At 46.2% G+C, this 144,179-nt stretch overlaps 4 protein-coding genes, 6 non-coding genes and 1 pseudogene across 14 annotated transcripts; 5 read left to right on the top strand and 6 right to left on the bottom strand.

The window, feature by feature from the left end:
• The first annotated feature begins 59,686 nt into the window (after positions 1-59,686).
• LOC127587212 (histone H4-like) lies at positions 59,687-60,651 on the top strand. Its single transcript, XM_052045418.1, has one exon. The coding sequence runs from the start codon at positions 60,296-60,298 to the stop codon at positions 60,605-60,607; it is 312 nt and encodes a 103-aa protein (XP_051901378.1). The 5' UTR covers positions 59,687-60,295; the 3' UTR covers positions 60,608-60,651.
• A 354-nt stretch (positions 60,652-61,005) lies between these two features.
• Positions 61,006-62,461, top strand: LOC127587203 (histone H3). Its single transcript, XM_052045403.1, has one exon. It carries the CDS (start codon positions 61,382-61,384, stop codon positions 61,790-61,792), a length of 411 nt encoding a protein of 136 aa, XP_051901363.1. The 5' UTR covers positions 61,006-61,381; the 3' UTR covers positions 61,793-62,461.
• Positions 62,462-62,714: 253 nt separating this feature from the next.
• Positions 62,715-63,171, top strand: LOC127587207 (late histone H2A.L3-like). Its single transcript, XM_052045408.1, has one exon. The coding sequence runs from the start codon at positions 62,727-62,729 to the stop codon at positions 63,105-63,107; it is 381 nt and encodes a 126-aa protein (XP_051901368.1). The 5' UTR covers positions 62,715-62,726; the 3' UTR covers positions 63,108-63,171.
• A 111-nt stretch (positions 63,172-63,282) lies between these two features.
• Positions 63,283-83,264, bottom strand: LOC127587209 (histone H4). 5 transcript variants are annotated; one of them, XM_052045409.1, is made up of 3 exons: positions 83,068-83,262; positions 73,938-74,070; positions 63,283-64,528 (listed from the first exon to the last, which is right to left on the bottom strand). In XM_052045409.1, exon 3 carries the CDS (start codon positions 64,449-64,451, stop codon positions 64,140-64,142), a length of 312 nt encoding a protein of 103 aa, XP_051901369.1. In that variant the 5' UTR covers positions 64,452-64,528; positions 73,938-74,070; positions 83,068-83,262; the 3' UTR covers positions 63,283-64,139. The 5 variants fall into 5 exon arrangements, 2 of the variants coding, with proteins under 2 accessions (XP_051901369.1, XP_051901370.1); XM_052045410.1 differs by having other exon boundaries at positions 63,302-64,528; positions 73,938-74,063; XR_007958754.1 differs by lacking the exon at positions 63,283-64,528 and adding an exon at positions 64,535-65,848 and having other exon boundaries at positions 83,068-83,264.
• Positions 83,265-91,002: 7,738 nt separating this feature from the next.
• On the bottom strand, positions 91,003-91,074 carry trnad-guc (transfer RNA aspartic acid (anticodon GUC)). The gene has a single exon. It is a non-coding gene; the product is annotated as a tRNA-Asp (tRNA).
• A 518-nt stretch (positions 91,075-91,592) lies between these two features.
• Positions 91,593-91,664, top strand: trnag-ucc (transfer RNA glycine (anticodon UCC)). Its single transcript has one exon. It is a non-coding gene; the product is annotated as a tRNA-Gly (tRNA).
• A 1,534-nt stretch (positions 91,665-93,198) lies between these two features.
• On the top strand, positions 93,199-93,358 carry LOC127587287 (U1 spliceosomal RNA). The gene has a single exon (XR_007958768.1). It is a non-coding gene; the product is annotated as a U1 spliceosomal RNA (small nuclear RNA).
• Positions 93,359-93,959: 601 nt separating this feature from the next.
• trnaa-ugc (transfer RNA alanine (anticodon UGC)) lies at positions 93,960-94,031 on the bottom strand. Its single transcript has one exon. It is a non-coding gene; the product is annotated as a tRNA-Ala (tRNA).
• A 755-nt stretch (positions 94,032-94,786) lies between these two features.
• Positions 94,787-94,860, bottom strand: trnan-guu (transfer RNA asparagine (anticodon GUU)). The gene has a single exon. It is a non-coding gene; the product is annotated as a tRNA-Asn (tRNA).
• A 1,150-nt stretch (positions 94,861-96,010) lies between these two features.
• LOC127587286 (uncharacterized) lies at positions 96,011-96,135 on the bottom strand (annotated as a pseudogene).
• A 2,904-nt stretch (positions 96,136-99,039) lies between these two features.
• On the bottom strand, positions 99,040-99,256 carry LOC127587289 (small nucleolar RNA U3). Its single transcript, XR_007958770.1, has one exon. It is a non-coding gene; the product is annotated as a small nucleolar RNA U3 (small nucleolar RNA).
• Positions 99,257-144,179: the final 44,923 nt, after the last annotated feature.

Here is a 144,179-nt window from a genome sequence, read left to right as displayed (position 1 = left end):
ATGTGAGGGCGGCTCTGGTTCCAACAGAACTTGCGCTCAGCAGATAGAAAAGTTACTTTGTTAAAATATATCGAATCCTTGGGAGTATTTAAAAGGCAGAAGTGGAGCGACCGTTCCCACATGTGGGAGATCGATAACTCGTCGAGAGCATTTAAAATATGCGGTCACTCAATGAGGGTGATATCCTCAGTCGTTCCTGAGTCTGTGGAAGGCAATTTCTATAAGGGCGATGGGAGTCGATATTTGAGTATATTTCAGGCAGAGGTAGACAGATACTTGCTGAGGAACGAGGTGACAGGTTGCTGCGGGTACGTGGGAATGTGGAGTTGGGATCTAATGAACTCACAGTGTTACGAGCCATGTTGTTACTTGGTGAATGTCCCTTTAAGGCACCTGGACAATAGAGTGGTAGTAATGTGTGTGTGTGTGTGTGTGTGTGTGTTACAAGACGGCAAGACTATAACTGGAGCGTACTGGCAATTTGGACACACGGTCGAAGAGAGAGAGAGAAGAGAGAGAGGAGAGAGAGAGAGAGAGACTGACCGCTGATCTCTGTATCTATCAATGTAGAACAACAACTGTGTCTGTCACTGAATTCCACGTATGGATTTTTGGAGCAATCGAGTGGAATCCACTTTGTCGTTAACCTGTACTGGAAAGCAGGTATTTCTGTGGGCGGCCACGTATCGAATGTCCTCGGTGTGGCAGATGCTTCGGAATAAAGCAGTGGAACTCTTCGGAGATTGAGGTGTTATATGGGTTCCCTCGTGGAACATATGGATTTCGTAAATTATCTCTACATTATTTTCTACGTTTTCTCTCCAGTCAACTGTCGTTTTGCAAAAGCCTTTTGTTTCGGGTTAGTTCTACATTATGACTTCCTGAACTTAACTTTGAGAACTATTCCTAGACTTTGGGTTTGGGAACTTGCCACACACACACTTTGAGTTTATTTTTGGGGTCAATGTTTAATATCTAACGTTTTTACTTTTCTTATTATTACAAGTAGTTATTCCTAAAATAGTTTCAAACACTTAAACGTGGATCGTTGTGTTTCTATTGTTGCTGGTACGTAACAACAGCGAATCTGACTGAATGGAGGGTTGAGCTTGCGCGGCTGATCGGAGTCTCCTGCTCTGAATTCGGATGATGGTGTGTCTGAATGTTCCTGTGAGTTAATGACCAGGACGCAAGCAAGCCGCTGTGGCCCAACTTGTGTTTATATAGTTCCAGAAGAGGTCCCTGCTCTGGCATTCTGTGCCTTCAGCCAGCAAAAGCAAATCTCCCATCCTGGAATGACACGGGACCTTTGTACTTGTAAACCAATGTTCCTCCGTCCAGCAACATACCCTCGCCTACCACCATTCTCGCCCCTCTCTGTCTGTCTCTGTCTCTCTCTCCTTCTCTCTTTCCCCCCTCACTCTCCATCTCGTGCTTCCTTTCTGTCAACTCGACAACCCCCAACCTTGCTCGTTGCACCTGGAGACAAACCTTGCCTGTGTATGTGTTTTTGGGTTCACTTCAGATATTGGCGGTCCTGGTGAATGGGGGAACAAACAGACCAGATGTTGGGTACTGGCCCTGTCATTTTACGAATGTGCCCGGTGAACTGAAGAATTATCCGGTCAGGGCTCGTCGCTGGATAGCCAGTAGTGGGTCAGCCGAAAAAGAGGGCAGATGCTGAAAACTGAAATAACCGCATGAAATGCAGGGAAAGCTCAGCAAACCGCACAACTCTTCTGAAGAGAGAAAAACACGGAAGATTGAGCTCCGCCCTGCGAACAGGACGTCCTCCCTCCCGCCCACTGACTCCCGGGTGCAGGGGAAGAAAACCAACTCACGTCAATGCTCACAAACATACGTTCTACAAGTGAAGGGAGATTTCAGCGAGCTGAAGGGAGGCTCCCTCCTGTCCATGTCTATCGTGTGTATCCAGCATTGGGACAACATTCAGCCTGTAAACAATGCGGTTGCTGATTATTTGACATGAGAGCAACACTTAAGCAACACTCAGCAGGCCGCGAGGCGCCTGGCGAGAGAGAAGAGGGAACTGCACAGTCAATGTCCCTTGGCATCAGACAGGACATCAGCTCAGCCCCGCCAGCTGGGCTCAGCCTCCAGCACCTGATGACTCCGGGTGCTGGGGGAAGAGACCCTGCCGTCGTCACCTGTTCTGGACTGTATGTGACCCCAGCCCACACCACTGTGGTTCCCTGTTGACTGAGGTATCCCAGAAAGCCCGTCGGATGGATCAGAAACGAGGATGAGAGTGAAAGCGGCCGGGCCGCCCAGTCCAGGCCACACTGCAGGGTCCCCCCATCGTCATCACTACCTGGGAGCCGGGTCAGATTCCTGAAGCCCCGTCACTGAGATCCCAGTGGGACCTCCCTCGCCATATGGAAAGCAGCGCCTCAGGGAGGCGGCCCGGATCCACCTTCTGCAGGGCAGCTGGCCAACGGCAATAATCTCTGCCCCTGATGATGCCCACATTCAGAGATTTGAGTACAAAATGGGAGGTCTGAAGGTGTGGTGGCAGGATGAGTAAACCCTGCCCCTGTCTGAGTGAGACTCCATCTATCAAACTGCTGTCCGAAGCAGAGTGGCGTAGCGGAAGCGTGCTGGATCCAGAACCGAATTTTTGTTCAGGCATTCAGCCTCTTCTTGTGCTTAGAGACCTTCCGGGACTAGGGTTTAATTTTGGGGTCAACTCGATGTCATTGAAATGACCATGTTTTGATTTATCAATAGCGGATGTGACTTAATAAAAACACGACTTATCGTTCATCCGCTATTGCAGATATAATTACAGAGGGTTGCGTAAATGAATTCTGTTGGAGGATGGGGACCTCAACTGGACGGAGCAGGAACTGTAACGGAACAAGAAAAGCTCCGTCAGAAAGCAATTCAGCAACATTTCAATCAGGCCGTTCGCATTTCATTGTTTCACCTGAAACTTCAGATGCTCACTGGAGACGAACCGGATCCTCAATCCCTTTCCTTGTGCTGCAATAGCACTGAGCCCAGTTGCTTTTTTAAACATTTAATCGGATTCTTAATCTTGTCAATCACAATGTGCGGTCTTTTGAGCTCGGTACATCAGAAACTGCAAAAGATTAGACACGCCGTCTCTGCGCAGCAGGTCTGTTACTTACGATTGAAACGATATGTAAAACTTTGAAACAATGAGGTTGTATTTCAACGTAGAAGAGATTACATCTCTATTTCTTGAAAGTAGAACTTGGAACATAGAACAGTGCAGCTCCGCACAGGACGTTCGGCCCAGAATTTAATGCCGACATAGCTAATCCCTCATAACTACAGAATGCCCATATTCCTCTATCTTCCTCTTATTCATGTGCCCATCCAAACTCATCTTACATACCTCCAATGAATTGTCTCCACCACACTATCAGGCAACGCATTCCAGGTATCCACCACACTTTGAGTATAAAACGTACCCCTCATGTGTGTTCTGAACCTACCTGCTCTCTCCTTGAATGCATGTGCTCTTGTATTGGATCGTTCAATAATAGGAAAAAAGATATTGCTTGTTCACCCTGTCTCTGTCCCACATAATTTTATACACCTCCAACAGATCACCCCTCAGCCTCTGCCGCTCCAGAGAGAAAAAAAGCCCATGTTTGTCCGGCTATTCCTGACAGCACATGCTTTCTAATCTAGGCAGCATCCCAGTACACCTCCTCTGCACCCTCTCTAAAGCCTCGACATCCTTCCGATAGTGAGATGACCAGAATTGCACGCAATACTCTAAATGCGGCCGAACCAGAGTTCTATACAGATGCATCATGGTTTCTGTACTCAATACCTCGATTAATGAAAGGAAGCATTCCATAAGCCTTCTTAACCACCCTATCTACCTGTGTAGTCACTTTCAGTGAGCCATGAACTTGCACCCCAATGTATTTCTGCTCCAACACTTTTGAGGATCATGAACTTAAGGGTTCACCACCCCTTGGTATTAGTCCTAACAAGGTGCATCACCTCACATTTATCCGGGTTAAGCTCCATCTGCCATTTCTCTGCCCACATCTGTAACCTGTCTAAATCACGCTGTATCCGTCGCCAGTCTTCTACACCTTTCACAACTCCACCGAACTTGGTATCGTCTGCAAACTTACTAACCCATCCATCAACATACTCATCCAGGTCATTTACGTACATCACAAACAGCAGTGGTCCTAGTACAGATCCCTGCGGAACACCACTACTCACAAATCTCCAGCCCGAGTAAGTCCCATCAACCACAACGTGTCTTCTATGAGCAAGCCAGTTCTGGACCCACACAGTCAAGTATCCACTAACTCCATGCATCTGAACTTTCTTGATTAACTTATTTTGTGGGAACTTGCTAAATGTCTTTCTGAAGTCCATATAGATGACATCCACAGCTTTACCTTAATCAATCTCTCTCGTTGCCTTGTCAAAAAACTCAGCCAGGTTAGTAACACACAACTTGCCCCGCACAAAAGCCATTCTGGCTTTCCCTAATCGGGCCATTGGATTCCAGATGCTCCAAGAATTTTCTCCAGAAATTTCCCTGCAACTGACGTGAGACTCACCGGTTTATAGTGCCCCGGATTTTCCATTTTCCATTATCTATTTAAGATAGACGAACAGCATTAGCCACTCGCCAGTCCTCGGGACCTCACCCGCGGTCAAAGAGAACACAAAGACATTGGTCAAGGCCCCAGCAATTTCTTCTCTCTCCTCCCTCTGTAACCTGGGGTATATCCCATCAAGCCCCGGGGACTTATCCACCTTAATACTGTTTAGGAGACCTAACACTACCTCCTCCTTGACCTCTAAATGCCCTAACATGTTTACGCACTCATTTCCAATTTCTGCGTCCTGCACGTCCCTTTCCTGGATAAATACTGAAGGGAAATACTCATTCAGAACCTCACCAACATCCTCTGCATCCAAACATAGATTCTCTTCTTTATCCTTAAGTGGCCCTACTCGTTCCCTCGTTATCCTCTTATTCCTTACAAAGACATAGATTGTCTTTGGATTCTCCTTAATCCTACTTGCTAAAAGCTTTACCATGGTCTCGTCTGGCTTTCCTAATTCCTTTCTTGAGTTAATTTCTAGCTTATTTATAGTCCTCACGTGTTTTGTCTGATCCTAGCTTCCGAAGATCTACATACTTGTCCTTTTCCTTCTTGATTTTGTCAATATTTTTATTAATTTGAAATAAGAAGTACAAAATGCATTAAACAAAGGAAAAAAATGTTACAAAATAGCTTGTATTGAATCACACAAGAAATCACAATTTTTCATATTGATAAACAAAAAAAATCAATTGATATTGATAAGTTGGAATCATTTTATTATATAAAAAATCTAATCCCACTACCAAAACCAAAGCTGTTTAGTAACATCCTAAAGATATAGTAGTGTTGGCTAATATCTGTACATTTAGCACTAAATGAGTGGTTTTGAAAGTAGCTCAAAAAAGATCCCCATAATATTTGAAAGTTCAGAATAGATCCAGAAATAGAGCAACAGATCTTGTCTAAATTTAGATATAACATAACATCCAGTAACTATTGAGCATGAGCATGGGGAATAGTTTCCTTCCATGTAAGCAACACAGCCCTCCTGGCTATAGGAAAAATGAAGGCCAATATGTGTAAGTCTGAAGTCTCCAGAATTATATCTTTTTCTGTAACAATCCTGAATAATGTAGTTAAAGGATTTGGCTTAAAATTTATTTTAAAAAGTACGGAAAAAGTTTGAAATGCTTCTATCCAGGTTTTTTTTTTTCCAAACTCGGACACGACCAAAACATATGGATTAAGGAAGCCTCTCCATTATTGCATTTGTCACAATAAGGAGATATATCTGAATAGAAACGCGATAGCTTATCTTTGGACAAGTGAACTCAATGGACCACTCTAAATTGAAGGAGGGAGTGACGTGTACATAATGATGACGTATTACCCAGTTTAAAAATTTGATTCCAAGTTTCCTCAGAAATTGAAATCTGCAGATCACGTTCCAAAGCGTTTTTTAATTTTGTTGAAAGGAACCTTATTCATTACTGAATATCGAACATGAATCCTAGATAGTGAAGCATCCTAGAAAGGCTTCAAATTAAAAAAATACATCTAATAAGTTGAGATCGGAGAAAATCTCTAATTTGCAAATATCGAAAAAAGTGAGTTTTTGGCAAATTATATTTAGTTGCCAATTGTTCAAACGTTAAGAAATTTCCTCCAACAAAAGGATACTGAAAACGAGTAATACCCAATCTATCCCATTCTTTAAAAACTATATCAGTCATAGGTTTTAAGAAAAAAAAGCAAAAATGGGATAAGCAAAGAAAAATGCAATAAACCATAGTATTTTCTAAATTATAACCAAATCCTCAAAGCATGTTTAACTACCAAATTATCAGTTAATATATTTATTGATAAAGGAAGTGAAGAGACGCAAAGAAATAATATTAAAAAAAAACAGAATTAACTTCCAAAGAGACCCATACTGGACAGTAACCAAAAAGTAAGATTTCGTATATTGACGGCCCAGTATATAACCTAAAGTTAGGTAATGCAAACTCTTCATTATGTTTAGCTTTCTGAAAATGGACTTCATTTAACCTAGGATGTTTATTTTCCCATATGTAAGAAGAGATAATTGAGTCAAGAGAATCAAAAAAAGGCTTAGGAATAAAAACAGGTAAAGCCTGAAATAAATACATAAATTTAGGTAAAATATTCATTTTAATAGGATTAATCTGACCAATCAGCGATATAGACAGGGGTGACCAATTTTGTAAGATCCTTTTCACATAATTCAATAAAGCAAGAAAGGTAAATTTAGATAGATGTTTATAATTCTTAGCAATAGTTACACCCAAATAGGTAAAATGGTTTCTTACAGTTTTAAAAGGAAGATTAATATAGAATGGTATCAGATTGTTCAAAGGGAAAAGTTCGCTCTTGTGTAAATTTAATTTATATCATGAAAATTGGCTAAAACGGGTAAGTAAAGAAAACATAGAAGGTAACTAAGTCTCAACACTAGAAATGAAGAGCAGTAAATCATGAGCATAAGAGCGAAACTTTATGGATGCTACCTCTCCTAGCGATACCGGCAATCTCTGTAGATTCTCGAAAAGCAATAGCTAAAGGGTCTTGGACTAGGTCAAATAGCAGAGGGCTCAAAGGGCGTCCCTGTCTGGTTCCGCGTTGAAGTTTAAAAGAAGGTTTGAAAGATCCTCGCTTCCGAAGATCGACATACTTGTCCTTTTCCTTTTTGACTAAGTTCGTCACTTCTCTGGACATCCAAGTTTCCCTTGTAGACCCGAGGTGTAATTATTGTCCAGAACCTTTTCCAGGTGATTCGATGAACGGAGCAGCACAGTTTCCTGTTGTCATTTTATTCCAGATTCACATAACAAACAGGCGCACACCCCAATATGTCCATACGTCAGTTTATTCACCAACCGCACTCACTTTTTACCCTGGGGAATCTCTCCCTTCAATCCCCGTCCATTCGTAATGGATCCGTCCCCTTCTTCTGCCAAGACCGATGCCATGTCTTCATACGCAATCTCAGCGACACTCTCCGTTCAACAGTGTCGTAGCCATTTTTACCTTTGTCCGACCCTGGTTTTCTGCACATCTTTATAGATCTCTTAAATGTGCGTGTATGTGTGTGCTGGAAGTTTGAATTCCTCCTTCTCTCATCGGTCACATTCCTTATTCCCTCCGTGTTCAGCCCACCTATCGATTTGTTCATTTGCTGAAAGTTTTCCTCTGCTCCATGTCCCCCAGTTCTCAACCCAATCGTCAAAGGGAACTGCTGCTCCATTCCTACACTTCCTGAGCCCGCAGGAATTTTAAGCAATTTAATCAGTTTTCGTCGCAGTCACCCATATTACCAGACATTCACAGAGGCAGAATGAAGCTAACATCGCGGAATTAGACAGCACTTTGTGATCCACCCCAACATACGCGGACATGTAGGACGACACTCCAGTGACCTGTAGCACCACAGACTGCCAGACGGAAAAACCATCTCAAAGACCATCATAAAATGGGTAACTCGGTATAGATTCCATCCTAATTCAGTGTGAGGAAGTAAAGGATTAAAAACTGTGACTAACTGTAGCTGATGGAAAAATACCTCGCAAGCAAGACCAAGCAATCTGCTGACTCATGGATAGGTGTGAATTACCGTATCCGAAACCTTGACTGCAGACCAGTTATGCCGGGCAATAAGTGTACTGGGTGTAATAAAGAAGGAGTGGGAAGTTTGTCCTAAACAATGAGGGTGATACCTGTCTTTGAATCTCTTGGTTATTACTCAATTATGTTGGACAATAGGTGCGATGTCTGTCTTTGGTTCTCTGAGGCCTGACCAAAACTCGTGGAGCCGAATTCATTAAGTGTGTGTGACAATATCTGTATAAATCACTGTCTGCAGCTTTGGACTGTGGAGACCTCCGATAAAGACTCTGCATGAGAGTTTGAGGAGAATTCTCCCGCAGTACACTGCTAATAAACGCGCTTTAACAGAATTAATCTGTGGCACTGGGTTGCTTTGTCGCAGACAGCAGTGGGAACTTAAAATCGGGACAACAATTTGGCGAGCCAGCCAGGAGTCCAAGACGAGGTTTCGGAAGGGGTGTGAGCGATCGTCGGGGATAAGGACAACCTGAGACGGAAGGGCCCACAAGATTCACCTCGATCCCTCTCAGGGAGTCGGACACCTGATCGATCCCTTCGCTTGTCGAATATCCTCTGACGGACTCGTCGCGAACCTGTCCGAGTGCCACGGGTAAGACGGGTTTGGGTTTCGAGTCCCCGGTTAGCTTTAGGTTTGGGTTTCGAGTCCCCGGTTAGTTTCAGGTTTGGATTTAGAGTCCCCAGTTAGTTTCAGGGTCGGGGTTCGAGTCCCCAGTTAGCTTCAGGTTTGGGTTTAGAGTCCCCGGTTAGTTTCAGGTTCGGCGTTCGAGTCCCCAGTTAGGTTCGTGTTCGGGGTTCGAGGCCCCAGTTAGTTTCAGGTTTGGGGTTCGAGTCCCCAGGTTCGTGTTTAGGATTCGAGTCCCCAGTTTCAGATCTGGGGTTCGAGACCACAGGCTTGTGTTTTAAGTTCGTGAATTTTAAGGTTTTGAGCCTTAAGTTTTGAGATCGGTTCTCCAGTACTACCACCCTCCCTTAGTTCGGTTCTTAAGAAGGGAAATCCCCCACGAGAAGGTAAGGAACCTGAAGTGGATGAAGGAAGGAGACCGATCTTATAGATAATCGCAGCGATTTGGACCGGACGGTCGGAAAGAAAATGCGACAAACTCTCGATGTCTGGGTTGAATACCCCACAATCAAAGTTATGTAAAGACGATCTGAAAATGAGCATAACTTCCGTAAATTATCAGCATGCCTGAATAAAAAAAGTTGTGAAAGGAATTATTGCCATTAGGGGGGGTGCTTGGGATGTGAATGTGCCTAAAGGCAGAAAGGACGATTTGCAAGCACAATACAGAACAAATGGAGAATATTAATGACTGCTTGAAGAAAAACGACCGAAGACCTAACAAATACATCTAAACAGAATAGTTGGGAACATAATGCGCGCAGAAGGGGGATTAGTGTGTGTGATGAAAAGAGAAATCCGAAGAATTGGGAAATCCTGAAGTCTCAGTGCGGAGACCACGATGCTGAGAGGAACAGAAGGGAGAGGGAAGCGGTAGATCAGGAGAATAAGGAACAACGCGGGAATAAAAATAAAAGAAATAACGATAAAGTGGAGGTACCTCCCGACATGTCTGGCGTGTCCTGTTGTTTCAAGGTAATGATACGGACGAAAGTGAGGAGAATTTGGATGATCCGACCCACAGCCCCTGCCTACCCCCGAATTTCAATGCCGTCGCCATATAATGCGACTAGTCCGAGAACCGTTCCGCTCTCACCACCAACGACTCCTGGCCAACTCCCGTCCCAAGGACAATTCCATGACCTTATTCCGTCCTGAACTAGAAATCGGCTTGAACGGAGAGAAAGCCCTCATGCCAATTGTTCTAAGGCCACGGACAAGAGACGGGACTTTTTGGTAGGGGACAGGCCTTTAGTAGATCCTCAGACGGACTCCGATTATGACTCCGATTCTACCACTGATAATGACGACCCTAAAGATCCCGGCCCACCACCTATGTTGAAAGAGGGAAAGGGTAACCAATGCACCCCAACAGCCCAAGAGCCACAGCGTACGGAATACCTTATACGCCACTACCGCCCCGTTGTAATTACCCAAGACCCCTGAGACCCCAACAAACGGCATCGGCGAGCGCCAGGTTGACAGGATGCTACCTTTGCGGGGCAACTGAACACTGGCAGCGGGACTGCCCCCAGTACCGCCAACGACAGACTAGACCTCCGGTAAAGGACATCCTTTTTCAACTAGTAACCTGCTTTCCGGCTGACGAGCTGTGGGAAGTAGCTATTCATCCGGACCTATCGTCATTTTATTAGTTGAGGGAAAACTGATCCCCTCTATACGGGGGCCAATATTTCGACCCCCGCAGCTCCATGTATCGCCCAGCACGATTTTAAACTGTCCACGGCCACTGTTCCATTGAGCGGGTAAGGAGGGTACAGCACTTTTAGTTCAAGTGCCTAATGAATTGAGGAATCAGTCAGGCTTGATGTCCCCTCACATTACCCTGTCAGATAATGAGGGTCATAAACCGAAGGAGCTGGGATTCCTAGCCCACCGACTTGAGATACAGGCAGACACAGGCCTTCACGGAGTTCTGCAGAATCTGGCAGAAGGGACCTTGACTTATTACCTCACCCCTTTTTCGGTGACAGGCTGTTTGCACCACCATCAACCGCGCCGACTCCCTTCGGATGAGCTAACCCCCGATTTATGGGCTGAGGTAGGGTTCACCCCAGTGGCCCCAGTCCAAATCCGTGTACGACCGGGAGCACAGATGCCTTCTGTTCCACAGTACCCCCTTCAGAAAGAGGCATTTGACGGAATAACCCATTTAATAGATTCGTTCTGCAAAGCGGACATCCTGGTTTCTTGCCAAGCACCCTGCAACAGTCGGTGGTTGTTGTTTCCTCCCATACCCTAACGACACTCCTGACCTCCCATCAGACTCAACACCTTACCCAGGCCCGCTTAAACCAATATAAGGTAGCTCTCCTGAATAGCCCACTGTTCGCTTGCGTAAAGAACCTCCTCCAAGCCATCCTCCTCCCTAACAAATAGGCCATCATTAAATGCACAGCTCACCTTTTAGACTCCTCCCTAGTAACACAGGGAAATAACAGAGCAGACGCGGAGGCTAAATTGGCAGCACAGCAGGGGTCTAAAATCGTTTCAACTGCGGAGAAACAGGCAGTTGCCAGCAAGGCCAAGATAACACCGCAGGGCACCCCAGACATGGTCACTGTGCAGCACTTACAGGGGAACGCACCTGATGCAGAAAAACAAACGTGGAAGGCGCACTGTTGTACGGACTCTGTTCCACATGGCCTCTGGACGACTCCAGTCTGCCAAGTATATATACCTGATTCCTTGTTACCAATGCTTATTTACTACCTACATTCTGACACCCACTTTGGCAAGGAGGGAACGAGTAACATTTTACTACGTACCTGGTGGCAGCCCAGATTGGAGGAAGCAGCACAAGGCAAAATACGATCGTGTTTAATATGCCAACAAACCAATGCTAGGAACGGGGTGCGGTGCACGTCAGGCAAACCTCCTTGCCAGGAGGTCTTTTTGAATGTATACAACTTGACTTTATTGAATTAACGCGTGTACGTTACTGTAAGTACTGTCTCGTTATTGTTGATGTATTTAGTAGATGGATTGAAACTTTTCCAACCACCAACAATAAGGCCTCAACGGTGGTAAAGTTATTGCTTGCAGAGGTTATACCAAGGTTTGGGATACGCCGACAGATAAGTTCAGACTTCATAGGGAAAATAAATAAGGAATTGTGCAAGGCACTGCATATCGAACAGCAGTTCCACTGCACCTACCACCCTCAGGAAGCGGGTGGAGTAGAACGAGCTAACAGCACCCTGAAGAATAAACTAACTAAATTAGTATCAGAGACTGGTCTAAATTGGCTGAAGGTTCTCCTCTTAGCATTATACCACATGAGAATTAATTACCCTCAACTCAGCCACCGGGGTGTCGGCTGCCGAAATTGTCTATGGACGTCCGGGAAGAACCCCACGGGTCGCTGATACCCAGCCCCACCCAGGTTGACCTCAATATCATGGGGAATGAACTACAAGGGTATTTCAGATAACTCACGTCCTCTCTAAAGTTACTTCATTCATTGGTGGAGAGTGCCTTTAAACCACTGGAATGACAGAATACAGAAGTACCTGACATGGAAATCGGAGATTCGGTACTGATACGAGATTGGAAGCGCCATAAACTGGGACCTCGGTGGAAAGGCCCCTTCCAGATACTACTTCAAAATCCAACAACCGTGGAAGTACAGGGCCAGGAACGCTGGGTTACTTCTGAGTGACTGTAAACGATGGCTGCCGGAAGAAAAATGATGTTTCTTAGATTTGGACTCCTGAACATTACCGGTCCTCTTGCGTGGGCATTAGAGGATAATTTGTTCCACAAAGCACATATGTAGCTACATGGGAATGGCAGCGTTTGCTACCCCATGGCAAAATCAGTGGAAGGTCTTTTTGTAGCCACACCAAGCTGGAGCTCCAGCGCTCTCTTAAAGTATGACCATTTAAAAACAAAGACGGGAACTTACGGGAGGGTGATGCCGGGTAAATGCTTGCAAATAACAGTACCAGGTCCTAGTAGCACAACTAACCAGCAGTCCTTGTCCTGCTGCTTCACCGGTAAAGGATGGGGATGTGGGATAGCGATCGTACAGCAACGATATCATGTGCCACCACCACTTGTACAGAAAGAAAATGTGTATTGGGGGGGGGGATGGTTTAGGTGTGAGTGTGCCGGCACTAGGTGTGTTACGTTACTTGAAGGGAAGAGATGGGTTTGTGTGGAAGGAAACGGAACCCATGTAAAATTGTCTGATGTCTCTTTAGAATGTATAACCAAGGACAATTACCTGAGAAAGTAGGGCAAATGTTGTTGGAATCTCTTGGTATTCTCAGATGCCTAGTCCACAGCAAATGGATAATGTAACTTATTACCGGGCTGAGGAAGGGTATGTGTTCCTTTATAACGGTACCTGCACTACCGCCAGCCCCACTCTGCCAACCTGGTTTGCAACGGGAACGATCAGGCTGGTCACGGTCCCCTACCCCCAGAAGGTTCATGTCCGACGAAGACATGGTGCGGTCAGTTAGTGAGGAGTTCTGTGAGGACTGGAGGGATCCTATTACGTTCGTATCTCCCCTATCGTCGTTAGGCTATGGGTTTCTGATTACTGTCGCTCTGGGGGGTTCGGCAGGAACTATAGCCGCAAAAAACCGGAACTACCTTATCTGTGGACTGGCCGTGCTGGGAGACAGTGCCATAAAGGGCCTGGAGGCCGTGAACCAGGAACTGGCGGAGATTCAACTTTATGCCCAGCAGACCCGGTATGCTGTTGACTACCAGTTGGCTCGGCAAGGAGGAGTATGTGCCATAGTAGGGGACAAATGTGTCACCAATGTGAGATATGAGTCCTACAACATTTCCCATGCCATTCCAGACATTCAGAAGCAGGTAGATAGCTTGAGACAGGGACCTACAGGAGGGGCGTGTTGGTTGGTATGGCGACTGGGAGGATCGTGGACATCATACTTGATGCATGGAGCAGTGGGGCTAATCGTTATTATTATAATATGCTCTGTGGCGCTGGCCTGTTTAAATACGTGTTGCAAGGTCCCTATTAGTAAACACTCGGCCCAGTTCTCGGCGCCCATCTAGATTATCGTGTAATGATAAAAAGGATGGAATGAGGAAGTAAAGGGTTAAAAACTGTGACTAACTGTAGCCATGCATATAGCTGATGGAAAAATACCTTGCAAGCAAGAGCACGCAAACTGCTGACACATGGATAGGTGTGAATTACTGTATCCGAAACCGATGTTGCAGACCAGTTATGCTGGACAATAAGGGTGCTGGGTGCAATAAGGAAGGAGTGGGAAGTTTGTCGTAAACAATGAGAATGATACCTGTCTTTGAATCTCTTGATTATAACTTATTTATGTTGGACAATAGGTGCGATGTCTGTCTCGGGATCTCTGAGTCCTGACCGAAACTCGTGGAGCCGAATTCATTAAGTGTGCGTGACAATATCTGTATAAATCACTGTCTGCAGCTTTGGACTGGGGAGACCTCCGATAAAGATTCTACATGAGAGTTTGAGGAGAATTCTCCCGCAGTACACTGCTAATAAACACGTTTTAGCAGAATTAATCTGTGGCACTGGGTTACTTTGCAGCAGGCAAGAGTGGGAAAATCGGGACAAAAAGTGCAGATTACGATATGGGGATGAACTGCTCTGAGACAGTTTTGATAAATACCAGAGTACCACTGATCAACGTAAACAAGCATCTCCATAGCTAAGTTTTTTTTTTCTGTGCAATCGGGGAGCGGAGTCCTGGGCTTCATAACTAGAAGCATTTAGACTTAGACCGACGAAGTCATTGTTAACACTGGTCCAGCTACAAATTCGAAAATTGAAGAAAATACTGCAGATGATGAAAATCTGAATCCAAAGGAGACAATGTTGGAAACACGCAACAGGTCGCTCAGGATCTGTGGAAAGAGAACCAGCGCTAACTAATGGGCATGAAACTTTGATTCACACAGATATGTCTGATCTGCTGAGCTATTCTTTCTACAATTTCCTGTTCTGTTTGGAGCATTGTCTTCATCTTGGGCCCCACACTTGGTAAATTGCGAACCTGGTTCATTGTTGCCATATGTACGAGGCAAAGTGTAAAAAAACATTGTTCTGCACGCCGTCAGTGCATTGAGGTAGCACACGGGATAACAATAACATAATGTTGAAAAATATTGTTTCACAAAGCTGTAAAATGTTTCGAGAAGATGCAGGAGTGAGCCACTGGAATAAAGCCAGGGGTGAAGGTCGATAGTGATGTGATGGACTGGAGAATACGGATCTGTTCTTCTTGGAACAGAATAGTATGCGAGGAGATATGTTGGATTTACTTAAAATTATAGCGGGCAAAAGTAGAGTGGACAGAGAGAGAGACCGTTCCCATAGGAATAAGTGTCGAGTATTAGGAGACAAAGAATGAAGATGAGCGATCAGGACGTGTGTAAACGCGGAAGTCGGGCAGAATACGGAGAGTGCAGAGGATGTTGACAGATTTGGGGTGGGGAGGTGGTGACAGAATAGGTATCCAGACTCTTTTCACATTCACTGTGCTCTTTCATTGCCTTCACTAAGCTTCACCTTTATCTCCTTTTCTTAAATTCAACGCCAGGCTCTGTTTCATTTACAAAACTGGAGATGTCATATGTATTTCACTCAGCCAAGTCATTGACGTACATTGTGACCAGCTGGTGCCGCAGATCCGATCCCTGAGTTATTCCAGGACGCAGGACCTACCGCCCGGAAGAAAGCATTGCCTAAAACTTCCACCTATCTGACAACCGATTGTTAATCCACGTCGGTATATTTCCCCCAATATGAGGATATTTCCTTCTGGCATGAAAGGGAACATGTCAAATGTCTTGTAAAAGTCGAAACACTTATCTACTGGCTCGCCAATATCTGTGGCAGTGTTTTCCAATGTACTCCAATTCAAATGTTACGTATACGTTTCATTTAACAAACCCATGCTGAATTCGTCCCGTCCCCTCAAGGCTTTCAATCTGTCCTGTTATGTTGCCTTGTATCCTCCATTCTTAGATTTCCCACACGTCTGATGTTATACTATCTGGTCTTTGAGAGCGAGTTTATTCCCTTTTTTCAGTTCATAAATATTGGCGTCAAATTTGCCACCATCTAGTCTGTAGGAAGTGTTCCAAAGTCAAACAATTTTGGAAGAAGATCAACAATGGGATCACTGTTTCCAACGTGACTTAATTTGGTACATTTTAATGGGTGTCTACACTTAAAGTGAATGCATCCTTAAACGAAGTGTGGTAATAACAAACGTTGATAAAACAGAATTCAACCGGAGCAACAGGGAAAACACTCATGAGTTAGTGTCTACTCGAGCACATTTGTAAATGGTTGTGGTTGTCAGGGTCATTCATTCTAGCCCCATAATATCACTGCAGTAAATCGTCAGAATCGTCTCCTCGTCCAAATTCATTCATCTGTTCATTCGGCAACTTTCCTTCCATCACACGTTCAGAAGTAGGGATGTTCGTTAATGATTTCATGATCATCAATTCCATTTCCTACTGCCAAAACAATGAATCATCCCAGGCCTGCGTGCACCAAGACCTTCAGGGATGGGTTGACCATTTACAAGTAATATACACTCAACAGAACTTCCAGTCAATGATCATCTCCAAAAAGGGAGGGCGTAACCATCTAGCATGGATATTCAACTGTTTACCATCGATAACTCCCCGGACATCAAAACCCCGGGTGTCAGCATTGACTAGAAACTAAACAAGACCAGCAACACATACATGATGATTATTGTATGACCGCAGGGCTGTGTGTTCTTTACTGGAAAGGAGCCTTACTTTGTGCTTTCAGCTTGGCCGGGAGTGCGGCTTACTTTTGAGGTCAGCTACGCTCGTTGAAAAGATATATTTTTTTTTATTTATTAAGAACTGTTGTGAATTACAGGAAGCTCTCATTGTAGCTCATTATTGCAGGTGTCGACTCCAGGATGAATAATTACAGTGTCTCTTCTTGGAGGATGGGGGCATCAACCTGACTGAACAGGAACTGCAACGGCGTTAGACATGATCCTTTAGAAAGCAGAGCTGGAGCATCTTTATCATTTCCTCCACACTTCCTCGGGTCACATGAAGCATCAGATGCTCAACAGAGACCACCCGGTCTCTGAATCTCATTCCATGTGGTGTTACCTCATTGAATCTTGCTGCCTTTCTGTACATTGGATCGAGTTATGAACATCGGCCATCGCAATTTATAAAGTTATAACTCAGTACATCAGGCACTGCAAGATATGAGACGCCGCCTCTGCGCAGTAGACGTTTTTATTGACGTGCAAATTTAATACAAAACTTTTGCTATAAAAGTCGAGTTTGGCGTTCAGTGTGAGACAAAATTTATATCGCCGTTTCCTGCAACAAGTTAGGGGTGGAATTCCCTGCCCTCCCCTTTTCCGGTAAATCGATGAACAGATCCGTGCCTCTTCCTGCTGTCTCTTTATTCTGGATTGTCCCAGAAAAGTAAGGCACATCCCAACATGTATCGATGATCTTTTCACACTGAATGACGGCAGTCTATTCTCCACCCGCTCTCTCTCTCTACATTTACCCCGTGGTATCTCTCTCCTCACATTCCTCCATAGATTCGCATCCTTGTTGAACAGATTGATATCATGTCTTCATACAAGGTCACAGTCACCCTCCCTATTCCACAGAATGATTATTATTGTTACATCTGACCTCCCTCAGTTTTCTATCCATCTTTCCCGGCTTAAATGTGTGTGTGCACTGAACGTTTCTATCCCCACTTTTGACAACGGCCACATTCCATGCTCCCTCTGTGTGCAGCCCGCCAGTGGAATTATTCATTTTCTGAGGATTTACATCCAGGCCATATCCACCAATTATCGACGCATCCACCAAAGGGAACGGCTTCTCTATATCTAGTTATCCAATGCACTTTGCAATTTGAAGTACGTCAATATACACGCAATCTCTTCTGTTCCATGGGGAGTTACCCCAGCGTCTCCAGTCTATCCATTTAACTAAAAGTTTTCATCGCTGCAATTATTCCAGCAAATCTTTTCAGCTTCGTCTATAAACCGATTGCTGTTTCTCTTTTCACTGATCCCGCCTTTCCAGATCTTTCTGTTTGTAATTCAGATTTTCAGCATCTTCAGTTGTATACTTTTTGAACAGAACATTGAATTGGAGCAAAACAAATGATTTATTAAAGATCATCGGGATTTCCTCGCTTCCTTTCCCAGCACCTCTCTGTATGAATACCAGGACCCCGGGTTTCGCCGCACATCGCCCCGTCGCTTCCATCTGTTGTTGTGTCATCCCAATCTGCTGAGTGATGGCGACACCAACTGGACGGAACAAGAACCGCAATAGGACGGGACACGCTCCGCCGGAAGACGTTCAGTAGCTGGTCCTCCTCTCCTTCCTCATCCCGACACCTTTTATTTTGCAGAGTTAAAGGACCAAATAAATAACAGAAGCGGCTCTCTGTCCAAATCCATGGAAGCCCCGAGTTGATGAGACGTTATTTTACAGTGAGCGATAATTGTCCAGTGTTGAGCATTGCTGCCTTCAAAATCTGCTCAGTTCCGACCATCACAATTTACACAAAAATAATGCAATTTGTGCAATTTACCTTTTTGTGCAGTGGTGTGGTCTTATGAAATCGTAAATGATTTAAGGTGTCGCTGCGACATTGGGAGCATTGCAGTATCTGTGGAGCATTATGTCTGGGCGGAACTGTTCAAAATGCACTGCGACATCATGTTGGATACAATTTCCCGGACAGAAGAATTGGACAGGGACCCATGATGAAGACACATTTGTCCTGTTGTACACATCTGTGTGGGATCATGCCCTGCACAATGATTGCGGTAGCTGAATCCATTGTGTTACTAATCTATAATTGAAACACGCAGGATCTCATGACGTCATATTGGATGCAACAAGGGCAAATACCCAGCCTTTCGAGACTGTGTCAGAAGCGAGCTGTTCTGATGAAAGGTCATTAGCCGGAAAAGTTGTCCATGAACGGTGTCTAATTACTGATTTCAAATGCATGTCCGTACAGCATTTAGATACCGGACAGGTCAAGATGTGCTAAATCAGTCTAATGGTAATTTTACCCTTTGAATTTCCGAAGAAATCTCCGTATTCACTGTTTAGGGACGCAGCTTTGGTGTATTAAAACCCAGTGGTGACGCCGGAAAAAGCGCATACTCAGCCAATGGTTTCACTGCCACTCAGATTTCATCTGTGACAGTCACATACGCCGTGCTACACCCTTGACAATAAGGTGAAGGCATTTGATCTGATGTTCACCACCGTTAACACAATGACCCTCCCAAACAACGAAACAATGCCTACATCGCCAGCGTCAGGGAATCCTGGAAACCAGCTGCTCTACAACGATCCTGAGGCTTTGGAAGGAGCAGCTCTTAGAGCCGGAGTTTCCTCTTGTGCTCATGTGTGCTTTTTATCCTGTGGCCACAGTGAGTGAGGTGGGATTCTTATCTCCACAGTCTGGAAAATTGAAGGGGGTTTCTGGGTGGGGACGTGGGTCTGTGTCTGGAGCTCGTTGTAAAATAATGACGTGTTGTAAAGGTGTCTGTGAACAAAAAATATCTCAACACGTGAAGGACTCCAGACCCTGGTCCAGAAGCCTAACTGTCAGGAATAAATCCATTTGGGAATTCTGGAGTGACTGCTTTACCAAAGAAATGGTGAAAACATCAAGCCAACCACAGAATCAGCAGTTGAAGAGTGGGTATCGGTGAACATTAGGAGTTGGAATGCAGATTATGAAGGTATAGAAAGCCCCGGAGGAATATTCCGACAGTCTGTTATGAGGCTGGAGTGCAGTACCGCCTTTGGGTCTGACCACCACTTTCTTGGCTGTAAATTCCATATCAAACGCAGCTCTGTGACTAATCCGCTCACCCTGAGCTCGGGTCAAGAAGTGACTCGGGTTCAATGGGCACCTGGACTGTGGCCAATTCCATACTCTCTCTTCTTCAGGCTGTAGAAGTGAGCTCTGGGTCTCTGTGTGGCTCACTGTGTGAAACATGGTGCTCCCGTATCTGTGTCACTGGGTAATGTTTCACCCTCAAACTGAGATCTGATTCAGTGGTAAATTTGCAGAGAAGATTACACCTATGTCCTTACATTGAGACATTTTATCGTATCCATCTAGTTCCAGTTTATACCCCTTACCCCTCCCGGCGATTCGCTGGGCACAACCAATTCCTTACACGAGGCCACATCTTGCCCCCAGTTTCAGGTATCCCTCGTCTGTTTGGCACCTTCCTGTGCAGTGCAGCCTTCTATGGCAATTTCAAGCCCCTCTAATTGTTACACAAATGAATTGTCTTGTCCTGATATCCTGGAAAGAAGTAAATTAACTGTATTCGTCACACATCTTATTTCGTTTAAATTCACCTGCTCCGCTCACATTGGTCCAGGTGTTTTGTCGCCTTTCCCCTAATTTAGATTATGTTGACGTCCACGAGCTGATTTTAGGCTAATTTGCGCAAAATTTCGTGTTATTTTTATTTCAGAATAATATTCGAAATACCTCGAAGGGAAAATGCTAACTCATTTAAATCCTTCCAATGCCGCCTTGTCTCAGCCAGTGAGAATTCCCACACCGCGGAAGGTATTTCTGTCCTGACCGTGTCGAGAGGTGGCGCTCTACTCGATTTAGACGGCGCTTCTTAAAGACAATCTTTGCGGGAGTGATTCAGGGATAAAGTCGGCGGGATTTTCAGAGCTGATCGCTGCAGGTTCTGGCGACACAAACGTGTTTGCTGGATTCATTAGCTCAAGCTTGACAAATACGAACAAGTGAAGGTGATTCCAAGTTGAAAGCGATGACGCGGCAGAGGACGGAAGGGTTAGGAAACAGAGATCGGAATTATAAAACTGAGGTGTCACATGACGTAGGTCAACAGGTGCCAGGTAGAACAAGTGGCGATGTGTGGGCAAGACATGGAATAGGGTCGGGTAAGGACAGTGGCAATTTTAATATTCTCCTGAATAACCAGTGTCACGAAGTTGCAGATTTGCACGACGCTCTTTTGCACATGGCCCACGGCAATTAATACAGGGGAACAGAGTGAAAATTGCACCTGTCAACGTTCTGTCTGTTGCAACGGACTGGCGGTGACTTTGTGACTCTGTCGTCCCGTGTTGGGACAGGGATTGGAGCGGTGTTGGGACAGATTGAAGGAAAGGTGCGGAGTTGTCATTGCGCTGCAACCACCCATTGTCGCGAGCGCTCGAGCTCTCCCAGCGTTTGACTGACCGAGTTAAGGAAATTTTACCCCATCCTGACACCGCACTGCCCATCCCTGGGAGAGTTCCGTAGCGTGTTGCAGGAGAGTTCAGATCATTCTCCATTCGGGGGGTTTCCAGGGATAACGGAGAGACGGCTTCACTCTATATTGAGCGGGTTCTAAACCTGCCTTTGGATTATGATCGGCCACATGTCCAACGGCAAAACGACTCTGGTGAAACGAGACAAAAATAATTACAAGCTTTATTCGATTTAAATGTACTGTCCTTATCATTGTCAAAGTCCCGCACACATTTCAGTCCGTCATCGCTGATACACTGAGAAGGATCAGGGAGTGATGTAGAATCCACAAAGCGAATGTTCATCATGCATTAAATACCACGAAACAGAAATGTTGCATTTGAAGTAAATAGTGTGGCCTGAATAATAACCCAGAGTTGTACATATCTGAGAGCAGAAATACGGGGACATGCGAGAGAACAGTGGTTCCCAGACCTGGGGTTGCATGCATCAGGAACCCGCGGCAAGGCCGCCGATTGGGATGTGGAAATAAGAAGGGGTTTGATTGTGTCTCTGTAGAGCAAGGCCCTTTCTCAAGGATCAGTAATGTCCGAGGATGTTATGTCTCATTTCCACAGTGATAATATTTTGTTTTTTATGGCACCTCCATCCGATATGGACCGACAGCTGGCAGAGGCAGGGTCACGGATCTGGAGTCGCAGGTCACAGTGAAATGAGTTGTTCCTCTCTCCGTCAGTAACTGGTCATGCCTGCCGGGGTTTTAGAGACTGATCCCACAGAATATCACAGACTTCTTCTGATGGGGCCGTAACAGGGGGATGTCAGAAGGTGGGAGGAGAACCTCAGAAAAAGTGTTTTAGACAACGCTCAGACCAGGCAGAGGAAGGAGACATGAAATGGTTCACCCCGAGGGTAACGGGATGACACGTTACTCACAGAACGCAATTGCTCAAGTTGTGTGAATTATTCACGTTGATTAAAGTCTAATGACAGGTGCAACAAGGAGGTAAAGTCGAAACCTGTCCGACAACGGAAGGTGAAGCAGCACAAACAACACACAGCGATGTGTCTGCAGAGTCACTCTGGCGCGGTCCAAAGTCGGGGCCGGCCCGAAACATCCTTTTTCTACCGGTAGAGGGAGCCCCATTTCAGGATTATTCGGAGACCCTTGCCCATGGAGGAGACGCGGACCTCAGACAGTCCGGGATTTCGTGATTGGTTTCCATATGTCGGAATATTTTGACAAGCCTGTCATTGTTGGTGGCCAACACACGGACGTAGGGACGGCCTGTGGGCCTACTTTCTCCATATTTTTTTCTGACCGCCCAACCTGGCTCCGTCTCTCTTTCTTTACTCAGCTGACAGTTTATACACGTATTCCTCTGAATATTAGTTCCACATGTTATTGGCGGTACACCAGGGATTGGGAAGTGCTGAAATAATAAACGGAAACCAAACTTTACGCGCGATGGAGGGTGTATAAAGTGGGGGCTAAAAGAGACTGAGCAGCCGAGAGGGTGGAAGGAGAGGTGAACTCAAGGAGAGAGAGGGCCAGAGATTGCAGTGGGGCATCAACAAAGCAAATGGGCATGGTGAGGAAATGGTGTGGGCAACATCGCAGCAGGAGCGAGACGGACCGAATAATATGGAAACGACCAGAAGTACTCAACAGATCAGACAGGATCGGCAAAACGAGGAACAGCGTGGGCGCTTTAGTTGAAGACCTAACGTCAGAACTGGGAAGAAGAGCAACGATGTCGGTATGACGGTGCGGAGAGAGTGAGGGAGGGTGTGTGGAACAAAGGGAATCTATCTGACGGGGGAGACCCGGGGAGGCAAGGCATCCGCTGGAAGTAACTGTTTCAGGGCTTTCTTTTTACAACTTGATTTACATTTGCTGTTCTTTGGAGAGCAAAGGGGAGTAAGTACGGAGGTTGATTTAGTTACACCGGGTTACACATTTTATTACTTCCATTGATCGAAATTAATAATCTGATTCATCGGGTATTTCATCGCGTTCTTCAGCTTGGTTCAGAATTTGCTCTGATCACGGTGTAAATACACGTGTTGCTGCAGGAACTGAGAAGGCGCAACATCTTGCTGTGTGTAGTATGATGTAACGGGGATCGGCGGCTGAAAAATTATAACTCTGAAATTTGTTGATTGACAGAAAACACCACCATTGTTACCCAGAACAGTATGAAACTAACCTGTCACACTAAAACGATAGATTTGCTTCGTTTCTACATCTCTGGGTCCCGGTTACTTTCTCCATTGCTATGGCCCCCGAGCCCCCTGCGTACTCTACTGGTCACTAAAATCCGTCTGGCCGTCAGAATATTGAGCAGCAAAATCAGAAAGAATGGTGCACAAGGGGATAAAATGCGGTGAAACAGCTGAAATGCCACCCATGCAGGGACGTGCAGCAGCTGGGTTGAGTGGAACAGTCCCAGGGAACACCATCAACTATTTCTCTAGGTTCACATACAAAGTACCAGGGGACACTGTCTGAACATTCCAGCACGCTCACTGTCATGATAACCACAGCCCCTGTTGTCTCGATACAAAATTTTGTTTTCACCTTCTCACGACAAATGGCCACAGATCGGTCAAAGATGAAAGCGACCGTCAGCCGGACAGAAACCGCAGTGCTTGTTAAAACTAGCCAAAGACCGAGACCGCACACGGTAGTGATCCCGAGGAATGATCGCGGAAAATATATCAGAGCAGTCCACCTCAGAAGGGGGTCCGAGATAATGACCAGGAGATCGGCGACTGTCATTGTCACCAGGTAACGAATGATACATTTGAAGAGACCGCGCTTCCCTTGGGACAGGATCACATTCGCCACCAAGTTAACTGGAAGAGAGAGAAAAGGAAGCATAGAAAATACAATTCAGGCACGGAGCCAACAGTTTGACGGGTTCAGAAAACATTGCTGCTTCGTTGCTGTATCGAGGGGTTGGAAGTGTATCCTGGACCATGGAAAGGGCTGCGAGAGAACGCAGTGCCGTTGTGGACAGAGAAGGGATTGATGGAGTTAATGATGTGGATCAAATCTGGGTAAAGATTCCATACTAAAGACTAGAAGGTTCAGGGGCAGCGGAGCGCCAGCCGGGTAACTGGTTCTGCAGGTGTAATATAGGATGTATCATCCTTTCCTGTGCCGTTCACATGTCACGGTGAGTGAAACGACTAAATCCGGTCGCTCTGTGGAGACATTGTTCCATTGACACAACACCAACTTTCCGCCGCTGCCTGTCAGTGACAGACTAACAGAGGACGGCCGATTGCAACAGATGCAGTGCAGGTTGAGACACCCTCACTGCAGACATTCCGATCCACACTGAACCCACCAGAACAAGGCAGAGGAGAGTATTTCAAGAGCCAGCATCTCAGTTCCTTAGTCGAGACGTGGAGCAGTGCCTGATGCAGAAACTGCGCAGACATGTTTCACAACAATGAAAGCCATGAAACGCATTTGAGAAATTGAGTGTGGATTGAAAAGAGATTGCAATCATTGTTCATTCCCGCCACTTTAAAAGACCGGAAGCATTTTACTGATTCCTCCATGAACTATTTCATTTTCAATGTACAATGACGGAATGCATAAGTATGACAAAAAACCAGCCTCTACATGAAACACTATCGAACTGTTTATTTGTCAACAGCTATCAGTGGTCCAGTTCCTGCTTCTGTTCCGGACACGCGCTCCCTGAATACTTACAGACACAGCTCCCTGAATTAATACACGACCAGACTCATTGCAAATACAGAGCAGCCGTTTAATAACCAAGACCATAAACCCCGGAAATTCCATTATTGAAATGCTCGGACTGTACAGGTCACTGTGGAAAGAAGTAGCGAGATAAATATTTCAGAGTATTGGAAGGAAACATCGATTTCTGATAACGACAGCTGAGACAGACGCTCACCGTGAATTCCAACCGCTGCAAAGATAGGGAAATGAATGCATTTTATCCGCCAGATAGTTCAGTTGGAAGCTGTGACCTCTGTTGCTCCGGAATCCACTGCTCTGACAGACATTCGCAGCTGATGTACACCAATATGCTCTGATGTTTACAGAGGATCAGTCTCCATTGAAACGGTGATACCCCTGACCAAAGCCAAACGTTGCAGTCACTTGGACAAACACATTACGTCAGTACCATTGCATCTGCTCTAAATATCGCGATGAATTCAACAAAATACGTCAACGTCCTCTTCATTACCACAGCAAGAGATCTCTCGGGAATAAGACCGAAAGTTGTAATGATACGAGACTGACCAAACAACAAGTTACATCAAATCAAACAAATCTATTTACTTTTTTCAGAGAGTTGTTCCGACTCCTGTCCTTCCCGATGATCCATGCGTAACTGTAACCAGCTTCTCTGCGGATGTGCGCTGTATTGAGCGAAGTCAGCGCACCCTCTCATTCTGCATCGCAGTTTCCCAGTTGGGATTGTTCATCTCTCTCCTTCAGTTTTTCAGCTCCCGCCTGGACGCTGAGTCCTGGTAACAGATGCAAAACACCGCTGTCCGTGTCCAGCCTAACTCACGGTGCGACTCTAAACACTTCCATTTTCACGGATGTGAATTGATATTTGGTTCCAATCCCACTAAATTTGTGCGCGCGTACGCACACACAGACATACACAAACATACACATGAACACACAGACAGACGCACACATGCACACATATACACACAAACGCTAGAAACACACACACACACACACACACACACACACACACACACACACATGTAGTTGGGTGAGCTGGTCTAAGAAATATCAATTGGAGTGTAATACTGAGACATTTGAGGTGATGTATTTCTGGAATACTACTGTACATACACAGTGAATGAGAAGAACCCAGGATATATTTTGAAAAAGCATCAGATGCGCCTTTATGTGCACGTCCAAAGATAATTGAATGTGGCAGCGCAAGCAGATAACGTTGCTGAGAAGGCACATATACCGGCCTTCATTTTTGGGGATGCGGCATTTAAAAGGAGACGAGTGAGGTTATGCTCCAACTTTATCAACATTGGTCACACGTCAGCTGGAGGACTATGTACAATTCTGGCCACAACACCAATTCTGGTCGCAAGGATGTAACGGCTTTTAGATGATGCAGATGAGATTCAGTAGGACGTTGCCTGGGATACAAAGTTTCAGTTAGAAAGTGAGACGGAGGACGTTGCGTCTGTTTTCCCTGGATTGGAGGAGATTTAAAAGGGATATAATCGAAGAGAATGGGAGGACCCAGGTGAGAGATTTAGATAGGATCTGAGGGGGACCTTTTTCCTCCTCAGTGTGGCGTACCTGTAAAAGAGATAGAGAGAGGGAGGGGGGAGAGAGAGAGAGAGAGAGAGAGAGAGAGAGAGAAAGAGAGAAATTCCCGAGTCACACTTGAATCATCTTGGCATGGAAAGCTCTATGCCACGTTCTGGAAATGAGATACGGATGGGTGACCACTGCTCGGCATGGATGTGTTGGGTCTAATAGACTGTTTCCATGCTGTTTCCCTTCATAACTGTGGCAAACACACACACACAAACACACACACACACACACAGACACACACACACACAGACACACACACACACACACACACACACTAAATGCACTCCTGTGCAACATCGAAGATCTGGAATCACTCTGACCTCGGGTGTTGTCCTTGTGCAGGTTGCACGTTCTCCGTGTAACCCCTTGAGATTCCAGCGGGCATTCCGCTTTCCTCCCACATCACAACGTGCTGGTTGGTAAATTATTCGGTCGCCGTAGTTCACTTCTGGTGCTGTGTGAGAGGTAGAATCCTGAAGGAGGAGATTAGAATGTACAAAATGGGGGAAAAAAGAGAGAGGGTCAGAAATCAAAAGACAATCTTACCGACGGCAGGAGACCCTTGGTAGAAACACGGAAGGGCAGATGGACGGGGTGACAAGCAGGATTGGCCACGAGTGCGTGCATGCACAAATAGAACCATGAGAGAGAAATGGGCGGGGGTAGACTGTTCCCCACCAGTTAAGCCCTGCCAGGCTGTGGTGCAGTGTGGAAGTGTGGGGCTTATCTATACCTGCCAGTGTTTTGTTCAGTGAAAGAGTGTGGGTTTCATTTTGTACCTGCTGGTCTCTGGTACAGTGAGAGAGTGTGGGGTTCATTCTGTACCTGCCGGTGTTTTGATCAGTGAGAGAGAGTGGGGTTCATTTTGTACCTGCCGGTCTCTGGTGCAGTGTGAGAGAGTGGGGTTCATTCCCTTCCTGCCGGTGTCTGGTGCGGTGTGAGAGTGTAGGTTCATTGATTGTCTTGCAGAATATAGGGATTTACTCTCAATGTATAATTAGAAAACAAATATTGTACAAATTATATTTAGCGCACAGTGTGCTGCTACCACTGGCTGACAATACACTTCCATTACAGACAGTGCAGTCTTATTAATGTTTGGTACATTGGAGCAGTATGTGTCACATCATAGATACAGGAAATATCTTTCTTACCACGACTTGATCGGTAGCCGTTTATGCCTTGTTAATGCAAGAGTCGATCCAGGTACCTCTTAAATGTGAGAGTGCCCTCGTCCACTCAGACGATGGGGTCCTGATTGTATTCGACTTTCATTAAAATATACTTTCTTATTTGCTTCTACACCTCTTGACCCAGTCGCAAATCCATTGCTGAAGTTTCTGATTAAAATTTTCATTCTCTCTGCACTGCCATCTCACCAATATACATATGGAACCGGATTACCGCAGAAGCTGATGGGGTGGTTAAGAAGGCATATGTTGTGCGGAACATCATTATTCGGGGAATCGAATTCAAGTGCCGCAGGTTGATGTTGCATATCTAAAAATCTCTGGTTACACCACACTTAGAGTATTTGGTTCAGTTCTGGTCGCCTCATTATAGGAAGGATGTGGAAGCTTTAGATACGGTGCACAGACGATGTAACAAGATGTTGGCTGGATTAGAGAACATGTCCTCTGAGGAAAGGTTGAGCGAGTTAGGGCTTTTCTCTTTGATCAACCGAGGATGTGAGGACACTTGATCGAGGTGAAAAATATTATGAGAGGGACAGGTGGAGTGTACAGCCACCACATCTTTTTCCAGGGCGGCAATGCCAAATAGCAGAGGATATCCGTTAAAGGTGAGTGTAGGAAAGCTCAGAGGAGATGTCAGAGTTAGGCTTTTCACACAGATAGTGATGGGTGCTTGGAACGCACTGCCGCGGCTGGTGGTAGAGTCGAATGCCATAGGGATATTTAAAAGACTATTGGATAGGTATGCGGATCGAAGCAAAACGGCGGGTTATGGTCGGAGTAGGATGGAAGGGTTAGATTGATCGAAGGGAAGGTTCATCTAGGTCGGCAGAATATTGTGGACCGAAAGGCCTTGACTGTGTAGTACTGTTCTATGTTCTATGATCATTTGCTCCACTATTGTGCGAATGATAAATGTTGCAACATTCGCCCTGACCGTACATGGACCGGTCTGGAATGTGCAGCGCTATTTGCACTCATCGAAAGCTATAGTTCTGGGTAGCACTGTATGAGGTCTGGGAGTATGGTGGCGGGGCAAAGAAACCCTGTCACTCTCTGATTGAGGCTCCCTCTGTCCAACTGCCTGCCCGGTTTTCAGTTTGAAAGGTCCTAGATCTGAAACGTTAACTCTCTTTCTCCTCCACAGATGCTGCCTGACTTGCTGAGTGTTTCCTGCAGTTTCTGTATATAGTTCAGGATCAGTCATTTCCCTCCGACTCGGGGATCGTTATTGTTCCTGTCCGTCCCTGGACACACTAATTGTATCCACTGGAAAATGTAGGGGGCCAGGGCTGTACACATAGGCGGTGTGTCTTTGGAACTCCTTTCCTCAAAGGGCGGTAGAAGCAGAGACTTTGAATAGTTTAAGGCAGTGATGATCAAATGGTTAACCAGCAAAGTGTGAAAGGTCACTGATGAGGCGGAGATGTGGAGTTGAGAATAAAGTCATATCAGCCATGATATTACTGAATGTTCGAGAAAGTTCTAAGGGGCCAAATTGCCGACTAATGCCCCTGATTCGCATGATCGTGTATTCCGGGTGCCACCTTCCCAGAGCCTTGTATAACTCCAGTGAGACATGTTTATTCCTGTATGCAAACCCGCTTGCAATAAAGGCTGAAATACCGTTTGTCTTCCGACTCACTCACTGACACTTCCTGCTAATTTTCAGTATTTTGTGTATATGGACACCGGGGTTCCTCAGGACAGCAACACCCTTCAATCTCTCAGCATTGAAAGCATATAACTACAACTAAAGTGCACCCAAAATATACTCCTCTCCACACAATGACATCCAGATTTGTATCATCAACATAGCTGTGTCAATATACACGATTTCCCCTCCCTCTCCGGTCATAGTTATTGTGTAAAGCCAAGTCACAGCACCGATCACTGCTCACCGCCACCCAACCCAATAATGGCCCATTTATTGCCGCTTAACTCAGGAAGTCTCCGTGGGGTATTCGTTCAGCTCATTCGGCTGCTTACAGAAAGGTCGGTGGTTCGAGTCCACTCAGGGACACTGACGATCCAGCAACAATGTTGCGCTCTTCTGAGGTTGGACGCCTTACTGTATTTAATTCCAAAAACCATAGTTTATTCACGAAGATTAATCTACAAGAAACACAATATTATCCGTACATATATTTATTTGCATTTATTTAGAATATGGAAGTTTAACCTCCTATTGCCAAAGGCTTGTTCACTACAATTTGGTTCTGACGCAATCATACCGTTGATGAAAATTGTTTTAATACAGAATTAGCAACTGTTACAGTGAAAACAGCTGTCACATCCCTTTAGTTGCTCCTGGCAACGGCAAATAGAGGAGCCTTCAATAAACCCCTACACCTCTCGGCCACGTCAACAGTTTGAAGCTAAAACCTGCTCAACTAATGCAAGGAACGAAGACTTCTCAATTGCGTAACTCCAATGCTCTCCCCTCCTTCCTGTTTTTACGAAACACTCGCAACAACAATTATTGCCGTCGCTTCTCGGTTATGGTCAGAACCATATACATTTCTACTCCAAATTTCTCTCCATGAGTTGCAAAATCTCCCTTTGATTCCCAGATAAAAACACTTCCTTTTGTATGACAAGAATATACTGTCATATGTCACCCCTTTGGAACCACCTGTAATCAATGGACTAAATAGAATATATGATTCCTCCATTCAAAACCGATACAAACATGGAACTCTCTTCCACAACAGACGAGAATTCCATTTTAAGTAGCGTGCTTGCCTTCGCCAGAAGCACGGGGAATGCAAAAAGATCGCAAACGGGCTTTCTGCTTTAATTTCATACCGTTTTCAACCAGTCCGTTTTATTGACGGTTGACTCCGCCGAAGAAGTTGACTTGGCCTCGGAAGATTACGTTACTACAAGCGACAAAAGAGAGGGCGCGATAAGTTCAAAGGGACGTTAATACAATTCTAACTTTTACTGACGATCAGCGCGAACCATGGACACAGTCCCACATTAACAAAGAAAAATACAGACGAGTGTCCGGCGTTCCGAGGACATCAAAGGAGTCAGCTGACCTGATGTGCAATGAGCGAGCCTTAGCTGATGTTCTCACATAACTGACAGACCTTTGTACTGCAACGCTTGATACTTCACTGTTCCTGACCACCGGAACATATCTACCTAGCACGGGCATGTTGCTCTGAGCACGATAGCAACCATGAAATCCACAACTATTACAGCGCTGTCGGCTTCAGGTGTCGGAAATATAATAAAAAGTAATTCTGCAAAAACAGACACTAAAAAGGGACAATTTTCAGAATAGACGCGGATTTGTGTTTGGTAAACTAGTTATGCTGTTGCTTCCGTATTCAGAAGGCATTTGTTAATTGTTTATTGCAGCGAAATACGACAGGTTCCTGCTTATATTCTGTGTTTTTATTTCATCAACCACAGTGGACTTGAATCTCAAGATATATGGGCCAATAATCATGCTTTGAATATAATAATTAAATCGCTATTGCCTAATCTGCTGAATCAGTTTCCCGTATTGAACCTAATCATTAAACACTACGATCTGTAAACAGCAGTCTCCTAAGCAGCAAATAGAACAGAATTACGAACAGTTGTTTTAAAGTTCAACGATTCGGCTTTGCATCTTATTTCCCGAGTTGGCCATTTAATGTAAGAAGATATTTCACACCATTCTTCAGCTCCTCCCTAAATTTCCTCTGTGTCAGACCATAGAGACAAGTGTTGGTGCAGGTACTGAGAAACTGTAACATATTCCCAAACTGTTGCAGGATATATCTCGGCGTGCTGACGTATCTGTCTGTGTAGGAATAGTTTTCTACTTGCCAGTTCAGAATGTGAACAAAACAGGGCATCCACAGTAAAATAAAATTGGCGGATAGAACGAACAACAAAATCATTGACTTTCTCCGGTTCTCCACCTCTGAATCCTTCTGGTTCTTTCTGCTTTTCCGGAATCCCCGGCGTACACGATTTGCCGTGATAATGTGCCCAACAGTTAAAGTATTAAATAGCAGAATTACGCAGACTGGTAATACCACAGTCACGATACCGTTACATAATCTGTAAGCTCTCCACACGGGTGATGTTAAGTATTCAGCTCTGGCGGCGCAGCGCCGTGGATCCATTGCAAAGTAAAGTGGAATAGACCGAGCACAGCTCCACACGCAGACTGACCCGGTCACCACAATCGCCGTTCTCTCTGTGCAATATCGTGACCGCAACCTCTGACAGCAGATGGCGACGTAGCGATCAAATGTGAAAACAACCGTCAACAAAACGGAACAGTCCGTGGTTGCAAGTCGGAGGACGGGTATCATAGTACACACCGGAGTTATTAACAAGAAATTAGCAAACAAATAGATATAGTTAATCTGATCCAAGATAACAACGACGACAACGCCCATCAGATCTGCTGCCGCCATGGTCACCAGGTAGCGTGTGATGCATTTGGAAAGACCACATTTTCCGCGGGACAGAATCACAATCGCCGTTAAATTAACTAGAACAGATCAGAAAAATATGTTGTTACTTCCCAACTGACCCAGGTTTGTCAGTGTGAATGGATTGGTACAGTGATATTCATATTCGGATCAGGTCACGGAATGGAGCTGCCGCCAGGTGACCAGGCCGATGGGATGCGGGTGGCCTATCAGACTGACATTCGGCAAGCGACGTAAGTTGAGTTCTCGCTAGTTTCACGCTCTGAAGTCAACCTTACTTTAAATAAGGACAGAGCGCCTTCGGGTGGTTCTACCATGCGGTGAATGGATGTCCGGAAACAAAGGGGAGGGTATCCAGCGCAGTCCCTATGACTTTAATAGGTTGGCCACTTCCGAGGAACGGCACATAAAGTGCAACGATTATTTTAAATTTCACATTACTTTACGCTTTTATATTGCTTTAAATTTACTGGCCTCAGTTGGGTCTATTCAGAATTGAATATATACAATTATTGCCTCCGTAAAACATCTTGAAGCAATGACATCTGATTCACCGAGACATTTGGAGACGACGTGGAAAACCTCATAACGTCACAATCTGAGAAAAGCCTCTCAGGCATGTTCGGGGACAGGGAGTCACATCATCCCCGTTAAAGTGAGCCGTCACTCTCTGATGGCTCTGCCTTGAGAAACTAAGTGTCCAGGACGCGGGAAGCCGCAAGGCAGAAGAGATCGATCGTGTCAGCGGGCATCGCACAGGATGTGAAAAGCAGAAGTTGCCGGTAAAGCCGTGATTAGTGAAACAATTACAGGTATGAACCCGGTCATCGAAAATCTGTTGGACATTACAAGCAATATACAACCATAAAGGTTGATATACTCAGTAAACATTTAATTGGATGGTAAAAGTGGAAAACGACAAATGAGGCTCCACATGAAGGAGGTGATTCAAGAAATGGGACACAGAGCATACTCCCGCTCCCTGTGGGGGAAGGAGCTGAGCGTCGAGCTGAAAGGGACAGTGTTAGTGGTGGGAAAGAACTGCAGACACTGTTTAGAGGAAGAAAATATTTTTGTTTGGAAAAACACATAAAATAATTGACAGACATAACCATTTGATTTTAAAGAAATATTAAAATCATTTGTGATTTCCCGGTCTGTGCTTGTCAACTATCAATGAGGACACAAATAAACAGGTCAAATTTTGTTGATGGAACACCAAATAGCACTTGTCAAGTTAACATCTAAGAAACATTCAGAACAAATGTACTTTCCAATGACTGCACTGGTAAGCAATTAACGGGAAATCGAAAGGGTAGTGACATCACAGGACCATTTGTTTTCAGTCCGACGGACAAGGTGCCTTTTGTGTTTTATGCCAGAAAACAGAGTTTTGGTCATTGCTTTTTGCCCTTACAGATGACACGGACTTGCGTGGAGACGGTAAAATTATAATTTCATTAGATTGGGATGACATCAGAGGAAAAACTCCATTTACAGTGAGAGACAGGAAAAGCTGGCGATAGTTTTGGTCTGAATCGAGTGCTGCCAGGAATCGTCTCCCTGCTTTCTGCCAGCTCCTTCAGTCAACCTTTAGGTTATTGTGAGCACAGTTGTGCTGGGACTGCCCAAGGCCACAGTGAACTCAGCAGTGACCAGGTCTCAACTGGCAAACCACAGGCGTCTCAGCAGCGGCGAGTCCTGTTTGCAAATGAAAGGAGGTGACGTCGGTGCGGAATCTGATCGCCTTTGCGCTTTGTAAGCACATAAATATTTCTGGTATTCGGTGGCGTTCTCAATAAAAGATCAATTTGCATTATGTGCTTTGGTTGATCAGGCATAACGACATGTAAATGTATTGAAAACTTCAATTAAATTGCCATAGAGAAATACGCCATAAGCAAGTAAAAATTACATTTTCGAACGTAATAACAGCATCGTTTTATTATGAATTCCCACTTCCTGAAACAATACAGTAAACTGAGCATCTGGACAGCGAGATAAGTATAACCTGCAACACCGCAAACGTAATACAGTAGACGGAGCCACATAAATACCAATCTGTTCCAGTACCTTACCAGGAATACCGACTGCTGCAAGTACAGGATAATAAATTCTGACGATGTGAAAAATTGCTGGATATCCCATTTTCCACCTGAAGCAGCGATCGGTTGTATAAAAGGTTCCAGCTGCTTATACGCTCTGTTTGAAGGAGCTCTTATACACCAGGCGGAACGCCCGCTAAGTCAATTAGTGCCCTCCTCAGTTAGATTATCCACGCTACTGAACAAACACCCAGTGTGAACTATTGTTCCTCATTGTGACATTAAGCAATATATTTAACCCTTCGAGGGACATTAGAAACAATTCAATTGAATGTGGTTTAGAAATAATTTCAGTAGAGGGCGTTGAAGGTTCTATTCTGTGTGACGGAGTTTGAAACATTTGAACATTTGTCCATTGTTTAGTTATTTTTTGCAACAAACGCCATGTCCTTCAATTACCGATCAATTAATGCATTTGTGGCATCACATAAACGGAAAATGAAGTGAGTTTATTACCGCAGGTGAAATGAGGGGAAAGCCTTTGTGAGAGGGGTTGTTTGGCTGCTGTCTTGTCTTTCAGCTGGGTTTAATGCTGGAAGCGACAACCACGGGTTGTTGAGATGTCAAATAACAAATATTGTCTTTCTCCCCGTACGTCTCATGACAACAACAAGTCCAAATCAATCTGAGAACCGCCAGAGATGTTCCGTACAGACATTGACGTGGCAGCCAGCTGGACATGATTGGCCGAAGGGCCTGTTTTCGTGCTGTATGGGACCAAGAACGTTGTAGAAACGCCAGATGCCGAATCTGAAATAAATGCAGGATATGTTGTCAAATCTCAGCAGGTGAGGCAGCATCTGTGGAAAGTGGAACAGTCAATGTTTCGGTTCTGCGACCCTTCGTCACAACTGCAGTTTGTTTTTTTGCATCTGACGCCAACTGATAGGAAATTAAACCTCGTTAATAATTGTGCGTTTTCAAAACACGCAATGGGGCCGTGATGAAGCCCTTCCTCCAGAACATCGAACATTACAAAAGTAATGGAAGGACATTTATTTTCTTTATTTAAGTAATGAGTACATCAAAGCTCAAAGCATCTAACATAATAAGCAGCTGAATCCTTAAAGATTATGCCGGATGTGCAGATGCATGCCCGATTTTCGAAACTTCTCTGCTTGCCATGTAGTCTCTTCATCTCCTCTTTGTATTTCATGTTTCAACTGACCATTTTTGACATGTTCTAAATACAACAATCACAATCTGGTCCCTTCAACCGTCAGTGATATCAATTGTAAGGTGTTAAGGTGACCCCACTGATCCGTGTGCCCCATAACTTGTTAATACTTGCCATGAACAAACAACACGTTCAGACACAGTTTCTGTTTTCGGTCGGTTGAGCAATTTCCTGTTTACTTGGGTAAGTTACATCCTACCCCATCGCTTTAAAATCCTGCAGAAACTTTCTGCGTGACACAATATCAATGTCTTTGGGATTTACAATCACAGCACATCCCTGAATCTCCTCGGTCCACAACACAAACAACTCTGACAATTTGATCAATCAAGTCTTTAACGTCACAAAACCATGTCGATTGCGATGATTATCTTGGGGTTTTCCACATTTTCCGCTTTGTTCATCAAAAAATCTTCCAATAATTCACCAATGAGAGATTTTAAGATAAATAGTTCCTTTTTTTCTGTTTTCTGTTTCCCTGCGTTTTAGAATAAAGAAGATACGTTTGCGGTTTGATGGATCTCATGGATTTTCCTAGAGTCACATAAAGAGTCACTTTGGCCAACCCAGTTCTCATACAAGAGTTTTGATGTACTCCTTACTTAAATAAAGGAAATAAATGTCCTTCCATTACTTTTGTAAATAGTTCATAAATTCAGATCATATCGATAATTCTGACACATCATTTCCTCGACGTTGGATCGAGGATGTCTCAGAGCGACTGCAGAATATTCTCAATGGGAGAGTGAGCAGCCAGAGGTCGTGGTGCACTTTGCACCAATGACAAAAGTAGAAAATGGGAATAGATCCTGCGCAATGAGTAGAGTGAGTTAAGAAAGGGCTGAAGTATTGGATCATTGGAACCTTTTCTGAGGCAGTGGAGACCTTCCTAAAAAGGACGGACTGCACCCCAACTGGAGGGGAACTAATATCCTGGCCAGGAGGTTCGCTAGTGCTAATCGGGAGGGTTTAAACTAGATTTGCGGGGGTGGGAAACAGAGCATCGCGTCAGAAATCCGATGTATTGACAGGAAGGTAGATTTCATGGCCAATAAAAGTAGGAAAGTAATAGGCCGATGGGACGGACAGGTTGAAGTGTGTGTATTTGAATGCCAGGAGTCTGACAGGTCAGAGTGATGAACTTGGAACATGGGCAGTGCATGGACCTACAATGTTGTGGGGATAGCAGAGACTCGGTTGAGAGAGAGACAGGAATGGGTGCTTAATGTTCCAAGGTTTCCATGTTTTATAAAAAGATAGAGAGGGACGAAAAAGGGCTGGCGGATTTGCACTACTAATCAGGGAGAATATCGCAGCTGCATTCAGAGGGGAACTAATGGAGGGCACGTCCACTTAGTCTGCAGGGTAGAACTCAGAAATAAAAAGGTGCACTCGCTCTGATGAGATTATACTCCAGACCCCCTAAAAGCCACCAGGACATTGAGGAACAGATACGCTGGCAGATTAGGGAGAGATACAAAACTACTGGGGTTGTTGCCTTGGGGGAATTTAACCTCCCAACTATAAACTGGGACATCCCAGGTGTAAGAGGTTTCGACGGGGCAGAACGTGTTAGCTGCATGCAGGATCGGTTCTTAAATAATATATATCGACAGTCCATCTGGAGGAGGGACCGTACTAGGTCTGGTATTGGGTAACGAACCTGTCAAGGTGACTGACCTTTCAGTAGGAGAACAGTTGGGGAAAAGTGACCACAGCTCCTTAAACTTCAGAATAACTATAGATAAGGATAAGTATGAGCCTTGTTGGAGATCATTAAATCGGGTTAGATTAAATTACGGGAGCATTAGGCAAGAACTGGGAGAATTAAAGGGGAACAGCTGTTTTTGGGGCGTCCACATTTGACATGTGGAGGGTGAATGAAGACCAACTGCTCAGGGTACAGGACTGTTATGGTCCAGTAATAAGGAAGGACACGAATGGCAGGGTAAGAGAACTTTGGATGTCGAAAGAGGTGTTAAATATAGTCAAGACGTAAAAGAAAAAGTATGTAAATATTAGAAAGATACGATCAAACAGAATACTTCAAGATTATAACGAAGGCAGAAGATAGCTCAAGAAGAGAATTATGAAAGCCTGAACGGGCCATGAAAGGTCCTTGGCAAGTAGGACTAAAGAGAATCCAAAGGCATTCTATACTTACACCGAGAGCAAGAGGAAACTAGGGAGGAGGTAATATCACTCAAGGATAAATGAGGGAACATGTGCTTGAAAGCGGAGGAGGTGGAGAAGTTCTTTAGAGTACTTTGCAAGGAGAACGATGTGGAGGATGGAGAGCGGTGTGGAGCATGCTGATCTGCAAGGGCATTTCCAGAGAATGGAGGAGGTAATATCAGGTCTCTTGAGGAGCATTAATGTGGTAAGTCCGCAGGGCCTGCTGGTATATATCCAGGTTAGTGACAGTTGAGATTGCTTATTCACCACTATCTTCAAACTGAAGGAGATGCTCCCCAAACAAATAGACCAATCACCTGACCAGGGTGATTTTCCAAAACAAGGTCCAGTATGGTCCCTCGTCTTGCTGGACTCACTTATATGCAGTGAGGAAATCCTGCCCATCTAAGCATCTGGTACATCCTAGTTAATACTGGGGAAGATAAAGTCATCCACAACGACAAGAGTTTTGATTCCACCGCTTTTCACATCTCCTCCTCTATCTCCCACTGGCAATCAGGAGGCCAAGAATGTAACCCGATAAGAGTAATTGCAGCTTTCCACATTTTGAGCACTACCTATATTGCCTTGGTGGATGAGCCGTCCAGTATGCCCTTTCTGAATGCATCTATGACATTCTTCCTGATTAGTGATGCAACTCCTCTTTTCCTAGCCCTCTAACTCCGCCAAAATATCGAAACCCCGGAACGATGAGCTGCCAGTCTTGTCCCTCTCGCAATCAAATATACGGCATGGCCACAACGCCAAAATGCCATTGACCAATCCGACGATGCTCCTTTCATTGAAATAAACTCGCTTCTACCCATTAGTCTCACTGTGTTCATTCACCTCCCCCAGCATGTCCTCCCTTTCATACTTACTTGACATAACATCTATCTTCCCTTCACCCTCCCCCACTTGCTGCCATGTTGGTCTGCTTCCCACCCATCGCCACTCTAGTTTAAACCCGACCTTCACTCTATGAAACAGCACTAGTGAACCTCATCTAAAGGATATTAATTCCCCTCCAGTTCAGGTGCAACCGTCCCATTTGTACAGGTCGCACCTCCAGTGAGACATGTCCCAGCTCCTTTCAGCTTTCTTCTTCCAACCATAAATGTACTTTTTGAGTGCTTGACGTTTCTACGTTGGGAAAATATTTTAATCTCTACCCTATATATGTCTCTCGTAAAGTTATAAACCTCTATCAAGTCTCACCTCAAGCCTCCGACGCTACAGCGAAAACACCCAACTTTCTTCAAACACTCCCGGCGCATACACTTTAATCCAGGCAACATCTTCTGTCACGAACCAGCAACAAAAGAAACACACTGAGCATGATTCAGTGTTAAAAACTATTTTATTAATCACTACTTATGATAATACGTAAAATAAAAGTAAAAATGTTAGTATGTTAGAATTCAAAAATGTTAAACCTCGAACGTTAACCCCAAAACTAACCTCTTCGTGTGTGTGTGTGACAAAGTCCAAAACTCCCAGTTCCGGAATGGTTCTTAAAGTTCAATTCCGCAAGCCATAAGGTGAAACATGAGCAAGGGCTTCTTCAACAACCACCGTTGTCTGAAGATAAGACGTAGACGTAGAGAAACATAGAGAGAGTACATATAAAATCCAAATGTTCCACGATGGAACCCAAACGACACTTCGATGTTTACTCGGTAGTGACTTCCTCACCCCGAAAAGCATCCGAATCGTGGTCGTCCACACACAAATACCTGTTTCCTTTTGCAGGTCAGCAACAAAGTGAACTCCACCGGATTACTTCCAACTTCCATACATGGATTTCAGTGGCAAACACAGTTACTGTTTCTCATCCATCGATAGAGAAAACAAACAGGCTGGTGTCTCTCTCCCTTCTCTCTCTCTCTCTCTCTCTCCTTCTTCTAACTTCTTCAACAACGTCATTACATCCTTTATCTTCTATCGACGTAAGCACGCCCCACACACACACACTCTCTAGCTTAAAGGGACTTACATTGAGTCTGTAACACTTCGTAAACTTCTTCTGCACCTCCTCTAAAACTTCCACATCCTTCTTATAACGGACCAGAACTGCACATAATACTCCATGTACGGCCAAACCAAATGTTTATATAGCTGCAACATGACTTCCTTACTCTCACATTCAATGCCCTGACGAATGAAGGCAAGCAACATCCCTCCATTACCACACTATCTACTTCAGTTGCCACTTTCAGTTAGCAATGGACTTGCACCCCAGCATTCCTATGTGTATCAATGCTGCAAAGGGTCCTGCTATTCACGGTATGATTTCCCTTTACATTTGACTTCTCAAATTTTGACAGCTCACGCTTTCAAATTTAATTGGTCGGATTAAAATCCGTCTCCCGCTTCTCCGCCATATCCGAAAGTGATCTATAGTCTGCTGTATTCTTTAATTTCCCTCGACATTTTCCACAGCTCTACCATTACTTGTGTAATTTTCAAACTTACTAAGCCTTGCATCTGTGTTTTAATTAAAGTCATACAGTATATATACATGGAAGGAAGGGCTTTGATAAAATCAAAATGTAGATGAGTGGGTACATGATATATCCATCCCAACACCGATCTCTGCGGAACTCACTGGTCACGGATCTCCAACCAGAATAACATCCATCCACCACTACCCTCTGTCTTCTCTGGACAAGCTGATTCTCAATCCAAACTACCATGTCACCGTGGATTCCACGCATGTTAATTTACTGGATCAGCCTACCATGAGTGATCTTGTAAAATGATCCAGGTAGACAACATCCACTGCCAGACCCTCATCGATCACCTTTATCACCTCCTCGGAAATTCTCAGTTAAGTTTTTAAGGCAGAACCTGACCTGCAGAAAGCCATGTTGACTGCTGATAAGCAGGCCATGATTGCATTGTGCATTTTACGTTGCAGACCATTGTTAATGTATGGTTCATATGTTCATCCATATCACTGGACTGGGCATGTTCAACAACGTAACATTTCCCAATGTTGCCAAACCAGTTTGATGCATGACTTTCCCTGCACGACGAATGTCCTGGTCAGAATCGATACGGCGGGGTAATCTCCAACAACCGAAAATCCGACTAAACAAAATTAGTGCTGAAACTATTGATATGTTAATAATTGTGCGAATAGCCTCCAGCCATTCAGTGAAGGCATCGGGAATAATTACAGGACATGTGTATCTCCCTTTACATTGCGGAGGCGGGGGTGCAATGTAAATATTACGGTGCGCTCTATGGACCTCTAACAAGTTGTGTGTGCTGCAGCTCCCCCTCATTAGTTATACACCCAAAACACTGGAGGAGCTCGGCAGGGCAGGCAATATCTGTGGAGGGAAATACACAGTCGACCTTTCGCAGTGAGACCCTTCATCTATTTCCCTTCATAGATGCTCCTTTACCTACTGGGTTCCTGCAGCCTTTTCTGTGTCTTGCGCCAGATTTAATTATCTGTAGAATCGCTAGTCCCCTTCATCCGTGCACAGCTCAAGGTTATTTGAGCACAGGCGATGCAATTCCATACATTATCGTGTGGGGTATTTTTTTTCATATCAGGCCACCGGCACAAACTGTTAACCGTTTCGTATCTGGCTTGCATTCGCTGACATCCAAGAACATCGTGACATTGGTAGATCATCTGATTAAAATCTTGGGCTGGCATAAGGTACCAACTCTTTTTTTTAAACGAAACCATCCTGAATACGCAAGTTATTGGCCCACTAGCGATAAGTGTTAGGGGTAGTACTTTGTTGAAAAAAAGTTTAAATGACTACCTTGTCTTCCGATCGAAGCAAAGTCAGCAATGTTAATGTGATTAACCTTGCACTAATTCGTTTAACTGTTGAGACGAGGGCTCACATTTTTTTTTGCCCTCAACGTTGTCAATTCATCATCCCGAACATTCCCTGACTGGGATGTCCGACGGTGTGCTCTGACATTAACAACTTCCTGTTGTCGTCTCTGAGAATTTTGGAAACTCTACCAATCAGAGGGCCGAGGGAAGGGGCTTGCAATCAGCGGAGACAAAACCCCTTGTCTCCCCTAACCGAAGGCAATCAGGGAGATTATGATACGCGCACATGTTGTCAGAGTGTAAATATCAGCAGGAGTTGGGACAACATCTGTGCGGAGAGCTCGGCAGATTTTCACCCATAGGAAAGATGATGTGCTGGAAATATTTAAAAACATTAGGATAGACAAGTCACCGGGGCCACACGGGATATATCCAAGGTTATTTCGGGACGCTAGGTAATAGATTGATGCGCTTTTGGCGATGATCTTTGCGTTATCACTGACCACAGTTGTTGTGCCGGCTTATTGGAAGGTGGCAAATGTTGTTCCTTTGTTTCAGAAAGGAAATAGCGATACCCATGGGAATTACAGTCCAGTGAGGCTTACTTGAGTGGTGGGCAAATTAGTGGAGATGATTCTTAGAGACAGGATTTGTGGGCATTTAGAGAAACAAAAGCTGAATAGGGACAGTCAGCATGGTTTTGTGAGGGGCGGATCGTGCTTCACGAGCCTGATAGAATTCTTTGAGGATGTGACAAAGCACATTGATGAAGGTGGAGCAGTGGATATAGTGTACATGGATTTTCGTAAGGCGTTTGATAAGGTTCTTCATGGAAGGCTTATTCAGAAAGTCAGGAGGCATGGGATCAAGGCAACGGCTGTGTGGATTCAGAATTCGCCCATAGAAAACAAAGTGTGGTGGTAGATTGGCGTATTCTGCCTGGAAGTCGGTGACCAGTGGTGTTCCACAGGAATCTGTTCTGGGACCCCTGCTCTTCGTGATTTTTATAAATGACTTGGATGAGGATGTGGAAGGGTGGGTTAGTAAGTTTGCTGATGACAAAAAAGTTGGTAGTGTTGTGGATAGTGTCGAAGGTTGTTGTAGATTACAACAGGATATTGATTGAATGCAGAGGTGGGCTGAGAAGTGGCAGGTGGAGTTCAACCCGGATAAGTGTGAAGTGATACACTTCGGGAGAACGAATTCCAAGGCAGAATACAAGGTTAATGGCAGTACTGTTAGCAGTGTGGTGTAACAGAAGGATCCTGCGATCCAAGTCCATAGATACCTCAAGGTTGTCATGCAGGTCAATAGGGTTGTTTTGAAGGCCTATGGAGTGTTGACCTTGATTAGTTGGGGTATTGAGTTCAAGAGCCGCGAGGTGATGTTGCAGATCTATAGAACTCTGGTCAGACCACACTTGGAGTATTGTGTTCAGTTCTAGTCGCCTCATTATAGGAAGGATGTGGAAGCTTTAGTAAGGGTGCAGAGGAGATTTACCAGGATGTTGCCTTGATTGGAGCGCAGGTCTTATGAGGATAGGTTGAGAGAGCTACGGCTTTGCTCTTTGGAGATAAGGAGGGAGAGGTGACTTGCTAGAGGTGCAGAAGATGATGGGAAGCACAGATCGGGGAACATTCGGAGACTTTTTCCCAGGGCGACAATGACTAACACGGGGGACATAATTTTAAGGCGATGGGATGAAGGTATAAGGGGGATGTCAGGGATAAGTGGTTTTACACAGAGTGTGGTGGGTGTGTGGAACGCCCTGCTGGCAGAGGTTGTGGGGACAGATACATTAGGGACATTTAAGAGACGTTTAGATAGACACAGGAATGATAGGTAAACGATAGATCTTAGAGCAGGATAAAATGTCGGCACAACATTTTGGGCCGAAGGCATGTTCTACGCTGCAAGTGTTCTGTGTTCTATGTTCTATGATGCTTGGTAATCTGAGATTTAACTCAGCAATTGTCATAGCCAGTCTTTCTCATTCCATCCTTGACCATGGGGGATCAATCTACATAAATATACAGGGATTCAGAGGGTGTATTTATATTCTCCCTTTTGAAGTAAAAAGATTTCGCCAGGGATGCATTAGAAATTATGGAACACTCGTGTGTCTCGCAACCAAAATTCAAATCAACTGCTAATAAGCAGGGGTATAAATATGGCTTGCAGAAATATTTCGTCTGTGTTGCAAAATGTTCAACGGGCGAAATGGGACTGGCTGACAGCACCGGCTTTAATTTGACTATCCTACAGCAAATTAATTGGCGTTTGATGTGTAGAGTTGGTTGGTGGTGAAAGCGTTAGGGAAGAAGATGTAAGTAAAATGTTGAACTGCCATCTTGCCCAATCCCTGATTGAAATTGAGCTCAATTTTACATTTTACGACAATCACGGCGATTATATCAAAAAACACTTTTTCAGAGGTACTCCAAAACTCAAAAACAGCACGTTAACAGTCATGAGCATCATCTTCTCTTCTTAGAAAACCTTTCTTGTTTGCAAAAATAGTCTTTAATCAGCAGCTAATATCACAATGCCAGTGAATAACAGTGCAGAGATAACATCTACACACAAGAGACCGTGAAGAAGAGGGTTATGGCGAACGGGACTTGCGTCTGCTGGGCTGGGAGAGTGGCCATTTGGATCTGTTACCATTTACTAAAGGTGGAGGGTGGGTCCGCGGCCAGGAGGGAGCTGAAAGTCTGAAGGAAGTAGGTGCACTATGCTAACTGGAAAAATTGCGGAGGAGATGGGAGGACTCAGTAAGTGTCGCTAAATTCCCTGCGCACTGGGGAGAAATCGGCCCCACATACAGATGAATCTGTTGTTGCTCGAAGTGAATGAAGATTGTTAGACTAGTCTCTCATGACAACAGTTTTTAGTCTTATTCTTGAAGGCGGTCTTATTAAGGTAATGTCGAGCCCCTTGATGTGCTTGTATTAAATCGCCCACAAGATTTATACTGGGGACAATGGTGTTGATGTATTTTTTTTCCAAGTGACTGTAACGAACAGCAATGGTCAGGGGTATAACGGTGTCATTGGGGACTGAACCTCTGTATAAATCGGAGCTTGTTGGAGTACATCAGCTCAGAGTGTCTGCCGAAGCTGTGGATTCTAGAGCAACATAAGTCACAGGTCCTCACTGAAATGGTACATCCAGAAATCTACCGAACAGAAGACGTTTACTATCCTGTTGTTTATGCTGTTGGAATTCCCGGTAAGCTGCCGTCTGAGCTGCCGTTGGTGGAATTTGATGTCTAGTTTCAATGATGTGAACTGGTTCCCTCGTTGCTTCTTTCTACAGTCACTTGTCCGGTGCAAGGATTTCGGTAATGGGATGACCGCGTTCTCAGCGCTTTTATTCTTTCAACAGCTGCACTGAATTTGAACGATTCTGTTTATGCAGCCCGCATATTGATGCTGGGCTACCATCTGTAAACCTACTGGTAGCGGGTGTGTAGGCTGGGGCAAGAATGACACCAAAGGCAGCCGGTTATACATGAGCCGTTGTGATGAATTGCGACATGTGGAATGTATCTGCTTTGTGACACTGAATAAAAGCGCATTTAGTTAGTGAATATCAGGCAGTTTGTGGAGGTGTCAGTGAAATTCTTCGTCTATTCCTGTGGATTCCGTTAACAGGGATTACAATGCGCTTAATATTTATGACTCTTGTGAAATATAATTTCATTATATCTCCTCCTGACACTGCTCCAGAGATCTCACAATGGAGCTGAGCTTCGGCTTTCCTTTGAAACCCTCTCCCCGCTGCGATGGATTCTTTGTAAATGGAAATGTCTCGATATCATGTTATGTCGGACTGCCCTGCATCTTCGCAATCAGCTGTTCTTTGTTTGGTGCCTGGCTGACAAACAAGAGGAAGAAAGTGGGTGTTTGATGAAGGAACAACGATGCCATCCAGCCCCCTGCATTAATCATTCACCGCAAGTGAGGACGGCGTCGGTTTTACTATCAGTCATTGTCTCTCTCTCTCTCTCTCTCATCGTCTTTGAACAGACGTTTAGTCATCTGCCGCTCCCCTGCCTTTCCACATCCTGTTGGTCAGTTTGGACTTTCTGGATCCACGGTATTGAGCTCTGTAAACCCAAACTCCGTGAACCTCAAAATGATCAGGTAGTTGGTGGGGAAGGTATTCTCTATAATATCATCTTATTACGGCAATATGTTTTACCATAACCTGAAATTTCTTAACCCTTGTTTAGCACTCGCTGCCGTTGTGAAATATTACTGCATTGTGAATTAATCGTAAAGTTTGACAGATAAACGGAGTTTGTTCTTGACGTCATATATATCTGTTTCGTTCCAATCCAGGATGAAGTCGGAATAAAGTGTTTACATGTTGATGTAGTTTGCACAGTACCTGTGACAGCCAGGAATCTGCAGGTTTCTTACAGCCGTATAGATGTTTGAGTGTTGTTATTTGAACAATGCTGCCCTCTGGTGTATTTTGTAATTATCGCAGAAGGAATTTGAATTATCTGGTCTGGCTGAATTTGATACCGTCATTGTTGCACTACAGATGAAATGTGCAATGCAGATTTCAGGAACGAGATACAGATAAACCGTTCGATTGAGGAACTTCCTCTTCGTACTTGTACAAATTAAATTATACGATTTGTCTGGAGAGGACGCAGATGAGATTTACCAAGACGACTCGGCGCTGTAGAATCAGAGTAACAAGAAAAGGGTAATGGTATTTGAAGATTGATAGGGTAATGGCATTCCATAGAATGGTATTCCTCGGGAAGGATAGGGTAATGGAATTTCCTCTTTAGGAGGACGAGGGCAGACTGTTTTGGGCTGAGGAAGAGGAAGGAGGAAGAACCTATTGAGTCCCCATTGTCATGCGTCAAGTACTGCAATATCGGGATAATAATATCTTGCGCTCTGTCCGAACAGCCGGGATGTGAATTAACAAAGAGCATCCCTCGTTGCCATACATGTGCATGCTTCTGTGACCTCCAGTCACAGACTGTTAAGGCTGACTGAGACCGAACGATGTATTGGGGACCACTGGGAGCTGTGGAATGAAATAGCGGGAGAGAAACAAAACGGAAGGAAAACGCAGTTTCTCTGCCTAACGGGACTGAACAGACCCCGAATTTAGAATTAGTTATTCCAGGAAATTGTATTATTTCCTTGAATACATTTTGTGTGGATTATGTTTGTTCCGAGAAAATAAAAGTTCAATAGATATTGTGTGAGTTAATTGATTGTGTTAGTACGAGTAAAAGAAACATAGAAAACCTACAGCACAGTTCAGGCCCCTCGGCCCACAAAGCTGTGCCGAACATGCCCCTACCTTAGAAATTACCCATACCCATTTTTCTTCCGGATCTCTACATTGCCTGGCTTTCTGAACCTTCTGTAAGCTTTTGTTTTCTTTTTAACTAGATTTATTACACAGCATTTGTACACCACGGTTCCTGAACCCTATCGTAACCTCCCTGTCTCATTGGAACATACCTCTGCAGAACTCCACACAAATATCCCCTGAACGTTTGCCACATTTCTTCCGTACCATTCCCTGAGAATATCTGTTCCCAAATTAAGCTTCCAATTTCTTGCCTGAGAGCCTCATAATTTCCCTTACTCCAATTAAAGGCTTTTCTAATCTGTCTGTTCCTATCTCTCTCCAATGATCACAAATATGTTCTTTTCAGGATTCATAAGGAATGTATGTAATTGAGAGCGGAGAAAGTCTCTCGTTAGTAAATATCGGAAAAGGTGGGTTTTTGGTAAACTATATTTAGTTGACAATTGTACAAACGAAGAGAGATTTCCTGCAACAAACAGATCCTGAAAACAAGTAGTACCCAATCTATCCCACTCTTTAAAAGCTACATCAGCCATATAAGGTTTAAAAAAACAATTAGCAAAAATGGGACTAGACAAAGAAAATCTCAATAAACCATAATATTTTCTAAATTGTAGCCACATCCTCAAAGCATGTTTAACTAAGAGATGAGCAGTTAATTTATTTAATGATAAATGAAGTGAAGAACCATAGATTTTTTAAACAAAATTAGCTTCCAAAGAAATCCATACTGGACAAGCCTCATGATTGATGAAGTGTAACCTAAACGTAAGATTTCGTATATTGACTGCCGAGTAATAAAACCTAAAGTTGGGTAAGGCAAAACCTTCATTCCTTTTAACTTCTGAAAGTGAACTTTATTTAATATAGGATTTCTATCCCGTCTGTAAGATGATATAATTGAATCAAAATCAAAAAAAGGACTTTGGAATAAACACAGCTAAGGCCTGAAATAAGTATATAAATTTAGGTAAAATATTAATTTAATAGAATTAATTCGACCAATCAAAGATATAGAGAGGGGCATTTTCATGATGGCTCAATATCTAATACTTATGGTAGGTTATTAGGAACCAGTAAGGTTCCCTTAGACAAAATGAAAAACGCTTGTGAACAAGATTTGCAGATTCCAATTTCTGAGAAAACTTGGAATGAAATTTTTAAATTGGTCAATACTTCATCATTATGTGCGCGTCATTCCCTCCTTCAATTTAAAGTGCTCCATAGAGCTCACTTGTCCAAAGACAAGCTATCTCGTTTTTTATTCGGATAAATCTCCTTATTGTTATAAATGCAATAATAGAAAGGTTTCTTTAATCCACATGTATTGGACATGTCCGAGTCTTAAAAATACTGGAAAGAGGTATTCCAAACTTTTTCAATGCTTTCAAAATAGTTTTTAAGCCTAATCCATTGAGTGCATTATTTGGGATTGTTGGAGAGAAAAGATATAACTTCGGAGACTTCTGATTTGCACGTATTGGCCTTTATTTCTCTTATAGCCAGGAGGGCTGTGTTGCTTCAATGGAAGGAAGTTACTCCGCCTACTCATGTTGATTGCTTACGGGATGTTATGTCATAACTAAATTTAGAGAAGATCCGTTGTTCAATTTCTGAATCTAACTTAGACTTTCAAACAATGTGGGGACTTCTTTGAACTATTTTCAAAACCTTTGATTTGGGGGTTAAAGTACAGATATTGACTAATATTATGATGTGTTAAGGGTTTTTCTTTGTCCTGGTTTTACCAAACAATTTCGTTCTTGTTCGTGGGTTTAGATATTTTTATAATAAAATTGTTCCAATGTAATTGTTATTAATTAACTATCATTGTGTTTATCAATGTGGGGTATTGTGATTTCAAGTATATTTTAACACAATTGATTTTGTAGCATTTTAACTTTTCTGTTTCATGTATTTTCTATGTGGAATCAATAAAAAATATTGTAAAAGAAACTATTTATGACCACTATCACCAAAATGGTCTCCCACTGAGAGATCTGACACCTGACCGGGTTCATTTCCCAATACCAAATCAAGTATTTCTCTACTCTTGTAGGCTTATGTACATAGTGTCAAGAAACCTTACTGGACACACCTAACGAACTCCACCCCATCTAAACCCCTTGCTCTGGGGAGATACCAATAGATATTTCGGATATTAAAATATCCCATCACGACAACTCTGTTATTTTCACTCCTTACCAGGATCTGTGTCCCAATCTTCTCCTCGATATGCCTGTTAATATTGGGCGGCCTATAAAAAAACACCAAGTAAAGTTATGACCCCTTTCTGTTCCTGACCTCCACCCACAGAGGCTTTGTAAATAATCATTCCATGACGTCCATCTTTTCTGCAGCCGTGACATTATCCTGATCAATAGTGCCACGCCCCCACTTATTTTGCCTTCCTCCCTGTCCTTTCTGAAACATCTAAAACCCGGCACTTGAAGTAACCATTCCTGTCCCCTAGTCATTCAAGTCTCTGTTATGGCCACCACATCATAGCTTCAAGAACTGATCCAAGACCTAAGCTCATCCGCCTTGTTCACAATACTCCTTGCTTTAAAATAGACACATGTCAAACCGTTGATCTGAGGGCGTCCCTTCTCTATTACCTGCCAATCCCCCTATCTAAAATCTTTCTCTATGTGAGAGCCAAGCTCCTCTTCCCCAGTCTCTTCAGTTCGGTTCCATCCCCAACAATTCCAGTTTAAACTCTCCCCAATAGCCTTAGCAAACGTCCCCGCCAGGATATTGGTCCCCCGGGGATTCAAGTGCAAACCGTCCTTTTTCTAGAGGACATATCTGCCCCAACGATCCAGAAATTTGAATCCCTTCCCCCTGCTCCAATATTTCAGCAACGCATTTCTCCTCCACCTCATCCTATTCCTTTACTCACGGTCACGTGGGAAATGCAAGAATTCTGAAATTACTACCTTTGTGGTCCTGCTCCTCAACTTCCTTCCTAACCCTGGAGTCCTTTTTAAGGACCTCATTCCTTTTCCTACCTATGCCATTGGTACCACGACACCTGGCTGTTCTTCCTCCCACTGAAGGATATGTTGGACGTGATCTGAAAGATCCCAGACCCTGGCACCTGAGAGGCAAAGTACCATCTCAGTTGCTTCCCTGCGTCCAGAGAATCGCCTGTCTGATCCCCTAACTATAGAGTCCTCTATCACTATTGTCTTCCTCTCCCTTTCCCTGCCCTTATAAGCCACATGGCCGGACTCTATGCTCGAGGCACGTAAATGTTGCTTCCCCAGGTAGGTAGCCCCCCCCCCAACAGTACTCAAAGAGCAGTACTTTGTAATGGGGTGCAGCCACAGTGGTATTCGCTAGTACTTTATTCTTCCCATTCCCCCTCCTGACTTTGACCCGCTTGTCTGTCTCCCGTGGCCATGGTGTGACCACCTGCCTATAACTCCTTCCTATCATCTCCTCACTCTCCCTGACCAGACGATAGTCATCGAGCTGCCTCTCCAGTTCCAGAAAGCGGTCCCTTCGGAGCTACAACTCGACACAACGGTGCAGATGCAGCCGTCCGGTAGGCTGGGAGATTACCGCATCTGACACCAAGCACAGAAAACCGGCGTGACACTCATAGCACTTGGTATTGGTATTGTTTTATTATTGTCACTTTTACATAGGTACAGAGAAAAAATTGTCTTTCATACCGATCGTACAGATAAATTCATTACACAGTTCAGTGGCATTGAGTTAGTACAGAGCGCATTGATGTAGTACAGGTAAAAACAGTAACAGTGCAGAATAAAGTATCACGGCTACAAGAAAGTGCAGTTCAATAAAGTGCAAGGTCACAGCAAGGTAGATCGTGAAGTCATAGTCCATCTCATTGCATAGGGGAACCGTTCAATAGTCTTATCATAGTGGGGTAGAAGCTGTCCTTAAGTCTGGTGGTACGTGCGCTCAGGGTCCTGTATCTTATACCCGATGGAAGGGGGAAGAAGAGAGAATGACCTGGGTGGGGGGGGGGGGTCTTCGATTATGCTGGCTGCTTCGTCAAGACAACGTGGTAAAGACAAAGAGTCCAAGGAGGGGAGGCTGGCGTCCGTGATGCGCTGAGCTGTGTCCACAACTCTCTGCAGTTTCTTGCGGTCCTGGGAAGAGTAGTTGCAGTACCAAGCCGTGATACAGCCAGATAGGATGCTTTCTATGGTGCATCGGTAAATGATCGTGAGAGTCAAAGGGGACAAACCAAATTTCTTTAGCCTCCTGAGGAAGTAGAGGAGCTGGTAAGCTTTATTGGCCGTGGCATCTACGTGATTTGACCAGGACAGACTGTTGGTGATGTTCATTCCCAGGAACTTGAAGCTTTCAACCCTCTCGACGTCAGCACCATTGATGTAGACAGGTGCATGTATACCGCCCCCTTTCCTGAAGTCAGTAAAGTTATGACCCCTTCCTGTTCTTTCCGCCATTAGCACAGGTAAACTTAACTCGCCTCGTTACCACCGAAGCCCGTTGAACCAAAGCCAAATCACTCTGTTACCTCTTACACCACTGCCAGCTCCGAATGTTGACCTCTCGATTTGGTGGTCTTTTTAAACCTTTCGCGCTCTACTGGCAGACGTCACGCACCTGTCCCCTATTGCCTCTTTTCCCAGGAAGTAAATTAGAAAAAAAACGTAGCTTCTCTCCGGAAAGCCACGGTCGTTCCACTCGCAACGCTCCCGCTCCGAATCACAACCCCTGAGAATTTCGTTGCCTGTTGAATCTTTCGTGCGCTAGAGGGTGACGTCATACGCCTGCGCAGTCTTGCCTCTCTTTTCCCGAGAAGTATATAAAAAAAAGCTTCTCTCCTGAACTTTTCTTCGGCCCTTCGACTCGCAGCCAACTCGCTGCGAATCAAAACCGCTGAAGGTTTCGTTACATTTTACACCTATCGCGCTCTACCGGCTGACGTCACGCGCCTGCCTAGTCTTGCCTCTTTTCCAGAGTAGTAATAAAAACTTCCCTTCTCTCCGGGATCCTCGGCAGTTCCACTCGCAGCCCTCTCGTTCCGAATCCGAGTAATACATGAGAGTTCCCCATATTCTCCACCGCACTGCCTCCGTGGGCATCGTTGCCTCTCCTCTAACCACGTTAAATAGTTTGCTTCCTCAAATTTCCTTCACTGTCTCTGGTTCCAAAACCACTCCTGACTCCACCTCACTCCTTTGTTTCCTTCTCATTTTCTCCATCCGACCTTTACCTTCTACACCGCCTCCGGTTACCTTTCTCTTCGTTTCCAGAATTGACGTAAATTTCAAGCAATGTTGGTAATTATTTTGAACACATTTCTCCGCCCCAAAACGTCCCGGCCCAATGTATTTGTTCCAGTCCAAGCAGGAAGAGAGCTGGAAATTCCACCGAGCCTCTAAAAATGCAGAGTAGCCCTGGATGCGGTCAGTAATTTATCGTATTCCTTTTCTCTCGTTTGCAGTGAACTTGGTAGCAATTGTGATCTTGTCCCGAGGAAAGTGCGGTGTCTCTAAATGTCGCTACCTGGTGGGAATTGCCGCATCCGATCTCCTGGTCGTTATATCAATTCCTTTATTGACTTGGATTGCTTCTATTTATTTCCCCGATTTATTCCTGCGGTTTACTCCAGTCTGTCGTTTCACTGAAGTCTTGGACATTGCCAGCACCGCCGTCTCTCCCTTGCTGATAGTCGCTTTCACCTTTGATCTATTGGTGGCCATTTGTTGTGAGAAGCTGAAAACAAAATATTGCACCGAGAGAAGGGCAACCGTGGTTATATGGATAGTGAGTGTGGTGAGCTGTTTGGAGAATATCCGGTTGTACGTCATGCTGAATATAGGTACATCTTTGACAATAATCCCTGGGGTTGTACTCTTCAAGAAAGCCTCTTCACTTCTCCCGCATGGGCAGCTTTCAAATGATTCATTTCATTTTAACCCCTTGTGTCCCATTCGTTTTGATTTGGCCGCTCAATATTCTAACGGTCAGAAGGATTTTGTATTGCCATTCGAGTCTGCAGGGGGCTCCGAATCCACAGCAATGGAAAGAATGCAAAAGGACCAGGATATGGCAAAACAAACGAAATCTATCGTTTTACTCTTCTGTAGAAGCGGACGTTTCATAGGATTGTGGGTGACTCGGTTTTAGTACAACATGTATGCTCGAATTAATAACATCACCTATTATTCTTCTTTCCGTGACCCTCGCTTAATCTCGGATGAGACGGGACACATGTTGCAAGCTCTCAGTTACTGCACCAACAAGCGTATTTACGCGGTGACCCAGAGCAAATTCCTCGAGGAGCTGAAGAACGTGGTGAAATACCCACTGCAGAGAATGGTTAAATTAATTCAAGCGTCAATAGAGTTGTGTAAACTCCATTAATAAAATTCATACAAATGCCTTAACGACGCCATACTCTGCTTTTTAATGTGAACGGTAGATGAGATCCAACGCTGGTTCGGTAGCAACACAAATATTGATGGATAGCAGGTTTCCTGACGCAAAGTCTGTTTCCAGTAGGTTTCCATCCGCTCTTTCCTCAATGAATTGTGGAATAAGATACATTACATAAGGCAGTTCCAGACCATTCTGCCCATCGCCGCCCTTCCAGTAAGTAAATGAGCACCAGCCCTGACTGCAATTTCGATCGCACTGTCCGCAGCGCCGCAAGTCAGAGTTCTTGGAGTAATAATTCCAAATACTACCTGAGGTTGCCAGGGCATCACCTCCAACACTAATTCAGGCAGCGAGTGCGGACCCCTGCGGTCATCTGGTTATAAATGGAACCATCCTATTCCGTCTACTTCTTCTACCAATGACATGAAATCACTTCCCACGTTTTATTTTTTGTTCCTTCGTTGAAGGAACCTTTTTCTTCAGGTTTCACTCGATTTAAATCGCTCTTTATCTTAAACTCCCCAGGACGAACAAATTTACTGTTGCGTATCTGTTACTTTTCTTCTTGTTTCCCAACTAAATTATTTCAACATTCTCAGTAATTTTCTTTGTACGCCCTCCATGAGAAACCTCATTATTTTAGCAATATGGTGACTTGAGATGTACAGAGTACCCCTGTTGTGGTCTTGCTGGTATTGTTCATAGGTCCAGAGTAACATCTCTGTTCGTCTCAGTTGGTGATGGAAATATCCTCACTGATTTAAACACTCTGATTTGACTCTTCCTGTTACCTTTAGCGATCAGAACCGTACTCTGCAATCATCCTTTTGGGATCCTGCAGACCACGCAACATTCTTACATTTTGTACATCCCCGGAACGTATTGTTCCGTACTAAAAGCGTTATTTAGGACTCACACATTGATGCGGAAAGGCTACGTGGAACCTGGTAGATGCAGAGAAAATTATGTGAGCCCGGATATGCTGAGAAGACATAGCTTCAGAGCACGATTCACTTTTTACAGGGAGATCTGAGGATTTTGATGCTGGGTGTGTTTGGAATCTGGAAGGCACTAGCCGAGTGTACAGTGAAGGCAGAGACTCTCACAACATTTAACAAGTATCCAAACGAGCAGATGAATCCCCAAGGAATAGAAGCCCGTGGAAGAAGTGTTGGTCGGGGACAATAATATAAATGGTTAGTTGCTGGTCCGCATTTCCTGATACTCCATTGTATCAGTCGATAGTTCAATGACTCTATGACAAGCGAAACATTTGTGAAACAGTGGAACAGTACGAAATGGACGAAAAGAGAAACTAAGTCAATATCAATATCACAGAACATGTGAGTGATGTTCCTGAAGTTATTCAATCCGACAGGAAGCCCTGAAGGCTGGAAATTTCCTCAAGCTAGATATTTCCTCGAGCATCGTTATAGCAGCACAAGAGATCAATGAAAGTTCCACGTGGAAACGGGATGCAGGAATAAAATAGGAGCCACCTGAAAGCCCAGGTTCGCCTGCTGACTGCACGGCGTTTTGTGCTTGTACTTCCTCCGAGATGTTCACTTCTGAAACTGACCGGAAATATTGGTTATTCGGAATTGCTGAATACCCTGTTAAATCGTGAGGTCCGTCGTGTGCAGAGTCCGATTGAAAACGTAATACTGCAGACTGGTTTCTCACCAAGGGTTCAAATCGCTTAAGATGTGCAGAATAAGATCCCAAACAGAGTTTATTAATTGCACAGCTGAGTTCCAATTGGTTCCGTACAATACGCGAGTCGGGGATATCGTCTACAGTCTCTGGTCACAGAGCAGTGTGAAGATTATTGCAATGATACTTTGTTCCAACGATACATCAAGGTCCCTAACGTCACTGGGAGACTTTAAAAACTCTTTAAACTCACATGCTTAGTCTCGCATCCTCAGATTAAACCCGAGACTTGGGACACTGAAAAGTGTCGACCCAGTCACTGCAGAAGGGACTGCGAGGGGCCAGAGATTTCCGGACTCATAATAAATCCGTCATTCATAACACACTGATGACAGAAAAAGCAAAAGATTTTCAAGAAGTTACACTTTTATTTGCAAACAAAAGTTGTGACAGTCAGACAGCCAGTTACCAATCACCCTCTGATTACCTCTCTCTCTGACTGCCCCCGAGCAAAGCTCGCGGGCCTATTTTTATACGGTTTTTCATAGCTCAAGTACATTGTTATAACCCATCATGTTCTCTCTTATCTTCACAGTTTCATCCTTCACCATTTGCCTCCTTTCACAGTTGTCTCCTGGCTCACAACCATTTGTCTTTCGCCACAGTCATTTCCTGATTCAATCACAGAGTGCCCCGATTATTTATGAATATTGGGAGTACTGGTACTAGGCGACAGAACTATCAGTTCTAAAACAATACTAGGCTTATTAACTACAAAGCTAACAGTTATAAAACATCACAATGTGCCCCTATTACTTATGAGTTCTGAGACTTGCTGGTACCTGGCTTATCAGTTATGTAAACTATCAGCTACAGAACCGCTGCAAAATCATTAGTCGCACTCGCCATAACAACCATTAGCTACACAACAGATCAACAGTGTCTTCCTAGGAATGGGATAACCATCTGTTTAATGAGCTACACTAAATCAGAAGTGAGTCCCTCGGAATGGGCTGACTATTTCTTTAATGAGCTATATGTTTCCCGCACTAAGAGCTTCCCGCGCTTGGACTAGAGAAGAGAGAGACACAGCGGCTATCTTAAGGAGATCAGCAGCCATCTTAAACGCAGAGCAGACTACGAATAAAAATAAGTATAGTCTCTATTTCCTATATATTCTATGTATCCCCCTCCCTTTGAGACCTAACGGTCTCACATAGAGAGAGAATTCAAATGGGCACGGCATTTAGATGCTAAAGCCAATCATCCCAAAAACAGGTATAATGTACTTTTCGTGCACGGGCCCCAGGGATTCACTCTCTAATCCCTGGGCCAGAGGGTCAAAATCTCATCCCTCCGTAAAGGAGACGGGGAAAAAGACCCTGAGGCCCTCACAGACTATCCGCAGCATAAATATAATTGTCGTCCGCAGCGTTATCATGATCATACTGCACATCTCCCTGAGTCAGATCATAGAGGTCTGTTGTTGCAACTTCCTTCTTCGGGGGGTTCGACTCAGCCATTGCCAGAAATATCGGAAACTTGTTTCGCTGTGGCTTGCACTAGAAGGGACTTAAAGAGTGGAAGGAAGCAGCAGAAATTAAGTGTAGACATTAGCAATGCCATACCGACGACCATTACAATTTTGGTTAACCAGGCTCCCCAACCACCTAACTTACTTTCGATCCAATCAAAAAACTGATGTCCAAACTCTACATTCTGTTTAGCCTCTTCCCTCATTTTCTTTCAGTTTATTCATTGCCTTAGCAAAGGATTCCTCTGGGCTGGTGTTATTTGGTATAAAAGTACAACAATATTCCCCAAACTGTACACAGACACCTCCTTTAGTTTTTCCTGTGTATAGATAGACTTGTGTATCATAGTTAGTTGTTGCTTGTACTGTTTTAATTCAGCTCTAACTGTTCCAAATTAGGTCCTTTATATGGGCCTCTCCATTTGGGCACTGGCATGGGCCTACCAGTGAGCATCTCATGTGGTGTCAGGCACGTTATTCAATTAGTCTGCATGCGATAGCTCATCAGCGCTAAAGGCAGGGCATCAAACCAATTGAGCTTAGTGTTTGCACAAATCTTATTCAGTTTAGTTTTCGAAGTCCCATTGATTCTTTCTACCATACCCTGTGACTGGGGATGATTCACGCATCCAAATCTCTGTTTTAACCTTAAAGCTTGCAATACCAATATAACCACTTTTTGGATAAAGGCTGACCCATTGTCGGAACTGATCTCTGAGTATATTCCAAATCTTGAAATTACTTCGTTTGTCAATAATTTTACTACCGTTCCTGCTCCTAAGTCTTTAGAGGGCACTGCCTCTACCGACCTACTAAATCTATCAATCACCACCAGCATGTATCTCTTTCCTCTTACTGCCTTTATCATATCCATATATTCAATCACTAAACGTTTAAGTGGTCCTTCGGGTACGGGGAGATGACCTGTAGGGGCCGTAATTCCTTTCCTAACGTTGTTTTGTGCACACACCTTACATTGCGACAAGATGTGATCCAGCAAAGCCTGTAAGTAAGGTGACCAGAAACCATTTTTTTTTAATCTTTCTCATCACTTCCCCCCGGCACACTGGTCCAATCCATGTGTCTCTGAAATAATGGTGTTCAACAAAAGGGTTGGTGCTATCAACGAACTGTCATCCGTGGTCCATAAGCCTTCTTGGTTCCGCTTGGCTCATCTTTGTCTCCACATTGCTTGTTCTGCTAGAGTTGCGTTACCTTGTCTTTCAATTATGTCCTCCATTACGGTTTCTGGACTCAGACTCACCTGAGGTGCAATAACAGCCAAACAACATCCAGAGGCTTTCCTGGCTGCTTCATCCGCAGCCTGATTTCCCTTTGTAACCATGTCATTTCCCCTTTTATGCGCCTGACACTTTATAATAGCCAACGCTCTAGGTTTCATCATCGCTGTTAATAAATCAAAATTTGCTGACAATGCTGCAGAGGTTGTCCGCTGCTTTTCCTGAAACCTCTTTGTTTCCATTCTGCTCCAAACAAATGATATACTCCATGAGCATATGCTGAATCCGTATAGATATCAACTTTCTCACCCTCCATCATTTCACAGGCTGCTGTCAGAGCCTTAATCACTGCTAATTGAGTTGAACAGGGTTGCGGACAAGCTTCCAGCCGAATTGTTTTAAACTGAGATTGAACCTGTTGCACCACCGAGAACCCTGCGTGATTTCCATCGTGATCCCTATAACAGGAGACTTCCAGAAACAAAATCTTCTTTATCTACATCATCTAAAGGCTCTGACTGTAAGTCCGCTCTGAATTTGGCAATTATCATCGTGTCCCTCACACACTCATGGGGCTCTCCTTCATAACCCAGTGGAACATAGTCAGCTATGTTACTTGTGGTACACCTTTGTATAGTTATATCTGGAAATGTCAACAACATCCTAAAGGCAACTATCCTAGCTGGTGTCAATACAAACTTTCCCTTCTCCATTAATTCTGCTACCTTATGATGCGAGTACAGAATCACAGGATAACCCTTGGTCACAGATAATGCTTTCTCATAAGCATAGTACAATGCTGTCAGTCCCTGATAACAAGGTGGATATCCCTGTGCCACCTCATCCAGTCTCGCACAATAATATGCTATTGGCTGTTTTGTTCTCCCTACGCCCGTCTCCTGTGTCAGCACTGCTGCAGCATAACCTTCCTGTCTGTTCGACACATAAAGGTGAAAGACCTTTTCATAATTAGGCAAGGCTCGCGCTGGGGTTGACTGCAATTACTGCTTAAGAGTGTTAAAGGCTACGTCTGCTTCCTCATTCCACTGCAGAACACCCTTCAGGTCTGTATGTCCAGCGTCCTTCATCATTTTCCTCAATGGCATCACAACTTCAGCATATTCTCCAATCCAGTCTAAACTGTATCCTGCCCATTCCCAAAAATGTCATCATCTGTCCTACTGTCTGAGGTTTAGGAGCCTTAGTTATTGCCGCAATTTGATCCGGCTCTATCGACTTTGTTCCCTTAGATATTAATCCACTCAAATATTCCACATGACGTTTACCAAACTGCAGCTTCTTTCTGGATACTTTATCATAGCTGACTATGTTCCACATACCAAGCTTTCTAACAAAGCCAGAGTATACTACTCGCACTGTTCCTCGCTTTCGACTCAAACCAACAAATTATCCACATACTGTATCAGCGTATTTTCCAATTGTATACCCTCAAGGTCTGCCTTCAATGTCTGGTTAAAAAGTATACGGCATCCTCGTGTCAGTACACTGGTTACCTCTGTAAGTGAAAGCAAACAAATGCCGGCATTGCTTCGCCAAAGGAATGCTGAAAAAAAACGAACACAAATCACTCACCGAAAAACAAACTGCCTCTGGTGGAACATTAGTCAACAGCGTAAGCGGGTTCGGGACGACAGCTGGACAATCTTCCACTGCCTCCTTTACCGCTCGTAGATCATGTACCAGTCTCCTCCTGGACTTGTTTGCTTTCAAGACAGGTAACGGTAGAGTATTACAGGGGCTACTCGTGCTATCAAGCTCTCCTACCTCAAGCAATCCCCGTAATGTGAGCTTTATTCCGTCTTCTGCTTCTGTTTTTTTTTTGTGGTCTTTTAGGTGGAATCGCTCTTTGTTTTAGTTTTATTTCTACTGGGCTTGCTGATCTTACTCTTCCTGCATCTGTATCGTGTTGTGACCATAAAATGGCTGACAGTGCCTTCAGTCTTGTATCCTTCTGCTGGCCCTCTTCTTCTACTGACAGTGTCATATGTCGTTGAGGGGTTACCTCGACCTCCTTAGGGTTTCCCACCATCTCTATGTCTATTGCTACTCTGACATAATTATCGTCCCCAGACTTCCAACCCTTGGTGTCACTGTCTGCCTCGCGGACATTTGGTGCCCCCGTCCAGTCCCCAGTGTCTGAAGTAAAACACGGAATGGGATGTCCGGGCCGAGCGTCACCCCGGACTCGGGATGTGTTCAGGGCCGTTTCCTTCTCACAGATGCCGGGAGAGAGCGTCTGTGAAACGGTAGAACTGGCTGAGATTCCCCGTCTCACAGCCCAAAACCCATCACAGGAGGCTCCCCAATTCAACCGGGTTAATCTGACTGTAAACTGCTGAACCGTCTGGGTGGAGAGGTGTGGGGAGAGGGAACAGCCTTTGGGGATGGACTGGAAGGAGACGAAACAACTTGTTCAGGTATTTATTCAGTGATGTTACTGACTGATCTTCAATGTGGAACCCGCGCGATTAAATAAAATGCCCCCCGCGCTGTGTTTCGTTTCCTTTGTGAACTGACTTTTGGAAATTGGCGGTTGTGGAAAAGTGGGGGCGGAGCTGGGAGATGAGAGGCCGCTCTCGGCTCTGTCTGTCACTCTGACTCTGTCCCCTCCCCGCCTCCCTCTCTCGCTGCGCCTTTCTCGGGCAGGTCGGGGCGCTGTGTATAAAAGGAGACAGCAGCAGTCGGTGTGTCATTGAGCAGCGACTTGATTGAAGCAGCATCATGTCTGGCAGAGGGAAAGGAGGCAAAGGACTGGGCAAAGGCGGGGCCAAGCGGCACCGTAAAGTGCTCCGTGATAACATCCAGGGCATCACCAAACCAGCCATCCGGCGCCTGGCTCGGCGTGGCGGCGTCAAGCGCATCTCGGGGCTGATCTACGAGGAGACCCGCGGGGTGCTGAAGGTTTTCCTGGAGAATGTGATCAGGGACGCGGTCACCTACACCGAGCACGCCAAGCGCAAGACGGTGACTGCCATGGATGTGGTGTACGCTCTGAAATGCCAGGGCCGCACTCTCTATGGCTTCGGCGGCTGAAGAACTCTGTCCTTTCTCCCGAGCACAACACAAAGGCTCTTCTCAGAGCCATCCACCGCCTCACTGAGGAAGCACTGACCCGGCAGCATGAGTCGATGGAAACTATAGATATCTGATTTTGCTTAATGCTTTGTTGATACATTGGGGGTTCGATATAAAGTTCACGGTAGAGTCCTGGAATCATTTTAAATGCACCATCGGCTTTGTTTTCGCAAAGCCCTTTGTGAATGCAGTAAAATTAATATTGGTCCTAATCCTGTTCTCCGTCTCCCGCAGAACTGAATTCCGACAGCTCGTGAAGCGAATTGAGCAAATAGTGCTGCAGACGTTCAGATTCAGCTCATTCAGGAAAATAAATTTTACATCGATTACTTAAATGGTGAAATTCATTGTATTTTTGTGACTTAAATGAAATGTAAGAAGCTTTCCCTCAAGCGCCGTTCCCGGTTGCTCTGAAATTGGCGGGCGATTTGAATTTGCACCGGCAGCCAATCACACTGCAGTCTGATCGGCTGACGTCCGACCCTCCAGTCACCAGTTTCCGTATTTAGTCACAGATAATGTTTCTCCCCCCGCCCCCGCCCCTGCCCACCCCGCGGCCTGTTGGAAATTGATGAAGGAACTGCAGCCAATCGCAGTGCTGGGACCCTATAATAGACACCTCCCCTCTAGCCAATCAGAGGCTGTGGGGCGGCCCTTCACCATCACATTAAAAGCCGGTCCCAGAGCGGGCTCCGTCATTCCAGTCTCTGTATTTCATTTTGTCGGAGGAGAATGGCCCGGACCAAGCAGACAGCGCGCAAATCGACCGGAGGGAAAGCTCCCCGCAAACAGCTGGCTACCAAAGCGGCGCGGAAGAGCGCTCCAGCCACGGGCGGAGTGAAGAAGCCCCATCGCTACAGGCCCGGCACCGTGGCTCTGAGGGAGATCCGGCGCTACCAGAAATCCACCGAGCTGCTCATCCGCAAACTGCCCTTCCAGCGCCTGGTGCGGGAGATCGCTCAAGATTTCAAGACAGACCTGCGCTTCCAGAGCTCGGCCGTCATGGCCCTGCAGGAGGCTAGCGAGGCTTACCTGGTGGGGCTTTTTGAGGACACCAACCTGTGCGCCATCCACGCCAAGCGAGTCACCATCATGCCCAAAGACATCCAACTGGCCCGCCGCATCCGCGGGGAGCGCGCCTGAACTCTGCCTCGGCACCAAGAACAACAAAAGGCTCTTTTAAGAGCCACCAACCCAGCAGAGGAAAGAGCTGTGTCTTCCTATTCACTGTCCTCTTACATTAGCGTCTCGTCACACTCTGACCTCCCCTTGTGTGCACGATTCAGTCCAGCACACATCCGGGCTGTCTCATCAAACGACTCCGCACAAAACACGACAAGTTCCAACACAGACCCGTTCCTCCGCGCCGACTCCCCATAATCGGCTATTTTCTGCCGTCAGGTAAAAGCGCGGGCAGCGGAGCTTCACCTCTCCCTCCCCGTCAGTGTGTCCGTGATCAAACACTTCACCCACTCACCTGCCGTGTAAAGTCAGATGTTGTGAAGAAGGTTTTCGGGAATTTGTTGTCACTGTTTTACCGATGTAGAGAATGGGGTTTGCTAACTGCATCCCCCTGTTCTGTAACATGGGTCTCACATTTCTACCCAAGTCCATGATCGTTTCACGGGGACACGAGACGGCGGGACTGGAATCGCGGTCCTCTCACGGAACAAGTTTGTCAGATTGCAGTCTCGGCTCAGACCGCAGTTTGTGAACGAGAGACCTGTCCAAAATCCTATGCATTTCATACACAGACCGATCGCTAATGTGAATCAGTTTGGGGAGTTAAATTACCAGAAATGGTGAAATTAGAGAATTAAATTAAAAGTTAATAAACTTTTGGCGGGCATTTCAAATTGTAGGAAGCTGGCGGTTACTTTCCGCGCTTCATTTCGATGCCCTCTGTTCATTGGTGAATAAGGCTGATCTCTGATTGGGTTATTCCTTCCACCAATAGCATTAGGCACCGTTTCACCAATCAGAAGCGCCCCACTGCATTCCCCCCGGCAAGTACAAGAAGGGCGAGTGCGGGAGGATACTTTCATTCTCTGGGAAACTACTTGCTGAGATTGTGGAAATGTCTGGACGGGGAAAAGGCAGCGGCAAAGCGCGATCCAAGGCCAAGTCTCGCTCGTCCCGGGCCGGACTGCAGTTCCCGGTGGGACGTGTTCACAGGCTCCTGAGGAAGGGTAACTATGCTGAGCGAGTGGGTGCCGGAGCGCCGGTCTATCTGGCTGCTGTGCTCGAGTATCTGACGGCTGAAATCCTCGAGCTGGCCGGCAACGCGGCCCGGGACAACAAGAAGACCCGCATCATCCCCAGACACCTGCATCTGGCCGTCCGTAACGACGAGGAGCTCAACAAGTTGCTGGGAGGAGTGACCATTGCTCAGGGCGGGGTGCTGCCCAATATCCAGGCCGTGCTGTTGCCCAAGAAAACTGGCGGCGCCAGCAAGTGAAGCGACAGAAAGTGAACCCAGTGACCCAAAGGCTCTTTTCAGAGCCACCCACAGTGTCTGTGGAAGGGCTGATCCGCGGTTGCGGTGAGCGCGGGGGAAGGAGCTCTATGAAATCCGCAGTAATAAATGAGACACTCGTATGTTAAGGGACCGCACAGCATAATGAGTACAATTATCATTTATACATCTTACTGTAACCAGGTCACGTTCAGATAGCGGACATAACAGCGGGGCCCAGAGTCCGCCTGAACAGCAGTAACTCCCGGCACCATTTCAAATGAAGCCCCGCAGAATGCACACACCGCTCACAGCACCAGGGCAAAGAACAGCAGGGCTCGCCTGAGCACCGGCTGAGGCGAGTGCGGGGCAATTTTGTTTCCAGGCAATCGGCCTGTGTATCTGCCAGAGCCGCGACACCGCCCGGCGCTCTTCGTCTGAAACACGCGGAGTAACTTTCTCTTCCCTTCTCGTCATGTTCCTCCCGCTTCCGCCAGTTGAATGGATGAATGGAGCTCTCTCCCAGCGGAGAGACAGCGGATTCACTGGGTCCGGAGTGGGGAAGTGGGGAACTTCAGAAAGGCCGCCACTTCCAGAGTCCCGACCCACAGAGCGGCAGTTTGATCTCCAGCCATTAATGTCACAACCCCGCTCTTCCTGACCTGATGCCGCTCAGTCTGTGTTCCACAGTGCGGTTTGACTCTGGCACTTTACCGGTGTGTAACAGGCGGGGACACCGCCCCGCTCACTGCTTCCTGAAAAAATCCCACCGCCGGCAGTGACAAGCGGTGCTGATGTTTGCATTCTAACATTTATCTACAAACCCCCACTTACCCCTCCAGAGTTGCAATAATTTGCTGAAAATCTGGTCCACCCGGGTCTCCGAAATATAATCGAACATTGTGGGGGACAAAGAGTTAACATTTCAGGCCAATGACATCACATCAGATCTCCGGGTCACTGCTCCCTCTGTGAGGCGGTGGGTGGCTCTGAGAAGAGCCTTTGTGTTGTGCTCGGGAGAAAGGGCAGAGTTCTTCAGCCGCCGAAGCCATAGAGAGTGCGGCCCTGGCGTTTCAGAGCGTACACCACATCCATGGCAGTCACCGTCTTGCGCTTGGCGTGCTCGGTGTAGGTGACCGCGTCCCTGATCACATTCTCCAGGAAAACCTTCAGCACCCCGCGGGTCTCCTCGTAGATCAGCCCCGAGATGCGCTTGACGCCGCCACGCCGAGCCAGGCGCCGGATGGCTGGTTTGGTGATGCCCTGGATGTTATCACGGAGCACTTTACGGTGCCGCTTGGCCCCGCCTTTGCCCAGTCCTTTGCCTCCTTTCCCTCTGCCAGACATGATGCTGCTTCACTCAAAGTCGCTGCTCAATGACACACCGACTGCTGCTGTCCTCCTTTTATACACAGCGCCCCGACCTGCCCAAGAAAAGCAGAGAGAGAGAGAGAGAGGGCGGGGAGGGGAGGGGACAGAGTCAGAGGGACAGACAGAGCAGAGAGCGGCCTCTCATCTCCCAGCTCCGCCCCCACTTTGCCACAACCGCCAATTCCCACCGGTTTCCCCACAACAGAAGGGAAACACAGCGCTCCGGACAAACTCTCTCCCACACCGGGTCCGTGTTGAAGGATTTCCCGGTTTCACTGCCTCTCCTGCTCCCGAATCATCAGAAATCCGTTTCCGTTCGACAACAAATACTTGAGGGAGCGGCTGAAAGTGAAGTCTGTCCCTCCCCGGGCCCAGGAACAGGGCAGTGCTCCCTCCTCACACACAGTAGTTGGTGGGGGAGGGTGCAGAGGCCTCCAGTGATGAGAAGATTAATTCATTAAATACAAATCTGGGAAAGTTGTGGTACCGGATAGTGAGGGGGGAATGAAAATCACGGTCACAGGAAGGGGCAGGAGTTATAAGCAGATCTGTGCTCCTGGTGACTTCTACAGTGCAGTTAAAGTTGTGGCGAGGGAGCTGGTAGCAGGAGGGAGGGCTTCAGGTACAGGGATCATTGGGCTCTCATCCAGGGCAGGTGGGACCGGGACAAGGAGAACGGGTTCCACCTAAACTGGAGGGGAACCAATGTCCTCACAGGGAGGTTCACTGGTGCTACTCAGGAGGGTATAAACCAGTGTGGCAGGGGGTGGGGACCAGAGCTGCAGGTCAGCAGGTGGGGGGACTGAGGGGAAGGTCAGGTTTGGGAACAGTCAGCCTGATGGGGAAGACGGGCAGGGCCGGGTAAATTAACACAGTGGGACTGAGGGGCTGAAGTGTGTGTGTTTCAATGCAAGAAGCACTGGTAGGGCAGATAAACTTACAGCCAGGAGGAGTGCACGAAGCTATTGATAGTGTGTTGGGAACACAAATGGTGTGTTACCTCCCTGGTGCCAGGGTCAGGGATGTCTCGCAGCAGGTAGAGGACATTCTGCGAGGAGAGGGTGAGCAGTCTGAGGTCCTGGTCCATTACAGTGCCAATGACATAGGCAGGAGCAGGGATGAGGACCTGCACACTGATTTTAGGGAGCGAAGTAAAAAATTAAAAAGCAGGACTTCCAGGATTGTCATCTCAGGATTCATGCTCGTGCCACATGCTGGTGAGGTGAGACATGGTGCAGTTCAACGTGTGGCTCAGGAGCTGCTGCAGCAAGGAGGGCTGCTGGTTTCTGGATCATTGGGCTCTCTTCCAGGTGGCACCGGTACAAACAGGACAAGGATGGTAAGGTGAGGGGACCTTGGACGACGCGAGAGATCTGAAATTTAGTCAGGAAGAAAAAGGAAGCATACGCAAGGTTTAGAAAGCTTTAGGAATGTGGGCAGCACAGTAGCGTAGCGGTTAGCACGACGCTATTACAGCGCCAGCAATCAGGGTTCGATTCCCGTCGCTGTCTGTAAGGAGTTTGTACGTTCTCCCGTGTCTGCGTGGGTTTCCTCCGGGTGCTCCGGTTTCCTCCCACATTGCAAAATGGGTAGGTTAATTTGTGTTTAAAATGGGCGGCGCGGACTCATTGGGCCGGAAGGGCCTGTTACCACACTGTAAATAAAATTTAAAAATTTAAATTTAATTTAAAATCAGACAGGCCCTTGCAGAATATAAAGATAACAGGAAAGTGCTCAAACAGGTGATTAGCAAGGCCAAAAGGGGCCATGAAATGTCCTTGGTGAGCAGGATCAAGGAGGATCCCACAGCATTTTATACTTGTATTAAGAAAAAGAGGATAATTAAGGAGAGGGTGGATTCACTCAGGGATAAAGGGGGAACGTGTGCTTGGTGTCAGAGCAAGTAGCTGAGGGACTGAATGAGTGCTTTGCATCAACATTTACTGAGAAGGAATTGGAGGACTGTGAAAACATGCTTATGTGCTGGAACACTGAGGTTAAGGAGGAGGTGGTGCTGGCTATTCTGACAACCATTTAGGTGGATAAACCCCCAGGGCCCGATGGCATCAACACCAGGTTATTGTGAGAGGCAAGGGATGAGATTGCTGGGGTGTTGACCAATATCTTCATGTCCTCTTGAGCCACAGGCATGGTCTTGGAGGACTGGCAAGTTGCTAATGTTGTGTCTTTGTTCAACAAGGGAAACAGGGATAACAGTTAATTATAGACCAGTGAGCCTCACATCAGTGGTCAGGAAGCTATTGGAGACAGTAGTTAGGGGTAGAATTTATGCACATTTGGAAAGGCATGGCCTACGTAGGGATGGTCAGCATTGCTTTGTGCGGGGCAGATCATGTCTGACAAACTTGACTAAATTTTTTCTTGGAGGTGACAAAGGTGCTTGATGAGGGCAAGGCAGTGGACGTTATCTACATGGACTTCAGTGAGGCATTTGACGAGGTCCCTCATGGCAGGTTGATTCAGAAGATAAAAATGCAAGGGATCCAGGGTGAATTGCCAGTTTGGATTCAGAGCAGGCTTTCCTATAGAAGACAGAGTCAGAGTAGGAGTGGAAGGCTGTGATTCTGGCTGGAGGTCCATGGCCACTGGGACCTCTTGTTTGTGATACACATCAATGACTTGGATGTAAATGTCGATGGGTGGATCAGTAAGTTTGCGGATGACACAAGATCGGTGTAGTTGTGGACAGTGCAAATGACTATCAAGGCAATAAGCAGAATATAGATCAGCTACATACTGTATATGGGCAGAGAAGTGGCAGATCCAGTTTAATCCGGGCAAGTGTGAGGTGCTGCACTTTGGCAGGTCAAATGGAAGTATACAATTGGTGGTATGCCCCTTCATAGCAGTGAGACAGAGTCCAAGTCCATAGCTCAGTGTCAGTAGCTATGCAGGTGGATAAGGTGGCTACGCAACTGGATTACTCCCAGTGCCACGTGCCAGTTAGGGCAGGAATAGAAAGATAGAACAGATGAATGTGTGGCTGAGGAACTGGTGCAGGGGGCAGAATTTCAGGTTCTTGAATCATTGGAACCTCCTCTGGGTCAGAGGCGACCTGTACAAGAGGGAGGGGTTGTGCCATAACTGGAGGGGAACCAATATCCTGGCTGGGAGGTTCACTGGTGCTAATCGGGAGGGTTTAAGCTGGTTTGGCAGTGGGATGGGAACTAGAGCACCAGGTCAGAAAGGGGAGGGGTTGCGAGGAAGGTATATGTCATGAGCAGTAAGAACAGGCAGGAGCACGGTAAGAGACACAATGGGATGGACGGGTTGAAGTGTGTGTATACAGTAATGCCAGCAGTTTTATGGGGAAGGGTGAGGAACTGAAGAGCAGGGATCAGTACATGAAACTATGATGTTGGGGCCATTACAGAGACTTGGTTGAGAGAGGGACAGGGCTGGATGCTTAATGTTCCAGGGATTCAATGTTCTCAAAAAGATGGAGGGGTAGGTAAAAGGGGGGGGGGGTAAAAGGGGGGAAGGGGTTGCACTATTAATCAGGGACAATATCACAGCTGCACTCAGAGGGGACATAATGCTGGGCTCATCCACTGAGTCTATATGGGTAGAACTCAAACATAAGAAAGGGCCAATCCACAGACCCAGCAATTGCCGCCGGGACATTGAGCAACAGATATGCAGGCAGGTGAGGGAATGTTGTAAAAACAACAGGACTGTTGTAGTGGGTGACTTCAACTTCCCTGGGAACTCCTGAGTGCAAGAAGTTTAGATGGGGCAGAATTTGTTAGGTGCATCCAGGAGGGTCAATATGTAGATAGTCCAACAACAGGACGGGCCTGGCCGTACTTGAGCTGGTGTTGGGTAATGAGCCTGGCCAGGTGACTGAACCTTCAGCAGGAGAACAGTGAGGGAACAGTGACCACAACTCCTTAAGTTTTAAGGTAGCTATGAATATGGACACATAAGGACCTTGCGGGAGAGCATGAAATTGAAGCAGGGCAAATTACGAGAGCATTAGGCAGGAACTCGGGAGAGTTAACTGGGAACAGCAGTTTTTGGGCAAGTCCACATCTGACATGTGTACGGTGTTTAAAGACCAACTACACAGAGTACAGGACAGGGATGTTCCAGTAAAGGAAGGCCAAGGATGGGAAGGGAAGGGAACCTTGGATGACGAGAGAGGTGCTGAATTTAGTCAAGAAGAAAAAGCCTGTGTGAGGTTTAGGAAGCTAAATTCAAACAGAGCCCTTGAGGTTTATAAAGGCAGCAGAAAACAACCCAGGAAGGGAATAAGGAGAGCCAGGCAGGGCCGTGTAAAGTCCTTGGCAAGTAGGATTAAAGAGAATCCCAAGGCATTGTATAAATACATCAAGAGCAAGAGGATAGCAAGGGAGCCGGTAGGACCACTTAAGGATAAAGGAGGGAACATGTGCTTGGAGGTGGAGGATGCTGGTGAGGTCCTACACGAGAACTTTGCGTCAGTATTTACCAAGGAGAAGGACATGGAGAACAGTGAGATCAGTGTGGAGCGTGCTAATATGCTAGGGCATTTCATCAAGATAAAGGAGGTAGTGCTGGGTCTCTCAAACATTAAGGTGGATGAGTCCCCAGGGCCTGATGTGATATACTCAAGGTTATTGAGAGAGGCAAGGGATGAGACTGCTGGGGCCTTGACCAATATCTCTGTGTCCTCTCTCGCCACAGGTGAGATCCCAGAGGACTGGCAAGTAGCTAATGTCATTCCGTATAACCCTGGAAACTATAGATGGGCGAGTCTCACGTCAGTGGTAGGGAAGTTACCAGAGAGAATTCTTCAGGATAGGATTTACTGAGCATTTGGAAAACCATGGCCTAATTAGGGACAGTCAGCATGGCTTTGTGTGGGGCAAGTAGTGCCTTACTAACTTCAGTTTTTTGAGGATGTGATGAAGGTAGGGCTGTGGGTGGTGTCTACATGGATTTTAGTAAGTCATTTGACAAGGGCACTCATGGGAGGCTCATCCAGAAGATTAAGATGCATGGGATCCACTGTGCAGCCACTATGTTTCAATTCAGAACTGGCTTGCACAAAAAAATACAGGCGAGTGGTCGATGAGACTTGGTCTGGTTGGAGGTCTGTGACTATTGGTGTTCCACAGGGATCTGTACTGGGGCCTCTGCTGGTTGTGATATACAGTATATAGAAATGACCTGAATGAAAATGTAGATGGGTGGGCTTGAAAGTTTGCAGGCAATACGAAGATCGGTGGTGTTGGGGATAGTGTAGAAGATGCCAAAGAATCAGCGGGTTATTGATCAGTTGCAGATATGGGCAGAGAAATGGCAGGTGGCATTTAACCCGGCCAAATGTGAATTGTTGCACTTTGGGAGATCAAATCTAAAGGGTGAGTATACAGTTAATGGCAAGACCCTTAAGCGTGCTGATGTGCAGACTACTCTTGGGGTCCAAGTCCATAGCTCCCTGGAAGTGGCTGCACAGGCAGATAGGGTGGTAAACAGGGCACATGGCACGCTTGCCTTTATTAGTGGAGGAATCGAGTTCAAGAGTCAGGAAGTCATGTTGCAACTTTATAAAACTTTGGTCACACTGCACTTGGAGTATTACATGCAGTTCTGGTCACCCCGTCATAAGAAGGATGTGGAGGCTTTGGAAAGGGTGCAGAAGAGGTTTACCAGGATACTGCCTGGATTAGAAAGCATGTATTCTAAGGAGAGGTTGGACAAACTTGCGTTGTTTTCTCTGGAACGGCGGAGGCCGAGGGAAGATCTGACAGAGGTTTATAAGATTATGAGAGGCAGAGATAGACAGCAGGTATCTTTTTCCCAGGGTTGAAATATCTAATACCAGAGAGCATGAACTTAAAGTGAGAGGGAGTAAGTTCAAAACAGCTGGACGGGGAGTTTTTTTCTTTAAACACAGAGAGTGGTGGGTGCCTGGAATGCACTGCCCAGGGTGGTGGAGGCAGATACGACAGAGGCGTTCAAAAGGCTCTTAGATAGGCACAGGATTGTGCAGGAAACGGAGGGATATGGGTATTGTGTCGGCAGCAGGCATTAGTTCAGTTGGGCATTTGATGACGAATTTAATTAGTTTGGCACAACATTGTGGGCCGAAGAGACTGTTCCTGTGCTGTACTGCTCCATGTTCTAAGGTGGTGAAGAAGGCAGATGGCATGATTGCCTTCATCGGTCGGGCTGGAAGGAAGGAAGTCATGATGCAGTTACTGTATATAAAACTTTGGACAGACCACACTTGGAGTATTGTGTGCAGTGCTGGTCACCCCATTATAGGAAGGATGTGGAGACTGCAGAAAGGGTGCAGGAGAGCTTTACCCGGATACTTCCTGGATTAGACGGTACGATCTGCAAGGAAAGGTCGGACAAACTTGGGTTGTTCCCCCGGCACGTCAGACGCTGAGGGGAGACCTGATACAGGTTTTTAAATTACGAGAGGCACAGATGTGGTAGACAGGGTAGAGATTGCAAATACCGAAGGACATGCTTTTAAGGTCAGGGGGGCGGAATTTTAAAGTGATGTGAGGGGCAAGTATTTTTTAATCAGAGGATGGGAGGTACCTGAAATGGGTTACCGGGGGTAGCAGTGGAAGCAGTTAGGGGAAGTTGAAGACACTTTAGATAGACATATGAATATGAAGGGAATGAAGGGATATGGATGATACACAGGAAAAGGACATTCAGTATAAAATGGCATCAATATAGGCACAACATCATGGGCCAAATCACCTGTGCTGTACTGGTCTCAGTTCTATGTAACTATAATGCTGTGACCAGTGCAGAGACCTGGTTGTGAGAGGGACAGGACTGGCAGCTCAACGTCACAGGGTATCGATGTTTCAGACGTGACGGAGAGGGAGGTAGAAAGAAGTGCAGGAGGTGCATCAGTGATCAGGGAGAGTGTGACAGCTGCACTCAGAGAGGACAGACGGGAGGGCTCACCCACCGAGGCAATGTGGGCAGAGCTCAGGAACAGTGTAATCACTCTGATGGGGTTGTACTGCAGGCCTCCTAATGGACACTGAGATAGAGGAATAGATATGTCAGCATGCAAGATGCAGAATTTGTTTGGTGCATCCTGGAGGGTTTCTGGAAATAGCATGTGGATAGTTAGCTGGAGGAGGGATCATTCTGAACCTTGTATTGGGAAATGAGCCAGGCCAAGTGATTGGGACTTCAGTGGGAGAGCATTTTGGGGAGAGTGACATCAACTCCTTAACTTGGGGATGTGGGAGTGCTGAACGAGAGGAAGGCAAATCACAAGACTGTCAGGGAGGCACCAGGGGGAGTTCTTTGGGAGCAGCTGTTAATGGGCGTCCACATCTCGCACGTGGAAGGCATTTTAGGACCAGCTGATGAGAATTCAGGACCACTACATTCCGGGAATGGGGAAAGACAAGGGTGGCAGGGTTCAGGAACCTTGTGTGATCAGAGATGTTGTATATCTAGTCATAAGGGACAAGGAAGCATGTGTAAGGTGCAGGAAGCTGAAATCAGACAGGGCCCTGAAGGAATACAAAGGAAGCAGGAGAGACGTCCCGCAGGGAATGAGGAGGGCTAAAGGGGCCATGAAATGTCCTTGGAGAGAAAGATTAAGGAAAATCCAAGGGCATTTTATACATACAGTAAAACAATTGGGTTGCTATGGAGAGAGTTGAACCTCTCGATGACAAAGGAGGGAATTTATGCCTGGTGCCAGAGGAATTGGGAGAGGTACTAACAATGTGGTAAATGCAGACTCACTCTTAAGTTTTAAGAATAAATTGGATAGATACATGGACAGGAGAGGTCTGGAGGGTTATGGACTGGGTGCAGGTAAATTGGACTAGCGGAATAATGTTTGGCACAGACTAGAAGGGCAGAATGGCCTGTTTTCTGTGTTGTTGTGTCCTATGAACAACCCCCTAAAGTACTTCACATCAGTATTCAGGAGCAGGACATGGTGGGGGAGAGAGAGCGAGAGAGCCGTGTGGGGAATGCGAATAATCTCGGGCATATTGAGATCACGGAGGAGGGTTTGTACTTTTCCCCAGGGTAGAAATGTTAAATAGTCGAGGGCACAGATTTAAATTTCAATGAGATGTGTGGGGTGAGTTTTTATTTACACAGAGAGTGGTCGGCGGCTGGAATGTGCTGCCAGGGGTGGTGGTGGAAGCAGACACAATAGCAACATTTCCGAGACATTTGGACAGGCCCAGGAATGTGCAGGGAATGGAGGGAAATGGATCGTGGGCAGGAAGACAGGGGGGGGGTTAGGTGAGGTTGGCACAGACATTGTGGGCCAAAGGGCCTGATTCTGCGCTGTTCTATTTTCTATAATAACCGATGTGTGTGATCTAACACAATGTGGTTGAGGATGAGCTGAACTAGGACCTCAATATTCCAGGATATTCAGTGTTCCACAGGAATAGGCAAAAGGGAAACGAGGAGTGCGGCCTTGTTCACCACGTGGGGGTGAGGGGGGAGGGGGTGTAGATGTAGGGACAGTGATGGGGAATCGGTTTGTGGGGAAATAATGAACAGCAGGGGATAGAAGGCGTGGGTGGGAGTGGTCTCTGGACCCCCAGGTGTTGCCTCTCGATGGGACAGAGCACGAATGGGGAAATATCAAAGGGAGGGAAGAAGGGAACTGTGACTGTCATGGGTGGTCTCATCTGTGTATTGATTAAACTCATCAAACTGGCAAGGTGCCGTGGGAGAGGAATGTGTGGAGTGGGCAGGGACTGTTCCTTACAGCAGTGTGTTACACAACCTACCCAGGGACAGGACATGTTAGATGTGGGTCTGTGTAATGAGGTGGGATCAATGAGAGATCCCGTGGTGCAGGATCCTGAGGAAGAAGTGATCACAACATGGGAGAATTCCAGACACAGTGTGAGGGTGAACACCCGGCTCCAGAACCAATGGCCTCACCCTGAATAAGGGCAGTTCCACGGGTGTGAGGGTGGAGCTGTCTGGGGTGGACGGGGTAAATAGGCTCAGGGACAGGGCAGTGGGTGAGCAGTGGCAGATGTTTAAACAGCTGGATCATAATGCTCAGCAGACACTGATCCCAATTAGACAGAGGGATCCAGGAGAAAGATGAACCTTCTGTGGTCAACAAAGGAGGTCGAGGGAAATATTAAATCAGAGGCACATTAAATGGCGGGGGCTGGTGGTGGACCAGAGGACTGGGGATTTTTCAGGGATCAGCAACAAGAGACTCCAAACCTCAAGCGAACAAGGAAATGGGAGATGGGTTAACTCAACAATTAGACCAGTGTTCACGGTGGGGACACAGCAAACATGCCAAAGACATCTGATGGGTGAAATACTGTCAACAATCTGTAACAATCCCATCACCAGGGGAAAAACTAATGGGACTAAAATCTAACATCACCAGGTCCCAACGACCTGCACTCGAGGGTTTAAAGGAAGTGGCTGGAGAGAAGTTGGAGACATCAGTTGAAGTTTGTCAGAACTCACTGTGTTCCAGGAAGGTCCGAGCCGGGTTGGAAAACCTCAGATGTGACCCCATTGTTGGAGAAGGGTGGAAGACAAACAGCAGGGAACTGTGGTCCTGTTCACTTCACATCTGTTGTTGGCACCGTGCTGCAGTCTGGCATCAATGGAGAAATAACAAGTCATTTAGAAAAGTTTAACATCATCAAACCAATTCCACATGGTTTAGAGCCATAGAGTCACACAGCACGGGAATGAGCCCTTTGACCCATCTGCTCCACGCCGACCAAGATTCACATCTAAACCAGTCCCATTTGCCTGCATTTGGTCCATATCCCTCTGAGCCTTTCCCATCCATGGACCTGTCCAAGTACGTTTTAAAGGTTGTTAATGTTCCTGCCTCAACCACTTCCTCTGGCAGCTCCTTCCATATACTGACCTCCCTCTGGGTGAAAGTATCGCCCATCAAGTTCCTACTAAATCTCTTCCCTCTCAGCTTCACCCTGGGCCCTCGATTTCTTGATTCCCCAACCCTGGTAAAGAAGACTGTGCACATTGACCCTATCGATGCCTCTCATTATTTTATACACCTCTGTAATATCATCATTCAGTCTCCTCCGCTCCAAGGAAAACATTGCCAACCTGCTCAACCTCTCTCCATAACCCAGTCCCTTGGGTCCCAGCAATATCCTCGTAAATCTCCTCTGCATTCTTTCCAGCCTAATGGCATCTTTCCTGTAGCAGGGTAACTAACACTGTGCATGATATTCCAAATGCAGCCAAACCAACGTCTTGTGCAACTGCAACATAACATCCCAATATCTATACTCAGTGCCCTGACTGAAGGCCAGCGTGCAAAAGCCTTCTTCACCACCCTGTTGACCAGCGAACTGGTTTCTAACCCTGTCACTTGGTTTGGTGAAGGGAAACACATCCTTGACAAATATGCCGGAGTTGTTTGTGACATTCGAAGGGAACCTGCAGAAATGGTTTGTTTGGATTTTCAGAAGGCATTTTACAAGGTGCCACATAAAAGGCTGGTGCACAAGTCCAGAGCTCACAGTGCTGGGGGAGGTGTGTTAACATGGGCTGAAGACTGGTTATCACACAGAAGGCAGAGACGGAATAAACAGGGCTGTTTCAGGCTGGGAGGATGTAACCAGTGGAGTGTCCCAAGGATCAGTTCTGGGCCCTCAATTAATTACTGTTGATGTTAATCACCTGGAGGAGGGGCAGAGGGTGAGGTGTCCAAGTCTGTCAGTGACAGGGAAACAGGTGAAGAGGGCATGTTGTGCTGGGGACATCTGGTCTCTGTGTCAGGATACAGAGGTCGGGTGTGTGGGAGAACACTTGGTCAATGGGATTTAATGTGGGAGAGTGTGAGGCCATGCACTGCGGGAGCTGGAAGCAAAGGGCAGACTGTTATTGATGTGCAGAGAATTTGTAAATGGGTGAAATAGAGAGGGATCCAGGGGTTGTCCTGCACACGTTACAAAGAAAATAACAGACGGGTGCAGCAGGTGGTTCAGAAGGTAACTGGTACATTGGCATTTATTGCTGGGTGGTTGGTGCAGAGAAACAGAGAAGTGTTGTTGTGGTTGTCAGACAAGTGCACAGTGATGGGTTTTGGGAAGTTACAGCAGGCCGGGACACACACAGTGAATGGGAGGGTCCCGGGAGTGTTAGTGAACAGTGAGACCTTGGGTACAGGTACATAGCTCCCTGAAAGTGACAGCACAGGTCGACAGGGCAGTGAAGAAGGTGCACTCAATGCTGGTCTTCATTGACTGAGGCACTGAGAGGAGTTGTATGTTCCAGTCGTACAATTCGTTAGTGAGACCACACTTGGAGCACTGTGTGCAGTTCTGGTCACCACACTGTGGGACGGATGTGATTCAGCTGGAGAGGGAGCAGAAAACATTCACAGGAATGTTGCCAGGACTGGAGGGCTGGAGGTACAAGGAGAGCTTAGATGGGCTGGCACTGTTTTCCCGGGAGCAAAGGGGGCTGTGGGGAGACCTGAGAGAAATTTATAGATCGGGTGGAGAGTCACAATCTCTGTCCCAGGGTGGAAATATCAAGTACTGGAGACATAGCTTTAAGGAAAGAGGGGAAAGTTTAAAGGAGATGTGCGGGGCGTTTCTTTATACACAGACTGGTGGGGCCTGGAATGGGCGGCCGTGGGGAGCGGCGGAAGCAGGTATAACAGTGCTGTTTGACAGGCTTTGAGATAGACACATGGATATGAGGGGATGGAGGGATATGGGTCACGTGATGGCAGAAGGGATTCAGTTTTATTCGGCATTGTGTTCAGCACAGACTTGGTGGGCCGAAGGGCCTGTACCTGTGCTCTACTGTTCTGTGTGCTTGGTGAGCAGCAGTGATCGGGAACTCTTTCAATAGTTTGTTCTCTCGGCATGAGTGATACTGCAGGATAGTGTTTACCTCCCTGGTGCCAGGGTCAAAGACATCTCTGAGCAGGTCCAGGAAATTCTGAAAGGGGAGTGTGAGCAGCCAGAAGTCAGGGTCCATATTGCCACAAACAACAGAGAGAGAGGAGGTCCTGCGAAGAGAATTTCGGGAATTATGTAGTAAATTAAGCAGGACCTCTGGGGTGGCAATCTCAGGATTACTCCCTGTGCCATGTACTAGCGAGGTAACAAATAGGAAGGTAGTACGATGGAGCTGGTGCAGGAGGGAGGGCTTCAGGTACAGGGATCATTGGGCTCTCTTCCAGGGCAGGGGGGACCGGTACAAGGAGAACGGAAGGATGTCGAGACTTTGGAGGAGGTGCAGCAGAGGTTCGCCAGGATGCTGCTGGATTACAGACCATCAACTGTAAGGAGAGGTGGGACAAACCTGAGGTTGTTTTTTCTCCTGCGTCAGAGGCTGAGGGGAGGCACAAATGATGTACATAAAATTGAAAGGCAGAGACAGGCCAGAGAACAGTCATTTTCCAAGCGTGGAAATGTCAAATCCCAGAGGGTTTGGCTTTAAGGTGAGAGGCGGAGAGTTGAAAGGACATTTATGTGGCAAGTTATTCTTTTTTAAAAACCCACAGGGAGTGGAGGGTACATGGGACGTGCTGCCAGGGGGAGCAGATACAACAGCATCATGAAGAGGCATTCAGACAAGCCCATGAACAGGCAGGGACTGGGGGGGACACACCATGCGCAGGCAGATGCGCAGTTTAAATCGGCATCATGGTCAGCCACACATGGTGAGCTGAAGGGGCTATTCCTGTGCTGTTCTGTTCTGTGTTCACTGCTGGGTCTGAGGCCCAGTTGGCAAAGGGTCAAAGGGGATGGGAGGAAATGTATGATTCCTCCACGGAGTGAGGTTCTCACCTGGGACTCACTGCCTGCAGGGGTGGTGGGAACATCCAATCAGGGGGTTCGAAGGGGAATTGGACAGTTCCTTCAGGGGGAATAAACTGCAGAGCTGTGGGGAGAAAGTGGGGGATGGGACTGATGGGATTGTTGTACTGGGAGCTGGCACAGACTTGATGGGTCGAATGGCCTACACCTGTCCCAGAATGACCCTGTGCCCAGTAATGGGCTGAACAACTCTGTCTGGTCTCCTGTGAACCTTCTGAAGTCCAGGGTGGACACAGTCAGTTTGGGTAACAAGGAAACACTTCTGTAAAAATACAAGCACTGTAATCCAAACACACTGAGCTGTCAGAGCACAGCACCGGCCAGTGAGGACACAGACCAGTACAACACCCAGCTCTCTAATACAGGGACAGAGATTTAACAAAACACAACACTGATGGCCCAGAGCTGGACAATCCCAGCATTGCACTGGAACTCTGACCTATAAACATCATCAGCATTGTATTGTAAGGGCACAGACCTTAGCAATAGTCAGCACTGTACTGTCAGGACACAGAAATTTACAACAGCCAGCAACGTTATGTCCGGAAACAGACCTTTCCAACAGCCAGCACTGTACTGTAAGGGAACAGACCTTTACAACATCCGGCACTGTACTGTAAGGGCACAGACCTTTACAACATCCGGCACTGCACTGTAAAGGCACAGATCTTCACAATAGCCAGCACTGTGCTGTAAAGGCACAGGTCTTCACAAGAGACAGCAATGTAGTATAAGGGCATAGGCCTGTACAACAGCTGGACTGTACTGTAAGGACACAGAGCTCAACACCATACGGCATTGCGCTGCAAGGTCACAGACCTTTACATCAGCGAGTACTATACGGTAAGAACACAGTCAGTCTCAACAGCCAGCACTGTACTGTAAGGGCACAGACCATTACAACAGCCAGCACTGCACTGTAAGGGCACAGACCTTTCCAACAGATGGCTCTGTACTGTAAGGACACAGACCTTTACAACAGCTGACACACTGCACTGTAAGGGTACAGATGTTTACAACTAACAGCACATGACTGTAAGGACTCAGACCGTTGCAACAGCCGGCACTGTACTGTAAGGGCACAAACCTTTACAACAGCCAGCTTTATACTGTAAGGGCACAGACCTTTCCAACAGCCGGCAGTGGCGTATGTCACATACTGGACTGCATGAGTGTGCAACACCACACAAGTAAAACAGCAGTAGAAGCCATGGACACATATCCCAACAACCCCAGCACTGGTCTGTGGGCCAGAGATTCCCAGCACCAACCCCTCTGTTGTAGAGAGAGAGACATGAACAACCCCTGCACTACACTGGGAAGTCACAGCCTAATACAGACCATACACAGCCCAGTGGGGACAGAGAGCTTTACACCAGCCACCCCCAGCACTGTACAAACCAGCCCTGGACTGCACGGGGACTTTCCAGTACAGCTCCAGCACTGCACAGCAGGGAGGGGGACAAGCAGTCCTGCAGGGACACCGACTGCTGCACCCTCAGCATGGTGAAGGGTGCTGGGGAACCTCCAGAACTTCCTGCCCAGTGGGTTGTGGGAACCAGATCACTGGAGGGATTTGAAGATAATTTTGGGAAAGAGTTGGGGATTGTGTGGAACTGGCACACAAGCGGAGTTGAAGCCTGGGACAGATCACCCGTGATCACATGGAATGATGGGGCAGGGTTGAGGGGAGAGGTGGATGACTCCTGCTCCTGTTGCTGTGGTGATGCAGGGAGACACAGGAGAAGGTAACTGCGGGGAGAGACGTTACCTGCAGGCAGACCGAAATCTGTGAAGTGGGAATGTATTAAAAGGTAAACAGTGAGAGTTCAGGACCAAGGTGTTTGTGTCAGGGTGAGGATGAAGGACGGCAGCTCCCTGGAACCCTGGATGTGCAGGAACACTGAGGATTTGATGAAAAGAATAAGCAGCAGATGGTGGGTAAAGAGCACTGAAGGCTCGGGAGGCCCTTCAGGTGCGCAGAGAGTGGGTGTGGTGTGTGACTCACAGAAATAGGAGGGCAAAGAAGTCACAGATACCAGTGACGGCTGAGACTAAGGAAACCTCAAGGATTTTTAGGTATATCAAGATCAAGAGGGTAACCAAGGAATGTGGGGCCTGCGAGGGAGCAAAGTGACATCCAGTGTGTGGGGCCAGAGGGTGTGGGCAAGGTCTGAAATGAATCATTCTCATCTGTGTTCACTGAGGAGAAAGACATTGTGGTTGGAGGGTTCAGCAGGGAAACTGACATTCTGGAGCACATTAAGATTAATAAAGAGGAGGGATCAGATGTCTCAGCAGGCATAAAGGTGGATAAATCCCCAGGGCCTGAGGAGGTGTATCCCAGGCTGCTGTGGGAGACAACAGAGGAGATTGAAATATCTCCGTCAGGGCCTCAACAACCTTCACTGTTCACAGGTGAGGAGCTAGGCAACTGGGAGACAGCAAATGTGGGATATTTATTCAGGAAAGGGAGCAGGGATAAGCCAGATAAATAAAAGCCAGTGAGTCCAACATCTGCGGTTGGTAAATTTTTTAAAATTAAATTTTGAGAAAAGGAATAATCTGCATTGGAAAGGCAGGGATTGATCAGGGATGGTCAGTGGGAAATCCTGTCTAATTTAATTGAGTTTGTTGAGGAGATAACTAAATGTATTGCTGAGGGCAGTGTGGGTGATGTGGTTTGCACGGACTTCAGTGAGGCCTTTGACAAGGTCCCACATGGAAGGCTGGTCCAAGACATCAGAGCCACTGAGATCCAAAACTGTCTCGGTAACAGGAGACAGAGGGTGATGGTGCAGGGTGGCTTTTGTGATTGTAAGTCTGTGACCAGTGGTGTACCAGAAGGATCGGTGCTGTTTGCCATCTACATTAACAATTTATCTGTGACTAGGGGGTGTGATTAGTAATTTGCAGATCACACAAAAATTGGTGGTGTTGAGTGTGATCTTAGACTACAAAATGATAAGAATCACCTGATAAGCTGAGCAGGGCAATGTCAGATGCAAGTTAGTCCTGATAACTGTGATGTGAAGAAGTGTGGAGAGTCAAATGAGGGTAAGGTGTGTTGTGAATTGAGGGCCTAAGGGAGAATCCAGAATTAGAGGGACACTGATGTGCAAGTACAAGGATGCCTGATGGTGGCAGCTTTAGCTGGGTCATTAAATACAAGTCTGGGGAGAATTTATTTGAAACCTCAGTTAAACCACAGCTGGAACAGTGTGCAAACCTCTGATCCCACACTGCAGGAAGGATGTGACTGCACTGGAGAGGAGATTCATTAGGATATTGCCTTGAGTGGAATGATCCAGTTATGGGGAGAGGCTGGATAGGCCGGGTTTGTTTACTTGGAGCAGAGGAGGCTGAAGGAGACCCTACAGAGAGATACAAGTCAGAATTAGAATCAGATTTATTATCACTGACATATTTTGTGAAATTTGTTTTGCAACAGCAACACAGTGAACTTTATGAGAGGTCTAGACAGTGTACACAGTAAGAAATGTTTCCCTGTGGCAGAGGTTTGTAAGACAAGTGGCAGAGCTTTAAGGAGGGGACCAAGAGATTTCACCCAGAGGAAGGTTACAACCTGGAACACACTGCCTGAGGGGGTGGTACAGGCAGGTATATAAGGACCATGGGGATGAGCACTTCAATCACCAAGGCACAGTAGGTGACAGACCAAGTGCTGAATTAGCAGAGACAGATTCTCGGTGGTCAGCACAGACACGATGGGACGAAGACCCTGTTACTCTGCTGCATAAACTTGTGAGTGTGGAAGTGCAGTGGGAACCTGGAACACAGCATTTCAGGCCAGACTCACCTGGAACATTCAGAACCCAGGGGCAGGGATTTCTGTTGGACCAGGGGACAGAGGGGCAAATAATGAACCACCTCCCTTCTGAAGGGCAGCAAACTCTCCACACCCCCATCACCAAGTGTGTGACACCAGATGCATCAACAACACTCCTTTTATATGGTAAATTGGGGAACCATTGTGGGTAATACTCGAAGAGACTGCTGACAGCTCAGTCACAGTAGGAGGTTCCATATATCATCCCAGAGGACAAGGGGTTCAGTGAGACAAGCTCAGATCTGAGGCCCAGGCAGCCAAAGTCACTTCGTGGTGCGGCCCAGGTACCCAAAGTGGTGGGGTGTCACAGTCACAGGGCTGTACAGCACAGGAACGGGCCCTTTGGCCCACCACGTCTCTACTCACCACCTTGCCTGTCTGTACTGCTCCCACCTGCCTGTATTAATTCCACATACCTCTCTGTCTTGCTCATTGAACAACCTGTACAGATGCCTCAAGCACTGTTACACAGTTCCCTGAAAGTGGCAACACAGGCAGACAGGGTCATGAACAAGGCGGACAGCACACTTGCCTTCATCCACTGAAGCATTTAGTGCAAAAGTTGGGACATCATATTACAGTTGTACAAAACGTTGGTCAGGCTGCCCTTGGAGCACTGTGCACAGTTCTGGTCACTACACGACAGGAAGGATGGGATTCAGCCTGAGAGGGTGCAACAACAATTCAAAATGATGATGCCTGGATTGGAGGGCTTCAGATATAAGGAGACATTATGATCAACAGGCTGGGTCTGTTTCCCTGGAGTGAAGGAGGCTGAGAGGAGACATGATAGAGTGAGATAAAATTATGAGAGGCAGAGACAGGGTAGATAGCCAGAGTCTGCTCTCCATGTACGGGTGTGTGAAATTAGAGGGGACAGGTTTAAGGTGACAGGCAGGAGGTTTAAAGGAGACCCGAGGAGTAAATATTTCACAGAGAATAGTTGGTACCTGGAATGAGCTGCCAGAGGAGTTGGTGGAGGCAGGAACACACAAGGTCTCTCCATTCAACAACACTCCCCAGGACCCTGCTATTCACTGTGTACCTCCTGCCCTGGTTTAACTTCCTAAAATACATCACTTTGCATCTGCAATATCCTTTCGCAGTTGATCCATTACCTGTTGTAACCTCAGACAACCGTCCACTACACTACCAGACTTATGAGGATGTTGCCAGGACTCAAGGGATTGAGCTGTGCAGAGAGGCTGAGCAGGCTGTGACTTCATTCATTGGAGCACAGGAGACTGAGAGGTAATCTGACAGAACTGTATAAAATCATGAGGACCACAGAGAGGGTGAATGTGCACAGTCTGTTCCCAAGATTCAGAAATCAAAAGCCAGAGGGCAGAGGTTTCAGCTGAGAGGGGAAAGATATAACAGGAACCTGAGGGACAACTTTATCAGCCAGAGGGTGGTGAGTGTGTGGAACGAGCTGCCAGAGGCAGTGGGTGAGGCAGGGACATTAACAACATTTAAAAGACACCGGGACAGGTCCATGGACGGGAAAGGTTGAGAGGGACTTGGGCCAAACGTGAACAAATGGGAGCAGCTCCGCTGGGCACCTGGGTCAACACGGACACGTTGGGCTGAAGGGCCGTTCCTGTGCTCGGTGATTCTGTGACCAGTTCTGGTGTCAGCTGCAGACTAACTACCCGTGGCGCCGGCATCATCCTCCTGATCAATAACCGTCAGCAACAGCAGAGGAGCAGCGCCGCTCCCTGGGACACACCGCTGGCCACAGGCCCCCAGGCTGAAATGGAGGGGATGTGAGGACACAAGAGGGGCCACAGAGGGAGGGGGCAGAGATGTCGGAGGGTCCCAGGGCCGGAGGGGGGGACAGAGAGGGGGAGGGGGTGAGGACCAGGGAGGGATCTGCCCCCAGGGTGAGGCGGGGAGCCGGGGGAGGGAGGCGCCGACACACACTCACCGCTCACCGGCGGCAGCAGCAAGGGAAGAGGCCGCTGCCCACAGTGGAGGAGCCGATGGCATCACCTCTCATTCTTCCAACCCCAGCAGGTACAGAGCGGCCCCGCTTCAGTTCAGTCCCCGCCCCGCCCGGGGGAAAGCCTCACCCCCACCCCCGGGCCCAGGCCTCGCCCCCACCCCCGGACCCGGACAGGCCCGTTGCTGGGAGAACGATGTCCGTGAGACGGGGCCGACCTGTGACGTCAGCGCGTAAATGGGTCACATGGGTGCTGGGGGTCCCGTGACGTCAGACAGCAGCCCGGGCGGCGGGGCGGGGCGAGCTGTCAATCAGAGGGGCGGCAGCGGGCGGTCGGGGTTTGAATCTGCAGCTGGGGAAGGACAACAGGAATTGTCAGCGGAGCAGCAAAGGGGGGATTCACATGGGGCGCGGCAGCCTCTGCACACAGAAAGGGAAAGGTCCCGCACACTGGCATTCAGGGAGCTCGATCCGCTCTTCAGAGGGTCGGAGAGACGGGTTGAAATGATCAGCGTTAAATGAGGAGAAGATTGAAACTAAACTGAAATGCTGGAAATCTGGAACCAAAGCAGAGACCGCCGGAGACACTCAGCAGCTCAGGAAGCAGCTGTGGGGAGAGGGAGAGAGGGAACGTCTCAGCTCAGAGCTGGGAACGGGGGCAACTTCACGTTAAATTGCAGAACAGAATGGGGGAGATCCATGGGGTGTAATGAGTCTCTGTATAACCCGAGGCCGCCGAGTGGGTCAATGGCGACAGAGAGACGGTGAATACGATTACTGTATTTGGCTTAGAAATTGCTAATAACAGGGAACCATTGATTCCCAGTTTCATAGCGTTTTACAGCACTGAAACAGGCCGTTCGGCCCTCCACGTCCATACCGACCATTGGGCACCCATCCGCATTAACGCCATCTCCCAACACTGGGCCTGTCGCCTCTCCATACCTGGGCAATTCAAGTGCTCGGCTGGACACTCAGTAAATACCGTCAGCAGCTCTGCTTCCACCACTCTCCCCAGCAGTGTAGTCCAGGGACTCACCGCTCTCTGGGTGACCAAAGTCAGCCTCAGATCCCCGCAAACCCTAAACCGGCATCTTCCAGCTTTATCTCTTTCTGATCTGGGGAAAAGCATCCACCCCATCTATATCCCACATAATTATATACACCTGAACCCTGTCCCCTGCCTCAGGAAAAACAGAACTAACGTCTGCCGTCTCTCCTAATAACTGAACTGCTCCATCGCACATGACAAACCGGTGAATCCCCTCTGCAGCACTGTCACCTCTTCGTTGTATATGTTGACCAGAACACTGGCACTGGGCCTGTTGTCTGATAAGGAAAGGTCGGACATTCTGGGCTTGTATCTGCTGCAGTTTAATCAAGTGGGGACTAGATTGAAACAGGCAGAGGTCCTGAGTGGTCCTGACAGGCCATGTGGGGAGAGGATGGATCAACGTGTGGGAGAATGTGGGAGAATGTGGGAATGGAGACTGCTGGTTCATGATAAGGGGTCTCTCATTTCAGCCAAGAATGATTTAGGATTGTTTATAAAGATTATGGTTTGTTTGCAAAGATTTTTTTTTTGCCTCAGAGGTTGTTGAGTCTTTGCAATTCTCTTCCCCAAAGGGTGTTGGGAGCAGAGTCCTTGAACCTTTCTAAGGGAGAGGTGTTGAGCTACGTTATAAGGGGGTGAGATGTTACTGTGGGCAGACAGGAACCTGGAGTTTGATGTTAAACTGAGACCAGCCATGAGCTCATTCAATGACAGAGCAGGTGGGAGAGGCTGAGTGGGGACTCCTGCTCCTAATTCGGATGTCAGGTGTGTCTGTGTGTCCCTGTGGGGTGGTGATCAGGACTGGACACAGCACTCCAGCTGTGGCCCAACTTGTGTTTCTACAGTTCCAGCAGAGCTCCCTGCTCTGGCATTCTGTGCCTTCAGCCAACAAAGGCAAGTCTCCCATTCACCTCAACCCACAGACCCACCTGTCCCCCTACCTTCAGGGACCTGTCCACATGTTCCCCAGGGTCCCTCTGCCCCTCCACACTTCTCCACATTGCCACCATGTACTGTGTGTCCCCCAGCCGTGTTTGGGCTGCCCACCTGCATCACCTCACTTCCCAGGATTAAATTTCATTTGTCACCTGTCTGCCCACCTGTTTGCCCCCATGGCATTGACCTTCCCTCTGGGATTTGTTCAACAGCTTGCTGGCATCCATGTGGACCACATCATGTACACTCTCCTCATCAACTCTCCTGAAAAAAAATCAACATACCAGTTCCAACCTTCCCATCTCAAAGTGCTACTGACTGTCCTCAAGAACCATTCTGTGCCCATAGAACATGGAAATGTACAGCACAGACAGGCCCTTCTGCCCACGATGTTGTGCCGACGTAATGAAACATCATTAAATGCCGAAGTAAACTAATCCCTGCTGCCTACACAATGTCCATATTCCTCCATTCATGTCCCTATCCAAGAATCTCATAAATGCTGGTATCGTATCTGCCTCCACCACCACCCCTGGCAGCACATTCCTCACACCCACCACTCTCTGTGTAAAAAAAACTTGCCCCGCACTTCTCCTTTGAACTTGCCCCCTCTCACCTTAAACACATGCCCTCTAGTGTTAGACATGTTGATCCTGGGAGAAAGATACTGGCAGGCAACTCCATCTCTGCCTCTCATAATCTTAGGAACTTTGATCAGGTCTCTCCTCAGTCTCCACCGCTCCAGAGAAAACCACCCAAGTTTGTTCACTGTACCTCAGAGCATGTGACAATAATAAACCAATTTATCAATGTAGCACATGCCCTCTCATCCAGACAGCATCCTGGTAAACCTCTTCTGCACCCTCTCCAAAGCCTCCACATCCTTCCTGTAATGGGGCGACCAGAACTGAATGCAATACTCCAGATGCAGCTGAACCAGAGTTTTATAAAACTGCAACATAACTTCCTGACTCTTGAACTTAGTGCCTCGACTAATGAAGGCATGCTTGCGTACACCTTCTTTGCCACCTGATCAACTTGTGCAGCCTCTTTCAGGGAGCTATGGACATGAACACCAAGATTCCTCAATGCATCAACACTGTTAATGGTCCTGCCATTTACAGTGTACTGTCCCTTTACATTTGACATCCCAAAGTGCAACACCACTCACTTAAACTCGGTCTGCTGATTCTACACCGACTTCAGCAACTCATCTATATCCCACTGGATCCTTTGGCAATCTTCAACACTATCCACAACACCACCAATCTTTCTATCATCTGTGAACTTACTAACCCACCCATCCACGTTTCCAGACATGGAACTCCCACCAGAATAAACCCCATTGACCACCGCCCTCTGTCTTCCATGGGTAAACCCACTCCAAATCCAAGCATCCAGTTCTGTGCCATTCTCAGTGGTGATTCCTGCCGTCCCTCAGAACTCCCCCCAGTAGTTCCCCAGCACTGCTGTGACGGTGACCGGCCTGTAATAACTCAGTCTGTCCCTGTCTCCCTCTGTAACCACCGATACCACGTCAGCAGCCCTCCAGTCCTCCGGCACCCCACCTGTAGCCAGAGAGGGCTGGGAAATGATGGGCAGGGTCTCTATTTCCACCCACGCTGCTCTGAACAGCCCGGGACGTGTTTATCAGGGCCGCTGAATTCTCTGTGTGTAAAGGTGCTGAACAATGTTTCTTCCCTCTGATCCGTCCCACTCCTCCTGCTCCTGTTCCGCATGTTCTCATTCAGCCCCTCGTGTCTGCTCCACCGGTAAATGAGGTCACGGCTGGTCTTTGACCTCAGCACCACCCTCCTGCACTACCCACAGGTACAACGACTCCCTGGATGACTAAATATCTCCCAGAAACTATCAGTCTCAGCCCTGAATATACTGAAATCTGGGTCTCCACAGTCCACAGGTCAGGAACATCAAGGTGAACCTTCCTCTGATGAAGGAAGCAGCTTCTGGACTTTGTCCTCGAAGCTCGAAGTGACCTTCACTGCAGACCCCTCAGACAGCAGAAACACCCTCCCTGTATCCGGTCTGTCACATCCTCCAACAATTCTGCGAGACCCCATTGGATCTCCCCTTCTTCTCCTTAACCCCAGAGAATACAGGCCCAGCCCACTCACTGTCCCCTCACACAGGGGACCTGCCCTCCCTGCAACCAGTCCAGTCAGTGTGGGGAACAGTCACTGCACTCCCTCTGTTGCAGGTAGATCCTTCCTGAGGTAGTGAGACCAGACCTGGACACAATGTTCAAGCTGCGCTCTCACCAGGGCCCCATATAATCCCAGTGAGACATCTCTACTCCTGCTCTCCAATCCTCCTGCATCACAGGACAAAATCCTGTCGGCCTCCCTAATGCCCTGCTGTCCCTGCATGGTCACTGCCAGTGGTTTGTTTACAAGGACACCCAGGTCCCTCTGAACATTTCACTCTGTCCCCATGGAAAAAGTTCTCTCCTTTTCCGTGTTTCCTCTGGGAGTGGATGAGCTCACATTTCCCCACATTCTGTTCCATCTGCCCCGTCCTCACCCATTCACTTATCCTGTCTACACCCCAAACCCTCTCTGCAACCTTCTCACTGCTGACACTGCCCCCCAGCTCTGCAACACCAGCAGCCTTAGAGTCACAGAGTTATACAGCACGGAAACAGGCCCTTCAGCCCAACTCGTCCATGCCGACCAAGTGGCCTTCCTGGACTGTTCCCATTTGCCTGCATTTGGCCCACATCCCCGTAAACCTTTCCTCTCCATGGAACTGTCCAAATGCCTTTAAAATGTTGTAACCGTACCCGCCTGTACCACCTCTTCTGACAGCTCGTTCCATAGACGTACCACGTTCTGTGTGATAAACCTGCCCACAGGTCCCTATTCAATCTTTCCTCTCTCACTTTATACCAATGCCTCTGGTTTTGGACTCCCCTCCACTCACCTCGGAAAAGACATTGGCTGTTCACCTGACCTATGTCCTCCATGGTTTATTAACCTCCCTGAGGTCACCAAACACTTCAGCGGGAAAAAATATCTTAGTCTATCCAACCTCTCCTCTTCACGCAGGCCGTCAAGTCCCAGTAACATCCTCAAATCTCCTTTGCACCCTCTCCAGTTGAATGACCTGCGTCTGACAGCAGGACACCCAGAACTGTACGCAGTGCTCCAAATGCAGCTTTCCCAATGGCGTTTACAGCTGCAACATGATGTCCCAGTTCCGGTATCCCAATATTCTGACCGATGAAGGCAAGCATGTCAAATGCCTTCTTCACCACCCTGTCTACCTGTGTTACCACTTTGAAGAATGAGGTACCAGCACCCCGAGGTCTCTCCATTCTACAACACTCCCAGGGCGGTTTGCCTTACCAAGATGCAACATCTCACATTTATCTGCCGTTCTCAGCCCACTGACCCAGTTGACCAAAGTCCCTTTATAATCTCATATAAAATGTCATCACTGTACCACTATCCCACCCATTTTACTCTCATCTGCAAACTTACTAACAGTGCCACCTACACTCTCATCCAAATCTTTCATAGAAACGATGAACCACAGCAGACCCAGCGCTGATCCCTGCGGCACACCACTGGTCACGTTACACTAGTCTGAACAACATCACAACCCGCTGTCTCCTACCATCCATTTGAGCTAGCTGAACCTGGGTCCCATGTGATCTAACATTGCAGACTATCCAACCATGCGGGATCTTGTCAAAGGCCTTGCTTAAGCCCATGCAGACAACGTCTACCACACCTCCCTCATCTTCCTGGTCACCTCTTCAAATCACTCGACTAAATTCAAGAGACACAATTTCCCCCACACAGAGATATGCTGACTATCCATAATCAGTCCTGCCTTTCCAATATGCATGTCCATCCTGTCTCTCAGAATCCCTGCCAATAACTTACCCACTGATTGGCCTTTTGCTGTTTTCATACAGAATGTGGTTCGTATATGGAATGAGCTGCCAGAAGAGGTGGTACAGGCAGGTGCAGTTACAACATTTATAAGGCATTTGGACAGTTCCACGGAGAGGAAAGGTTTACAGGGATGTGGGCCAAATGCAGGCAAATGGGAACAGTTCAGGTAGGTTACTTCGTCCCCTCCAATAACTGACCCACCGATTAGCCTTGAACCTTCAATATTAGCCTCACCAGTCTATAGTTCCCTGGCTTTTCCTTGCAGCCTTTCTGAAATAAAGGCACAACTTTAGTCACCCACCAGTGTTCCAGTACCTCACCTGCAGCTATTGGTGACACAAACATCTCTGCATGTGTTCCCACAATTTCTTCCAGAGCTTCCCACAATATCTGAGGAGACAGGCCTCGGGGATTTATCTACCTTGATGCATTTTAAGACCCCCAACACCTCGTCTAATGAGGTCTCTGTTAATGGTTCCCGAGCATCCATGTCCATCTCTACGGTAAATACAGATGAGAAATATTTGTTAAGGCCCTCGCCCATCTCCTGTGGTTACACACACATTTGACTTGGTTAATCTTTAAGGAGCAGTTTTTCTCTTTTGCTTTTACCTGTTGTATTGGAAATGTGTGTCTGGGCCTTGGGCTCAGTGTGGGACTGAATGTCTCTGCTGTCTGACACTGTGGAACTGATGAGCTGTTGGTGTCTCTGTGCTCTGTAACGTACCTGGTGTGTGAGAGACGGAGCGGCTGCTCTGTTCCTTGTGCCTCGGGAGGAGGGAAACATCAGAGTTGATTGAAGTCTCTCCCTGTGGGAAGGAGAAGGAAACGGGATCAGTGAGGGAGAGGTAAAAGGCAGACGGCTGTGTGAAGCGGCCGGTGCAGCCAGTGCCAGTGTGTGAGGCCGCTGCAGGGCTGCAGCTCTCAGCTTCTGCCGACCAGCAGAGGGCGGCAGCTCCGCACCAAGTGAGGGACACACACACCGCCACATCCCGGCACGGATCCAGGAATGGGACTGCCCATGGAGCAGGGAGATTTACACAGCTCGCATTTCCACTCACCTCTCCCGTGGGACTCGCCGCTCAACAGGAGCAAAACCGCCGCTGTTTCAATTGTGTCCCCCACACTTCTCACCAGAAGCCTGCAACTGACGGTCTTTGCAAAACTGCCCCCACCCTGAGTGTCCGGCTCTGTGTCCACTGCTCACTGTCCAGTAACAACACACACGGGGAGAACTGGAACCAGACCGGGGACTTTCCCTCCTGGTCTGGGGAGAAGGAAGCAGCAGTGACCGTCAGCGGCAGCTCCTCCCCAGCCCTGCCCACCCCAGCCAGGGACCGGCCTCTCCCTCCCCACTCACTCCATGTTCCGGGCCCAGTCACTGCTCCACTCCGCCTCTTCCCCCCAGCCGCCGCCTCCACTGCCCCGGGTCCGGACTCCATGCCGATCCCTGAGCCCATCTGCGGAGCGGCTCCCAGAGCGATGCGCTGCTGGAAGGAGGCTGCTGTCAGCGCCCTGCCCCCGGGCCCGGGAGCTCTCCATTCCCGGCTGCTTTAAACACGCTCCCGCCGCTCGCTGAGGGAATGGCTCTCCTAGGCGGAGCTGCAGCACACGGCGCATGTGCTCTGCCGCCCGCTGTCAATCAGGGCCAGGGGCGGGGCTACACGGCGCAGCCGGAACCTTTCCCCAGTTCACTTTGATCAGAGTCTGAGCGAAGGGTCCGGGGCTGGGGGAGGGACAGGGCGGCTTTACACCCGGGACCCTCCGCTGTAAAACATGTCCACTTGGGATCGTTCTCTGCAAAGTGTGTCAGCTGTTTCTGAGGTCTGAACGCAAGGTCCCTTCTTCTCGGGAGACCCTCCCGTCCCGGGCTCACTGCAGACCGGCCTGTTCCACATTCCGGATATAATATGAACTGATCACTGCGACACCAAACGCTTTGTCGCTTTTACATTTCATTTTCAAAAATTCTCTGGTATTTCCAGTTAACCTTGAAAGCAGAAAATCCGTCTCCCCGTCGGGGAATTGAACCCCGGTCTCCCGCGTGACAGGCGGGGATACTGACCACTATACTAACGAGGAACCGGCAGGAGTATGTGATCTGTCATGCCGATGTCAGTGTACTGGATGGTTTACAGCATCACCCCCGTGTTTACTCGTTGACTGTTAACAGGTATCTTTCAGACACCAACTCAGTGTGTGACTGGAGGGGTCTCAGGATTCTCCACCGATTCAGTCACTTATTGTGTTCAAGGACTGGCCGGAGGTGGGGCTCCCACTAGGGCCGAGCTGCTTGTGGTTGGAAAGGAATATCAGGATTTATTGTTCTAGTTGAGTTATGTGTGAGGCAGGAAACGATTTGTAACCCTCTGACTATCTCAGGGATCGACTCTCGCTTCGGTCCGATCCTGGGTGAATAATCACTGGGAGCTGTGTGACTCCGGTCTGTTGGAGGGTGGCGACATCAACTGGACGGAACAGGGACTGCAGCAGAGTGAGGAATGAGCCGTCAGAAAGCAGCTCGGGGACTGGTGATCGAGTCACAGAGTCAAACAGCACTGGAGACGGTTCAGCACCCGCATCTCCTGCAGCATCACGGAGCGATGGTGGTATAGTGGTGAGCATAGCTGCCTTCCAAGCAGTTGACCCGGGTTCGATTCCCGGCCATCGCAGGTTGTCGATATTTAATCTCCTCACAACACGATCTGTGCAGAACACGAGGGGCCGAGCGGTCTGCTGCTGCTAACCCGCGTGCGGCTTCCTGGATTCGATCAGTGAGTGTCAGGGAGATCCCATCGCTGTTCCATTAGTTATTGTTCACTGTGGGCAGGTCAGTGGATCAGGGATGGAATTCCCGTCCCCCGCCTTTTCCCGGGAAATCGATGAACGGATCAGTGCAGCTTCCTGCTGTCACTCTGTCTCAGATCCCCACAACAACCGAGGACACATCCCAGCATGTCCCAGGTGACGTGTTCACACTGAGTGACGTCAGTGTGTTCACCCCCGCTCTCTGTCTGTGTTCACCCTGTGGGATCTCTCCCCTCACTCTCCCTCCGTTCCCAGAGGAACTTTAACCCGCTCTTCTCCATTCACAGATGTAATATAGAGTCACAGGGTCATGCAGCACGGAAACCAGCCCTTTGGTCCATCATGTCCATGCTGACCATCAAGTACCAATCCAGAATAATCTCTCCTACAGCACTGAGTCCATTGCCTTCAGTGCCTTGGTGATTCCAGGGCTCGTCTGGATACTTGTCAAACACCGCGAGAGTCCCTGCCTCCAGCACCCACTCAGGGGGAGGGTTCCAGATCCCAACCACCTTCTTCGTCAGGAACTTCTTCCTCTGATGCCCTCCGGTGAAAACATGTCTGCAATGGGGAGAAGTTCCTCACCATCTCCGCCCCTGATAATATGAGATAACTCTGCAATGGTTCCCGTCACCCTCATCCGCTCCAGGGACAAACACCACAATCTGTCCAGTTCCTGCTCATAACTGAAACGCTCCACCTCAGACATCATCCAGTTGATTATCCCCCGCACCCTCTCCTGTCCAGCCAGGGCTTCCGTCAGCCCCTCTGCTCGACGAGAATATCCTATTTTTATGGCTGACCGGGCCGGTTTGTTTTATTTTGTTTCCCATCTTTTGTGTCTGTGTGTAAGAAGTTTGGATTCTCTCTTCATTGGTAAATTGCTGTTTCCGACGAGGTAAATAGCAGCGGATGGTTTCGATCCATCGACCTCTGGGTTATGGGCCCAGCACGCTGCCGCTGCGCCACTCTGCTGGTGGGTAAACATTGTGTGATGTTGCTGCGCTGTGAATGTTCCGCCGTCCCTTCGATCAGTTTTATTTGTCGTTTCTTCTCCCTCGCTGACTTCTCTTTCTTTCCTGACATTTCCCTTCTGTCTCTCTTCCCGTCTCTCTGTCTTCCTTTCCCTGTTCCTTATTTCCTGCCCCATCCTGTGCAGTCTGTGCTCTCTCCCGGTCGGATACCTCGTTCACGACATTTCAGCAATGACTGTGTTTGACATGATTTCATTGACCCTGTTACTGCGGCCCTGCTGTCGGACATTCTGTTCATCTTCCCCGCTGTGTCCGTGTTCCAGATATAACGGTCGGCGAATTAACGGTTTCTCTAACTCTATGAGTAACGCGGCCGGACCGGGCAGTGACAGGTGGGGAGAAGCGGGGTGCCGCAGGGTCCAGTGTACTGACCTGGCAGGCCAGTGACGGGGATCACAAGGCTGTTCTCCCGGGCTGAGACTCGCCCACTGCACTCCGGGTGTGCTGACACCTGCCGTGTCCCAAATGTGGGACACCCGACTGTAAAATGTGTGGTGGTGGGGACTGTGTTCGCGCTCTCCCTGATCTTCAGTCAAACCTAGAATTACATTCGGCTTGTTCTGACCTTATTCCCCGAATGTCCTTTGTCGCCTGTGGTAACGGAGACGTTCAGCGTTCAGAACGGGACTGATGCTGCCGCCCGTCTCGTCAATTCTATCGCCTCCGCCTCTCCAAATGACAGTTCAGTCTCCTGATCTTTCAGCTGCACAATCTGTTGTCCGCTGAGACCTCCGACCTGCTCTCTGCCCCGCCGAGGCTTTGTACCTGAGCCGGCAAAGGCGAGTTTAAGACTCTCCCACATGGGACGGTTTAGTAACAGGCCGGCGTGTGGTTATCCGACCCGTGTCCCGAGCCCCGAGCTTCACTCTGGCACAAAACGACCGTTCTTCATCCCCGGAGATAATTTCTCCTCACTCCGTGTCTTTGCCAGTAAGACTCAGATCCAGAAACTGTATCAATGAAAGGTTGATACTAACCAAAGAGGAGGATGTCTGGGAGATGGCCGAAAGATTGGTAGTGATTTATCCCTGTTAGACGTGACTTTCCCAGCTCTCTGGGGCTCGGGGCAGCATCGCGTTTCTCCAGGAATTGCCGCGCATTCTTCAAAATGCAATCTCACCAGCGTGGAGATGCCGGGGATTGAACCCGGGACCTCATACATGCAAAGCATGCGCTCTCCCACTGAGCTACATCCCCGATACAAGGGAGCAGTATTTGACAGACAAGCGACTGCGGATGCTGGAATCTGGAGCAACCAGCAATCTGCTGGAGGAACTCAGCGGTCGAGCAGCATCTGTGAGAGGAAAGGAATTGTCGCCGTTTTAGGTGGAAACCCTGCCACAGGACTGACGTAGGGAATTGATGCGGGGATTTGACTGGAAACGTCGACATTCCTTTCCCCTCAGGCGCTGCTCGACCCGCTGAGTTCCTGCAGCAGATTGTTTGCTGTGGTAGCTTTAGAAGCAAGATCACCACCACCCCCCCCCCCCCACCGCCTTCCGCGGCGACCCCCGTGTTTCTCCCGCTGGGCATAAATCATTGCCATTGAAACATAACTGATAGCAGCTGGCTCAGGCCATTCGGCCCCTCGTGTCTGCTCCCCCGTTCAGTAAGTTCATGGCTGATCATCCAAATTCACTTCTCTGTTCCATCTTTTCACCTCCCTCTGGATAACGTCAGATATTATTCACAGTCGCACTGAATGATCAAAGTCCAGAAAACAAACAAATGAAGCATAAAATTAGACCCAATAAGTTCCAGGGACGTTGCTTTATGAAACTCGCACATCCCGGTGAAATGGAAGCGAAACATCCGGACTCCCGGACGTGAGACCCCGCAGATAGGGCTCCCACTGAGCCCAGTGAGGCAGCAGCAGGGAGCGGCCGCCTCCGGACAGCGCAGTGTTACCCATCTGACAGTGACACGCACAGCAAAAGCTGCCGGATCGCCAGCGTCCCTGGGTGGGCTCGAACCACCAACCTTACGGTTAACAGCCGAACGCGCTGACCGATTGCGCCACAGAGACACCCTGAAGGAAGCGGGAATAAATGGGCCGTTCCCTGGATGGGAGGCGGTGACCAGGGACCAGGGATCCGGCTTTTCACAACCTGCGTCAATGGTTTGGATCAGGGAGTCACGGACAACATGAAACAGAAAATGATGGAAATACTCAGCGGATCGGGCAGCATCTGTGGAGACAGAAACAGAGGTAACGTTTCAAGTCGCCAGGTGAAGGGTCTTCGACCGGGTTGTGAAGAGGATGCGGAGAGGCTTCAGGGGGATATCGACAGGCGAAGGGAATGGGTGACGGTACAGCGGATGGGAAGTAATGAGGACCATTGTGAGGTGCTTCTGAAACAGGTTTTTACTTACTGGCTCGCGATAGAAAGGTGTTGGTGTCCTGAGGATCCCGGGTGTCCTTGTACACAAAACACTGACCATTCACATGCAGTGTCGGTGAGCAAGCGGGAATGCAAACGGTACGTCGGTCTTTATTGCAGAGAGTTTTGGTATCGGAGTAAGCACGTCTCACTGGAATTATACAGGACCCTCGTGAGATGGGACCGTAATATTGGGACATACGAATCAGGAGCAGGAGTAGGCCACTCGGCCCCCCGGTCAGCTCCTCCATTCCTTGAGACCACGACTGATCTCATTGGATCCCCGCCTTACCCGGTGACCATTCACCCCTTGCTGATTAACCAATTATCCACCTTTGCCTTTAAAATATTGACAGACTCTGCTTCCACCGCCCTTTGAGGAAGGGAGATCCAAAGAGTCCAGGCCTCCTGTGTACAGGTGCGGCCCCTACCTGAGGAAGGACACACCTGTGACCGAAGGAGTGCAGCAATGGTTTACCAGTTTGTCCTGTGAGGAGAGGTTCAGCAGCGTGGGCCGACACTCTCTGGAATTCAGTGAATGAGAGGTGATCCCATTGCTCCTCACACACTCAGGTTCGGTATCAGAGCCAATGAATGAACCTTACAGATCAGTAAGGAGGCCGTTTGGGTGTTTCCTGTCGGGAAGGAGCAGGATGGAGCAGTTGCACAGCTGTGTTGGACCGGTCCTGATCAATACAGAGATCCATCTCCATGTCAAGAAATACCAGCAACTGACAGTTGGAAACATACACAAACAGCATTGTATCTGTTGTTAAATGACAGCAGGACAACCAGTCAGAAAACGTTTTCTCCCTGTACCACCCCCTGTAAAAGGTGAAGGGAACGGCCCTCAGTGTCTCAAAGTCCTTGTGTCAAGCAACACGGACAGACCGTTTCCCGCTCAGGAGAAAACGGCTCAAGATACGATCGCCTACGTGCAGGACAGAGGGGTGGACACCTGCCTGGTCAGCTTGGACAAGGAGAAGGCCTTCGACAGGATATCACACACGTACATGTTGGACGTGCTCTCCAAAATTGGCTTTGGGGAGGGAGGGATCAGGAATTGGATCCAACTGCTCTACACAGACATCCGTAGTGCAGTCCAAATCAATGGGTGGGAAACAGACAGCTTCCCCATCAAGTCTGGAGTCAGGCAGGGCTGCCTGACTCCCGACCCTTGTTCGTGTGCTGTATAGAACCCTTTGCCGAATCCATCAGGAAGGACGAGAGCATCAGAAGGGTGACGTTACCAGGCAGCGGAGGCAACCAGGTGAAAACCTCCTTGTACATGGACGACGTCGCCGTCTTCTGCTCAGACCCGGGGTCAGTCAGCAGACTGATCAGCATCTGCGACCAGTTTGAGTTGGCATCAGGGGCCAGAGTCAACCGCGCGAAGAGCTAGGCCATGCTCTTCGGCAAGTGGCCCGACCGATCCATCGTCCCCTTCACCGTCAGGCCTGACTATCTGAAGGTGCTGGGGATCTGGTTTCGAGGGGCCTGGGCGTGCAACAAAAATTGGCGGGAGCGGATTGGGAAGGTGAAGCAGAAACTGGGACTGTGGGAACGGCGCTCCCTATCGATAACCGGGAAGAACCTGGTCATCAGGTGTGAGGTGCTCTCAGGGCTGCTGTACTTGGCGCAGGTCTGGCCTGTTCCTCGCTCCTCCTGCTTGGAAATCACACGTGCCGTTTTCCGGTTCATCTGGGGATCCAAGATGGAGCGGGTCCGACGGGTCACCATGCACAAGTCCCTGGACAATGGGGGTAAAGGGGTCCCCAGTGTCACCCTTCATCCTGATGACCACCTTCGTCTGTGGCTGCATCAGGCTGTGCGTGGAACCCAAGTACTTGGGCACCAAGTGTCTACGTACCGAGGTTCTACCTGTCCCTCCTGTTGCGAAGGATAGGCCTGGCCTCGTTGCCACACGGCGTCCCAGTCAGCTAGACGTTGCCGCACTACCTGTCCTTCGTGGAAAAGTTCTTCCGGACCAATCCCTTGGACCACAAGTCCATCAGGAAGTGATCAGCACGGAACATCCTGCAGACACTGCAGGAGAATGACTCGATGGACACGGTGGGGTGGTTCCCTGAGCAGACTGTCCAGACCATCTGGCAGAATGCCTTATCGCCAGAACTCACCAACAAGCACCAAGACCTCGCTTGGCTGGCGGTGAGAGGGGCCCTCCCAGTAATATCCGTCCTGCGCGGTTGGGGCATCACCCCCAGCGCGCGCTGCCCCCGGGAGGACTGCGCCGGGGACGAGACGGTCGCCCTCCTCTTGGCGGGCTGTGGGTTTGCGAGGAGGGTGTGGCGAAAGATGCAAGGGTCCTTGTCACGGTTCATCCCCAGCAACAGCGTAACAGAGGATTCTCCGATCTACGGGCTGTTCCCGGGAACACACGAAAAGACGGACATCAAATGCTGCTGGAAGGTCATCAACTCGGTGAAAGACGTCCTTTGGTCTGCCCGAAAATTGTTGGTCTCCCAGCACTGCGAGATGTCCGTAGGGGAAAGCTGCCGACTGGCACATTCCAGGCTGCAGGAGTACGTGCTGAGGGACGCACTGAAGCTGGGCGCAGCCAGCGCGAGGGCTTGGTGGGGAAGGACGACAGTTTAGGGTTCTTCTGCCACAGGAGAAGGAGGGAAGGGGTCAGGCGAGGAAGCCACTCAAATGTTGTAAATATGGGATTGGGGTATCACCCCAGGGAGCCACACGTGTGGCATCGGTGTTGTGTTTTTTATATAGAAGAAAGTAACACTAAGAATTGAACTGTAGACGAATGTAAAGGTTTGAAGAGTTTTATTATTGTATACAGTTTCTTTTATTATGAATAAAGTTTATTTTGAATACAAAAACACCTCCTCGTGGTTCCAGACAGAAATTTTTGCTGCACAATTTCTCTTCTTACTTGTTTTATTCATCATTTTATTTTATTTGCATTCATGATCAATACATTCAGTAATGTTACCGTATTTTTACAACCATAAAACCATTGCCACTCATGGAGCCCCCTGAGGTGATTCAACATTTCAATGTTAGCAAACCAACAGTCTGCAAAGAGGTGGGTGACCGTCTCTTCCCCACTGCAGCCGGCCCCGAGGGCAGCGTGCGTTGGAGATGATCTTTCCTCTGTACAGGACGGACCTGACTGTGAGGCCCCTCTCACCGCCAGCCAAGTGAGGTCTCGGAGCTTGTTGCTGATTTCTGGCAAAGAGTGGTTTTCCAGATGTTTTGGGCCGTTTGCTCAGGGAACCACCTGGCAGTATTCATCGTGCGGGATGGCAGTGCGGGACCTTCCGTGCTGACCACTGCCTGATGGACGTGCTCAGAGGCGTTTGCTTGGAAGAACTCTTGCACAAAGGACAGGTAGTGCGGCAACGTCCAGCTGTCTGGGACGTTGTACGGGAACGGGGCCAGAGCTACCCCAGGGTCAGGTAGAACCTCAACACGTAGCGACACTTGGCCCATGGACATTGGTTCCACACACAGCCTGATGCAGCCACACACAAAGGTGATCATCAGGATGAGGGCAGCCTTGGGTACAATTTTGGCCCCATTCACCTGGGACATCTGCATCCTGACCCGTCGGACTCTCTCAATCTGTGACCCGAGATGAACTGGAACACAGCCCGGGTGTTTACCGAAGTGGAGGAGCGGGGCTACGGGCCGCTCCTGCGCCAACTACGGCACCCCTGAGAGCACATCACAGTAAATAGATCCAGGAACCACCATCTCCACTCAAATAATTAGGGTTATATAAAACATAAAGAAAACACGACCTCAACATGTATCATTTCTCCTTTTTCTCCTCAAAACAAAGATCAACCACTCAGACAGCGTTTCCTCCCTCCACAACTCCCGCACTGGGAGAAGGGAACGGTCATCAATGCCCGCAAACCGCTGTGTAAAACAAAGCTTGCGGCCCGCTTCGCGCTCAGGAGAAAACGCCACAGCTCCTCCTCGTGGTTGTGAGACCGGACTGTTCAGTCCACGATTTCTCCAGTCACAGACTATAGAAATGATCCTTCAAAGTATAGTCTTACCTCCCACCTCCCGCTGCGCAGCTCTCCATCCACAACAACACACCTTTACCCTACGGTGGGTCGCGATCCTCTACTCCGCTATTCACAGAGCCCAAAAAGGAATGGAATATGTTATATAATCATCTCCTTCCATCTTTTCTGAACGAGTTAATAGGGAGAAAATCGTACTTTCTGTTGTGTAAAATTACACAGAATGCACGAATATTTGCATAAATTGGCAACCAGCTCCAATCACCGATCTGCTCCTAGATCAGAAAGTATTACAGTAAATTCCCCGGAACTAAATATGTTTCAACAGACACGAAAAGCAAGAGACGAGCGCTCTCTCATTTGCTCACGTACAGAGACAGTGAAATAAATAAATCCTCTCTGCTCCTGTTGGGAGGAAGTTGCTCCAGTCTCCGGCCGGGGACATCTACTGGGTAAAGCTGGTATTGCAGCAACAACTTTCCCTGAGTAACATACTTTTCTACAGTACACACATCGGGACAGGTTCTCCGGGTTCATTATACCACCAATTCAATACCTTCTCTTTCAGTGTGTTAACCGACCTCTCCTGTTTCCTGTTTAAAACAATACACTGACAAAGTGATCAGACGGTATTACACAGAGACAAAAAATTTTCCCGAGCAGGCTGTTAAAGTTATTTGAGAATGTTTCATGTTAGAATAAAAGAGCCAATGTAATCAAGGACCCCTTGAATCCCGGTATTTCTCTCCTTTCCTCTCTCCCTCGGGCAGCAGATACAAAAGCCTGACAGCATGTTGCACCAGACTCAAATACAGCGTCTATTTCGCTGTTATCAAACGCTTGGACGGATATCTCATACCCTAAAGATGCACTCTTGATCTTCCAATCTTACTTGTTGTTGTGTGATGGATTATCACTTTCCAGGCCCCAAGGGGTTAACTGCTTACCTCAGCTTTTTTAGCACAACAGCAGAAACCGCAGAAAATGTTCATTTATCTCCTCAGCTTTTCAGCACAGCAGCAAGACTTGTCCAAAGGTCAAGAAGTGTTTGCTTATTCAGCTAAAATCCCCTTCGCAAAAAAAAACAGCAGAAATTGTCCGAGAGTCAAGATGTTTATTGTTAATATTTAACTAGTATTATTTAGCCATCTTCTTGCGAAACAACACTATCCAGACTCAGAACGCCTTGTGTTGACATGACAGAGACTGCAACCTGCTCAGAAGAAACAACATTGTCCATGTTAAACTAAAGCTTCAACCATCTGACCTGATCAGTGCAGTTGTGTAAACTGCACATGCATATGGGGTCTCACGACATGACTGGACAAAAATATACAGTATAAATGTTGGGGGAATGACAGGGAGAAGGGGGTTACAAAGGGAAGACTCAGAATTCATTCCTCGGTGTTTGGGTTTTGCGACGGATGACTTGTTCGTCTGCAACTTGTTGGTATGACTGTTTAGCTTGGAAGAATTGTACTTGTGTCTGAGAATCCCTTGCAAGTTACAAGTCTTGTTAAGAATTGCTTATTGGACTTGAACGTGCCTCACTTCAAATAAAATAAACTGTGTTTAAACTGCTTCGTTAGCTGGAAATATATTCTCCTTGATTGGAAGGGGGGACCCACCACTCGAACTAGTGATTATCGACAGCTGAACCTTTCCGTAGAGGTTAAAGTAGTGAAGTAAACTAGTCCTTGAAAAGCAGGTTGGTCATCTCCCTATGGTGAGGGTACTCGTGAGATACTTATGCCGGATAGAACTTAAAACCTTGACCTAAGTTTAGAGCTCTCGGACGGTCCACTCAATATCATTACAGTGCACTTTATTTGGTTGCGTGCACTGCACCTTCTCTGTAACTGTAACTCTCTATTCTGCATTCTGTTCTGTGTTATTTTTACAACGTTGATGTCGTTATGTCTGGCGTGATCTGCCCGGAACGCACGCAAAGAAGCTTTACGCTGTATCTCGGTAAATGTTGACAATAACAAACCAACACCAACGCCAACCAATACCAAAACCTGTTCTCTGGCAGTGAGAGGGACCCATCCCACCAGACCCATCCTACACGACAGGAGTCTCACTCCCAGTGGCCGCTGCCCTCGGGACGGCTGCGGTGCGAATGAAACGATCGTCCTCGTGAACTGTGCGTTTGTCAGGAATGTCGGCAAAAGGAAGCAAAGGTCCGTTCCGAGGTTCTTCCCGAGTAGCTGCGTAACAGAGAACTCTCTGATCTTCGGGCTGTTCCCACGGCCACACCCAGACAGATATCAGGGGCTGCTGGAAAATCATCAGCCAGGCGAAAGACACCCGACACTCGTTGTTCTCTCAGTAGGATGAGATGTCCGTAATGGAATGCTGATGGTTGGCACATTCCAGGCTTCAGGAGTACGTGCGAGAGAGCGGAGAGAGCCGGAAATTAACGAAGAGTGAGTTTTTTTTTCCAGTGTTCGGGATCGTGGCGAGTGACTGCGCAGGCGCGTGACGTCACTCGGAAGCGTGCGGTCGATTTAAAAGGAAGACCGCCATATCCAGCGGGCAGTGTCGGAGCGGGCAGCGGAGTGATAGGGAGCAGAGTGGGTTAGGCTTTGGCCCAAGGGGCTTCTGCGAGACCGGGTAAGAGGCGAGACTATAGAGAGGGGGTAAGTTATTAGTTTATTTATTTATCTCGGTGGTATTTAGCAGTATGCATCTGGGGTTGGTCTTATGTTTGGAGTGTCAGATGTGGGGACCCTAGGAGACTACCAGCCTCCCCGATGATTACATCTGCACAAAGTGCACCGAGATGCGGCTCCTCAAGGAACGGGTTGAGAGTCTGGAGCAACAGCTCGATGACCTTCGGCTGATTAGGGAGAGCGAGCAGGAAATAGACAGGAGTTATAAAGAGTTTGTAGACAGTACCTCTGTGGCGGTCCCCCTCGAAAATCACTATCTCATTTTAGATTCCTTTGGATAGGATGGCCTGACAGAGGAAGATCTCGGCAACCGGGACCTTGGCATCGTGCCTGGTACTGCGGTCCAGCGAGGAAAGAGAAATACAGTGGTTATTGGGGATTCTATAGTGAGGGGAACGGATAACAGATTCTGCTAAACCGACAATGAATCTCGGATGGTGTGTTGCCTCACTGGTGCCGGGGTACGGGATGTCACGGACGGGGTCCAGAATGTTCTGAGGGGAGAGGATGAGCAGCCAGAAGTCTTGGTGAAGAAGTGAAGGGTTAAGAATTGCAACCATACCTATAACTGGTAAACTATATATATATATATATATATATATATGCATTTACATTTCTCTAGCAAGCTGCTGACCCAATAGTTAGGTTGGAATGTTAAGTATGTTAACTGCCTTTGTTTCGGGTAACGGACCATTCCGATATGTCAGACGGTGGCGATACTGGGTGTAATTAACATCGAGGTGAAGACTTGGTCTGAACAATGAAGGGTGATACCTGCCTTTGAAAGCCTTGATTATAACTCAATTATACTAAGACAAAAGGTGTGATAGCTGTCTCGGGATCTCTATAGCTTGACCGAAACTCGCGGCACCGTTTGCATAGGATGTACGTGACAATTCCTGTATAAATGTCTGTCTGCCCTTTGTTAGGGGAGAACTCGGGAAGTGACTCTTAGTGAGTGCTGAAGAGAATTCTCCTAGCGGTGCACTGCTAATAAAGGTATTTGTTCGAATCGACCTCGTGGTACTGTGTTACTTGCAGCGGACAGAAGGGGAAAATTAATTTCGGGACGACATTGGTACATGTAGGTACCAATGACATAGGTAGAAAAAGAGAAGAGGTCCTGAAGGAGGAATACAAGGAGTTAGGGAGAAGGTTGAGAAGTGGGACCTCAAGGCTGGTAATTTCAGGATTATTACCTGTACCACGTGCCAATGGTAGAAATAGACAGTTCTGGCAGATGAATGCGTCGTTGAGTGACTGGTGCAGGGTGTAGGGCTTCAGATTTCTGGATCATTGGGACCTTTTTGGGGGGAGGCGTCACCTATTCACTAAGGATGAGTTGCACCTAAACTCCAAAGGGTCCAATATCCTGGCGGGAATGTTTAATTTAGCTGTTGGGGAGGGTTTAAACTAATCTGGTAGGGGGATGGAAACCAGGATGTTAGGATACAAGATGTTAGGGTAAGGGAGGAAGTTTATAGAAACAGGTCAAAGCCAGTGTGTAGTGAGGATGGCAAGAAGGACAGGCAGGTGAGAAGTCAGGATAATTTGCTGAACAATAGAAGTATAACAAAATCAATAGTAGTTACTGGACTAAATGTACTATATTTAAATGCACGTAGCATTAGGAATAAAGTAGATGACCTAGGGCACAACTACAGGTTAATAAATACGACATTGTGGCAATCACCGAGTCATGGCTTTATGACGGATGTGATTGGGAACTGAAAGTCCAGGGGTGTACAGTGTATAGGAAGGATAGGCGGGTAGGCGGAGGGGGAGGTGTGGCCATGATGGTTAGTAATGATATAAAATCAATAGAAAGGAAGGACATTGGGTCAGAAGAGGCGGAATCCTTGTGGTGAAGATAAGAAATAGCAAGGGTAAAAGAACAATAGTAGCAGTTATATATAGGCCCCCTAATAGCAGTCAGAAGGTGGACGATAAGTTGCAGTTTGAAATAGAAAAAGAGTGCCAGAGTGACAATGTGAAGATAATTATCGGGGATTTTAACATGAAGGTGGACTGGGAAATCCAGCAAGGCAGAAGATCTCAGGAGGGTGAGTTTGTCGATGTCTATGGGACGGTTTTTTGGAGCAACTTGTTTATGAGCCCACCAGGGGATCGGCTGTTTTGGATTGGGTGCTGTGTAATAAACCGGAGGTGATTAGGGAAATAAAGGTAAAGGAACCATTGGGAACTGGTGATAACAATATGATTGAGTTCAGTTTCAAATTTGAGAAGGAGAAGCTGATAACTGGTGTATCGATATTTCAGTGGAACAAAGGACATTACAGTGGTATGAGAGAGGAGTTAGCTTAAATTGATTGGAAGAGTAAGCTAGCTGGAGGGACGACGGAGCAGAAATGGACGGAATTTCTACAAGAAATAAGGAAAATTCTGGATAGATATATTCCAAGAAAAAAGAACGTTTTGAATGGAAAAAAGGCACAAATGTGGATAACGAGAGAGGTGAAGGCTAAAACAAAAGAAAAAGGGAGGGCATACAAGGAAGCAAACATTAGTGGGAAAACAGAAGACTGTGAAATTTAAAAACCTGCAGAAAGAAACTAAGAAGGCCATTAGGAAAGAAAAAATGAATTATGAAAGGAAGTTGGCAGATAACATTCGAAAGAATACAAAGAGTTTTTTTTAAATATATAAGGAGTAAAAGAGAGACACGGATTGATATGGGATCAATCGATAACGGTGCGGGAGAGATTATAATGGATGATAAGGAGATGGCAGAGGAACTAAATGAGTATTTTGCATCGGTCTTCACTGTGGAGGACATCAGCAATATACCGGATAATCAGGTGTCTCACGGAATGGAACTGAGTTCAGTTAAGATTACTAGAGAGAAGGTGCTGGGAAAACTAAATGGGCTAAAGATTGATAAGTCTCCTGGACCGGATGAGGTGCATCACCCGGTTATGAAGGAGGTGGCTTTAGAGATAGCGGAGGCATTGGTGATAATTTTCCAGGAATCGATAGATTCCGGCATGGTTCCGGAGGACTGGATGGTCGCAAATGTAGATCCGCTGTATAAGAAAGGTGGGAGGCAGCATAAAGGAAATTACAGACCTATTAGTCTGACGTAAGTGGTGGGAAATTTATTGGAATCTATCCTCAAGGATGAGGGTATGGAATACCTAGAGGTGCAAGGCAATATAGGTCCTAGACAACATGGTTTTGTGAAGCGAAGATCCTGCCTGACCAACCTATTAGAGTTTTTTGAAGAAATAACAGGTAGGGTGGATAAGGGAGAGGCGGTAGATGTTGTGCATTTAGACTTTCAAAAGGCCTTCGACAAGGTGCCTCATAAGATACTGATTAATAAGATGAGAGGTCATGGAATTACAGGTAGGATAACAGAATGGGTGGAGCATTGGCTGGTTGGCAGGAAGCAAAGGGTGGGAATAAAAGGATCTCGTTCTGGTTGGCTACCGGTTACTAGTGATGTTCCGCAGGGGTCGGTGTTGGGGCCGTTTCTTTTTACCTTGTACATTAACGATTTGGATGATGGAGTAAATGGTGTTGTGGCTCACTTTGCGGATGACACCAAGATAAGTGGAGGAGTAGGGAGTATTGAGGAGACAAGAAAGTTGCAGAGAGACTTAGATAGTTTGGGAGAATTGGCAAGAAAATGGCAGATGAGATTCAATGTTGAGAAATGTGCAGTTGTATACTTTGTAAACAGAAATAAACGGGAAGATTATCTAGAAGGAGAGAAAATTCAAAGTACAGAAGTAGAAAGGGACTTGAGGGTACACGTGCAGGATACTTTAAAGATTAACCACCAGGTCGGATCGGTGGTAAAGAAAACGAATGCTATGTTGGCATTCATTTCGAGAGGTATACTGTATAAAAGTAAGGAAGTGTTAATGAGGCTCTACGGGGCACTAGTGAGGCCTCATTTGGAATACTGTGCACGGTTTTGGGCCCCATATCTTGTGAAAGATGTGCTGATGTTGGAGAGGGTTCAGAGGATATTTACGAGGATGATTCCAGGAATGAAAGGGCTTTCGTATGATGAGCGTTTGTCAGCTCTTGGACTGTACTCACTGGAATACAGAAGAATGAGAGCGGACCTCATAGAGACATTTAAAATGTTGAAAGGACTGAACAGAGTAGATGTTGCTAGGCTGTTTCCCTTGGTGGGTGAGTCCAGGACCAGAGAGCACAAACTTAGAATTAGAGGGTACAGGTTTAAAACAGATGAGGAGAAACTTCTTTAGCCAGAGGGTGGTGAATTTGTGGAATTCCTTGCCACGTACAGCAGTGGAGGCCAGATAATTGGAGGCGTTTAAGGAAGAGATAGATATCTAAATTGTCGGAGTATCAAGGGATATGGGGATAAGGCCGTAAATTGGGTAGGAATAGTATGGTTTTGTTTGCGCCCCCCCCCCCCAGTTTCGCATTACTTTTTCTTTTTTTTCCTTTTCCTTGGAGCAGACTCGATGGGCCGAATGGCCTGCTTCTGCTCCCTTGTCTTGTGATCTTGTGAAAACAATATTACAGAAAAGGAAACGTATGAAATTTTCAGCATTCTTTGAAGTACAACCTATTTCCTACAAATCGAATCACCAGGTCCCTTGTAATCAGAGATCTGAGCACTTCGGCAATACTGGGATTATTTCTATTCCTTTTCAATCCAGGAGCTCTGAATATCCATGTTCGCATTACATGTAGTCGCTTCTGAACCAGTCTTTCTCTGCCGCGGGATGTATTCGAGACGGTGGGCTTCAGCAAACCTTAAGCGAACCGACAGGTTTATCTGATTTTGTCCTTCATGCAATATAGCTGCATATCCTTTTGGAATAAGCGGCAATATCAAATCTGGAGGTACATTCAGAATCGTGGGACGGACATTCGCAGGCTCTCCTTTCAAATACGAGTCATATCGAATAATCTGTCCTGATTTTGAATCTAGTTGGCTCCCCGCCCCCATTTTTTGTTAAGTGACAGTGTTAGATATATTGCTCAGTGACGTACGTCACCGACAGTCAAAATTCACTCGACCATCATCCCTGTTTTTAATCAGTTTCTTTGACACCCTCCTCCCCTGCACCACCACTACAGACACTACCGTTCCCGCTACTTTTGTTTTCCTCTGGGAGTGCAGGACACGCTTAGCCTGACCAGCCGGGCATGTTCTCCTGTTCTACATTTCACAAATTTAATTTTCCTTTTTCTCTGTTCCTGTCTGATTCCACCCCTCACCCCCACCTCCACTCTCAAACTGCTCCCATTCACTCTTTGACCAGATAACCTATTTACAGCGAATGCCCATGGACTCCGCCTTTTTTATTCTGTCAGGAACCTCCGGCTATCCAACGTCACTCCCAGCCCCGCTCACCCCAGCCATTTAACACGTTTAATTTTGTATCCCCGCCAATTCTGACAAGGCGTCTTTGAACAGAAAAGTTAGCCCCGTTTCCCTTCTCACAGATGCGGCCTGAGTATTTCCAGCATTTTCTGTTTTTGTTTTCGATTCCCAGCATCTGCAGATTTTTTGGTTAAACGTCGACGATTATTCTGCCTCAAGAGTTGCCGCCTGATCCGTTGAATTCCGCCAGCAGTTTGATTGGTTCCAGATCACAACATTTGATGTCGCTTGTATCTCCTGAATGAATTGAGCTGACAGACGCGTTCTGAAGGAACTCATCAAACTGAACGATGGCTTGGGACCGGAACGGTCAGCTGGATATGTGAGGATTGGGTTGGCGTTAGGAATGGGCCGGATTCTGGCTCAAGAATAAATACACAAAATAAATAATACGATTTCCTCTTAATTTTTTGATTGACAGATAATTGGTAAGATTCCTGTCTTTCCAAGCAGTGGATCTGAACGCAGAACTGAGGAGCAGGATGGTCCCCAAATATCATTGACTAGCTGAGGTTTCAGAAACTCAGCAGTGAGTAGTTTGTATCAGCGTCCCCTAGTACTCCTTGAAATATACCGATGATGTCCGGCATCATGAAAGACCACAGAAACCGAGTGCTGTTGACAGTTTTAATCAACATGAGTAGGCATCGTGTCCATCGGAGACACATTGTGGTGACTCCGCGCATTGAACGGTCATATTGGATGACTCGCGGCAACCGGCAGTGCCAGTGAACCCGGGGAATATGGATAGAATATTATTGTCCTGCGTTATTATATGTGAAGTATCATTGTCGCCTAACATTGGCGAAACAGGGTCACTGACCTCGAGCATGACAAATATAGCATCACTGAATCGAGGCATTGTCTCGTTTAAGGATACCGAGCATGATGAATTGACTGCAAATATACCGAGCACTAACAGTATTATGACAACAGATGTGTTTAATGGGTACTGGCGAACGTCACTGAGTATAATGGATACCATTCGCTGCCTCCTCGATACGGGCATTTTACACATACGGTCAGGTTGCCCGGAGGTTGTGAGATGAAGCTTTACACCCTGGCACTGTGATATATCAACAAGGACCCCGAACAATTAGGGGACTGCTTTTTCAATGAATGTGACAGGATATTTCAAAGCTCTCTTCACCTCTTCCCTAAACTTGGACTGAGTCGCCGTGTAAATAAACGTATTCGTGCAGCAACTAATATTACATAGCAAAAATCCGACGTCGTGAAAGACCAGCTCAGAATCAGTCCATTCTCCTCCTGTTCCTGAGATCTGATAATGGACGAATTCTACAACAAACGTCAACCACAGGAGGATGAAGCTCCCAGAGAGAGTAAAAAGTAGAATTATAGACCTCCTCCTGCTCTCCATCTCTGGGTCACTGCGGTACTCACCCTTACTCTGACCTCTCAGCCCCTTACGGACCCGACTGGCCATTAAAATGTTCCGAACTGTCAGAGCGTTGAGCGGTAGAATCACAGTGAAAGGGATCAACGGATTCAAAACCGCATCGAGCCAGTCAAATCCCACCCAACTGGGGTCAGTATAATAATTTGATTTAGTAACACAGAACCATGGTACGTTATCGATTATCTCCCTGTGCTTACGAGTGAAGTAAAATGGAATATTCTTCAGACAGAACAAAACACCTATTGTTGTTAGAACTACAGCCGCAGTTTTCCCAGTGCAATATTTTGGTTTCAACTTCTGGCAACAGATGGCGACAAATCGATCAAATGTGAACGTGACGGTGAACCAGACTGACCAGTCTGTGGCTGCATATGTCAGTGCAAGGTTAACACGGCAAAGAGTGGTGATGTCCAGGACACTCACAGGGAAATAATGATAATTGATCTTATGGAAGATGACTTCAGTGATAATAAGAAGTAGATCTGCCGCTGCCATGGCCACGAGGTAGCGAGTGGTGCAGGTGGAGAGGCCGCACTTTCCCCGGGACAGGATCACAATGGCGACTAAATTCACTGGAGAAAGAGAAAGGAGAGTCATTGGGGATGAAAGAAAACGGTGCTCCCATACTGATAACCGGCACAATGGTATCATCAAAATAAGAAGGGGATGGGAATTACATAAATTGTTGGAACCTTAAAGATCTCCAGCAGCCCCAACCTCCCTCTTCCAGGATAAACGGAGGTGGCAAATGTGAGCTTTAGAGCGGGTAGGGAAGGAGCAGGCTAACCGTCATTGGAGGAGCTGGTCCTTACAATGTTTTAACGGACAAGAGAATAGGAAGTAGGAGTTGGCCATTCGGTATCTCGAGTTTGGACGGTCATTTATCAAAATAATTAATGATCTAATGCGTCACTGCCATTTACTTGCAAACAACTCAGAAACTTCGGTTCTCCTAAAGTACATTAGTCAGTTAATCTCTATTTGGTATCACGAGAGAGACTTAGCATCGATTGCCCTTCCGTTCAGAAAATTCCAAGAGTTTACCACATAATGATTGGAGAATTTTCTCCTCACCTTAGTTTCCAATTGTTTACCTCTGTTCTGAATATTGTTACCTTTTGTCCAACACTACTAAAAAGGAAAGTCATTATTCCTGCATCCAGCTTGTCGACCGCCATAAAAGGATTATATGTTTCAACAATGCATCGTATCACTTTGAACTAAGGACAACTTACTTCATACAGCAAACCGGCCATCACTGTAATCAGTCCAGTTTGTCTTAGCTGCATATATTTCATGGAGAGTAAGACCGAAACTGTATAGGGTATTCCAGTTTCGATCTTACCGAGGACAAATTCAACCGCAATCTCCTTCCTTGTCTATGTATTCAAATAAACTCCAAATAAAGTAACATATGCTTTACCTTTCTTATCTCTTGCCTCTCTGCATATTGGGATTCAGTAACTGGTATAAAGCATCCTCTTATAAAGCAGCATCACCCAGAAATCCTCAGTTTATCAAATGTATGGCACTAATCAGAACATGCCAATCCAAGAAGGAGGCGATTAGCACAACACTGTCTTCTTCCCGCTGACCGATTCTCAATGCATAGCACTATATTGTACCCAATTGCATCAGTTATAAATTTGGTGACTGATCTACTGTCTAGCACTTTATCTAGAAACTTCCTAAAATCCAAATAGGCCAATCCACCTGCTGGAAGTTATTCATTCTATCAGATTAATTACGAATGAACTCTGCAGGTGGATGAAGAGTGTTTTTTATCATGTTTTTATCTGGGGATAGAAGTTTGCGGATTTAACTAATGTTGGCTGTGAAAGTCACGATCTGTAAGTGGAGGCGACGAGATTTCAGAGGGAAGGAAGGGATACTATGCAGTCCAGTAGTTTCTCTGTTGCTGAACTAGCAGCACACTGACTGCAATTCTACAGAAACATCCACTCCCAGTAATACGCAGCCCCTGGTTCAGGCGATCCAGTCTAATTAATACTTCTTCCACCCAACAATTCTGGAGGGACATGTACTCAAAGTAATATACTACGCCTGATTCAGAATATGAACTTCCGATAGACACCATTCACTCAGTACAATTCTACTATGGCTGATTCCCTCTCCGTTATGTGGTCTCAGGACTACGTGATGCACTCAGGTCAGTATAAAATCCTCGGAGGAATGCACTTCCAGAGAGCCGTCTGCCTTGATCTATTATACTGAAGGCAATGACGACGCTCTAAGGGCTCCGTGAGAAAAAAAGCAGATGTTTATTTTTGGATAGCAGAATCTAATAAAAGAAGCAGTGATTGTTTTGTCGATTTACTTTCATGGATCGTGTATTTCTGCAACCATAACCGTGGTGGCAGCTTCCACCATTATCATAGGCGAAGTAGATATCACATGTAGAATCAGGAGAGAGGCACAGAAAGCACTTCTGGCTCAATCATCTCCGCTGTTTAATGCAATTCTGTCTCATCCATTGTCTCAGTAGCGTAGTACTGTGATTTCTCGGTTACGTTTTAATTCACTTTTCATCTTCAGATATATCTGCGTCGGGTACATTTAAAGTCCTTACCTCTACAGCTTCACTGAAACAATTAGTTTTTATTACATTATTTAATATAGACTCTGGATTTTACATAGTGCATGTATCAGGCTAAATGGGTTATTGCTCCGTGTTTTGTCTCTGCCTCCTTCTTAAACATCATGCCGCCCTCCAACAGTATGTACGGATAAGTTGAAAGTATCATCGTGTATCTTCTATTTCCATGGCTATCCCTTTAAGTATTCTGTGATGCAGAATATTAGTGGCTGAATATTTATATACTACCAATCCCATAATTCAGTCAGCAATATTTTGCACGAATGTCCAGTTCTTTAATTTCTCCCTTTCATTTGTCTACAATCTTGAAATTTGTTAACTTACTAATTCTTAACACCTGTCCCAATGTATTTGCTTCCTGGTTTTATCATTAAATTGATGCATAATAAAACTGCTCGGGCAACTTCCTTTGTTGCATGCACTTACCAGGAACCCCAACGACGGCAATGATCACGTACAATATTTTCTCCACACAGTAGTACACATTCAGCATTTTCCATGTGATAAGCAGTTCTCTTTATGCTGCAGATAATCCGATAACTATCTTTTCTGGGCGCTACATTCCCAGCGGCTTTATATACTTCGGTTTGCGTCCCAAAGGATCAATGAGGTGCTAACAGAATTAAAAACAGGGAGATACGAAGAGATTACCACATCTGCAATTAATCGCAGTTTCGACAGATTGTGTTTTATTCACAGATTTAATGGAGAAACAGTGAAGAATGAAAATGTGATTACATTATTGATTGGAAATTGGTAGCTATGTCGGTACAATTTGAAGCACCTTTCACCATCTCTTCCTCTCATGTCGTTTGCCTGATCTCCTTCAATCTGCGTCATTCACCAATTCAATTCCAAATGTTCCGGCCCTCTCAGGGCAGATAACAGCCACAAAGGTGGGCATTGTGGGATTTTCATCTTTGCATCCGGTGACTGAAGAATTAATTTAATTGATCATTTCAAATACAGTTTATCAGTGATAAATTATTTAAATCAATACAGCATGAATTTACTGATTCCCTTTTCGACCAATACAGATCATCTACATATTATGGTTTTCCAGATATAACGTATTGCATAGAACAAAGTACGTAGAACAGTAGGGCACAAGAACAGGCTCTTTCGCCCACGGTGTCGGTGTCGATAATGATGCCAATCAAAACTAATCCAATCTGCCTGTGAGTGAGCATGTCTATATGCCTTTTAAACGAAGCTATCCTGTCTTCTTCCACTACCCAGGTTCTGCTCTAACTCCATCTACAAATTTGCAGATGATACCACCGTTGTAGGCGGTATCTCAAACAGCGATGTGTCGGAGTAAAGGAAGGAGATAGAGAGCTTAGTGGAATGGTGTCATGACAACAACCTTTCCCTCAATATCAGCAAAACAAAAGAACTGGTCATTGCCTTCAGAAAAGGAAGCGGTGCACCACCTGTCAACATTAATGGTGCTGAGGTCAAGAGGGTTGAGAGATTCAAGTTCCTGGGAGTGAACATAACCAACAACCTTTCCTGATCAAATCACGTAGATGCCAGGACCAAGAAATCTCACCAGAGCCTCTACTACCCAGGAGGCTAAAGAAATTTGGTTTGTCCCCTTTGACTCTCACCAACTTCTATCGATGCACCATAGAAAACATGCTATCTGGATGTATCACGGCTTGGTACGGCAACTGCTCTGTCCAGGACTGCAAGAAACTCCAGAGAGTTGTGGACACAGCCCAGCGCATCACGGACACCAGCCTCCCCTCCTTGGACTCTGTCTTTACCTCTCGTTATATTGGTGAAACAGCCAGCATTATCAAATACCTCACCCACCCGGAGCATTCTCTCTTCTCTCCTCTTCTATCGGGTAGAAGATACAGGAGCCTGAGGGCACGTACCACCAGATTTAAGGACAGTTTCTACCCCACTGTGATAAGACTTTTGAACGGTTCCTTTATATAATGAGATGGACTATGACCTCACGATCTACCTTGTTGTGATCTTGCACCTTATTGCACTGCACTTCCACTGTATGTGTGACACTTTACTCTGCACTGTTACTGTTTTTACCGGTACTACATCAATGCACTTTTTACTAACTCATTGTAACTGCACTGTGTAATAAATTGACCTGTACGATCGGTTTGTAAGAGAAGTTTTTCACTGTACCTCGGTAAAAGTGACGATAATAAATCATACCAATACCACTTCCCCTGTTAACGTTTTATAGTTAATTGCCCCCTCTGTGTGTAAAAAAAATGCTTCGCAAATCTCCTCTGAACGTTCCCTTCTCGCCTTAAGGCTATGGCCTCTTGGTTTGGATATTACATCCGAGAAAGATACTGTGACTTTCTACCGATCTGCAACTTTCATAATTGTATATAATTCTGTTCAGTCGCCCCTAAGATTGCAACGCTGGAGTAAAAATACAATCCAAATTTGTCCAGCCTCTTCTGATCTCTATTACTCTAATACAGGCAACCTCCCCGTGACCCTTTTATGCCCTCAAAGACTTCACATCCTTTCTGCAGTGTGGTGAGCAAATCTTGATAAAATGGTCCAAATGACACTGAACCATTATTTTATAAGCTGCAACATGACTTCTCAACTTTTATTTTCAGCACTCCGACCGAAGAGGATAAGCATAATCCCTTTGAGCATGATCTGCTAAACTGATTTTCGCAGCTCAAAACAACTCTGCTCTGTGGTTTGATTCTCCCTTTCCAAATGATGTATGCTGAAACTTCTCTGGCATTTATCTCGTTCTCCTCTACCGCCTGATCCAACGTCCTACTGCTTGCTACACATCGCATGTGTAGTCTCCTTCAACATGACTGAAGGAATCCATTAATTAACTACCTCCCAACATAATGAGAAATGAGGGCGTTCTGTGTGATCTCACCCATACTTTCAAGACCCCTCAGCATAAGTTTCAATCATTGTTCTTCAAACGTCCTTAAACTTTCAGAATACTGGTCAATCCCGTCTAGCGAGACAACACAGGCATTTGTCTTGCAAACCTTACTATAACAGTTGGCTGGGGCCCCACAGGGGGACAAAGTCTGTACGGTCCCAGTGAGTGAAGAAGGAGATTTAACCTCCGAGTACAGGGATTGAGAAGAGAGAGGGAAAACTCACTTCTGTCTGTAGTGATCTCAGTGAGGGAGAGGTGGATGCCTTATCTCTGTATAGTCCAAACGAAGGAGGGAGTGAGATCTCACCTGTCCATAAGGATCGTACTGAGATAAATCGGAGGTTTTTTCTCTGTTTTCAAGGTGCACAGTGAGGGGCAGAGAAAGTTCTCGTCTAGATCATAGAGATCGCAGTGAGGGAGAGAGGGAAAACTCACCACTGTCTCTCGAGTTTGAAGTGATAGAGATAGAGAAGGAGACCATGCCTCTCTGTGGTGGTCGCCATGAGGAAAGGATAGAGATGCAGATTGAGGTGAGGCCAGGCTCTGCTGCATGGCAACATCACACATGTGGACATACACAGAAACACCCAGTCCAGAGATGCACAGAAATACATACATAGGCCTTATACAGGGTTTCAACGCAAACATTTGACAATTTCTTTCACCACAGGTGCTGCTTGACACGGGAAGTTCATCCAGCGGATTGTGTGTTGCTCCAGATTCCAGCATTTACAGTATCGTACCTTCCTTTCACACGCTGCCCCTCCATTTGAAACTGTCTCTATTTCAATCACCTTCGAAGTGGGAGAGATTAATCGACGAAAGTCTCTGTGTACATTACGATCCTATGGCTGTTACCCAGATGCAGCTGCGAGTACTGGTTTCACTTGGTTGTCGTGAACCAGCGCTGCTTTGTGAGAGGTCATGTTCTGGTTCGTTCACGGTACGATAAGAAAACGGAGCTGCCTGGCGAGATACAAAATGGACTGCGTTTGTACTGTCTGCAGTGAAACTCCACTGCTTGTAGGTGGATACATGGTCCTGTTATGTCCAGGAACCGATATTGCTAACGGTCGTTGGATCGGCATTAGAAAGCTAGGACTACCCGCTTACTGTGATGTGAACGTTTTATTCAATGCAAGATGACTCCCTCCCACAACCACTCCCACCACCACACAAAGTCCTCATTTCCACCCAGTAACTGGGATATAAAAAGTCCCATTTACGTCTTATTTTAGCCAGGGGGTGCTTGTTTTCAAGTAGCGATTTCATTCCTGTTCCGCAGGATGCAAATGGGACCAATTCGAAAATCTGCGCGCTACATCTGTGAGCACAGCATTTCTGGCGTAGGCGTATAACCGCATGCGTATTTATTTTATATGGATACCTCAGATCATTGCCTGCGAAGATCCGAATGGTTCTTACGTCCGCCAGTAAGCTTTGAAAGAGTCTGACTGAGTGTTTGTCCACATGGTCATTTTTGTCCCTCGTTTGTCGTCGACATTTGTTGCGATGTTATTTGACTATGTCGGCTATGACAGCCATCGGGATCCATTGTTTCCGTTAGCGATCTGCTTATTTCACGAAGGATGTTAATGGGGTGGTAACAATTCAGCGATTCTGACTGGGCTAATACTTGGAATGAGAGTGGGGCTTACCATAGAGGGAACGTTTGGACAGGCTGGAGTTGCCCCTGTTATAGTTTATAAAACGAAGGTGGGTCTTGTTTGGAACATTTCAGAGTTTCCACGAATGGATTCGAGAGGATGTTTCTCCTGCTGGAAAAAAATCGCGAACGAGGCTTTACTGTTTAAAAATTATGCGTCACCCACCTAAAATGGATATTAGGCAAAACGTTTTCACACAGAGGGTCTTAATCGTTGGAACACTCTTCCTTAATGAATGAAGGAAAAGTATTTGAGTAAGTTTTGGGCAGATGTCGAATATTGCTGATAATCAGGGAGGTGCAAGGTCACTGTAGGTGAACGGAATGCGGAACTGAAGTCAGAGTGTGATCACGTCAACATATTGAATGATAGTTGATCGTGCCGCGAGGCCAACACCTGCTCATAAAACGTAATTGAAATGAGTCTGTGAGAACAAAAGATTGCCAATAAGTACAGAAAACTGGTAGTATTCACTTTGTGTTCCACCACGAACATCTCCCATCACAATGGATGGGAGGCGGTCAGAGACACAAGAACCCTCATCACGTTCACACAGGATTCGGATGTGTTTAAGATGGGCCGTAAACAGCAGGGTTAAAGATCCTGAGCAGCGAGCTGGGGTCAGACAGACCAGCTCCTCAGCGACATGTATGGACACGCAGGGCTTATTTACCTCCTCCGTGCCGTCATCGTTCTCCAACTTTAGTCAGCTGATGTTGATCTTCAAAAGAACATATAAATTTCGAGAAAGAGCGGCTAATCGACCCCACCTGCGTCTCAGAAGATAATGTGCTTCCATTCAGTATGATCATAGCTGTACAGCTGGCAAACCCATCTTCACATTCCCATCGATCCCAGGCAACCCTTTGTTTACCAAGTCGCTTACCAAAAACCTGTGAGACATGTTTTGAAACAAATTCACTGTCTTTCTTTCCTCCGCCAGTAAAGGAAATGAGTTTCAAATATTCTCCAACTTCAAAGGGAAAATGAGTCACCTCAACTCAGTATTGATTGGGTGACACCTCACAATATTTTCAAACCTTGACTCCTCGTTCTGAGTTCTCCCTTGAGAGGAAATGTCCTGTCCATAGCCAACCTGCCAAGAGGGCACGATATCTTATGCGTTTCAGTGAAGTCCCATGTCATTCATCAAAGATCCATCGGATACAAGCCCACCCTGTAAAACATCTTCCCCGAGGTAACTCGGAATTTTCCAGGTATTATTCATGTAAACGTTCTCTGAACAGCTTCTAATACATTAAAACATTCCTTCGATAAGGAGACCAGTAATGACGACGGTGCTCTCCGCAATGCCTTGGATCTGAAGTGAAATGTCTCGAATTTGTGTGAATCTCCTCCGTGATGTGCACATGGCAATTGTGTCAATAGCCAAGATCCGAGAATGCCATTGCCCTGCGCCCAAGGAGTGGGGCAGGAAACCAGACATCTGATGTACGTTTCCAAGCCGCAGTCCGGATCTTTCGGACATCTGCCGCTCCGTTTTTGTCTCTGCTTGAGGCGTTGATGCACTTCTGTCCAGCAGTTCCACCACTCATCTTGCTCCTCAAGGCCAAGTTTCTGCTTCAACTCCATCTATCCCAATTCCTCCGATATCTAGAAAATCAGCAGCACTGGCGCCATAGGTCATCATTAAATATATTGAAAGCAGCAGAAGAAATAATTGGCGTTCATTTTGCAGGGTCATAATGTTCGCCCTGTGGAGAGAATAAGAAGCACGCTGCCGGGGCCGTCCTTGGCGTCAGCGTCCAAATATACAGCCTGTAGTAGGGAATGTTGCAATAAAATGCAAATCAGCTATCTAATGTAGGAAAGTAAATGGTATAACCTATAATAAAGTACTGATCACCATTGCGAACATTATTTTCTAATCTTCTTGTACAGCTTCGCTGTAGCTGCAATCTCGGCAATTCTGACATCAATTCCAACTTGGCATTTATTAGAGAACCTAAGGGCCGGTTTCAATGCTGTACAATTCCGTGACGAGGCGATTCTCCAAGTACCGGCTGACACAAAAGAAGGGAATTCAATCGTGGCTTGTGCATTAAATTCGGGATCCCATTAAATCCAAAGGGAAGACAAAAATAACCAGAAACTACAGCCGGCCTGACGATTAGAATTCAACAACGGAAGAATTCTGGACTATGGATTATAATGATGGATTATAGTTAATGTTTACCTTTCTCATGTTAAGGTTTAACGAGCAGAAACAACAGCAAATATATTTATAAATGGTACTCCAAAATAGAGAAGTAATGCATGCGCATCCAAAGACGATGTTAAAAAGCATTGGGGTAATTGTGATATAATTTCGACATATAAATCGTTTGTAAATGAGTGTTCTGAAATATCTTACAAGTTAAATACTCCAAAGTCGATACATTGGTATCATTATAGAATTATAATGAGCACCATGCACTATGTAGTTCAAACATTCAGCCTATGAGAGTCATCTGTTCTACCTTCATCAATGTGCTTTGTCACATCCTCAAATAATTCAATCAGGCTCGTGAGGCACTACCTGCCCCTCACAAAGGCATGCTGACTGTCTAATCAGCCAATGCTTCTCTAAATGCCCATCACTGAATTAGGACTTACTGCAGTGTAATTCCCAGGGCCATCCTTACTCCCTTTCTTAAACAAAGGAACAACATTTTCCACGCTGCAATCATCTGGCACTACTCCTCTGGCCAGAGTGGATGCAAAGATCGTCGCCAAAGGCGCAGCAATCTCTTCCCTCGCTTCCAGTAATAACCTTGGATATATGTACCGTCCTGCCCCTGTGACTTAACTATACTAATGTTTTTCAAAGGTTCCAGCACATCCCCTTACCTCACGTTGACATGCCCCAGAATATCAGAATTTGCCATCCTTATAATCGTCAAGGTCTCTCTCACAGGTGAATACTGAAGCAAGGTATTCATTAAGGACATTCCTTACCTCTTCCAACTCCAGGCACATGTTTCCTCTTTTATCTTTGATCGGTCCTACCCTCCCTCTAATCGTCCTCCCGTTTTTTCACATTTGGGCAGAACGCCTTGGGGTTTTCCTTGATCGTATTCGCCAAGGACTTCTCAAAACCCCTTCTTGCTCTCCTACGTCCATTCGTAAGCTCCCTCCTTACTACCTTGTTACTCCCTAGAGCCCTGTCTGATCCAAGCTTTCTAAACCTCAGCTGGAATTCTTTCTTCCACTTGACAGTATATTCTACATCTCTTATCGACCACGGTGCCTTCACACTAGCGCCCTTACCACGACTCAATGGGGCAACCCTATCCAGAACCCCATGCAAGTACTCTCCAAACAAGCTCCATATTTCCGCTGTGCACTTCCCCAACAACATCTGTTGCCAACTTTCGCTCCAAAGTTCCTGCTAAGTAGCATCATAATTCCCCCTCCACCAGTTAAATACAATCTCATATCGTCTGATCCTGTATCTCTCCAAGGCTATGGTAAAAGTCAAGGAGTTATAGTCACTATCTCTAAAATGGTCTCCCACCGAGATATCTGAAACCTGATCAGGCTCATTGGTGAATACCAGGTCCAGAGTGGCCTCTCCTCTAGTCGGCCTGTCCACATACTGTGTCAGGAATCTTTCCTGTAAACACCTAACAAACTCTGCCCCTTCTATCCCCTTTACACTAAAGATGTGCCAATCAATATTAGAGAAGTTTAGAAATAACCCATGACAATAACCCTGTTATTTTTTCACTGCTCCAACATCTGCTTCCCGCTCTGTTCCTCGGTACCTCTGCTACTACTGTGGCGTCTGTAGAATACTCACAATAGCGTGATCGCCCCCTTCCTGTTTATGACTTCCACCCACACTGACTCAACAGACGATCCCTCCATGATGTCATCCCTTTCTACAGCTGTGACACTGTCTCAGATCAGCACAGCCACACCCCCACTTATTTTAGCTCCGTCCCTGTGCCTTTTGAAACATCTGAACCCCGGAATATCCAGCAGCCATTCCTGTGTTTGCGACAGCCAGATCTGTGTAATGGCCACCCCGTCATAGTTCCACGTACTAAGCCATGCTGTAAGTTCATCAGCCTTGTTCGTGATACTTCTCGCATTAAAGTAGCCACAGGTCAGCCCATCCAACTGACTGCAATTTTGCCCTTTCAAATGACGATCCTTCCTCACATTCTTTCTACACTCTGCATCCACTTGTACACTAAATGCACCAAACTGTGACCTATCAATCTGGTTGACATCCCCTGCCAAACTAGTTTAAACCCTCCCCAACATTTCTAGCAAACTTTACCGGAAGAATATTGGTTCCTCTCAAGTTCAGGTTTAACCCGTCCCTTTTCCACATGTCGTACCTTCCCCAGAGGAGATCCCAAAGATCAACAAGTGTGAAACCCCGCCCCTGCTTCAATTCCCGAGGCACGCATTAATCTGCCAAATCATCCTATTCTTCCCCTCACTGGCGTTTGGCATAGACAGCAATCCAGAGATTCCTACCCTTGACTCCTGCTTTTCAGCTTCCTACCTAGCTCCCTGTATTCCCTCTTCAGGACCTTATTTTATTTCCTCGGAACGTCCTTGGTACAATCTGTACCACGACCTCTGGCTGCTCACCGTCCCCCTTCAGAATGCTGTGGGCCCGATCCAGTATGTCCTTGACCCTGGCACCCGGGGAGGCAACATACCATCCGGGAGTCTCTTTCACGTCCACAGAATCTCCTGTCTGCCCCTCTTACTATGTAGCCCCTATCACTACCACCCTTCCCCCTTCTGCACCACACGACCAGACTCAGTATCAGAGTCCTGGTTACTGCTGATTTCCCTGATAGGTCTCTCCCCCCGTCCATTGGTATCCAAGGTGGTGTACCTGTTATTGGGGGCAACGGCCACAGGGGTACTCTGCACTTCCTGCCTTTTCTCCGTCCTTCTCCTGACAGTCAATTAGCTACCTTCCTGCTTCAGCTTCGGGGTAACTGCCTCCCTCTAGCTTTTGTCCATTAACTCCTCGTTATCTCTTCGGATCCGAAGGTCATCCAGCTGCAACTACATTTCCCTAATACGGTCTGTAAGGAGGTGCATTTGGATGCATATCGTGCAGATGTCGTTATCAGAGAGACTGGATGTCTCCCCCAACTCCCACATCTCACACGATGAACACATGAATCCCTTCTCACTGCTCTGGCCTGGCCCAAAAGGAAACGCCAAAGCAAGCAACAAAGAAACTTACTAGAGACTTACCTTCACTTCTTCTCATTGAATCCTCTTACCCCGAAGCTTCAATACCCCACACAAACACTGTTCCACTGCAACAATGGCTGCTCGCAAAAATTGTCACTCCGCGTTACCAGCCTCCCCTTTATTTGCTGCTGTTAATAAGCCAATCAACTGGTCATATTGTGCAACTGTTCCTCGTTCAGACTCTTGCAAAGTGAAACTCACAAGCACACGCAAATAGACTCACCTCTTCTCAAAGTCTCGCTCCAAATCTCGCTCTAACTCCGGATTCTGTAAGGTAAAACAAGGATAGAAATACTATAGACCCTCTCAGGGCACGTGGCTGCCAGGTTTTAAGATTGCTTTGTGGATCTGTGCCCAGGTTGGAATTTAATTGTTATCTTCAAAGTAGCATGACGTCTCAAACGAATATTTCTGAAACCAAGAGAGGATACAAATTCTTTGGAACTGTTGCTATCAATGGAGATTGTAATAATGTTGTAGCATTTCAGACTTGAGCTGACTTAGTCCTTCAACTTTTCCAGATGCTCAAACCGACAGAGCACCTCAATCAAATGCATCCCGAGCCTGATTCCGCTTGTTAAACTACATTGGTCGCTGAAACTGTTTATGCCTGTTATGTCTACCCTTGAATCTGCTTTAGTCAACTAGGTCGATCCCACGCCTCATTTGATACAGTACTTCAAACATTCGCAGTATCTATTGAGATTAGACCTTTCTGCGATTTGCCTGCATATCTTCTCCACCATCTCCGGTTGACCCTCACGTCTTTTTTTGTGTCAATCAATTGTTAAGGTCTGTATGATTGAACTAATGTATTTGAGACAATCAGGACTCCTTCACTGGAGGAGATTAACAGACCTAATGGACTATTATAACAAACCTAAATGAGGTTATACCAAGTTCCACATAGTTAACTGAATTTACATTCCGCAGCTGCGGTGGCTGGATTGTTAGTCCTGGCCATTGCATTGTTAGTCCAGACCTCTATATTTTTAAGACAGACCTCTTAACTGTGGGTCCTGACAGGCGAGCAGTGAATTGCTGGACAGCGAGGAATGATGCACTTCGGATCCGGCTGTCCATGCTCATCATGGAGTGAGAGAGCTATGCAGATGCTGTGCATCGGGAGGCAGTCACTCTACTTAAGCAGGTAGTTCTGGGTCCAGGAGGCAGATAGATGGGTGAGTCTCAGGGGAGAGAAAGAGAAATGGAACAGGCAGACAGAGCAGAGGACGCCGGAGGCTGTTCCCCTCAAAAACAGGTATTCCACTTTGGATGCTGTTGCGGGAGATGACCTAGAGGGATCAAGCGGCAGTAGCCATGTCTCTGGCACTGGGGCAGGCCCTGCTCGTTTGAAGGGAAAGGAAGAGAAGACGAGGGCAATAGTGATAGGGAATTCGATATTCAGGGGAACAGACAGGAGATTCTGTGGACATGAGCGAGAATCCCGAATGATATATTGCCTCCAAGGTGCCAGGGTCCAGGATGTCTCTGATCAGGTCCACAGCATTCTTGTGTGGGAGGGAAAGCAGCCAGAAGTAGTGGTACATGCTGGTACCAACGACACAGTTAGAAAGAGGGATGAGGTCCTGAAAAGTGAGTTTAGGGAGCTAGGCGGAAGGCTGAAGTAGAGTACCTCAAGGGTAGTAATCTTAGGATTGCTGCCAGCGCAACGTGATAGTGAAGGTAAGAATAGAAGGATATAGTAGATGAATGCGTGGCTGAGGAGTTGGTGCAGGGGCAAGGTTTTAGATTTCTAGAAAACTGGGATCTCTACGGGGAAAGGTGGGATCTGTACAGTTTTGATAGTTTACACCTGAACTAGAGGGCGACCAATATTCTTGCAGGCAGGTTTTCTAGTGTGGTTCGGGAGGGCTTAAACTAGTTTGCAAGGGGAATGGGAACCGGAGGGATAGGTCAGTGGAAGACGTGCATGGAGTAAAGCCAGATCTAATATATAGAGAGTCTATGAGGAATGAGAAGCAGAGTATAGGGTAAAGGAGTAGTAAGGTGGATGGACTAAAGTGCATTTACTTAAATGCAAGAAGCATCCGGAATAAGCGTGATGAGCTGAGAGCTTGGATATTTTCGTGGAACTATGATATTGTGGCTCTTGCAGAGACTTGGCTGTCAACAGGGCAGGAAAGTTATTGAATATTATCCGGATTTCAGTGTTTTAAAGAGGAGAGGGATGGGGGCAGATGAGGAGGGGGTTGCATTACTGGGCAAGGATACTACTACGGTTGCAGAAAGGGTGGATAATGAATCAGGATCCTCCTATGGTAAATATGGGTGGAAGTTAGGAAAAAGAAAAGAGCAGTTATCCTACTGGGAGTATTCTATAGGCTCCCTGGGAGCATCAAGGCTACTAAGAGGCAGATAGGCAGGCAGATTTTGGAACGCGTAAAAATAACAGGGTTGTTTTCATGGGAGAATTCAACTTCCCAAATATTGATTGGCACCTGCTTAGTACCAACGATTTAGACGGGGCAGAGTTTGTTAGGTGTTTCCAGCATGGATTCCTGTCACAGTATGTTGACAGGCCGTCTGGAGGGAATGCCGTATTAGATCTAGTATTAGGTAATAAACGGGGTCAGGTGACAGATCTCTCTGTGGTTGATCATTTGGGGGACAGTGCTCCCGAACATTTAGAGTTGTCACGGACAAAGATAGGAGCAAATAGGACAGGAAAATATTTAATTGGGGAAGGGCAAATTTTGAGGCTTTAAGGCTAGAACTTGCGAATGTGAATTGGGATGATATTTTTGAAGATAAATGCACTATGGAGATGTGGTCGTTGTTTTGTGATTTCTTGCAGGATGTTAGGGATAAATTTGTCCCGGTGAGGCAGAGAACGAATGGCAGGGTGAATGAACCATGGCTGACAAGAGAGGTTGAACAACTAGTTAGAAGGAAGAAGGCAGCATACATAAGGTTTAGGCAGCAAGGATCAGATAGGGCTCTTGAGGAATATAGAACAGAAAGGTAGGAACTTAGGAGGGGCTGAGGACAGCAAGAGGAGGACATGAAAAGGGCTTGGCGGGTAGGGTGAAGGAGAACACCAAGGCATTTTTCACTTACGTGAAGAGCATAACTTTGACGGGAGTAAAAGTCGGACCCATTAGGGATAAAGGTGGGAAGATGTGCCTGGAGGCTGTGGCAGTGGGTGAGGTCCTCAATGAATACTCTCTTCAGTATTCACCTAGGAGAGGGGCCCTGATGAAACTGAAGACAGTGTTGGTAAGGTTCATGTTCTAGAGCATATAGATATCAAGAAAGTTGATGTGTTGGAGCTGTTAGAAAATATTAGGACAAGTAAGTCCCCTAGGCCTGACGGAATATTCCCCAGGCAGCTCCGCAAGGAGAGGGAGGAGATTACTGAGCCTTGGGCTAGGATCTTTGAGTCGTTGTTTTCCACGGGAATGGTACCGGAGGATTGGAGGGTGGAAAATGTTGTCCCCTTATTCTAAAACGTTTGTCGGGATCTTCCAGGGAATTATAGACCAGTGAGCCTTACGTCTGTGGTTGGCATGCTGTTGGAAAGGATTCTCAGAGGTAGGATCTATGGGCATTTCGAGAATCATGGTCTGATAAGGGACAGCCAGATGGATTTGTGAAGGGCAGATCATGTCTCACAAGACTGATCGTGTTCTTTGATGAGGTGAGCATACAGATTCATGAGGGTATTGTAGTAGATGTGGTCCACTTGGATTCTTGTAAGGCATATAACAAGTTTCCACATGGTAAGCTTCTTCAGATGGTTAGAGGGCCTGGGATGCAGGGTGGCTTGGCCGTGTGAATTCCAAATTTGGATGGCCGATAGAAAGCAGAGGGTTGTGGTGGAGGCAACGCATTCAGATTGGAGGGCTGTGGCTCGCGGTGTCCCAAGAGGCTCGGTTATGGGACGTCTGTTTGTCGTGATTTGTATTAATGACGTGGATGACGGGGTAGAAGGGTACTTTGGCAAGTTTGCAGACAGAGATATGAGGGTCCACATCGACAAATCCCTGAAAGTTGCCTCACAGGTGGATAGGGTATTTAAGAAAGCTTACGGGGTGTTAGCTTTCATGTCGAGTGATCAAATTTAGGATCAGAGAGGTATTGATGCAACTCTATAAAACGCTGGTTACGCCACACCGTGTCCAGTTCTGATCGCCTCATGACAGGAAGGATGTGGAAGCGCTGGAAAGTGTGCAGTGCAGATTTACCAGGACGCTGCCTGGTTTAGAGAGTATGCATTATGAAGAGAGACTAAGGAAAGCTAGAGTTTTACGTTTTGGAGAGGAGGATGAGAAGAGACATGATAGAGCTGCACAAAATATTAAGAGGAATAGATAGAGTTGACAGCCAGCGCCTCTCTCCCAGGGCACCAATTCTCAATACAAGAGGGCGTGGCTTTAAAGTAATGTGCGGTAAGTTCAAGGGAGATATCAGAGGAAGGATTTTTGTCCAGAGGGTTGGGGCATGGAATGTGCTGCCTCGGGTGGTTGTGGAGGCAAGTACATTGGTCAACTTCAAGAGATTACTATACAAGCATATAGAGGAATTTAAAAATGGAAGGATATGTGGGAAAAGGGGTTAGATAGTCTGAGGGGAGGTTTAAATGTCGTCACAACATCGTGGGCCGAAGGGCCTGTATTGGCCTGTAGTGTTCTATGTTCTATGTTCTATCTTGTAAATCGTCATCGTTTTGTAAGAATCTGGAAACCATAGAAAGGAAAATGTGTCATATTTTATTCCGCATATTCCACGACTTATAAAGATAATCATTGAGTATTGTTTATATGTTTGGAAATTATTATTGTATTTCAGTAGTTTTGATTTGTTTTGAGCCTTAGTTCACAAGTTCTCAGAGAGGTTCAAAAGACCACTCAAATCATATGACTGCCTGTGATCTGGAATTAATTTTCACATCAATTTTTCCATAGTTTATTCCAACCTTTCCTGTTCCCACACCCCATCTCTTTCTCAACCAATCACTCTGACTCCCTGTCTGTGATTTTTCTCTCTATTTATGCCGTTGTTTTTGATCCATGACTGTCTGTTCGACCACCGAGCCCACCGCTCTCTCACGCTCTCTCTCTCTTCTCTCTCTCCGTTTCTCTTCATTAACTATTCACATATTTCACAGCAATATTATGATTGGATTACATCGTCTCAATGCTTCTCTGTCTCCTCTTCTCTTTGCATCTCTCTCTCTCTTTCTCTCTCACACACAGACACACTCACAGGCACACTCACACACACAGATACACAACGAAAAGCCTTTTAAACCAACTGGCTAATTTTAATGAAGATGGGAATAACTTTGAATTCCTGCGAATAACCTTTGTTCATTTGATTATTCACAATTCTCTCCGCGGAGACCAGGTTGCCTTGATGAGGTTCTGCCTCATACTATTTTTGGTTTGTTGACCAACATATTTTTTTAAGGTGTGGCAGGGAGCACAACAGCTAGAGTTAATGTTTTACTTTTTTGGAATCTTTCGGCAATATATTGAAAGCAATGGAATTAATAAATTATTTCATTAAATAAATTTGTAATATCTCATAATACATAAAATGCATGAAAATATGAGAAGGAACTCCGACCGTTTGCATGACAAAAAGAAAAACAGAAAGGAAGATAGAGAAAGATAAATCTGTGTATTCCTGTATGTCTGTGTGTGTTTGATTGTATGTAACTTTATGAGAGAGAGAGAGAGAGAGAGAGACAGAGACAGAGAGATAGAGAGAGAGAGAGAGAGACAGAGAGTTACAGAGAGAGACAGAGAGAGGTATCATAAATCACTCTGGTGAATTTCCTTTGGACTGCCATCAATTCTCTGACATTTTTTGTCAGATATGTCTGCCAAAACTGTGCACTTTACTCAGGGTGTGGCCTTATCAAAAGGCTGCAGAGATGTAACAAAGTTTCCCCATTTTGCAGCTCCAGTTCATCTGCAATAAAGGCCATTATACCAACTGCATTTTGCTGCACATGCCTGCTCAGCCTTTTGTGATTCATGACAAGAACACTCACATTCTTCTATACGTCACTCATTTGCAGCCTTTCTCCATTTAGAAAACAGACTGCGTTCTCCCCTATCTAAATTTACCATTTCACAATATTCCAAGGAAGCCAAGCCGAAGCTGAGAAAGAGCACCATCTTCCTTGACTGGGTCCGGGCGCCATCTCCGCATCCACAGATGCTGCCTGGTCTCATTGATTTCAGTTTCCCAGAACCATTTTTCTCCTCTGTGCCTCAGATCTCCATTTATCCCCCCCCCCCAACCGCAGTGCCGTCTATTTACACTTCCTTCAGAGAGATCAGCTGTGATGGGCACTGATCGTCCCCAGCCTACCACAACCAGTATCCACCCTTTCAGTAGCATTATCTTTCTTCCTCCAGTTTCTCCTCCTGCAGAATCAGAAAGCCACAGAGACATGCAACACAGGGAAAGACCCATTGCCCTGAATGTCAAGCCAACCATCGGCACTTAACTATACTATTCTTAATTGCTAGTGCATGATCAATATCTTTGTGCGTCTTGGCGATTCAAGTGCATGATCAAATGATTATAAAGCATGGAAACCTCTTCATTCAACACCAATGTAGGCAGCGTGTTTCAGATTCGACACACAATGTAAGTGAATGATATATTCCTCAATCCTCTCCAAGTTTCAACTTACTTGTGTCCTCTTGTCTTTGACTTCTCTTCAAGGATGGAAGTTATTTCTTATATCCCTACACATGCCTCTTGTAATGTCTTATTACTCTATCAGCCAATTAGCCTTCTTTGCTCCAATTAAAGTGAGCTCAGACGACTCAATTTCACCTCATAACGTAAATTTTCCATTATAGACCTCATTCTGATGAATATGCTCTGCAGCGTTTCCAGTGCTTGCGCTCTTCCTATATTGTGGCGAACAAAACTGCACACAATAACCCAATGCATTATAAAATTGTACTGAATCTTCCCTGCTCTTCTTTTCAAAGTCCCTGCTCATAAAGGCAAGAGTCCCATATGCCTTTTTCACTGATATTGGAGTAGTTCCATTATGAGGACAGATTGAACACGCTAGGCTTGTTATCTCAGCATCAAATGAGAGTGAGCTGTGTCATGAAAGAAGTATATGAAATTATGAGTGGCATGGATAGGGTAGATGGTGAAAATATTTCCCGCCTGGTGAAGGGTATCAAAACCAAAGGAAGATTTTAAGGTGAGATGACGGAGTTTTAAAGGGGAACTGAGAGGTAAGTTAATTCCACAGAGAGTATTTGATATATGATATGCAATGCCGGAGGAAGCGATGGAATCAGACACAATCACTGCTTTCGACGCATTGATGCAGCCACTTTGTTATGCAAGGAACAGAAGGATGCAGTCCTAACGCGAGCAAATGGTTTTAGTTTAGATGGACAAAAATTCGGCAAGGTCCTGGCGGGAGAAAGTGTCTGCATATGTAGTGTAGGACTCTATCAGGTTCTGACTCTCTGACCACCCTATTTGTCTGTGTTGCCAATTTCAGGGATCTCAGGACTTGCATGGTAAAGTCCTTTTGTTCCTTAATACTTACTCGAAAACTAACAACAATGGTCTATGTCCTACCATTATTCAACCCCTAAATTTTATCACCTCTCACTGACCAGGATTAAGTTCCATTTGACATTATACGATACGATTCGTTAACCCAATAGATGCTGCCTGATTCCTGAATGCTTCCAACGCTTTCACGTTTTATTCCTTCCATGTAGAGGTAAACATTGTAACCAGGACCATTGTTAGACAATGTGGTCTGATCATCGCACGGATATTTACATGTTGCTCCACTTTACACAAAGGAGTTGGATACATATTCTGCAATACACCGGGGCACATTGTCCATATACATATTGCCCCAAGTGGAATCAGACATTAGTGGTGACAGGGAAATTTTATTTTTTTCTTTGGATTATTTTGCGGATGTCAGATTGTAACATCAGATTGTCAGATACTCCAATCAGTTCTTTACTGAAGTTTACGGACGGATAAAATAATGCTGCTGTTTCTGTGGAAAATATGATTCTGTCATTTAAAATAGTGGTACTTTGTGAACACGTATTTGCTTGGACGTCATCGCGTCAAACAACACAGAAGTCGATCATTTGGTCAAGTCCCTTCAACCATTAAGCACACATTTACACTATCCCCGCACTAATCATGGTTGTTAGCTGGCAGAGCTGCCGCTTCACAGCATCAGCGAACTGAGTCAATTCTGACTTCGGCTATTATCGGGTGGAGATTGCACGTTCTCCCTGTGACCGCATGTTTTTTCCTCAGGTTTTTCGGTTTTGTCCGACGTCGCAAACTATCCGGGTTGGAACCTTGAGTGTAGTTAAATGACAGAAACAGAGTTGTGGATGAATGAGAAGTTAATGGAAAGAAGTGAGAATAAAATGTGTTCGTCTAAAATGCGTTGTTGATGGTCGTCCCGGACACGGTGGTCAGATGGGACTGTTTCTGTGTTGCAACTCACTCTTGCAATCACGTTTAGTTCTCGACAGTGCGACGTTTTTAGAAGACCAGCCAATCGCAGTGTGTCTGGATTAGAAACACGGTAATCCGTCTCTAGGCTGCGTTTCGTTGTTTTCTTTCCTCATTAATGTAATAATCCGGGCTAGCGGATATTTTGCTGCCTTCATGAACTGCTCTCTGAACTTCGACTGAGTCACCCCATAGATAAACGTGTTTGTGCAGCAATTTAAAGTCCGTAGGATGTGTCCGGTCTGTGAAAATATGAGTTCAGAATCGCTGTACTAATTCAGATTCGCTGCAACAATTGTGTAATGAAGGAAATGGAGAACATGAACTAACCACAGGAGGATTAAACTGCCCGATATAGCGAAGAGTAAGATCACAGACCCCCCCCCCCCCCTTCTGTTCTCCATCTCAGGGTCACTGCTGTTCTCTCGCTTCATTTGGCCCTTCATCCCTTTGCGGACGCTACTGGCAACTAAAATGTGCCGGACGGTCAGAGCGTTGAACAACAGAATTAACATGAATGGGAGGAATGGCGTTAGAACTTTATCCAGTCAATCAAATCCCACCCATCCGGGGTCGGTGAAGAAACTCGGCTTCTCTAAACAGTCCCAGGGTACATTGTTGACCACCTTCCCGGCTATCAGTATGAAGCAGAAGGGTACTTTTTTTACGCAGATCAGAAATCCGGTTGGTGTCAAAACCAGAGCTGCAGATTTGCGGGTGCAATATTTTGTTCTCAGCTTCTGACAACAGATGGCGACATAACGATTAAAAGTGAAAGCGATGGTGAACCAGACAGAGCAGTTTGTGGTTGCACGGGCCAGAGCATAGATGACACTGCACACAGAAGTGATGTCCAGGAAAGTCCCAGCGAAATAATAATAACTGGCCCGCCACAGTATGACGTCAGTGATGATGGTCAGTAAATCCGCCGCTGACATGGACACCTGGTAACGAGTGGTGCAGGTGGAAAGGCCGCATTTCCCGCGGGACAGGATCACAATCGCTACCATATTCACTGGAAAATCAAAATAAAGAATGACGAAAATTACTGGCTAATTGCTCCGTGGTTCTCAGGACAGAAACTTGCGGCTGACTTTGAGTCCATAACTCAATTAATGTACAAAATACGTGGTCAGGGTATTTACAAAAATAATTGGTATGCTTGCCTTCACAGGCCTAGGCCTTGAGTATAAGCGTCGGGAAGTCATGTTGCAGTTGTGCAGAACATTGAATAGATCGCACTTAAAGTATTGTGCACAGTTCTCTATCCACACGAGAGGAAAGATGTTGTAGCAATAGAGGCTGTTCAGGAGTGATTCATGGGGATGTTGCCTGTAGGCTGCAGTAATAAAGAAAAAAAACGGAAAGGCTGGGTTTATTCTTACTGGAACAGAGGTGGCTAAGGGCTGAGTATCTGAAGTGTATAACATTATTAAGGGCAATAAAGAACACAGATGCAGAATCTGTTTCCCAGAGTATCGGAGTCCAGAACTGAAGGACACAAGTTTCGCGTGAGAGGGGAAACATTTAAAGGAGAGCTGTTCTTTTTTTCACGGAGATAGTGGTACGCATCTGGAGCCAGCTGCCAGAGAGGTTAGTAAAGGCAGATACAATTGCATCTTTTACTAGGCATTTGCATTGATTATTGGATAGGAAAGACGAAGAAGGATACGGGATTAATGCAGACAAATCGGCATGGACCTGATGTGCTCTAACTTTTTATGAACGTATGATTCTACGAACATTTAACTTGTCTTTGGGTTCATCCAAGGTCTAATGATTTTGAAGACCCCAAATGGGAGTGTTACTTGCTGCGAGAGCATGCATCGAGATTAAACGGAATGGAACCGGGAGTGTAGCGAGGTCTGTGGGGCCAGAAAGATGAATTATAATCGATAGGTGGGGACCTTTGGCTTTATCAATGTACGACAAAACTCCCATAATCGACTCCCGACTATTTGGAAAATAAGATGAATCAGTATATGGCTCGTCGGCTGCTCTGTCTCTCCACGAGCCAGTGCCCTGGATTTCGCCCTCCCTCCCACTCATGGGGACCATTGTTCCCGCGTTCCCTTTCCATCTCCAGGGTCAGCAGTAAGTGTCAGTGGGGGGCACATCCCTGCGCTCAGCTGAAACACACTTGATTATGTTCCCACCCTCGATTAGAATTGAAATGATTTCATTTCCCACTATCTTTTGAAAGTTATCTGGTTCTGTTTGCTACGTTCCTTTGAAAATTGGCTCATCACTTTTTCCCGACCCAATTAAATTCAATGGAAAGATGCATATTTTCCACTGTATATAATTATAAAAACAAAAACGACATTTTTTCTTGGGGTATTTTGGAATGACATCAAATAGACTGAACGTTTTGCTCCTTCCGTCATCATACACGTCCCTATCGTGCCGGATTAACTGAATTGTATTATGTTGTTAAGCTTAGCAGCCATTGATGTCCCACGATTTATAAGGTTCAGCTCGGCCTCTTGCGCAGGGCGGGGGGTAAACCCGGGAATATTTGGGAAGTAAAAAGAGCGTCATAAAGAGTTGTGATTTACAATGTCTGGCAAATCTCCGTTAATACCCTCTCTGCCTATTCATAAACATTGACTCTTCGGCATATGCCTTCCCTGATGTTCTCTTCTCCTGTTCTCTTTCCACCCTCTCCGTCTATTTATCGAGTCTCCGCTCTCTCCACTTCCCATCCACTAAATAAGGTTCAAGGTTCTGCGCTAATTTTAATCCCAGACCGTTCTGTTGGCCGCGTTTACGCAATGCTTCTGTGGTTCAATTTGTGGCGCTCCGTTAAATGGGGAACATCATTGATCAACCGTATATCATTAAAAAGTAAACATGTGCTGGAGAATTAACCGAATAACTGCGGATAATTCAGAGAGTCAGCTAGTTCGACACCAACAGTGCTGGATTAACAGAGGTTCATAATTCATCGCCCATCTATTACACCACATACGTCCCAGAAATAAAAAGTCAGACTAACGCTGCACAGTGGGATAAGAGCAGTGAGCAATGATATGGAGCTGTTCTTTCCGCGTGGTTGAGTTTTAAGGCACATGTGTCCTTTTGTGCTGCTCGTCACCAGCGAGGAATTTCAGTCAGCAGCAAAGGGTCTTTGCATCCCCTTAGCGGTTCACATTGGGCACAATCTCAATGTGGTAGATACTGTAAGTCACAGTTGGATAACAGATAGTTAAGGGAACCAGAATGCAGTGGTTACAAGGCAGGGTTAGCAGCCTCAGTACATGACCTTTGATTCAGGGACGCGTCATCAAATCTGATGAAGTTTGTTCGATCTGAAACGTTCCCAGTTTTTCCTTCCATGGGTGCTGCCTGACCCACTCAGTGTTTGCAGCATGTTCCGTTTTAGTTACATGCGTTCATCTTCATCCTGAAATTCAGTGAGGGCGCTGAAACTAGTCTGGCATTTAAAAGAGTTACAATACTTTAACGTGACCGCTGCATTCTCGTAAATTGTTTGTTGCTTGTTGATCTATAGCGAAAAATCTGACGTCCTTATCGCATGTGACCTTAAAAGGATTACTCCACCTGCTCTAACATACTTGTTCGTTTCACGGACAATTCGGCATGGAAACAAATCACGAAATCCGGCGATCCTTTACTCTTCCAGTCGATGTTTCCCGCGCTCCCCTGAATCTCACCCAGGCTCTCCATTCCCGCAACACCCTTTAACGTGCTGGATCAGTGGCAATTTTCTTACAATAATCTATATCATCTTTGAAAGATGAATAAAAATGTGTGGTGGGGCAAAAGAAATAATGACATTCAACAGTCTGGAAAACCCGCCAATCAAGCAAAATCGAATTCCAGAAAGTGCTATATTTTCGGAGATTCAATTGATAACGACATCGAAATGATAAATCAGCAAGTATTTGCCACGAATTAGCAACATTAACTGCGATCTCGGGTCCTTCTTAACAGATTTAATCAATGGTTCATTTTTCAGCCAAGGCAACAGAGCTAATCACTTCAGAATCTTCAGAATGTACAGGGAACTTACTCCCGATATCTGCGCAGTGGGCTGCAATACAACACTGTCTGGGAAAGAACAAATCCAAAGACATCACTCAAGAATTTTTAAAATTTCTCTTGCCAATATTCTTACCTGGAACACCAATAACAGCGATGATCATGAAAAAAAATATTTTTCTGACGCTGTAAAATGTGGCAAGCATGTTATGTGCGAATCCTTCTGTCTGCTAGCGGTCTCTCTGAAAAAAACACTGAGTCAATGCACCACTACGGCCGTCAATTTATACCCTGCTGTTTTTCTGCTCCAACACCCGTCATTCAATATTCTTCAAAACATTTTTTATTTGACAACGGAAAACATTACGTCGTTCCAGTTAAATGCCAATTGTAATGAGTTGGGCATAGTTCTGTTCTGAAATTGCAAAATCTCAAAGAAAAAGCAATTATGATGCTGGAAGTCAGTTAAGGTTGCTGTGTCAAACACTCTCAGACTTACCTTTCGATTTCATATTTCTTTCATTTTTACGTTGTTCATTACTCTGCTCCATTTATTTTGTCATCAAATATCCAATGTAAGACTGTCTTCACATGGATGCTCCATACCGCTCAGCAAAATGGCTTCCGTTAGAGGTCACTTAAATAGAGAGAAAAGAAACATGTATGTTTGTTTGTCTTTATATTTTCTATATCCCATTCGTGAAGCCTCTCAAATGAATGGAAAACTGAAACCTATGCAGATCCCAAACTCATGCAAATTCGCAAAGCAATTGTGATACATGAAGTCCGGAACGTACTCAACCATCTCACATCAAAAGCGAATCCCCTGAAATAAACGAATGAAACCACCATATTCTAGACCTTGAAGCTGGTCTATATTCTTCAAAAGACGGAGCGTCTGAACTAATTATAACAGCGCACACAATTATATGAATGTTTGAGATACCATGATTAAGTTTGAAGATGGTGTCAAATTTGGTGAAGTTGTTGATAGTCAAAAGTTTACTCTTAGAATGCAGAATGATATTGATCAATTGAAGAGACGGTGGAGCAGAGGCAGATGGAGTTTAAAACTGATTTGTGTGATGATAACCTTTGGTGGAACTGGGAAGTTTAAGGATAATTTAGTTCACTGACCGGTGAATTGGAACACATGCTCAGTGGGTTTACGATGGAACATTATAAAACCATACGTTTAGACGAGAGCACGCTCTGCATTGGGGTCGTTATATTCAAGGAAAAAAATATAATTGCGGATTGGGTACAGAGGAGTTTCACTAGGTTGTTGCCTGAGAAAAAGCATCGCAGTTAACTGGAATGATGTTGGGTTTCCTTTCTTGGAAGCGTAGGAGGCTAACAGGGACCCAGTAAATTATGAGCGGCATAGATGGCCTAGACAGTGGTGAACCTGTCTCCGATGGCAAACTCATCTGAAACTAGAGGGCATCGCTTTGGCGTAAATGACAAGAGGTTATAATTCCACAGGCTCTTGGTGAGGATACGGCTTGATAATGCGCATAGTTTTGGTCCTCTAACTGAAGAAAGGTAAAACATTGTTACAGGCAATCCAAAATAAATTCAACGGGCAAAGTACTGGGAAGAAAGAATTATCCAAGCACCAGCGGCAACATAAGTTGGAGCTGTTGTTACGGACTCAGTGAAAGTCCCTTTAAGATAGAGAGTGTGTGTTGTATGTGTGTGTGGGGCGTGCTTACGTCAATAGAAGATAAAGGACGTAATGACGTTGTTGAAGAAGTCAGAAGAAGAAGGAGAGAGAGAGAAGGGAGAGAGACACCAGCCTGCTAGTGTTCTCTATCGATGGATGAGAAACAATAACTGTGTCTGCCACTGAAATCCATGTATGGAAGTTGGAAGTAATCCGGTGGAGTTCACTTTGTTGCTGACCTGTAGAAGGAAACAGGTATTTGTGTGTGGACGACCACGATTCGGATGCTTTTCGGGGTGAGGAAGTCACTACCGAGTAAACACTGAAGTGTCGTTTAGGTTCCATTGTGGAACATTTGGATTTCGTATTTACTCTCTCTATGTTTCTCTACGTCTACGTCTTATCTTCAGACAACGGTGGTTGTTGAAGAAGCCCTTGCTCATGTTTCACCTTATGGCTTGCGGAACTGAACTTTAAGAACCATTCCGGAACTTGGAGTTTGGGACTTTGCCCCACACACACACGAAGAGTTTAGTTTTGGGGGTTAACGTACAAGGTTTAACATTTTTTAATTCTAACATACTAACATTTTTACTTTTATTTTACGTATTATCATAAGTAGTGATTAATAAAATAGTTTTTAACACTGAATCATGCTCGGTGTGTTTCTTTTGTTGCTGGTTCGTGACACTGTATTCTTCGTACGTTAGAAGAATAAGAAGTGATCTATTGAAGAATACTTTATCCAAGGTGGCATGACAGGGAATACGTTGAGAGGTTTTCACAAGTCGTATTATCTCCAATGAAGGAACATCGTTACAGAATAGGGGAGCAGTCTTATCAGAATGAACTGCAGACGATTTATTTCTTGCAGACTGTGCCGAATGTCTGAAATTCTCTCTTTTTGAAGGTAATGTTGGCCTGAATTTTAGACATTCAAAGAAAAGGTGAATGCAATATTGAAAGAGAAGGTAAATGTATTTTTGAAAGATTGGGATTTAAGGGCTCTGGGAAAAGGCACTGAAGAAGGAAATCCCTAGGGTAGCTCCTCCATTATCATGCAGAATTGTGAGACAGTCCAGAGTGGTCTAGTGTCTTGCCCCTATTTTCTTTTATTGTTACTAAATATTTCCGTCCATTGTGCACTCTTGATCTCCCTGCCAGCATCAAACATGTATTTGTAGATTGATGCCTCTCCACCCATCTCTGACCTTCACAATCAACCCCAACCTCTCTACCCTGACTGTACACCATTCAATTGACTTCTTAATCTATTCCAACTTTAGGCGTCTTTCACCAGCTCCCTATCGTCTTGCAGTCCGACATCATACCCCCTTTCTTCCATCTCCCTGAACATTGCTAACCATGTGTATCTCATTTTACATTTATTTTATGTTTATCTATCACACACGTCATTATAAACTTCAATATTTTCCAAAATACCTATGACAGGTTCGCAGTTTGATAGCTCCCCGCTTTTCTATCCTTCTATTTAAACATTTCCTTCATTTTAATCTGTGGGATATATTCTAGATGTTTCGTCTCATGGCCATCCATCTATATTTCCTAAGCAATGAGTTGTCGAGAATCATTCTTTGAATTTCGATGTTGATGAGGAATACTTTGATCTGATTGTGGAATGGATGATTGAATACATTCAGTGAGTTTAGACAATTAAATGAAGGCCAGCGGAAGTTCAGAATATTTCAATCATCAAATTATTCAACATATTAAAGTCGTACTTCATGCCATTCTGCGGCAGAAGGCTTTATTTACAACTGTTTGAATCCATTGACCCAGAAAATTATTGGATGAAAATAATACTGATTGATAAGAAGCGGCAAGTTGAATGTGTCTTCATCTTTCATAAATATATGTACTTTTCCTGAAACTTGATTGTAATGCGTTTGATTTGGAGGGAGTGGAAATGTGTCGTGATTCACTATATCTTGGAAAGAGTGCATGGAAATTAAATTACCCCATTGCAAGTTTCCTCGAGATCGAAGTTTGGACTTTATGGAAAGAAATATTCTCTATTTTGTTTACCTGAAGTAACGATGGTATCTTCTTTGTTCTGTATTACACCAGAGATTTCTCTTACTAATACTGTCCAGCCTTGTGCATCTACGTGCTGTTCTGTCTGGTCTACAGTCTCTTTCACTTGTTGATCGGTTTGTCGCCGTTTGTTGCCAGAAGTTCAAAACGAAATATTGAACTGGGTTAACTGCGGCTCTGTTTCTGACAACCACCGACATTCATCTGCGTTTAAACAAACTTGATATTTGATTGTTTCAGCGATTCATTCAAATGGATTCAACACAACAGTCTTTCTAACTGATACAATCTCTCAAACTGCTGCAATATTAGTTGTAATATTGCAAAATTCGTCGCTTGCTCCCTCCTTCCATTTATTGGCCCACTTCCCCTGCCTCTCTACTCCGTCCGTCCCCCTTTCTGTTCCTTTGGCTGACCGTGGAGAAAAAAGTCAACAGCCACATCTGCTGCCCTTCATGAGTAGTTCCTGTCCTTCGAAGACTGTTAAAAGTTATTTGTCTTTTGGGTCCAGAATTTAACAAAAGTAAGGCTGCCTTGTATTGTGCACAATTCGGTGAGTTGCTCGCATTGGAATCATGCAGAGGGGAGGAGCTTGAAAGTGAACCGAATTAAGTGTTTCACTTATGACGAATGTGGGGTAGAAATATGCCTAACAATATATAACTCAGGGGAGAAGAGATAAAGATGATACCTGGGCTTGGGAAACGAGTTTGCACAGGAGTGAGGCTTGGCACTTATTTCAACATTCCGTTACAGGGTTGGACACAAGAATTTCCAGCTGATTGGTGTGTGGCTGAGCCCACCATGTCTGAGAGGTGACGTGGGTTGCCATTGTTAAATTAGGATGCACCAGCGTCACTGAATATACGGAGAGAGGGCAGAACGATCTGGAAGGGAGAAAGCGATAGGTGTCTGATGGGTGTTGTTGATGATCTGGATCCGTTGGGGTGCGAGTACAAGAACTACAAGCGCTGACGCATGTGGGAATAGAGCGAGCTAACAACATCAACATTGGGGGCTGTTCTTGAGGGATGGCATTGAAAAACAAGGAGGTTCTGTGGATTTTTTTTGTAACACCTACGAGGTGGAACTAGCACTGTAATGAAGACGTCTAATCTTCGTACAGTAAAATATAATGAAACCAAATAGAAAATGCCGCTATAGTTTGTGTAATACGAGTAACAAATGGTTCCATCGCCACGATGGAAGCTATAGAACGTTTTGTAGCTCGGGGAATGACGATCAAGGTTGGTAAAATTATAATTTTTTTCGGAAGTGTAAAAAATAAATAAAAACATGTGTACAATCATCGGAGGAAAATCAGTCAGAAGGCAGAAGGATGTTATCAAAACCGCCCTAGAAAGGGAGTAACTTTATTGATCAGATAGTGTTCAGATTTTGGAATGTGCATCCAAAAGAATTAGTTGTCATGAGCAACAAAGAAGAATATCCGGGATGTTGAGACCAGTAAATGAGTGAGTGAGGAGAGGTCAAGCGGTGGAGGGGCCACTTATGGAGCACGGACGCGTGCAGAGAAGTATGTACAAGAACTGACTGTCAGTTTGCTGGAAGCTCAAAGCAACTCTGCGCAACAGGAAACCAACGCAAAATGGCCACGTGACCCAATCCCAAGCGCAGACCCACCCAAAAAGAATTCTGGGAGTGTCCGCTGGTTCATTGTCAGGATGAGGTCATCCACAGAAATTCAGTGGGTCGATACTGCTGGTTTGGCTTCATGTTTGATCCCAACTACAACATAAATACAGCTAACTAATTGAATCATTAATGGAAGACGTTCCATCCGCGGCCGAAACGATGAATACAGAAGCAGGGAGGTCCCAAGAGAACTGTAGAAAACATCAGGCGACAGCTGGAGTTCTATACGCATATCTGGTTACAACAGTGTGGGGTGGACGTGGCAACATTAGTCACTGTGCCTAATGGATATTCAGGGATGCTTCCTGGGCTGGAGAACTGGAGTAATGAGTGGAGACTATCCAAGCGGGGGAGTTGTTCATTGGAGCAAAGTAGATGGAGGGGAAAATCGAGTGAATGGACAGAATTCGAGAAGCTCTGACAGATCAGTATAAAAGGTTAAGTTTCGCCTGAACTGTATCAGCAGCCACTTTAGACTAGGTCTAACAACTCTTGACTGCAGACTGCACTAGCTGTCAGGCGCCTACAGACTTGGTCCAACTCCTGTTACATACAGCGAAAACCTGACCTGGCAGTAAATCATGTCAACTCCCAATAACAGTGACTTACAGAGCCTAACTTAGTTTCCAAATGGCACTGAAACTTCCCCGGCATGGCATGTATTGTTTCTTTAATGGCATAGACCATTAGTCTCCGCCAGCTCAGATCCGACACAGTGAAATATCAACGATTCCCGACATTTTTCCAACGATACCCGCATTTTCCGGCACAGTGATACTGGACAACAGACCTCTTACCTACTGTGTAAGATGCCGATTTACTGACCACATTGGACACCTCCAATTAGGACAACACATGGAACCCACAGAGCAAATTCATTCCTTGTGCCAACAGACTTCTCCACAACTCTTCCTTTATCCTGCTTCCCAAGAGTGAATCTCACGCTGCTCATCAGACTCCTCCTCACCACACCCGACACCGGTAAACAAAAATGATGCCTCCCTGCGCTATGTGATCGGACATTTCGAGACCAGGCCCAGCACATGTTCTGTGCATAATAGAGCTGCATCGACAGTCCACCATTGTGTGCATGCAGACCAGGTCCGACACCTGTTACCTACCGTAGTGAAATACATCACTCGACAACTCGAGAACTGGCCCAACGTCTGTCACTTACAGTGTGAAGGTTCTGTTTCTGTGGACCATCAGTGTGAAGGCTCTCCTTCTGTGAACACAGCAAAGAATGCTGCACCTTCAGTCTACCATCGGACATCCGTAAGCCAGGCCCATCAGAGGTCAAGGACATATTGCAGTTTTCCTTATATTTTTCCTTCATTTACTTTGGAAAATAGAGTGGAAGATATCTGCTTAACTCCTTTAGAGAAAACAATGAAACTGGTCGGAAGAAACAATCGACCTGTTAATTTAAATCCAATATTGGGAACATGATATCAACTATCTTTAAAAAGTAATATTCGGGACATGAGAAAAAAGACGGTATGAATCAGAATCAGCCTTATTTTCATTGTCTTATATGACGTGCAATATGCTGTTTTGTGGCAGCAGTAAAGTGCAAAGACATAAAAATACAATGAATTCCAAAATAGATAAATAGTTCAAAGAACTCGTGTTCATGGTTCATGGATCGTTAATACATCTGATGACCGAGGCAAATAAGCTGCTCCTGAATCGTTGAGTGTGGGTCTTCAGGCTCCTGGACTTCTTCCCTGACGGTAGTAACGAGAAGAGTGCACACCCTGTTCAGTGAGGATGATGGATTTCGCCTTCCTGAGGCAGAGCCTCTTTAAGATGTTCCCGATAATGGGGAGAGTTTTGCACGTGATGAAGCTGGCTGAGTCTAGAACCCTCTGCAACATCTTGCGATCCTGTGCATTGGAGCCTCCAAGCCAGGTTGTGATTCAACAAGTCAAAATGCTCTCCACCGTACTCCTATAGAAATTTGTCAGAGTCTTTAGGGACAGAACAAATCTCCTCAAAGTCTAAACCAGGAAGAAACGCTTAGTGACCTCCTCGTGATTGCATCAATGTGTTGGGTCCAGGACAGAATTTGGGAGATGTTAAGACACAGTAACTTAAAGCTCCTTTCTCTTACAACCGCTGACGCCTTGAGGAGGACCGGTGATAGTGACATTGTCACCATCATTTTGCGACAGAGAAAGCAATCTTGACTAATTCACTGCCGTTCTCTGAATTCACAAGTGTGGATAAAGGCGAAACGATGAATGTTTTCATTTACATTTACTGAATGTATTTGGTGAGATTCTCCCTAAATCTGAGTCAAAAATAAATGATGATATTACGGAGGCTATGTCCTGGCGTGGAGAAAAGGCCGTCTGGCTGAGAGAATCCAAATACAGAGGCATTAAATATTTTTTTATGGTTGTCAACGTGTAGCGAGTGTTGTGGCACAGGGATCGGTGGTGGATTCTTCGCTTTTACAGTGAATAATAATGACTTGGATGAAGGCACAATACTCCTTCATCCAGGTCATTTATATTGCTGGAGACAGACCCGGGATAGTGCTGTGGATAATACTTCATACCGCAAAGATATGTAGGAAAGTAAGTTGTGCAGAGGGCATTCGATTGTAAGACTGACAATATCGTAATAAATGATGTGTTGGTAAAGATTTGGTAAATTGAATATAATATAGGAAAATACGAACGAATCTTGAAAAGCATCACAAGAAGCATCTTATCTAAATTTTAAATTCTGAAATGAAGGGATATCTGGCCTTTCGAATGCTTGTTTGCAACCGGCTCGTCTGCAGATAAGGAAAATAATTATGATAAAGTGTTATCGTGAATTGTCAGGTAAAATCAAACAAACTTATGAAGGTATTTTTCAGTTCTATGGAACATTGGGCTGACAGCTCTAGAACAGTGCATAAACTGTTGATGTCTTCCTCCGATGAAGGGCGGCAATGTATTGAATGAAATTCAGAACAGGTTTAATCGATCAGCCGCCTATACCGGTGGTTTGTCAAATGACGTAAGTGTGGACAAATTCGGCTTCTATCTGTTGTTTACAAGATTGTGAGGGGTAACTTTAAAATTAATAAAAGCCGAGAGTCGTTGACAAAGTGAATGTGAAGAGGATATTACCTCGTGCGCGACAATCCAATACTCGGGGCCACTCTTTAAGGATAATGGTTTACACTTTTAAGAAACTAAAACACGACATTGTTTCTTTCCTCAGAAAGCCGCGAGTCTTTGCAACACTTCTGTTCAAAAGTGATGAAGGGGGAGAATATTATTGACCGAGGGCAAACATAGGTACATTCCAGGTAAGCAACGAGTAATTGGCCACGGGTTTCTGAAATAAGTCTGAAATTATCTTCAGTCAAGTCGGGGCAGTGCTGAAGAATATCAACTGTTGTTGGAATGCAGTTATTCACGCGGTGATTCACTCTTACTTCAGCGAGCAGCAGAAGATCACGATGCAATATCCCGTCAGCTCAGTGCTTCGCTTCATGAGTCAATTCGCCCCATGAGCGCAGCCAGAGGCGGCATCAGTGTCATCAGCTCTGGCTCCGACTCCCTATATCCACCTACTCATCCATAAAAAGCGCTTTCGTGAGGAGTATGCAACCGAATTGAGCTTCACAATCTTCAGCCAATTGAAGCGTCAAATCCACGGTGAAAGTGGGGAGAGATTTCACCCTCAGGAGTACCTGCCGCCAGTTAACCACTACCTATAATCGGAGGGGGCATAAGGCCTCCATGCGCAATCCCCTCTGACGCGAATCCTCCATAAAAAATCTTCATGGGCAGCGATCATGTTTCCACAGCCCAGGAAGGGTATGACCACCTGCCCACGATCTTCGGAACCAATTCCCTTTTCCCATATTCGTTGGGAAGATAATTGCCTGTCAAACACCCTGAAAGCAATGATACTTGCTGGAATCCCCAAGAAGGAAGAATATCTGCAGTCAAACCCTAGGTTGGAGTTCCTCCACTGAAATGCCCGATGGACATTGACCCTGTGCCCACAACGACTAATTTTTTTCCCACTTGCCACAAACCGTGGCAGCGGTGAACCAGCACTCACAATACCAAGGGCTGCTGACCTCAACCCCAATCCACGAGCAGAATAGATTTCTTATTCACAATGACGGTGGTCGATGAGCATCTACCCACAAACTTTTTTCCATATGAATTGAAATGTCAAATTGCAATGGCTACTCGTCTCTTCAGGTCAGTCCCGGCATTCAGTATGATCATGGCTGATCTCTCCTAGTTCATTCTTGTGCCATTTCACCATAGCTTTTAATTGGCGGATTTTTCGAAAAATGTCCACTTCCTCACATACACACTGACCGGACGTCTACGACCCTTTCGGACAGAGAACGACAGAACTAATCCCCCCTCTGTCAGAACAAACTTATCTCTGTTAAATGACCATCTCCTCCATCCAGTACCTACGTCTCATCGTTCGAGACTCTATCACCAAGTGAAATATGTCGAAATATGTCTTTTCACCTTCTGCCCCCCTCCGATAATTTAAATATTGCAATGATTTTGAACATAGAATACAGAAAATAGAATATTACAGCACAGTACTAGCCCTCAGCCCACGATATTGTGCCGACCTTTTCGCCCACTCTGATATCAATCTAATCCTTACCTCCCACATACACCTCCATTTTGTCTACCATCCGTGTGCCTATCTACTAGTCTCCTAAATGCCCCTAATGTATCTTCCTCCACCAGCACCCCTGGAAAAGCTTTATACGCACCCACCATTCCCTGTGTAAAAATACTTACCTCTGATTTCCCCCTGTACCTTCCTTGAATCACCTTATAATGATACCCCCTCCTATTAGCCATTTCCGCCCTGAGAAAAAGACTCTGGTTGTCCACTCGATCTATTCCTCTTATCACCTTGTACACCTCTATCGGGTTACGTCTTACCTTCCATCCCCCCTAAGAAAAGAGCTCCAGCTCGTTCAGCCTATCCCCATAAGACATGCTCTTCAATCCACGTAGCACACTGGTAAATCTCCTCTACGCTCTTTCGAAAGCTTCCAAATCCTTCCAATAGTGAGGCGACCAGAACTGAACACAATATTCAAAGTGTGGTCTAAATAGTGTTTTATAGAGCTGCAACATTACTTCGCGGCGCTTGAACCTAATCCC

The sequence above is a fragment of the Pristis pectinata genome, chromosome 39 (genome assembly GCF_009764475.1).
Source record: "Pristis pectinata isolate sPriPec2 chromosome 39, sPriPec2.1.pri, whole genome shotgun sequence".
Taxonomy (NCBI): domain Eukaryota; kingdom Metazoa; phylum Chordata; class Chondrichthyes; order Rhinopristiformes; family Pristidae; genus Pristis; species Pristis pectinata.
The sequence above is the reverse complement of the archived record's forward strand: the minus strand, read 5'-3'. Positions and strand labels throughout refer to the sequence as shown.

Excerpts from the sequence above, each read along its gene's own strand:
- LOC127587209 (XM_052045409.1), bottom strand. The coding sequence starts at position 64,451 with ATGTCTGGCAGAGGGAAAGGAGGCAAAGGACTGGGCAAAGGCGGGGCC.
- LOC127587203 (XM_052045403.1), top strand. The coding sequence starts at position 61,382 with ATGGCCCGGACCAAGCAGACAGCGCGCAAATCGACCGGAGGGAAAGCT.
- LOC127587212 (XM_052045418.1), top strand. The coding sequence starts at position 60,296 with ATGTCTGGCAGAGGGAAAGGAGGCAAAGGACTGGGCAAAGGCGGGGCC.
- LOC127587207 (XM_052045408.1), top strand. The coding sequence starts at position 62,727 with ATGTCTGGACGGGGAAAAGGCAGCGGCAAAGCGCGATCCAAGGCCAAG.